This window comes from Python bivittatus, unplaced genomic scaffold (genome assembly GCF_059951505.1).
Source record: "Python bivittatus isolate LINGU-HERP-01145 unplaced genomic scaffold, Pbiv_v1 ctg000480_np1212, whole genome shotgun sequence".
Lineage (NCBI taxonomy): Eukaryota > Metazoa > Chordata > Lepidosauria > Squamata > Pythonidae > Python > Python bivittatus.
Window position 1 is genome coordinate 100,285,151 of NW_028277075.1, and position 144,179 is coordinate 100,429,329.

The 144,179-nt window shown below is 39.6% G+C and overlaps 1 protein-coding gene and 1 long non-coding RNA gene across 4 annotated transcripts; one reads left to right on the forward strand and one right to left on the reverse strand.

Moving 5' to 3' along the window:
• Positions 1 to 8,251: 8,251 nt before the first annotated feature.
• Positions 8,252 to 93,231, reverse strand: ACVR1 (activin A receptor type 1). 3 transcript variants are annotated; one of them, XM_088146581.1, is made up of 11 exons: positions 93,131 to 93,231; positions 65,968 to 66,133; positions 53,344 to 53,417; positions 42,684 to 42,944; positions 41,557 to 41,774; positions 33,111 to 33,210; positions 30,170 to 30,316; positions 27,790 to 28,065; positions 25,790 to 25,987; positions 17,144 to 17,274; positions 8,252 to 13,901 (listed from the first exon to the last, which is right to left on the reverse strand). In XM_088146581.1, exons 2-11 carry the CDS (start codon positions 66,009 to 66,011, stop codon positions 13,767 to 13,769), a joined length of 1,584 nt encoding a protein of 527 aa, XP_088002707.1. In that variant the 5' UTR covers positions 66,012 to 66,133; positions 93,131 to 93,231; the 3' UTR covers positions 8,252 to 13,766. The 3 variants fall into 3 exon arrangements, with proteins under 3 accessions (XP_088002707.1, XP_088002706.1, XP_007424512.1); XM_088146580.1 differs by lacking the exon at positions 93,131 to 93,231 and adding an exon at positions 90,944 to 92,281; XM_007424450.3 differs by lacking the exon at positions 93,131 to 93,231 and adding an exon at positions 90,811 to 92,280.
• Positions 93,232 to 116,981: 23,750 nt separating this feature from the next.
• On the forward strand, positions 116,982 to 122,305 carry LOC112540222 (uncharacterized). The gene is made up of 2 exons (XR_003084282.2): positions 116,982 to 117,294; positions 120,811 to 122,305. It is a non-coding gene; the product is annotated as an uncharacterized LOC112540222 (long non-coding RNA).
• The last annotated feature ends 21,874 nt before the right edge of the window (positions 122,306 to 144,179 follow it).

Sequence of the window (144,179 nt, forward strand, 5' to 3'; positions counted from 1 at the left end):
GACTTTATTGGGGGAGAGGTACGATAGTGTTTATTCTTTAGGATAATGTGCATCTCAAGGTAATTCATTAGATATGAACTTTAAATCTGAACATGTGCCCAATTTTTGTTTAAACCCACTACACAATACCAATACTTATATTGAAGCTGCTTCTGTGTGTAATTATTCTTTTGGGGAACAGATAATAATACACTGTATATCTCAAGGTGGAATAGTGGAAAAATTGAACAGAAATAAATGGTCGTGTACCAAAGTAACAATTATGCCTAAATACCTTCACATGTTAAAAAGAGGGATTAAATCACCTGCTTCTGACTCAGAAGCCACCTTCATGCTATCAAAACAGTAAGCATTCTTTACAAAAAGTATTAATTTAAAATCTCTTTGGTTTAAAAACTTCAAAAAACAAGGTACTAAATATGTGTGTGCATGTGTGTGTGTGTACAACAACACACAAACACACATACACAGAACTTTTTAGTATTGTAGTTGTTATAGTAAGTGTATCAGTTTCCCAGGTAACTAGGTTGGTTGCATGTAAATTACTTTTTAATCTAGAGTTTACCTTTCAGTTGTATTTGACAGAAATAGAAGTGAAGCACAAGTTATCAGGATATTCTGAATTTATTTTTCCCTACTGATTTCAGCTCTCTCCGTGTCATTGGTATAACATCTGATGGTTTAGCTTGGGAGAAGTTACCAACATTTTAATACAACTGTGTTGATGGTAACAGAAGTATGAAAGTGTTAGTGTAATTGAAAATTAATCAGTTCTGCTATAAGAAATTATATAGCTACACAGGCAAAATGTAACCGTTATATCACTGGGATTGCAGCAAGTTTATTGTAATATATAGCATCAAAATTATGCTGTCTTAAATGATGCTTAATTATGAGCCCATCTTGTTTTGTCTATACCAATTGATATTTTAGGCAGAAGTATTACATAACCCTAATTTTGGAGATACTTTCAACTCAGAGATTAGCAACATTTATTTATTTATTTAATTTATTTAACTTGTCCCCGCCCATCTCCCCACAACGGGGGACTCTGGGCAGCTTACAACAAACTAAAATCAGAAATATAATTAAAAGTTATAAAAACCAAACATTACAAAAATAATTTTGGTACCATAGGCTGCACTTTCCTTTCCTTTTGGTAGACAAGGGCTACAATGGGCAGCACAATAACATCATTGAATTAGGCAGAGATGGGATTTTTGATAAGTACAGATAGTCCTTGTTTAGCAACCATGATTGGGACCAGCAACTCAGTTGTTCAGCAAAGTGGTCGCTAAGGGAAACCATGACTGTGCTTACAATCTTACTTCAGCTTTCCTTTGCTCTACAGACTTGCAAAGATCGTAAATACGAGGATTGGTCACAAAGTTACTTTTTCATCACTGTCATAACTGTGAATGATTGCTAAATGAGGCAGTCGCTAAACGAGGACTACCTGAACATTTTTAGGCTAAGTCTATTTATATTAAGTAATTTCCCATGAAGTTGACAATATCATTTTTAGGAGCCCTGGAGCCACGGAAAGCAAGTCTAAGGCCATATGAGACCCATAAATTGCTACTTATTATGGTTGGTTGCACAGTCAGCCAGATGCTTAGGCCGGATTTGGCATTTATATCTATCTATCAAGTCCTTCCCAAGGACCTGGGATAGGTAGATGTTATTGTTTGATGGTATTAAAGGTATTGTTGCAGGACATAAGCTGTTCCAAGTAAAGCTGCCTTTTGCAATTGACTGATGGTGATTTGTCAACATTATTATTAGCTAGAGATTCTCCAATCAAACTATTTTTATTTTGTCAAGGAAACAGGACACAATAAATTCAGATGTTAAGCTACTGTCACATATGGACAGTGAGGGCAGTAGTTTTTGCTAGAATTACTGGCAATATGTTCTTTCCTTAGCAAGTTAAAAAAATTAAATGTATCAAATCACCAAATAAATACAATTTTGTTTTTTGGTTTATGTTGAAATTTAGATTGACCCTTACCATGAGTTTTAGAACAAGCCCCATGTGTTTATCTGTGCACCATGAAAATATGAAGAATTGCCAGGACAACACAATTAAAATGTGTTGCCATTCAGTTCTCTTACCCATCACCCTCTTTCGTCTTTACATCACACATTGTTGCAAGAATGTTCTCTGTGGTTGCTTATGCACTGAAGCGGACAGTGGAATAGCTATCTGGAGAATTAACTTTGACAGCACAGTTCATCAACTCCATTGTCCATCTCTGGATTATCATTTGCTTCCATCTCAGGAGAGCGATATGCACATGCTTTTTAAAATTCTGATCTTGTGACTGGAAATAGACACCAGAGCTTCCATGAAGTATTAAATCTTTCTGGGTGTTCTTGCGTATATCATTGCTTGGTAACATGTCAATTACTCAAAGCAAGTTAGCAGACAAAATTAGTGCTGTCCTGAAAAAAGAAGTGAATATCTGTATGAACTCTTTGGCTGCACTCAAGATATTAGTAACTTGGATGGTTGAGAACTTGAAAGTTGACCAGAGTATTCACTTTTGAATGTGACTTGCAGCAACTGTTCACATTACTTCTAGAGTAGTTCACCCTTTCAACTACTCCATGCTTCACTTCTCTATAGGCCATTTAGTAATAACTTACATTTTGCTCAGTAGGAGAAAATGCACTGCCCCGAGGAGGCTGATTTGCATAAAATTTGTCTATTGATTTATATGCAAATTGAATCAGTGTAAATTAAAGATAAATAGAGTTCACCTCACCATAGTGGCAAAAACTAACCACCTCCTTTTCAGGTGATGCTGATGGGCAACTTCAGTCCAATAACCATGTCAAATGAAGACAAAGACATGACCAAGTACAGTAAAAGTTATCTGCACTTGAACTGGCTGTCCTGGGAAGCACTACAGAACAAAATCCAGTATCTATATTCCAGACTGGTTGGTATCCTACCACAAAGCATCAGGACTTTTAAAACTGCTCCAAAGTACCTGTAGCCCGGAAAAACAGTGGCTGCCTGTAAATAGCACTGATATGGAAACCTATGCTCAAAGTGATAGGTTGGGTTGTGTGGTTTTATTTTGCATGAAAATATTAGCCCATGAAAATTCAGCACACACCCAAAAAATGCATTAAAATGGGCTAATACCATACAGAGAAATTGTCTAAGTCTGATTCTGTATGCATTTAGTGGATAACAATTCTCACTGAATGAGAGTTAGACATGCATAGAATTATCAATTTGCTTGCTTTTATGGTTGAAGTCACCAATAGTATAAGGCTGGAAAGACACCCCTTCTTTGACAATTACCAATGGTCAAGAGCTTACTTCTTTCTATATTTGAATAAGCATTATATTGCCAAGAATCCCATTCAGAGAATTATTCAGAAATTTGGACTGCATGAACACCTTAATTCATAAACTTAATTTCCATGTTTTTCTTATTGTTAAGTACACTCACTTAAATATTAACATGACTGTTAATAAATCCCACACGGAGAACATCAAAATTGCTTTGAAATCCTGAATCTCACAGATAGGGAACCAGAGGAAATGTGGGATTAACAAACAGAAGAAAGCAGATTGGATTAGAACAAACAGTGGCAATTGCCAAGAAGAAAAGAGAAGCCAAGGATAATGAAAACAAAGATCTCAAGAAGGAACTTAACAAAGAATTTCAGAGAGCTGTTAGGAGAGAAAAGAAGTATTATAAGAACATCTGTAAATACATCAGAGATGGAAATAGGAACAAAGAACCCAAGGAAAGTCTTCCAAAAGATCTTTGAACTCAGAAGGAGGTTCCAACCTTGAATTGGCATGCTAAAGGATGCCAGAAGATGGAAGGAGTATGCTGAATTTCTGTACAGTAGAGATCTCAACATCCAAGATAACTTAAGATATTTTCTACTTACAAGAATCTCTAGTACTGGAAGATGAAATTATATCAGCACTCCAATCATTACCAAGTCAGAAGGCTACAAGAATCAAATGAATATCTACAGAAATATGGTAAGCCACAGAAGAAGAATATCCTGGAGATGCTTGGCTACATGATCAAGAAGAACAGCAGTACATACCTGCCCCCCTCCCCCAGAAAATGAGGTTGGAGGCTAAGCTCAAGGCAAGTCAGAGAGAGGTTAGTCAGCTGGTGGAACTACAGAATGGTGTGGAGATTAAGGATAAGACTCGGCTACTGACAAAATACAAGGGCCTGACTCCATCTGAAGCCCTAGAGATTGCTAAATAAAGAGTCACAGCACTGGCTACCAGGCTAAGGAGATATACTAGAGAAGCAGAGGCCAAGAAGATGAATGCCCTGTTCTCCAAAAAACCATCCAAAGTGTACTCCCAACTGCAGTGGAACAACACAGTAACAGCAGAGCCACCAACAGCAGAAACTGAACAGTACTGGAAGAACATATGGGAGAAAGAGAAGACACATAACACCAGTGCAAAGTGGTTGCAGGACCTCAGAGCAGACCACAGCAATATTCAAGAACAGGAACCAGTCATCATCACAGTAGCAGACATCCAACAGCAGGTCAATAACATGAAGAACTGGACAGCACCTGGCTTAGACATGATCCACACCTACTAGCTAAAGAAACTAACTGCAGTGCATGAATGCCTAGCAGCACAGATGAACCAGCTGCTAGCAGCAGGCTCCCACCCAGATTGGCTAACATAAGGAAGGACAGTGCTGATCATGAAAGACCCCCACAAGGGAACAGCACCACTACTGGCCAATAACCTGCCTCCCCGCAACATGGAAAGTCCTATCAGCATCATAGCCACCAAGCTACAGGACTATATGGGCTTAGAAAGGCATTGGGAACAACCCTAGAGGCTCAAAACACCAGTTGCTCATAGATAGGGCAGCTGTTCAAGACTCAAGGTCTAAACAGACCAATCTGAGCACAGCCTGAATTGACTACAGGAAAGCCTACAACTCAGTGCCACACACATGGATCTGTGAATGCCTGGCACTATACAAAGTCACCAGGACACTAAGGACCTTCCTCAAGAACTCAATGGGACTGTGGAAGACAACACTGGAAGTCAACTCAAGACAGCTTGCACAAATGGCCATCAAGTGCAGCATATACCAAGGTGATGCACTGTTCCTGCTGCTGTTCTGCATAGGCTTGAACCCCCTCAGCAGATAATCACAAGGACTGGATACAGATACAAGTTCAAGAGTGGAACTATCATCAGCCACCTCCTCTACATGAAAGACATCAAGCTGTATGCTAAGATTAAATGAGACCTAGACTTGCTGATCTGTCTGACACAGATATACAATGAGGACATTGGGATGTCATTTGGACTGGAGAAGTGTGGCCAAATGGTAGTAAAGGGGGGAAGGTAGTTAAGACTGATGGGGTGGAACTACCAGCGGGCCACATAGCAGACATACAGACCAGCTACGAGTACCTTGGTATCGCACAGTCACATGGGAACCATGATGAGGAGGCAAGGAAGACAGCAACATCCAAGTACCACCAAAGCATAAGACAGGTCCTGAAGAGCTAGCTCAGTGGGAAGACCCAGAAGCTCTTCACAATGCATGGAGGTTTCCACCCCAAGTCCAACATCCAGAGACCATATACCAGCTGGAAAGAGGGAGAGCAGGGCCTGGTGAGTGTCAAAGCCATTGTCCTGGATGAAACCCAGAGCATCCAAGAGTATATCAGTAAGATGGCACCCAAAGCTGAGCTGCTGAGAGAATGCCTGAGGCAGCAGCAGCAGACATGGAAGGAAGTTCAAGCAGAGGAAGCACCATGGCAAGACAAGATCCTGCATGGAATGTATCATTAACAGATAGCTGAGGTGGCTGACATTGGGAAATCCTACCGGTGGCTGGAAAAGGCTGGACTAAAAGACAGCACTGAGGCACTGATCATAGCAACACAAGAACAGGCACTAAGCACCAGATCCTTAGAAGCAGGGTCTACCATTACTAGACAGGACCCAAGGTGCAGATTGTGCAGAGGGGCCTCAGAGACAGTCCAACACATTGTGGTGGGGCGCAAGATGCAGACAGGAACAGCATACACTGAATGGCACAACCAAATAGCTGGTATTGTATACAGGAACATCTGTACAATGTATGGGCTAAATCCTCCCAAGTCCAAATAGGAGATTCTATGGAAGCTCATGGAGAATATCAGGGCTAAGATCCCATGGGACTTCTAGATCCAGATGGACAGGCAGGTACTGGCCAATCAACCAGACATTGTGGTAGTAAACAAGGACCAGAAGATAGCAGTGGTGACAGATGTAATGGTGCCAAGTGACAGCAACATAAGGAAGAAGGAGTATGAGAAGCTGGAGAAGTACCAGGGCCTGAAGGAGGAACTAGAGAGGATGTGGAAAGTAAAAGCCAAAGTGGTCCCAGTGGTGGAAGGAGCACCTGGGGTTGTGACTCCTAAGCTGGGAGAGTGGCTCCAACAGATCCCAGGAACAACATCAAAGCTCTCTGTCCAGAAGAGTGCAGTGCAAGGAACAGCTGAGATACTGCACAGAACCCTCAAACTCCCAGGCCTCTGGTAAAGGACCTGAGATTGAGGAAGACATGTACCATCCACAGGGGTGAGAGGGGATGGATGGATGGATGGATGGTTCTGTGTTAGTATACTGGATATGCATGAGTTGTGTTTTTCTACTAAAAATAAATATTATCATTTTAAAGTGATTTTGGGATATCAAATGTTTTTCTTGGCATAACTGCACTTTTTTACTTTAGAAATTCAATGCCATAGAAATGGCAATGTTTATCATCTACTTTAATATTTCTGTTTGGAATTCTGGCAAAGGCTAAATCAGGAATCCCTTGCGCAGCTCAAGCCAGCCTTCCTGATCTGCGGGTCTCCAAATATGTTGTGCTACAACCCCATCATTCTTAAATAGTGTGACAAAATGGCTGAGAAATTAGATGAAAGATACTCTGGGACAAGAGAAGAGTGCCAGGCTGGGAAAGCAAGCCATATTGCATGGGAAACGCAACTCTCTGTATTTCCCTGAAAAAAATTATCACCATTATATGTGGGTCTACACCAGTTATTCTTCACCACTCAAGAAGGAACCTTTTTACCTTTTTAATACCATGCTTGTGAAATGGAAACCAGAATTCTTAAGTCAGTATTGCATACTATACATTGTATAAGTCATCGTGTTGCGGCCATCAACCTAAGGCCCAAAAGTCACTCCTGCCCCTCTGTATACCTCAAACAGTCTTCTTAAAATGCTGCATTTGTATTGTTTGCAAAGAGCTTTTCATGAACATCTTCTAAGATTTAGAACCACATTTATCTGCTCCAGGCTGCTTAGGAAATAAACTTTGGACTTTGGTACGTAGAATGACATGTTTGCCTGGCATCTTGAAAATAATGGCATATTGATTTCCCCTATGAGACACATCAGTCTATTTGTTTTGGAAATTTTCAGGTAGCTACTTCATTTTCCGTGAGCGTGTTTTCCTCCTGCACACCAATCTGGGAAAAGTACTTTGCAAGGGTGAAAGAGAGAGAGAGAGAGAGAATGCGAGCTTAACTGCAAACTAGGAGCTCGATACCGTATGTCCAGTGCAATACTCACGGCAGTTGAAAAACCATAGGACCTTTTTGACTAGCAGGCATTATAAAGCTCTGTCTGGGTTATTAAAGTAATGTCACTGTGAGCAGCTTTAAAAGATCTGGACAAATCAAACCTGATTATTATAACTGTCACATCAAGACGTAATTTAGAAAGTAGGTTTGCTTATTAAGATTAAAATACATATATACTGTATATATATATATATATATATATATATACATTTGTTTTTAATACAGATTTCGTAAACACCAGACAACTTAAGAGCCAGAGAATCAAATCAGCTTTGTGGAGGTAGGGGGACACCTTTCTTCTAATAACTCCTTTTCACAAGACTTTATATACATGGTAAAATTGTTTATTAGTTCAGCATCCAAGTAACTGCATTTTTAAAATAATAGAAATATATCTGCACTCTCAAGCCTTCATTGGAGGTTTTTCTCTGAGAGTTCCCACTAAAATGTTATATAGCTAATTGGCTGCATATGAACCAACCTTTTCTGCAATGCCCTATAGGAGGTGCATATGTTAAAGGGTGACTGTAAGTCAGTAAAACTGTAGAGCACATATTTATCAGTTTTTAATGACTATAATTTTATTTAAATTAAAATAACACTTAATATGTTTTATTAGGGTTATAATATACAATATATATAATATAACCCTACTCTAATTGTTGAAAAAATTTTGTACAAGAGGAGTGGAAAAATATAATTAGCTGATCATTACAGATGCCTTTAGATTGTCCAGCATCCATACCACCACCACCCTCAAGTTCAGCAACCTGGCTCCCAAGTTTAGCAATTTACCCCAGTTTCAGCTTTAAATTCAGTAAGTATTAAAGTTTTATTTTCCTACTTCAGCCTGCTCAACTGATCTTATTTGTAAGTCTTTGTTCAAACAAGGAATACTAAGGAAGGTAGCAGTTCAAAATGACGCTGAAAGTTGCCAGCCAGAAATGGTCGATGCTTCAGCAGTTCGAGTCCAGCCTTCGCGTTAGCAGGGTGAGCTCCTGTTTCCTCCCCAGTTCCTGTAAACCCAACAGTTCGAAAACTCACGTGAGTAGATAAATGGGTACTCTCACTTGGGTGGGAGGAAAAATGCTGGCAGCGCCTTGCAAAAAAGGAGTTGAGAGCAGTTGCCGGTAAGCGCGAAAAACCGCGCGTGCACGAAAAGGGCACGAAGCAACGGAAACCCCGCCTCCTGCACTCGCCAGCTGGGCTCTGCTCTAGGAAGGAGGCTCTGGCAAACCACTTCCAAAACACCTTGCCTTGAAAACTGCAAAGGACTCATCCAAGCAGTCACTGCAGAGTCAGTAACGACTGAGCACAGATTAAAAAAAAAAAAAAAAAGAAACTTCACATTACTGTATATCCAAGTGTGAGACGCAAACTATGGAAATACTAAATACAAGAAGTTTAGCCTGCAATTTAAAAAAAGAGACTTCCTAAATTAACATAATAACATTAATTCTTCCTTGGATAGAATTGACATTCTATTTAAAAACCAATTTTGCAATGCTGGAGTTTGCAATACCCTCTGAGAATAAGCATGTGACAAAAGAAAATGGTCCAAGTCTCCAAAGTCATTCCAGCTCCCTCTTCATTATGGAACTTTTGAATGCCAATTCTTAAGATAACTCCTCTGTTGTCCATTTGTGATACAAGCACATTTACAATTTGATTTTTTCCATTTATTGCTGCCATTTTCTAAGCAGGAATGCACGGTAGAGAGCAGGGTAACTGCTAATGAAAATCAAGTGAAGTGTGAGTATAAACATAGTAAATTGTACACAAACATCGACTAAAACATTAGAAATGAATAAAGCTAAAAAATATTGAATGGTACAACATGAGTGCTACAGCAGTGATGTACTCATCAACCCATTGATATTTGTTCTTCTCTTTTAAAAAACAATTTTTAATATCAGCTAAGAGATTAGGTAATATGTTGCCAATGAACCGAGAAACACTTTACACAAAAGTGCTCTAGACATTAAAATAGGAAAAATGGCTTGCTGATCATTATTTACTAATGTTTTGCCCTCTACATGGGGCTGCCCTTGAAGAGTATCCAGAAGCTTTAGCTGGTGCAAAATGCAGTGGCACAAGCAGTTGCGTGTGCCCCTAGGTCAGTACATGTTACACCTCTGCTCCATGAGCTGCACTGGTTGCCAGTTTGCTTCCAGGTCCAATTCAAGGGGATGGTTTTGACCTTTAAAGCCCTTCATGGCATGGGGCCGGGTTACCTGAAGGACTGCCTCTCCCTGATTACATCTGCCCGTCCCATCAGGTCAGCAGAGAAGGCATGCTGCAGATCCCGTCTGCTAGAGAATTACATTTGGCGGTTCCCAGGAGGCGGGCCTTCTCTGCTGTGGCGCCCGTCTTGTGGAATCTTCTCCCTCCGGAAGTGAGATTAGCTCCATCCCTCTTCACGTTCCACAAGTCCCTCAAGACCTGGCTATGTGATCAGGCCTGGGGCTCCCAGGGGACCAGGGAGATTTTGCGATGGCTCCCTTATTAATTTTATCCCCTCCTGTTTTGTGTGCTTTTATAGTTATTTTTACCTGTAATTGTTTTTTATGTATTTATTCTTTTTAATTGTTGTATGCCGCCCAGAGTCACTTTGTGTGAGATGGGTGGCTATATAAATATGATAAATAAATAATGATGCCAAAATCATTTTCATAAACAGGAGTTCCTACTGCCATCACAGCAGCAGTGTGTCTATCTGGGAACAGTCCACCTATGATCAAGTAAAGGTTTACTCTACTTTGTACACTGGATTATAGCATTTTGAAAAACTATATGCCAATTTATTCCTTGCTAAGTGAATAGAAGCACATTATTTAATGTATTGCATCCTAATTTCTATCAAAGTAATGTAAAACCTCTCTTGTAATGCATAAAAAGATTATTATTCTTAAACACTGCAACTTGCTATGTTTTAAGGAGAGGTTTTACCAGCTCCCCAATATGTTTGAGTCATAGGGGCCTAATTCTTCATACGGTAGGCATATTACTGAAGAAACGTAATCCCTGATACCTCAGACCAGCCTTCCCAAATCTTGATGCCCTCCAAGCAGCACAGCCATATCTCAACATTTGGAAGTTCAAATTCACAGATCTGGAGGGACGTTTGTTTTAGGGCGGCTTTGGACCTGAAAATGCAACTTAAAGAACTATGTGAAAAGGAATGCTTGTCCCATGATGTACAGTTATCAAATACTGAAATCATATACTGTATTGCTTTATCTATTATTTTGGCTAAAATGGCAATGGCAGCAATTTAAGAAGAATCTATTCCATTACAGAATTACCAATCAGGTAATTAATACAAGATTTCTGTTTTTCTGCATTTTGCAATTACCATAATTTGTAGACAGCAATTACTAGGAATATGCCAACATTTCAAATTTACAATATTTTTAGCCCAAAATGCCAAGTTTCAAGCTGTAAACAGCTGTTCCACATTCAAAACAGGCTGTTTCAATTTTACAGGAAATGTTTCAGTGCTATGGGCATTTCTAGCTTAACATGTTTCAAATTTGAAATGTATTGCACACCTCCTGCAATTACTATTCCAGGTATGATACGAACTCAAACACATTCTTTCTACGGCAGCAGTGATCCCCTAGATATTTTCTACATTCATGTAAATGTGTCAACTGCATTGTAATCCTCTTTAGCTTTGGACTACTTGAAAACAAAAAGATCTACCAAGATTATTAAAGTGAAGCAGCAAATCAGAAATAGTAGATGCACAGAAACTCCATCAGTCTGTAGAAATTGTTAAATAGCCATACAAACAAGTTAAAGATAGAGTATTTATTAGATGGATAGCCAGTCCTCTTGGAAAAGTTCATAAATATTAAATGGAGTTTGTTAAAAATTGGTAACTTCTCATTTATTTTTCTTTGATTTGGGTTGTCACCAAGCATTTTAACAAGTGAAAGTTAATTGGACAAGTTACAATTCTCTTAGAAAATACCAAGCTGCTTATCAAAACTATAGAAAGCTTAGGAAGAAGTATATCAAACACCATTTTTTATGGGTCCTTCCCAGCATTACTCTTCGCTTATTCACATATAAGTTGCCCCTTTTATGTGAACCTAGGGCCACAAAATTGTCATTTCTTGTGTTAAATATGAGGAAGAAGTGATTTAACTACTTTTCTGCAAGCAGGGAATTTTTGAGGTGGGGAATTAGTTCCTATCTACAATCAATTCAAATGCTACTTTTGAGACCACTTGGCAAAGTTCTGCACTGCAAAGGTAACATTTGAAAATCTACACTATATAGGAGATGCAAATAAATCCTAACAAATCATGGTATATCTATCCAATACTATACGAATGATGTCATATCTCCTTTTAGTGAAAGCAGTAGTATTTCACTGAGCACATAGCTGTCCAAACCAAAGCTCTTGTACACATCTCCCAAATAACTGTTATTGAAGCATATAAGATAGGACAGGGGATAATGAAAGCCTCAATTGTCCTGTCCTATTTAAAATACTCTCATTTGAAACCAAGTCCATTCAGCCTGTTTCTAGACAAGCCTGTGGGATTGTGCTGGTTTAATGTTCAAAGGTTGTTAGGTTCAGCATCCCTAGCTTTTACCTGGAAAGCTTCAAAAAGAGAGTAACTATAGTATAAGGCAAGGCACTGGGATCGAAGTTGTTTACTTGGGAAACTTGATATAAAAAAGCAGCCAGAACACATAATTTGGTTCGTCCATACATCACACAACAATCCATGCCATTATGAGGTCACAGCTCCAGAATGGATACCCAATATTGGCACCCCCTGCGTGAGGGACTGCTCCGGCATTCCAAACCTCAGAGACATCCCTTCCATCACATGGGCCAGAGAACACGACAGCTAACTTTCCAGCACAGCACAGGGTGGGAATCACCCACAGATATATGCTGGTGATGCTTCACCTTAAACATACTGCCTTCACCTTTAGCCCAGGAGGCACTAACAGAATACTCCCCTTCCATTTCACTGGGAAATATTCTCTTTCATTTATATAAGTAACTAATCAATAGGAAAAAAAAGCAAATTAAAACAATGTCTTCCCCGTCAGCATTTAAATGCTCATTACGTATAGCTGGCGGGGGTGGGGGGAGCAGCACTTTCTCATGACCTATTGTTTTGCTCTTTTGCTCAGCTGATCCCTCCTTCTAAATCAATAAGGTACTAGATGTGACATAATTTGGATAATGGCTTTTATATTTAGATATATATTTATATATATAATATTTATATATAAATGTTTTGCATATTTTGAACTGAAAATATGTTACAGATCACACGCATATAAAATGTGAAGCACTTAAAAAATTGTGATTAAAATGTCTAAATGATTCAACAGGGGAAAGAAACAGAACCAATTCAGATTATATGATATTACCAAAAGGAGGCTGTAAGAAATGATAGAAGCTACATAAAAATAAATTTTAACTGTATGCATTTTTCTCAGTTTTTTAAAAACTGTTAAATGCACTAGTAATAAATAAAATCTGCATGTTTCCTCATCAACAATAATTCCTAGTGTCCAGCATTATTGTAAACAGTACACATATGTAAAATGCAGCTTAACAAAATAAAAAAGAGAGAGAAGAGAGAGCGAGAGAGAGAGAAAGAGTCAGTTACAGGTTCGGTTGCCCAAGCTGATTTCCTATATTCAAAAACATAGACCAAGGAGTACAGAGCCAATCCTATTTTTGGCAAGTCAGTTCTTTAAAATTAAACTGTAACAGTGCAAGGAAGGAATGCAAGGAATCCCCTAGTGCAACAAAGAAGAGAAACACGGGCAATGTTGTGGGTTAAAATTGACCGCTTCCATGTGTCAAAGTTGGGAGCATCAAAGAGACAATTAACACTCTGTTTCTTTTTATGAACTGAAAAAAAATTAAAAGCCATGGTTCTAATGCCCCGATTTTGTCTTAGGACTCCTCTGTCTTCTTCCATAGGCCACCACAGATTCAGCTTGAAGTCTTTACTGAGTGGCCATTTGCAAAAATGCCACGACAGGCTCTAATCAAGGTTCGCATGGCTCTGTTTCCTCTCCGATGGCTGGTTGAGTATACAACTGTGCTGATCCCAGAGTTCAGCAAGCTGTTTGTCCTTCTTTGTATCTGCCAGCATCGTGGCTGTTTATCAACAGTCAGATTTGAGCTTGTCCAAGGAATTATCAATTTTGGTCAACGTCTTTTTGATACGCAAAGCTGTTAATCTTGCCGATGGATTGTGATACCAGCATTCTTTCATGAGCTTAGCAAGGGAAGTTAACGTCTGAAAAGGTAAACACACAGAAATATATTCAGAGCAGAATATTTTGAAGGCACTCCTCCAACCACACTTATTATCACCACTTTGTTTGCACCATGGAAAACAGTTGCTGAGCATAGAGAATACAGAAAACACTAGTAAACTATTGTTTGTACTCTAAGTCAGGGGTCCCCAACCCCAAGGCTGAGGACTGGTACCAGTCCGTGGCCTGTTAGGAACCGGGCCGCACAGCAGGTGGTGAGCGGCGGGCAAGTGAGCAAAAACAGCCACTCCCCATCGCTCGCATTACTGCCTGAGCTCCACCTCGTCAGATCAGCGGCGGAATTAGATTCTCATAGGAGCGCGAACCCTACTGTGAACTGCGCATGTGAGGGATCTAGGTTGCACGCTCAGAATCCGACACTTATTTTACTCCGTGCATGGCCCGCCCATTATTTTATTTAACACTTCCGTCTGTGCCTCTTTCCCACACTGCACGCTTGTCTCAGTCACCGTTTTGGTAAGCCCACAAGCTTTTTTTTTTTAAATCCATTCAATCATGTCTGAGTCTTAGGAGACTGCCTGGACAAGTCCTTGCAGTTTTCCTGGCAAGGTTTTTTCAGAAGTGGTTTGCCATTGCCTCCTTCCTAGAGCTGAGCCCAGCTGGTGGTTGCAGGGGAGTCGGATCTTCCATTGCATCGTGTCTTTCCGACATTCCTGTCTAGGCAGGACCAGCAACAGATTCCTATCCCCACGCAAAGCACCGCCAGCATTTCCTCCCACCGAAATAATAATAGAAGAATAATAATAATAGAAATAATAATAATAATAATAATAATAATAGAAATAAAGTGCACAATAAATATAATGCGCTTGAATAATCCCAGAACCATCCCCTCCCCCGATGGTTCAGTTGTGGAACAACTGTCTTCCACAAAACCGGTCTCTGGTGCCAAAAAGGTTGGGGACCACTGCTCTAAGTAATCATTACTATAAACCATGGTCTGACCCAAACTGGGACATGCAATCAGTTTCAACACTGAACCTAATTCACACACACAAAAATGATCAGTGGCAGATGATGGCTGTTTGAAATTGTTATTTGCTGATTCACATGAATTAGCATCTCTGCAAGGTACCTTCCTAGGAACTGTTCGCCATAAGTAGTCTGCACAAGCTGTCTCCATCAGCTGTTTTTTTTTTAAAGAGCCAAAGTAGCACTTGGTATTTTGCTTCCAACTCTAAGCAATATTTCAATTTACATAAAGTTATTCCTGTTGGTACTTATAGCGGAAATATAACTAATTCCATATGGAAAGTTAAAAAGCTTTCTATAGCTTTTTGGAATAGTTATATAATAATCTGTTGCAGCAAAAGCAACATCTCTTTACTAAACAAGTAAAATTTTGGAAAATCACTAATAAAGAAGGTACGTGGTCATAGCACTGATGAAAAAGTCAGGAAAAATTCAAAATGCTGTTATGGTTCTGTCCAATTTTAGTGAAATGTGTATAAAAAAAGAAGATACAAAGATGAGGAGAGCCAGTTTGGTGTAGTGGTGAAGGCACCAGGCTAGAACCCAGGAGACCGAGAGTTCTAGTCCCGCCTCAGGCACCAAGCCAGCTGGGTGACCTTCAGCCAGTCACTCTCTCTCAGCCCTAGGAAGCAGGCAAGGGCAAACCACTTCCAAGAAACCTTGCCAAGAAAATTGCAGGGATTTGTCCAGCCAGGTGCCAGGAGACAAAAGGTGACTCAAAGACATAAAACAAAACAAAAAACAAAGATGAGGGACACTTTCTTTTTTGCTGGTATCACCATCAATGTACTTCATTTAATAAACCCACTCTAAAAGGACAATGAGAATAACCTGGAAAAATACTAAAAAAGCAGATTTTTCCCAAGTTCATATTGAGCTGGAAGGTACACATGAACAGGAAAATCATAAAAAGCCCAAAGCATTTGAAAGAAAGATTCTCCAAAGAGTGCTCACTTGCTCTTTTTAAAAGAAAACAACAGTCCTGACTTGTTTGCCCTAAGAAAAAAATAATTCAAACCTGTTGAGCATTTTACAAATGACCTTTTCTGTTTAGTACCAGCCTAAAGCTTTATTCTTTTCCGGTCTTCCCCTTCTTCTATAGAGATAATTATACAGTACTCATGAATAACCCTTTTTAATTAAAAAATGTTGCTTCAATATTTAAAGCAAATAAGCAATAATGGGGCCTTCAGCTATTCCTGAGCATCAAATGCCTCTCCAAAGAGCTTCCAGAGGCATTTGTCTCAACTGGCCTACGGGAAGGAGAAGAGAGGCCACTGCTTGGAAGAGGAGATGTGAAATAGGAAAACAGCTGCACACAGGTATGCAGAAACTAAAAGCTCATACAACTGAACAGCCCTTAATTGATGTAAAGTATACTGTACTTCCTTTAGTCCTGCAGTCTCAGGTCAGCCAGGTGGAGCAAAATATTCAAGCTTTTTGTAACAGCTTCATCTTTGGCTGATGAATGAGGCCAGAATGGTTTTCGTCTTATCAAGACCTTCTTCCTATCTCCTGCCCAAGGGCTTATGCCTCCATTTGGCTCTGCAGGGCCACTCAGTGAAAAACTCCATCCCTGATCTTAGATAGGTATATTCTGCTTGCATTCTACAATTTGTAAGTATTTAGGTAAAACTATTATGCAGTCCTGGGGATGATAGGCTATATGTCTCTGCTGATTATATCAAGATCTTGTTAATGGTATTGTATACTGGGAGAAGCAACAATGTATATAAACATGTCAGATTTTTTGGAAGCCTGAAAGCTTTTTTCAATTTTTCTTAAAGATGATTCAGCCTGCAAATTTCTCTCTTCCAGCATGTAAACATGAGTCGCAGAGTTGTTTCTACAATGATTTTTCAGATGACACATTTTTCCCAATTTCAATGTAAATAGAATGGAAGGTACCAGAAGTGAGGGCTGAAGCCAAGACTTTCCCACATTATTTCCACCTACATCCAAATCCCTTGTCTTCCAGATAGGCTCTAGACCAAAGGTGAATAGATTTCAGGGGTGAGAGGTTCAGCTCCCTTGCCCGCATGCCTATTTTATTGTAAAAATATGACCACCCCCTGCTGTATTATGAATGGGAAAGATGGATGATTAAACAAATGTAATTACTGCCTCCACATCTAGTTTGGCCTATAGTCTAAACAGCAGATGGTTTTAACAATTCTTAACAGATGATCAAGTAGAAAATATATCAACCCATTACAGTAAGCACACTTACAGGGTCTGAAAACCATCTGTTGGGAATATTTGGCCTCTGCTGATCCACACAAACTACTTTTCTCATATCTTCAAAACTAGGATCATTAGGAACTACATCATAAAATGGGGGTTTGTAGTCTTCAACTATACCTATAACCAAAAACACAAGAGATATGTTATTGCACCAATATATTTTAAGAAGTTCATTAGCAATACAAAGTTCACATACTATTATAAAGGATTAAGCTTTGCCAATTGGAAGCTCTTGCGACATCTCACTGATATTATGAAATGAAATCCTAAGAGCACAATACAACCAAAGCATTAATCAGCCAGGCCTCCCCGTGGACTAGAAAATAGTTCTTGACTCTGCAAACATGTACATGTACAGAAAACAAATCATACATATGACTAAGCAGCAAAGCTATTACAGATTTGGAAAGAACAACTACTTAATATTTCTTTACATGTGCTTTCACACATTCTGCATTATCTATCTAGACCCAAACTAGCCGGCATAGAGTTCAGACGATGCTGAGTGGGGTGGGACAGTAATTACAATTGCCTACCACAAATCAGGTATTTTTCTGGAATAATGGCTGCTGCTGTGAGATACATCATCAAAACACTATAATAATTCTGGTGCTGCCTCTTGATGGAATGGCAGTAACTCAAGAATACAAGCCTCTGACTTGGGGGTCCTCTGGACTTATGGCTACTCTGGATGGGCAGGTGCAGATGGTAACCACGAGGATCTCTGCCCAGCTACTTGGAATGAGAGGACCTCACCTGCATCACTCTTTGTTTAGACGACTTCAATGTGCTCTAAATAGGGTTGCCTCTGAAGATGGCTCTGAAGCTGCAACTGGTCTGGAATGCAGCACCACTGTTCTTAGTTCATGTATGTCAGTATAAGCACATGACACCAGTGCTTCGGCCTGCACTGGCTCTGAGTAGTTTTTTGGATACAATTCAAAATGATGGTTTTAGCTTGTAAAGCCCTTTATGTCATGGCACCAAATACTTGTAGGACCATCTTTTCCAGCCAGATTCAACCTGCTTGATTCACCCAACCTGGGAGAAACTATTGGTTCCCTATTTCTCAAGGGGAAGGGAGGGGTTGAGGCTTATAACCACTGCTTCTCAGTGAGTATACCTACATTATAAAAGAGCCATTCTCTGGAAATCAGACTGGCTCCCACACTGGCTTTCTGTAAGTTTTTAAAAACAACTGTTCTGAAGAGCCTACAGAGGATAAAGTGATGCCATCAGTAATGTGGATGGAATTCTTGTACTGTTGCTCTTTGATTTTTATGATTTAGCTATTTTTAATTTTATTGTATTGTTTCCTTTATAGCTATAGTTAACTGTTGAGAGACTTTTGAGAGAGTTGAGTACTGTTGAGAGTCTTTCAGTTGTGGTGGATACAAAGCCCCCCTCCCCAAATAAATAAAATGATTTTGCACTCTGTATTTTAATTGCAGAAATATTCAGGGTAGTTTGGACGTGTGTTCCAATTCAACATTCCCTTTGAAACGTATCTTAATTTTGATCCCATTATGAGCTGGTCATGTACAACTATTATTAAAATAAGAGACACTTCAACAAGTTTCAGGAGGAAATGTTCAGATCAATATTAAAATTCAGTATTTAATTTTAAAAACAATAATATGGCAATTTACCCTTAGAAAAGTCTAGCAATGAGAAGACACACACACACATACACACTTACTTGCCGTAAAATTTTTAGTCTACTGTTGGTTTGCATCTTTTAAGAAGATCTTCTACTCAGAAATATTACCTGGCATTAGAGTTTTGTCATACATGGTTTTTTAAAAAGCCGATAGAAATAAACAGAAAACTTATTTTATCTGGCAGTTTATAATTATGTCACCGCATTTCAAAACTCACCAATTTGGATTTGCTTAATTCTGAAAGTTCTCTCAAATACAAATCGTGTTGGCCATGAGAAAAACAATCCAAAACCCATAAAGGCAAATTGTTTATTAGCCCAAGTGAAGTTTTACAACACAGCTGCAAAATTTTCAAGTTTCCAAGGACTCTTCGTTTGATTAAAAGGTTAAAACCCAAGAAAAAACAGAAGGGGGAAGAGGAATGTGCCTGATCTTCCTGCCATGCAGATGAACAGCCTTGAGAAATGCAAATGATGCTTCTCAGGTTCCTCAGCCTAGAACTTCCAGGAATACCCAGCCAGCATGGCCCCTGACTGGAGGACACCCTACCCTAGGGCATCTTCCAAAACTCATTAGGGACATGAATCAAGCAAATATTCATAAAGCCTCCCAATTTTGGAAACATACTCTCCAAATTTCAAATCAAAACAATTTCCAGACTTTGTGAGACATAGCAATCTTTTGGCAGAGAGATTCGGTTAGTGCTTCTGTACATGCAGAACAGGTTGTTACAGACACAGTGGAGGAATCAACTGGGAAAGTCTGTTCGGTACAGGACTTCCATTTATAGAACCAAATAGTTTATTTGTATGTTAGAAGCTGAAAATATTACAATAAAAGGAGCAGTTGTCTGGCTTTTAATCCAATGCATTTAAAAAACATTAAAAAGACAATTAATGTAGTCAAAATTTCATGGACCCTAGGGGACTGCAGCTGAGTCCAGAGGCACTGAAGAATGCCAGCAGGGCAATATTAACCTCTGACCTACTCTGTCATAATACCGTCACAATGAACCTTGACCCACTTTCTTTTCATTTCCCCAGAAGAAAAGAAAATGCCTTAAAGAGAATTGTCCTTGAATCTACAAAACAAATAATAAATAAAGATAGCAGGCCTATTTTTCTGATGCTAAGATCAGCCATCCTCAGCTTGGTGCTCTTGGTGGGACTGCAATCCAACAGGGCTACATTTTGCACTGCATGGCATTAAAAAAAAAAAAGCTTATTTTGACTTTACAATTAAATTCAGGTTAGAGTTAATGCAACGAAAGGAGACACTATCTCCATTTTTCTCTAAATAGAAAGGTGAAAAAGCTTTATTAATCTTTTTCCCTTACTTAAGATGTTCCAACCCCATCCCCAACCTTTAATATTCCCCCTTCTCAGCACAGCTGAAGACCTCATAAAAAGGCAAATGGAAAGTTCTGAGCTGTTCTGCTGTACTTGTGCCACCAGAAAAGATAAATTTGTTCTCAACCGTGCCCTGCTGCACACTGCTTAAAATGTTTAATAGGGCTACTGACCATTCATTCATCCAATCAGAAACAGCTTCTGAATTTTGCTAGAAATTTAACAAGCAAATATTCCCACATCAGTACAAACAACATTTATAAGAGCGTTTGTCAAACCAACCTCAGGAACAGTATAAATTCTGCCAAGCAGGCTAAAATTCCACCTATTTACAGAGCAGACAGTTACAGAAGCTAACAGCAGTTGGCCAATTTATCTGTGCTCAAAAGCTAAGCCCAGTCAGACCAGCTTGCTTGTTTGTTTATGCTTGTTTGTCACCTATTTGTAAGGCTCTAAACAGTTTACAGTTACAGGAACATAAAAACACAATCCCAATAGTCAATTCACATCCTATAAAACTCTACTTCTGCTGATGCCTAATTAGGTTCTCCTTCTCCAAAGGCCCTTCAGAAGAGCATCTTTTTTACAGCCTTCCTAAATGTCATCTTGACCTCAGAAGGAAACGTATTCCAAAGAAAGAAGGCCATCCTCCAGCTTGCTCCCCTCAGGGTGTGGGCACCAATAGCATTCTCCCCCAGCTGGTCCTTATTGGGCAGGAAGATTCCACTATCCCAGATGAAGCAAGCAGGCAAGCCGTATAGGGCTATAAAGGTAACCAGCACCTTGCACTGGGCCCAGAAGCCTCCCAGCAACTAATACAGCTCCCACAATGTAAGCATTCCAAGCAAGCAGCTGCCTTCTGCACCAGCTACAGTTTTCCAGGTCATATTCAGGGTCAGGCCCATGCAGAGCGAATTGCAAGAGTCTAGCAAGGAGATGACAAGGATGTGAGTCATTATCTTCAGTGCTCCTGGTCCCAGAAGGTTGCTGGAAGTTCAAGGCTGAAAAATCTAACAGTAACATGCTCTTGATAAGCCCCATTAGTATGGCATCACTCTAGAAGTCTCTTCAGACACTTCATCTGCCTAAGCTCCTCAATAAACTAAGGATTATTATTATTATTATTATTATTATTATTATTAACAACAATAATAAATTTATATGCCGCCCGAGTCCCAATGACTCTGGGCAGCATACAATCATTAAAACATTGAAAAACAAAGAACAATAGAACACACACACATGCACACAACACAGAAGAACAATGATGGCAAATAAAATAAACCCAGAAGGGAAAAGGAAAAAAGAGGCATCAGTCATCCTCTCCAAAGACCTGGGTGAAGAGCCAGTCTTAAGACCCTTCAGAACACCAGCAGGACTTCCAGGGAAGAAATGGCAAACTGAAGACAGCTCTGCAAAAAGCAAAGCTCATGACCATGGCAGAATGAAGATCCAGGGAGCAGACCAGCTCTTCTATAATCCTCTCCGGACAATAAGAGGACTTGAGATCTCCCACAAGTGCTCCAGACAGCTGCTCCTCATGAGGAGACCATAAGATAGCAGTTTCTGGTGAGTTCTGAGCACCGGGAGACAAGGGAATAACCATCTTGCTCAAACTGTGGATGGTACTGTATCTTTGGAAGAACACTGGGTTCACATACTTCCTTTTCTAATTACTTTTGAAAATTGCTTGTTAACTGCTTTTCAGCTATTAGGAACCTTTGGATTGACAGGTTTTACACCACCAGGTGAATTTTCTTCAATCCTTAGCAAAAGAAGTTTTAAATACAAGCCTAAGGACTTAAAAAAAAAATATTTTTTTTGAATAAACAGCAAAAAGGGTTATTAAAACTTTGATTTTAGATAATTATAAACAGACTAAGGTTCTAGATAAATTTGAAATAAGATTTTGGAATTAATTATAAAGAATCCTTCCTGTGGGAAAATGCTTTTGTTTTGAATTCTTCAAAAAAAAAAAAAGATTTTATAAATTGGACACTAGAGGGAACTAAAGATTATAATTAAAGGAGAAGAACACTCAAACTCAACTTACAAATACAGAATGAAGCAAAATATGTTAACATTGGACATATTGAAGGATATTTTTGAACAATGAACCCAGAGGTTAATTTTAAGAGTGTCTTCCTCTATAGATAGACTGTGTCTAAGAGATGTTATGGAAGAGGAACAAGTTCTACCTGACAAGATTGAGACTGAACTGAAAGTGGATTTTAAAATGACAGGCTACAAGAATGACATGGAAAAAGATGTTACACTGGACATGCAAAAGAAACTGGCTGATGTCTTAATAATTAAAAGAGATATACAAATAACAAATGAAGAGAGTGACCTGGAAATTTTTTCTATATTGGATTTACAAAAGAAGCTTCTTAAAGTTTTAAAGAATTTTATGAGAAGGGACAAAGAAAAAATAAAAATAAATCAAGAAATCAAGTTGTACGACATTATTTGAAGGGACTAAAGTTTAAGATTGTTAAAAGTTAAAGCAAGAAATATAAAGTTGGTTTATCTGATCAAGGTTAAAATAGATATGTTGCTATCTCTGGTAACCCTTAATGGACTTTTGCTGATATCAGGACTGAAATGATGAGGCTTTAAGGATTTGTTTATAGATAAGAGATGGGATATGGGAAGAAGAGATCATTTGTTGTATCTTAAGAGAAGATAAGTTACTAAAATTGTTTATACTTGTGATGAGGGGAAGTCATTTCTTTATATATTTCTTTTATTTTTCTTTACTATATTCTTAGTTTTCTTTCTTTTCTATTTTTCTATTTATTTTTTTCTTTTCTGAACCTTCTTTTTTTTCTTTTTTCTTTAGTTTGTATTAGTTTTATTGTTGTAATTGTAATTTTTAATAAAATTACTATAAACAAAACACCAGCAGGGTGGGAGCCATTCAAATCTTGGGGGGGAACTTCATTCCAGAGGGCAGGCGCTGCTACAGAGATGGCTTTAATACTATGGGAGACAGGTGGTCCCTCAAGTAACCATGCCCTATTGTGATGGAATCTATCTACAAAGAGGAGGGTGATGTGAGAGATCAAGGCTATCGGGAAGGAGGGAATGCATTCCAGGAAGAGAAAGGAGACAAAAGACAATACAGTCTTCAGGAGGAGAGTGGGAAGCAAAAGAGATTCAGGATAGCTACTCCCTAGAATCTCCCAGGGTATATCCACTTCTTGCAGTAATATAGATTTAGTCTGACAAATTTTGTCTATAAGGTGTAAAGAAATAAAGGAACTTTACTCAGCTAGACTGTTTCACCATTGTTCTTGGGCTGGGCTTAACACCTATGCTGTGTAGAGCTTTATAGGTAGCGACTAGCACCTTGAATCGCACTCGGAAGCAAACTGGCAACCAGTGCAGCTCACGAAGCAGAGGTGTTACATGGGCATACTGAGGCACGCCCATCGCTGCCAACACTGCTGCATTCTGGAGTAGCTGACGCGTCCAGGTGGTCTTCACTCCTGGACTGACACACTGGGAAAGACTGTTGGGAGAATGTTTTGTTTGCCTCTATGTTCTAGAAGTCAACAAGACATTGAGCAGAGCTGCCCACTAGATCTCTGAGAAATTCCCCAACTGGAAACCAATTGGAACTATTAATTACCTGGAGTGGACCAACTGAATGGGTCCATCTACCCTACAGATGGCAGTGGTGGCTATCAGCCACAAGGTGACCAGTGATCTGACCATGGCTGAACAGATATTAATGACCTCCACCCTGAAATCACACAGTAGTTGCCCTTAGGCAAAGACCAGATATATGCATGTCCCCCAATGTGAGTTGGGACCATTATGACCACCCAGAACTCATATGGGCAAATCTCAGACAGAGGAATTCCTGCATCTTCACCCAGCTTTTGGTAATTCAATCCAAGTCCACACTCTCTTCCATCACAAGGTTGAAGAGTCTTATTATCTTATTATCAAGAGATGTGACAGACAACAGAAAACACAACTTCTAGCAATCCAGGACCTAGAATCCAAAACTGATGCTGAGGGGCTGAAAGTAGGAATTTTAACATTTCCTGTCTCACTACCTCTGTAATAGCCCCTCCCTTGCATCCCATCATAATGTCCCTTCAGAAAAGCTCTAACAATCTGGCTTTTCAAACAGGCCAGGGTGATTTGTGATTCTCACTAGTGGATGATGAGTGGTTGGAACCTATGTGCAACTTTTTGTCCCTAATGCATTGTAACTGTGTATCTGGTATTGTATTTTTATAATGTTATAACTCTCCATACTGCCTTGAGTCTTTAACTCAGTCAATCAATGTATCTCCCTCTGCCCAGGGCTACAACGTTCCTCCTCTTACTCTCCAGTCCCCTTACCCCTTACATGATTTCTCTCAAACTCCATTCCTCGCAACTTTCCCAATGGTGTATCCAGGTAATTCCCCGGGTATCTAACAAGTACAGGTAGTCCCCGGGTTAAGAATGCCCGGTTTAAGGACGACTCGTAGTTAAGAACAGAGCCTACTGTAGCAAAATTTGAGTTAAATACACAATGATTTGAGTTAAATACACAATGGTTTGAGTTCATTACACAATACTACTTATACAGTATTATACAATAATACTGTTCCAGCTTACATACAAATTCCACTTAACGACCGACCTTGGGAGTGGAACATGTTCTTAAACTGGGGTCTACCTGTACTCCAACAGGCTGGGTCGTGGCCATTCCCCAATGAATCTTCCATCTCCTTGAACTCCTCTCATGAGACTCTCCCCCTCAGGTGTCTCACTCCTGGGTATAAGGCAAGTGACCCACCCATTCAACCCCTGGTCCTCCTGCCCCCACATCCTTGTAGGAAATGTTCACCTAAGCCACATATTCCTTCCTTCTTCTCCCCCAACCCCACTCAAGCTGCCTCCAGGCAGACAGGCCCTAAAGTTACCGCCTCTATTGTGGTGTCAGTCCTGTCTCCTTCTTTGTCCCTCTTCCTCTGTCTTGGTCACTGGGTCCACTAGATTGGGGAATCAAAAAATGCCCCACAAACAGGCAACCACAAATACCTCCTGCACTGCTGCCAAGGAAATCACATGGATACATTCATGGAGTTTTTAAAAAATCCAGGACGACTGATCAAGAGAGAACGCTGTAGCGATAGATAATTGGCTGCCTTTAATAAACACTTCTCTCTTTTTTGCCCTAGTCCCTCATGGAATATGATCAAGTTCTCATAGAGTCCTGGGGTTCCACAGAACACAGTTTGAAAAACCCTGCACTAGGAATAAAGACTTCGCGCTAGGAATAAAGACTTCCTGCTCCCACGTGCAGGAGGGACCTCTTGCTGAAACCCTAGAAAAGGGGAAGCTTTATCCATGATCGTTCCCATTCATGGAATATCTTGCTGCTTGGAGCTCTACCTCCAACTCCCTCAGTTTTCAGGTGTAAAGATAAAGATTTGTCTTTCTTTCCCCCTTGGCTTTCCCTCCTTTAGCTGATTTTCTGATTTTCACCCTTCTGGCTGTCCGGTATTCCAGCATATACATTTTCAGCATATTTTATCCTGTTAGCCAGCTAAAGTGCTTTTTAAGTAGAAAAGCAGGATGAACTTAACAGATGAAACTAAATTCACATTTACATACCATTGCTAACCATGCGCCTGGCTACTTCCCAGAGGACTAGTCCAAATGCCCAAATATCAACTCTTTTGTAGGAGTCAAAGCAGTCCACCTGAATGGTTTCATCTAAGACTTCTGGGGCCATGTAGCGCTTGGTACCCACACGGGGGTTGTTCCCAACATCCAACTGATTGGTACTTTGAGAATGCATGACGGAGAGGCCTATAATTACAAAGGGAAGAGTTACTGTGAAACTGTCTCCTTTTTCATTCTTTTTCTTGTTTGTAATTGTTTTAGGAGGGAAAAAACCTTGAAGAAGTTAGCTGAGTTTGCTGCATAATTTCACAGGTAAGACAAGTCACTGATACGGAAAGGAAACAGAGAAACGAGTCTCAGCTCATCTGTTATCAAATCACATATATTTCAGCAATATAGTAAGTGTTTATCATCCAGAAAGCAGGCAGCCTCAGGTGGAAAAACAGAAAGATAACAGCAAATGCAGCAATAACTGAATAGCCCATGGGTACCCAGCCAGAGTTACCACTCTGAAAAGAAGTTTAAGCAAGCCTTGGGCTCACATACTGCTCTCTCCTAGCGTGTGGTTATAAAAAGTTTAAAAACTTTCCTTTTAAAATTAAATAGCATTCACTACATGGCTCAAACTCCAAATAAATAATGTAGTGGAAAGAAGCAGACTTCAAACCACAACTGATTTAAGCTGGCTTGTTTTCATCAACCATGATGAATTTTAACTATAATTTCTAGTCTGGATGTAACATTACTATGGTAAAAAGAAACAAAAGAATACAATCTGCTTACAGAGAACAGGAGGAAGGGAGAGAGTCCATATGCTTGTGTCTTACCACAGCTTATTTTAATCACCCTAAACTGGTTCAACATTGCATATTGTGTTGTTATAGGCTTTAAGGAAGCTGGAGTAGGGCTTTTGAAACAGAAGTTCATTACTGTCATATAAAATGCTCATAGGGAATTCAGGGAGTTGAGGTCCAACACCTGGAAGACACCGGGTTGGGAAAGAAGTCTCTTGCGGCACACATTCTAAACTCGGAAAACAGTACAAGATGCATCCATGAGCAGTAAGACTTTTGGATGTTAAGTGCCCTCTAGTGGATGCTGAAACTTCATATACCGTATTTTTTCGTTAATAAGACGCCCCCATGTACGAGATGACCCCCACTTTTCCAACCCAAAATTAAGAAATCAATATTTTAAAGAGAGTGCAGAACACATTTTTATTTAGTAATTAGGTAACATTTACCTGATACACTCGGTGGGAGGAGGTCCAAACCGTCTCTCTGCAACTCTATTTCCATGCTCTTTTGCATAACTGATTACATTCAATCACAAGTGAAACTGCTGATAGCTTGTCTCTGCAAACAGACTTCCTCCAATTATGTAAACTTCCAATCATGTAAGCTGACGTCAGTTACATAAGGCTCGTGATTGGAAGAAGTCTGTTTGCAGAGACAGTATGGGCAGTTTCACTTGTGATTGGAGGCTCGTGATTGGAGGAAGCCTGTTTGCAGAGTCAAGCTATTTCACTCATGATTGGAGGCTAGCAATAGGAGGAAGCCTGTTTGCAGAGACAAAGTATGGGCAGTTTTGCAACCGCGCGGTTCTCTCCTCGGCTTACTTCCTTGCATAAGACGCCCTTCAATTTTTAGTGTAAGGATTTTAGAAAAAAGTATCGTCTTATAGTCGGAAAAATACGGTAATCCTATCAGGTGACACCAAGGAAAGCATGAATGACATTCCCTTCAATGTATACCCCAATCATTACACTGGCTAATGTAGCATCTTTAATCTTTAATCATCCTTAAAGCCTATAAACCTTTGTGATTTAGATTTACATACAAACCTATCTGTTATTGTTACATTGGCTTTTCTTTTCCTTTTATCCCCCGTGAATTTTCATTGATTAGTTGGTTTGGCAACCTATATACTCTCTCAGTAATAAACTACTCATGCTGGACATGTGGAAAAGGAAACAGGAAGCTACTTACCTAGATCTGCAATGCAACACTGCCCATTTTTCTTAACGAGGATATTTTTACTCTTCAAGTCCCGATGAGCAATGGCAGGTTTTCCTTGGGTCCCAAATATCTCAATGTGCAAATGAGCAAGGCCACTAGCTATGGACAAGACTATTCGTAAGCAGCTCACTGTGTCCAACGTTGTGAGTTGCAGGTAGTCATAGAGCGAGCCCATTTCATGGTAATGCGTGATTAGCCACAACTGAGTGCTGGAATTCCGTGATGTCATGTCTGAGGCAATAAAACCTGAAAGGGACAGAAACATTCCTCAGAAAGGTAACCTATCAGATACTCATATGATACAAACCAGGGGTAAGCAACCTTGAGCCCTCCAGATGAGCTGGACTTCAGTTCCCATCAAATGCAGCCAATATGGTCATTGCTAAGGAACAGAGGAAGCCATGGTCCAAAACATCTCCAAAGCACCAGGTTGATGAACTCTGAGCTGAACTGTCCCAAAACTGCACCATTCCCCACTATCCCTAAAACCAATGAGAACTGAATCCAGGCTGTTCTTAGTACAAAAGGCAAGTTCTATTGCTCACTAAACAATTGGCCTGCAGTGAGATGGGCGGTGACAAATTTTAAATATAAATAAATAAAATCTTCAAAAAAAGATGTTAAATATTCTCCCCTAGTTATGGCTGAAGACATGAAAATGCTCAAAATGTTGCAATTTCTTGCTCTGTTTATGAGTATAATTCCTTTCCTTTTTATGTCAGCAATTCCTTCATTAAATGATCATTGGGCTGGGTAATGGTTTGGAATCACTCTGGAAAAGATTCTTTGGAATCTGCAGGAGTATGAATCTTGTGACTCAGTAAAGCAACTGCTTCTGTTTCCAGGATGGCCTGTGTAGCAATGAGTCACAGCCAGGTGCTCCTGTGAGTTCTGAAGCACTTCTTCAGAACTGAATCTGAAACTGAATCTACAGAATGATTAACCTCCATACAATTCTAGAACTTGGAGTTCGTCTCCTCTGGCAGAAACCCAAGAGCATTTTTTCCAGACATACAACTTGCCACTACCATGGGGAGCTGTCCTCTGCACCCAAACATACACACACTACCCAGCTCAGCCAATTCTTACATTTGCTTAAGTGCTCAATTAGAAACACAGCAGAAACACTTCCCAGAAATGAGAGAAGGCATTGTGTAGACTAGAGGAATAAGATACTGAACTAGTTTTAAAACCTGGAGAAAACAGCTTGATGAAGGTTCTTCCAACATTAACAAAGGAAGCTATACCAGTTCCTCTAGTATATTCCTGCACCAAAAGGCAGACTGGGTTAAAAACAAAGGTGGGAGGATAACAGCCATTTAAATCTACCAGGTGCACTGAAGACAGGAAAGCACCTGAATGCTTCCCCCAGGCGCCACCCTGTGGCCCTCGAAGTAAACGTAAGTTGGCTTTAGCCACCACCTGATTGAAATATGGAAGCAACTGCACAGAAAGCACTTGACTATGTGCTGCGTTCTATGCAAACAGCTCCCGACACATGCACCATTAACCTGGCAACGTAACGTCCATCCCTTTTCTGCTGCCCCCAGCAACATACCGCTGCAAGTTCCCCTCCCTATTGGTCTGAGACTAAGCTGTGTGCCCTTGCACTCATCCTCCTCCCCCCTATGCAGAGGGTTCAGGGAGGAACCACGTGCCCACCAAAGCATGCCAAAAGACAACTGCACACAGGCAGAAAGCCTAGAAGGACCAGGTCTGAACTGAGATGGTATCAAGACCTGCCTCAGTTCTACAGCCCACCTGGCCTATGGTTAAATTCTGATTTTTTTATCCCCCCCCTGCTTTTCCTGTGGTTAGGAGGAGACATTCTACTTTGTCGCCCCATACCTCCGACTTATTAGATAAAGGAGAAGAAAACGTCTGCAAAGGATAAAACATAGACTTTGAATCCGGGCATAAAAGGTCTTCCCAAGCCTTTGAAACACCATGCTTTATTTAAATGCCACTTGGCAAGCATGGTTCAGAAATCTATTTGGTATTTTTATGGCAACCAACCCACTCCAGTTTATTCACAGTACAACTGCTTTATTCCATTGCAGTTCAGGTTTTTTATTTATAGAATTATACAAATGTGTATGAACTGGCGGACTTAACGGCTTCCTAGGGTGAACAGGCTAAAGAATATATTCTTTCTAAACTAAAAATTATTCTCTATTATTTGGTCTTATCTAACCTCTCTCCTACTCTGACAACTAAGTTTACTTCTCTATTTCTTCACAAAGGACAAGAGAAAAAGCTAAATTGGATGGTCTCAGCAGATTTGGGGTCTCGGTTCACAAAACTCTCCCCATCTGTCTAGGCCCACAAGCAATGCCATTCTTCTCCCCACCTAAAATATTTTCATGCCTCAGCAACACAGTATTGTATAATTCTGTTTCTCTGAACCAGGACTTTTCATCTCGGGAAGAAAAGATCTTGACAGCAATGTTCTCTCCTTGCCACTGTCCTCGCCAGACTTCTCCATATCGGCCTTTCCCTAGAAAGCACAAACAAAGGAGATTTTTATCTATAGCTCTTCATTCAAAGGAAAAGTTTTTGGCTTATCACCCAAACCAGAAACTGTATTCAACATCCATATTTATGAGCCTCCAAAGGTTACGCTGCTGGACTGAGGGGGAAGGGGATGTCTGAATCTCTATCATCTTATGGCAGAGGTTCTCAACTTTGCAGTGCCTTAACCCCCTAAAAAGAGGGGTGAACTTGTATGCACACTATCCCATGAATAAAACCAACAATATCATTGGGGTTAGAGCTGGGCCAGAAATAAATTAGTCACTTTTAATAGTTAAATTTTAACCTAGATATCAAATAAATCATGAAGGAACTTTGCAACTTTATGAAAGAAAGCCTTTACACTGGAAATAATGGTTTAATGGGAAAGGCCTGAAATCTGGATTTTATTTTTGAGGCAGCCACTTTCATTTCTCCTTTTTATTTATAGCAGCAATATAGAAAACCCAGACTTGCGGTTGGCTTACCCAGTAAAGAGTGGGAAGGAGTTCTGGTGGTGATCCTGCTCTGTGTGCACAAGCCCATCAATCTGCAACCCTTCTCAAGTTGGCTCACAGTATTCTGGAGGCTTGTTACTCACAGTCTGAATACCCCTGCCTGACAGCAATAAGGCTCAAGCCTGAATCTAACTCCAGAGGTAGCTACATCCCCCTCCACATGAGCCCTGACACAAACACCCAGCAATGACTAATTGCAACTAATCTACCATTTCTCTCCATTTAGCAAGCAGATACTAACAACTGCTGAAACACTGTGATATTGACAGATAGGTTGACTAATTCTGTCTCAACGTCTTGTTCTAAAACCTGAAAACAGAGTTAAATGTAGGTGACTTGTTGAGGTGTTTCAAACTTATGTGTGATTAAACTCCAAACATTAATCATGGGCAATCACCTCCATCTTTCCCCAACTCTTATTCCAAGATACTCTGGATTGGTGCAAAGCATATATTCTCCCCCTGAATTATGATCTGCCCCCTGCCCAAGAGATACCTGGAGACTCAGTGACTGTTTTTAAACAGGACACCAGTGATGCTCTTGGTCCGGCCATAGAAAAAAATGACACTTACTCCCTCCCGCCCCCCTAAGTGGCACTAACATGTCTTGAATAAGAAACTGACATAGAGTATCCCTGGTCAACCTAAAGAAGTTTAATTCAGTACATTGCCACCTGCTCTGTTTGTCAGCAACATACATCTGATTGGAGTCTCTCATTTCTTCATATCTGGCACATGTTCCTCAACAACAGATGTGATTCGGGGAAAAGAGACATGTGACACCTATAAGGAATTCCTATTATACAGACGAGACTTCCTATCCAAAAATGACACTAGTAATGCAATACAGGCTAACCATATAGTGTCTCAAAACAGATGCCATCTATCTTAGGAGAAGACCAAGTTCCAAGCCTATAAACAGCTGCAACAATTATCTGATAATTTTAGATATAGGTGAGTGTATTGAAAAAACTGGCTCAGACCACATAAGGACTGTAGATTCCTAATACGGTACATATTCACCGTGTTAACAACAGACAAGTCATAAAGAATATTAAAAACTCTTCTTTATGACTTGTCCATTGTCAAAGCTGTGACTCTTCCGAGTTAATTGCATGGGTTTAGAACTGTTTGTTACATTCAAGAACCTACCAAAAACTGAAAGAGTGGGAACTCTTACTAATCCAGGAAACAGACCCCTTACTGGCTCCCATGAGAGCTGCCATTTGAAAAGCCCACTGGAATAGCATCCACGCTAGTCCTGTGATGTAAGCACTGAAAACTCCTTTCACTCTTGGCGTGACAGAAATAAACCTTAATTGCACCAGGAAGAGTACAGAAAGGAGGAAGAATGCTGCCAGCAATTCCTCCGCACCAGTCATCAAGGAACTCCTAGAGCTGATCATCATTTCAAATTCATCATTTCTGAATCTAGGTTCCAGCATGAAAAGCTTACCAGAACTGAGATGGATACCTCCCAAGTAACTTTTGCAATAGTCAGTTTCTAAGATTTGGAAAACTAGGATCGTATACAAACTTATCTGGACTGCGCAACAGCAAGCAAACCTAATTTTAATATTATGGCCACACAGTTTCTGCTTCTCTTCTGATGGAAGCCTTTTATGCTTCAAATTATTCCAATCAAAGGCAGATATATATTTCCTTTCTCTTATCCTTCCCAAGCTATTATTTGGCTCCGAGATGTATTTTATTTATTTATTTTATTTAATCAATTTGTAAAGCTGCCCATCTCAACAAGTGACTCTGGGCAGTAAACAACAACAAATAGAATAAAAACAATCCTAAATACAAAAATTAAATACAAAAATTAAAATACAGAGCAACCAAGAAAAACAATACAGTTACACTCAGTAGATTCTTGTGTCATTTTTTAAGGCTTAAGGCTGAGTGTCCTTTCTTAATCTTGCCAGTGTTTTTAGACCTAATTCAAAGCATTCCATGTTTAGGAAAAGCAGAGAAGAAAAAATGTTCTGGTTTTCTTCTGTGTAGCCTCAGGAAGCATTTTAAAATGGTGAAAGCCCACCATTCGGATGCACCCCATTTGAAAAAAGCAATCCACCTATATTCATTTAGCCCAATCTTCCTTAACCTAAGAGAAGGGAGGTAGAATCTAATTCTCTAGAAGACAACAGGTTTGGGATAACTGCTTTAACATTTCTCCAAGTCTCATTGCTCAACTTTTCTTTGTGTACTTGTTCATAGAGCTGTTCTTGATTGACGAGCAAATCAAAGGATGACTAACCTACGCACTCCAACAGGGTAATCTGCCGAGCCACTGTTCTTTGTACCAGGAAAGGCAGCCCTGAGCCACTACCAGAGGTACAGGAATGGTCCAACAGGTCCTGCATAGAAACCACAAGCATTATTAGGTGCTATGCTGAAAATGGAATAGCAGTAAGCAAAGCATTCATTCATTCATTCATTCATTCATTCCTTTCTTTCTCTCCCTCCCTCCCTCCCTCCCTCCCTCCCTCCCTCCCTCCCTCCTCTTCAGGGAACCTTTTATGGGACAGATTTGTATATAATCTTACTGGGTAAGAGCATTTGGCACTAGGATCAACAAACAGACCTTGTTTATAGAGTACATAAACACTGCAATCTTATAGAGGTTTATTGGGAAGTAAATCCTATTGAACTCAAGAAGCCGTAGTTCTCAGGTGACAAATTCATGTAATTTTTTTTTCAGTAGCTGAGTTACTGATCTAATGGACATTCTTACTAGTTTTTTAACTGGCCATAGTTATAACTAAATTTTCAGTTTCACATCACCATTCCCTGGTTTAAGCATGCAACTCTCACTTCCTTCTTACCGATCTTGAACTCATTGCCAATTTCTGCTATCCCTTTTTTTTTTGGTAACTACAAACGATGGTCTTTCTTAAATGAAAGAGAGGTTGATATTTCCAGATTTTCCAAAACGGCAAGCTATGTTACTATGCAATTATAGGAAATTACAGACAGATTGTATTTTATTAGAATTCTGCCAAACAGAAACACAATTCCTTTTTGTGGATGCTAGATGCAGACATTAATGGAATATAACTCTTTCCAACTGCTTACTCAGGTTTCAGATGCAGAGTATTACTCAATTCTGAAAACCATTCCTATTCAATGCAATTTACAGGTCATGAAAACACTGATCGGCCTCATCAGTTTGAAGATGCGTATCGAGGCTCTGTAGCCAAGTTTATAAATGTAAATCTATAGAAGTATGAACCACATACACAAGTTACACTCTGTAAGTTCGTGTCAGAATGTATGCACTGCAATGCTGCTGTGTCACACTCCAATTTAATATGAACATGAATACAATAAATATGCTAAGAATCATTCACAGAACAATAAAATAAAGCAAAACATGGCAGTTTCAGCTTCCTTCAGCCGTTCTGGATGCAAGAGTTAACATTTTATAAACACATGCTCATCCACACGCATACACTTGTGCTGAAAAATAGGCATAAGTACATTCCTATAGATCAGGAGCAGACAATCTTTTTGAGTAGATGGGCACTTCTATTCTGGGCATTTTCCCCAAGTGGCTACCACGGTGGCCATCGACAATGACAAAGCAGCCAGTCAACAGAAGCCACAAAGATTTTTTTCTTTTTTCTTTTTCTTTTCTCCTCTTTTTTTTCCTTTCTCCTTCTTTCTTTTTTCTTTCTTTTTTATATATATCCTTGTCAGATTTATGTTTGTAGATCTTAATTTTCTATATTATTTGTTGTACTTAATGTAGCCTGTACATAGCATTTTATAATAAAGGTATATAATTAAAAAAAACAGAAGCCACAAAGATGTTGCCTGTAGCCATTCCGTCTTGCCCTCCCTGACTGCCCCAGTTTACATTTGTCTTTTTTCCAGGCAGGTAAACATGCTTCAAAAAATTGCTGGGTGAAAACAACAATCCTTTCTATGGTCTAAGAATGCTTATGAAGCCACAGTGGGACTCTGCCACATTTCTAGAAATAAAGATGATGTTAGAGGCTGGAACTTTGCAACAAGCCAGCTTCTTTTATTGTATTTTATTTTTTAAAATAACTAAACTTACAAAATTGAAATGGCTGTAAAAATTAAAGTATGTCGTATTATATATAAAGTAAAACTAAGGGACATCAACGTATTGCCTATTTCTTGTATTGATCTATGGATTAATTTACCAGAAACAGTAAAGTCCACCTTCTATTCATCCAAATCATTAATGGTAAACATAACTTGATCAGTAGAGAAGACATTCTTATTCTTATCATAGTAAGGCATTTAGACATTATTTCTTGCCTATTCTTTGTCACTGTATCATTGATACATCCAGTAAGCAATTTTAGGTACTATGGAGACAGAGCACGTAGTGAATCTTTTCATGATATCAACCGCCTCCTTCCAATATGCTTCCATTTTTTCACACCCACCACAGATGAAAATTGTCTGCCCTGGAACCCACGCATCTTCAACATAAATATGTTACTAAATTCTTCATTTTATTCAGTTTTAAACATCTCAAAAACAAGTTATGCAAGACCTTCAAATGTTTTTCCCTCAAAAGCTGTTGAGATTGCCATTTTATTTAACTGGTAAAACCAACATGCCAAATATTCTCTTTTATCTCAATACCCACCCACTCCCAATTACTGTGCTACTTCATTTTCCACATTTTGTGTTTTTTCCAATGCCATTAGGCTGTCATATGCTTTGGACAATAATTTTTCTTTCTGTATTAAGAGGCTGTATATGTAACTCTTCAAACCAATCTAAATGTGTTTTCCACAATTATCCTTTACTAGGAAATAAATTTAATTTTAAACCCCTCATCTAAAAGTCCAATGAATTCTCTTGCTAAATCCTCAAGCATATTTGTGTATGATAATACATTCCCATTCATTTAAGACATATAAAAGAAGGCTTGCTTTAACAACCCAGTTGTCAGATTTTGATTTAGGAGGTCTGCTAGATAGAAGAGATGCAATGAATTTCAATGAACACTGTCTTGCCCAGTGATTTCTTCCTGAAGAAATATCCATACAGAAGCTCCTGAAAGGAATATTATTCCTGGGTTTCATTCTTTTCATTACGTTTGTTAAAAGCAGTCAAAACTTAACTATTACTGCACTGTCCATAAAAGCCCTTACAAATCTCAGAAGACCAGATGTGGTAGTTCAGAAAACACTTTGATTTTAGCATTTTAATAAAAGTGTTCATTTGAAAAATTGTCAGGTCAGACTGGCAAAAGTATTGAGTCAGCTGTATGTCATAAACCATACAATTCTATTTAAAGTCATACAGACATGGCCACAAGGTGGCAGCAAAACAATTTATTTGAATGCAGAGCGGGAAGGGGGAGAAAGTCTCTATTAAAGAATGCTGGAGATTTTGTTTTATTTTATTTATTTATCAAATTTATATGGCCGCCCATCTCACATCTTGACCCCATCTTGATCCTAGAGATTAAGGAGTATACAAGGGGATTCTCCAAACTGGGGCGAGTGTGTGCTATAACTCCCAACCAGGTGAAGCCCAACATTTTTGGTAGATGTGGACCAAGAGATTGATGGAAGCCAATATTAGCCTTTGTTCTCAACAGGAATATTGAATTCAGATTTATAGCAAGATTCCCCTTCCCCCTAAATCTTGAATTAACTCTAACTGAAACTCTCTCTAAATGGAACTCAACAAACTGAGAATCTAACCAAGTTAATCTACATTATATTAAGATGGTCTAAAGCCAAATTAGTTCTTAGTATACTGGCCTAAAGGGGAGGCCCAGGTGGTCAACTCTCCAGTCTTAAATCTTATTGGGTGATTTGGGTCAGTCCTGGTCTGCCCAATCTCTATTCAGGAGAGTTTTAAGGATGTAATGTATGTAACCTCAAGATCTTGGAGGAATGATAAAATAATAACCATCCTACATGTTTGGCTTTGTTTCTTGGAGAGAGACCACGTGTCTTCTAAACCTTGCCTAAGTAGTTTCATAAAAATCAGTGACTCACAGGATTCACTTTAGCTGCCTTGGGCTTGAACTCAAAACTAAATCAATGCTCTTAATTTACAGAGATCTTTCTTTTATTCAAAAATATTTATTCTTCTTGTTTTGCTGCAGTATGAACTAAAAGCACAGGGTAGCTAACAGCAACCACCACACAATGTTGGGGATTCAATTTCACAACCTGCTGCTGAATGATCCCAGCAAGGAAACCCAGAGAGATTTTTGCCCAGGTTCATTTGGTTCAGTCATGGTCAAAATATGTATTATCAACATTTATATCATTGGCCAGTAAATTCTGTTCAGCGAGGTAAATTTTAAGAAGAGTCCAGCAAGATCAGGCCAAAAACTCATTTAGTCCAGCACACTATGTCACAACTGGATGCATTTAGCCTAGGCTGGGAAATACCCCCCTTGTACTGTTGCTTCCAAGAAATCCAATTTCCTTGTACTATACTACTTGGGCTACCAAAGTTCTCCTGTCTCCAAAATTTCTCTATTCTCTTCAAACAGAATTCTCTTCACAGGTTGTATGTGGAGAGACACTAACTACAGTGGTACCTCGGGATACGAACTTAATCCGTTCCGTGACTCTGGTTGCAACTCGAGTTGGTCTCAAGTCGAGGTAAAGTTTCCCATAAGGTTCAATGTAAATCCGGTTAATCCGTTCCGCCCTCCGAATTTGGTCGCAACCCGAGGCAAATTTCCCCATAGGGTTCAATGTAAATCCGGTTAATCCGTTCCACCCTCCGCCCGAATTTGGTCGCAACCCGAGGCAATTTTCTCTTCAGAGCCTTACTCCTGCCAAGCCTGCTCTGCATTTTCTTTGGAGCCATGCTAACACGCATACCAAAAACCTTCGCAAAACACCACAAAACACACCACAAGCCTCACCGAACGTCTCCTTGCTACCGTGACCTCACCCACAGGAAGCCGCGACCACGTGGCAGCAGGGAAAATGGCCGCGGATCCGGTTTGTAAGTCGAGGCGAGTTTGTAACCCGAGGTAAATTTTTCCTGCCGAAGCTGGTCGTAACCCGAAATGTTCGTTAGTAGAGGCGTTCATAACCCGAGGTACCACTGTATGTTCAAAGCCTCCTGTTCTGGACAGACCAATCTGTTATGGAGTCACATGGCCATTTTCTGGAAGCTTCAGAATCAGAAGCCATTCATGGTGTTCACCTTCCACTGAAGTAGACTCCTGGAACACTGTAAATGCTTCTGATTCAAAGGACTAACTTCCAGAAATTGCTAGACCACCCCCTGGAACGGAGTGTTGGCAGACTGACCAAGGATACATGGAACATTCCAGAATTCTCTGGATTGTTCCATTCTCAGAACAACAGATTTTGCACAGAGATTTTCTTTCAGCCATGCTTCTCCTCCACCTGCTAGGTGCTGCCTGTATCATTTTTCTTTCATTCTTTTCCCATCTTACACACACACGCGCACACACACACTGCTGCCTGCTCAGGAAGGAAGGATATTATTCGGATTAGCTATGATGTGGGAAAGAGAAGCAAGCTGGAACAGGAATCTGCTGGGAATAGGGAGGATTCAAATGTTCAGTTTCCAGAGCAAGCTTCTTTCCCTAGACAGTCATTGTGGCTCCCTGGTCCTCATTAAACAGAATATATCCCACTCTCAGGGATATGATTGTGTACACTGTGCAGCCTATTCTCTTAAGGCCTCTTCTGAGATACCTTATAGTAACTATGGAAACATTACCTGTTTGCTGCTTATAATAGCCAACTATGATCATGTGAAGTTACTACAACAGGCAAGCTGCCTCTATAGAAAAAAAAATCTGTGGTAAGAAAACATTATTCTTTCAAGGCTCTGTATTCCTTTCATGAAGTTAGCAAACCCTTGGTGTTCCAGGCCCACTGCTACACCTCAAGCTTTACTTCTCATTCTTCAGATATTGCAAGGATATTCTCTGATGCTACAATTCCTTTGGGGAATTCATAACAGTCTGGAGGAACTCATTTAAGTTCACTGCAATCATCTGCATACTCACAGCACTATAAACCTATTAGTGAGAGCCAGTGTCTCAGTTACTAAAACAGACTTATATTGCTTTCCTGTTAATCTTTTAACCTCCTACTTGTTTGACTTTGCTGTGACATATTTTATAATGCAAAATCTCAGATTAAGGAGTTACCTCCTTGCATTCTCCAAGGTGCTCAACAGATTGACAACAGGATATAAACATATAATATATGTATACATATTGATCAACTGGGTTCACCTTAAGTCATAAAGAATGGTTTATTAAATAAATCTTCAGTAGGTTCATTAAGCACATTAAGCTATAAACCATGGTTTGCAAACCAGAATAGCTGGATTTGCACAACACACTATACTGAATTCAAATCTTCCCCATTATGGCTTAGTCCAATGTGGGAAGCTGATCATTATCAGAAGCATTTTTCTTTCCCACAAGATATCATTGTAGACCTTTCATTTTTTAAAATAATTTTTATTAATAGAGTTTACATAGATAAGAAATACATTCAAAGAAAGAAAAAAGAAAGAAAATATAGCTAGGTAGCTGTAAAAAAGAAAAGGAAAAAGAAAAAACAGAGAGAAAGGAAGATAGAAAAAAGAAGAAAATAAAAAGAAAGCATTAAAAAAATTATATAAAGAAATGGCTTCTGTTATCCCTCCAGGCCGTTATACATACATTTCTAATCAAACCCCTCTCTCTAATTTCATCATAATCCCCTTCTTTCTATAACCTATTCTTCCTAATCATCAAAACCATAAATCACAAAATCATTTTCTTTCTCATGCAAAAAGTCCATAAGGGTTTTCCAGTCATTGATGAATGTCAGTAATGACCTTTCTCCATTGTAGGCCTTTCATGAGGAATATAGCTTCTTTATCTGGGAGTAAGATACATCAGGCCACATCACAGACAGCCTCATTTTCCTTCATCCACAATTAATTTCGGTAGCCAAAAAACCAACACAGCTCCCAATAATATAAAAGGCTTTAAATAACAGTTGCAATGGATCTATCCTTCATTATCCTACACCAGGATGAGCATCCTGGAGGTCTCCAGCTATTGCCAAATGACAATACCCATCACTCTGATTATAGCTGGGACTGATATAATCTGGAGGTTTCTAACAGACTCCTCACCCTTGCAATATAAGAAACATTAAGACAAAATCCAGAAAAGGCATTTCACTGAGATCAAAAGGTCTCTTTTGCAGTTTATAAACATGCAATATTAGTTTCAGCCACTCTTGTGTCCAAGTGGCACAAGTTTTAAGTGTGCTTTTAAGTAACATGTTGGATGCTTTCCAGGGAATTATGTAAATAGCTCCAGGCATTTTTACTCCTTCCCACCCCCACCCCCAATAAAAAGAGCAAAAATCCTCCTCTATGTCAAGCTGTACCTGGCATGTCACAGGTGTAATTCCCAGAGGCAGTACACAGGTTCACAGTTCAAAAAGAAAGACAGAGGCCATATATCTAATGTGAGCATGCAAAAACCTAGGTACCTTTCCACTGCACTCTAGGTTGTACCCATGCTGTACCAACAAATAACAGCTTTCTTTCCTCGCTTTCCCAGACGACACATTCTGATCCAGATTCTTCATAAGCCCTAATTCCTAAATAATGTTCCAAGGGTAATCATAAAAAGGTCAAAAGAAATGGTTAAACTGTTTTGATAGTCTTCCTATCAGTCCTAATGACATCACCACCATTGTCATTATTTTGTGATAGCGTCCTTGTTAACTAGCTGTCATTCACACAAATAAAGGCTGGGTTTGGCCCACACACACTAGCTAGGCTCAACTGGGGTTTGGTAGTTTATGGCTCAGTGTGTTGGGGAAACCACAGCTTTGCCTCAACATCCTATATAAACCAGGTTATTGTATTAAACCACACTATGATTTATTTATTTGGGCATAGTATTTTGCTTTAAAACAGGATTTGTATACCATTAACCCAGGTTTAGGGTACTGTATAATCCCAGCCAATGAATGCTGTAATTTCTCACATAATGCTGCACACAGAACTTCAGTCAGAACTGTAGCTTTTAAATGTATGTATGCCCACTCCTTGTCTAGGGACCAAGTTCCATTCCAGCAAGCATGTCATTAAGCGAAACTGTCACTAGGTGAACATAAGACAGAGTGAGAGAGAGACACTGCGAAGATCACTAGTTGCTGCCATCTCATTCAGATACAGTTCTCTCATACAGCTACACCAGCTTCTCTCTCTCTCTCTGGTATGTGTTGTTGTCAGGCGCACAAATTTTGGTTGTAAATGTGCACATTGGTCGAAAAATGAATTTTTTATTACCATTTATAACCACTGTATTTACGAATGGTTGCTAACTAAGGTAGTCACTAAACAAGGAGTGGGAGTATGTAGAAAACTGAGTTAATAAATGGGAACCTGTTGTTCTAAGCCATTCTGAGCAGCACAAACTTAGCTCTTGAAACAGCCCTTGAAGTTAGGCTTGAACAAGACTACCTAATGAACCTTCCATCTAAGTGTGTCTCAGCTTTCTCCAAATCATCCTATGTACCACATCTTAACAGGTTTCCTATGGTTTGTTCTGGCACTGTTCTGTACAGGCAGTATGAAAGGGGACCATGCAGTTCTCCATATTTTACACATCACATTTCGGTCAAAGAAAAACAAGGGACATTATGAGATGCTTAGCAACAGATCGTAAGACAAGGATTACTCACTGCCAGCGTGCTATCACCAACATTTGAGGCTATAAGCCCTTCAATTGTGCCATATTCTGCATCCCTTGAATTCAGCCTTTCCATATGGCGCTGCCGAATCTTTCTGATGATCAGCGCCGCTGCTGCAGAAAATACGATCAGCACCATAACGGGAGCCAGTATGAAAATGACAAGCGTTTCCATGGTATAACCCATTGCTTCCCCTTGAGGTGGATGCCCTTCACAAAGAGAAACAACAAAAAATACGATTAGACAAAAGCTTAATGCTGATGATTTTGAGAAAGATGCCTTAAGAGGAAAATTGAGTAAAAACAAGAGCAAAACGCGACTTTATTTATTTATCAATCATATTTATCTAGACTTCCTTAAGAAGGTGAGCACACGCACAGGTGTTTCCCTTTACAATGGAAGAGGATTCAGAAAGGAGGAGGTCAGACCATGTACTTCTTCTCCTGCCACTCTCTGAAAAAGGATATTTGGGGTTTTTGGCGGGGGGGGAGGTAAAGAGGTATACAAAAATTTCCCATGGATATTCAAATTCACATATGGAAAAACTTGGTGCAATAAGGCGTTACTCTACTATCAGTGAGAAAATAAAACAAACAAACAAAAAGTACGGAGTCATTCTCTCCAATCTCATGAGTGCTATTCCATTAAGTTTGTAAAATCATCTATTAGTAAGATAAACTTTTCCTGGCCGGTTATGCTGATCACCAGCCTCCTGCTTGGACACTTGTACCCTTTGCTCTAATCAAGAGGCAGGCAACCTTTCTTCTGTTGATAGAAAGAGTGGGGGCTGCTCTACAAGCTAATGGTAGTTTAAAAGTATGGTAGATGAAGCTACCATTTTTATGTTTCGATTGTTTATTGCTTTCAAACACATGTGACCAACACCCCACACCCCCCGCCATGGATTCCCAAGCAATTTAGAGAAGAATGACAACTTTTTTCAATCTGATCAGGCTTGTGTGGGAAGAGCAGGAACGCTGCCCAAACTCATTCATGCTTTACCTGGGCAAGCATGCAGATCTTGGATCTCCTATGAAGGCTGCCAAACAAAGACAGACTAACAGTAAAAGGTTCTCCCTCTCGGAGGTCTCTTTAAAAGAATAACAAAAAAGTTTCACCTTTTGTTGGTAGCTCTGCTGTTATGTTAATGTTACACAGGTCCCCTTGACAGCATTCAACTGCTTGATCTGAAGATGGAGGTGTTCTGCATGTCATCTTCCCCTGCTCGTAGACTTGGAAGCAACCCTTCTGATATACTCTAGCGCCATTATTGATGCTCAAGGAGGAAAAGCACCTATGTCCTCTGCAGCGGACTCCGTTCACACATGACATGCCTTCACACACGCATTCATAGTCAGTCATTAATTTTAGCTCATCGTCTGTGGAGAGGAGGAGACATGACATTTCATTAAGCCAAGAGCATGCAAACAAATGCATTCTGATGCATTTTAACAAAAAATTGTTCGGTTCTCCAATTCTGTGGACATTTTGCAGAATCCATCCTCCCTCTTGGTCCAACTATAGGGCATTAGCATTCCCTACAAAAGCAAACTGTTCAGCATTTGTGTACTCTGTTGAGTTTTAAGGTTAAATTAAACAGACACCATGCTAAGCCAAAATGTGCTTTGTTTGGTTTTGGCTCATCGTGAGGGTAGGAACTCAGCTACTGGTTTGCAAACCACTGTTTAGAATTTAGTATATGTGCAGACCCGATTTGGTTTACTCAACAAACTGTCTTTAATCAAACCATGGCATAGCATGACACGTAAGCAAGGCTACTCAGGAGAGGGGGGCATGCTTGCCCGATGTCTTCAGTTTTCCATCAAAACGGGTAGAATTCAGTAACTGTGAATATAAATGGGCATAGAAATATCCTACAAATTCTTTCAGAGTTTTCTTGATATAAAAGCAAAATCCCCTAACTTATTTGACCTAATTTCTAAAATTCATTCTACAGGTTTAATCATAAAATTGCCTCTGTTCATACAACATTCTAAGCCTAAGCCAAACCCAAACCCATCACATTACGCAGGAATCAAATATACATAACTGGATGTCTACTGTAAAAACCACCTTCAAAACACAAGCTTGATTCAAGTATCATGCTAAGCCATAATGTGGTTTTCTTGGTTTAGGCACAAAGGCTTGTATAAGTTAAGACTTATTCAGTAAACTGCTGTTGGACAAATAATGGTTCAACATTTGTGAATTCACCCATAGATTCCAATCCTGGCTTGTCATCCATTTGTAAAATGTGTTTTAGATAAAGCTGACATCCCATCCCATCACAATTAAGCTTCCATAAAGATGGTTCAGCACATCAACTAAAGGAGGCCGTTGCCCAAGGACCCTGGAATTTCAAAAACCAGGAGGAGAAATCATCACAAAGATTCTCAGAAACCCTTGACTCTTCTTCCTTTGTCTCCATACCTTTCTGCGCCTTTTCTGGCTGCCCCAAATAATGTAACTATCAAGCTGTATACAAGAGAGATCATGACAATATCTTCTCAAAGGATATACTGAATTACATAAAAAAAGATCAGGATGAAGGAATCACATTTATCTAATTTTAATCAAGCAAACAGCCTTGGGGAAAGACAGAATGCATCCACCTGGCACGCTTGGAATAGGATGTAAGGAACAGAACATGTAAAATATAACAATAAATGACCCTCCTTATCTCCCCACTTAAAGTGCATCATTCTCAGGGAAAGCCAATGGACTGTGGCATATTAAACAGAACATGCAACAAACACCTCCCAACTCTAGGGCTAAAAAATAAAACAATGCAGCCAAGTAATAGTTTGACGAGCTTTTGTGACACCCAAAATACACTGACTCTGATGGCTGATATATTTTGCTTAATAGTAGGGCTGGCCCTGTCAGCAGGATATGATTTTTCAATTATGGGCAAGAGAAAGTTCCCACTGTAGAGTTTAGGCATGTATATGTTTGAAAGGATCAGGGATTGCAACTGAGTGTCCCAACCTTCTGGGGATCTGCTGAAAATCACCTGCTGATCTGAGGATATCACCAAAGGACTGGGCCTCTGGGGTTTCAAGGGTAAGAATGGTAGTTGGAGGTTCCAACCCTTAAATCTGTGAGAAACACACACGTGTGTGCACTCACACACACACACACAGAGACAGAAATTGCCCCATGAAATAGTGGTTTCAGATCTTTTGGGGGAGGGGGTGGAGGATGGGAACAGGAATGTGAGGATGGATCCTGTGCCTTGGAAGTGTTCTGCAGACGACTTTGAGATCCTATAGATCTGGTATCCTAGAGATATGCAGGAATTGTGTATGTTCATAGTTCAAACACATATACTGAAACCAACTGGTAATCAGCCAAATTATATTTTTATAAAATGAGTGCTAAGCTATGTTTGGAAACAGTGAAAAGAAAATTGTTCGGCAAGGTGCCTTGTTGGCAAAGCAATAGAAACACACACACACACACACACACACACACACACATATCTCCATCCACACATGTGTGTGTATGTATATATAATCAAAGCTATACTGTTTTAAACTTGAGAAAAAAGAACATATGGTTCTGAAGCAAAAACAGGGCTAATTACATAAAGCAGTATCTAAAAATAATTCACGGCATGGACCCTGATTTTCAGTTCTGGCACATTTTATTTCCTGATTGCGACTCCATGGCTTTGTATTTTAAAACTCCAGCTCCAAAACAAATCTGATTTGTCAATTAACAATCAAAGTGGGATCCTTGGGGCTCTCTGAGCTTGGCTGTTTGCTTGCAGACTTTTCATTAACCAAAGCAAGCACTGATGATGTTACCTAGTTGGGTAATGAAATGTCTCCAAGCAAACAATCAAGCTCAGAGAGTACCAAAGACTCCACAGTTCAACCCCGAATTACATATATTCTCTTCTATTGGAACAATCAAAGCCTCTGCCTCGTAACTGATTATGTGCCATCAAGTCATTGTCAACTCTTAGCCACCACATAGATAGATTTTCTCCATGACAGTCTATCCCTAACCTGGTCTTTCAGATCTTCCAATGGTGCACTCATTGCCACTGTAACTGAGTCCATCCACCTTGCTGCTGGTCATCCTCTTCTCTTTCCTTCCACCTTTCCCAGCATTAGAACCTTTTCCAGAGAGCTGGGTCTTTGTGTAATTTGAGCCTGGTCATTCATACCTTGAGTGAGAACACTGTGTTGATTTGTTCAATGATCCATTGGTTTGTTTTCTTGGCTATCCACAGTCTGCCTCCTAAACTAGGTCCAGGTTAGAGTAAGTTAAGATTATCTTCATTTTCATGGCCCAAGAACGGAAACAATGTAGTCCAATCCTTGTATTCTCACCACTGACCTCATCTCTATTCGATCAAACAGAGCTCCTGATGTTTGGACAGCCTGGAGGCAACCTATCCAAATTAGGAAGCCAAGGAATCCCTGAACACTCTATTTAATTACATTTCCATGTACCAATAATTGCTGGTAGTATATCAATATGATGTATTTTGGAAAACAAACAACGCTATTTTTTCCTTGATCATTTTTCCAGACAGAAGTATACTTTGGTTTCCCTTTAGTTGATCTATTCAGAAAAAGTATATGTATTTTTGTAAAACATTGTCTTTTTGTAATGGAAAGACACACCCTATATCAAGTCTACTTTACGGTAATCTATGCATGCTGTGTGCATTTTTCTTGTTTTGTTTGTGCCACTCTGTCAGTCTAAGGGACAAACTGAATGGACCTTTAAAAAAAAATCCAAATGAAGTTTCTCATTTGTAAACAATTCACCTGGCAGATGCTGTTTTTAATAACTTCCACCTGTTATGGACTCCTGGAGGCCAGAGGGCCCCACTCAGCAGATCTGCGACACCCACTAAGGAGGAGAATGCCCACTTAATAAATGGAAGGAAGGGCACCTGCTCAGTGTTCCTTCTAGTGCAGACAGGGTTTCCTTTGTTAAAACAGTCACTGCCTGCTCTGCAGTTGAGTGCGCCCCAGGCAGTGTCCACTGGTGCTGGATTTTACCACTTGCTATCAATACTTGGTGATTATATTATTTGTTCTTGCTACACAGTGCCATTGAAAATCTATGGGCTTGAGTGATTCAGTTAATATCCTGATCACAGAGACAGTAAGACTTCAAGCAACTGCATAAAGAAAACTCTTGTTTGCTGCACATGTTGAATCTAGTGAAAAGGGAGGCAGCGGAAGCAAGCTACGCATCCTGCAGGTGGGAAGGAAGCTGTACATGGTGCTAAAATGGGCAAAAATGTGGAAAGGGTCTGGTTGACTCCCTCTGATTTTTTACCATAGACTAACCAACTCTTTTCCTACAATGTCTAGAAAGGGCAAGCAGCTTTTAACAACTCATCTCCTACATTTGAAAAATTTGAGCCGTTGCAAATTTGACCATCCTCCCCAAAAGATCTTTCACTTTAACCCAGATTTGCTACCTGTACAACAGAATCATAACAATTATAATATTTATTCTCAGAACACACACAGATAAAGCCAGATTCACACACAATACTAAGCCATAATGTACTTCAGTTTTTCACATACCCAGTCCACACATTATGGCTGGATCAAACTATTATAACTGGTTCCACAAACCATACTTTAAACAATACTGACTTACCATTAAATGTGAACCAGGCAAACTGTCTTCAGATAAGCCAAGCCAAATGCTTGATGAAAATACAAGGGCTTCTGAAGGTGGCCAATCATCATCAGAGAGACCACTGAACAGCTCTCCAGGACAAGAGAGACCACATTCTAGGAGCTATTATGGTTCTCATAAATTTCACAGGCTTCACTCTGATAATCTAAGCAGACCAAGTATTGCTTGCCACATGAAACCATCTTTCAAAAACCTGGAGTCAAACTGTTTGGAAAATCATCATTTTAAACTGAACTCACAAGTACAGCCAAAACCATTAAACCAAATACAACAATGAAGCTGCTATGAGATCAAGCTAAAGAATGCAATGTTTTTATCTATTACCCTGCAAAGATCAACCATTAGACGACTTGGATTATTTCTCAATGAAAGGCCAGTCTGAAAAGGATTCAGAAAACCGGTTTCACCCAGAAATCTTCAGGGTTGTATTACCATCACACTTTTGAATATCATACCCAAGAATAGAATTAATATTTGGGACCACCCTCCCATTATCTAAAACAAAACAGGCTTTCTTCCCCCAGAAACACCTGAAAATTGTTTGCAGACTTGGATTCATACCTCCAAGAGTTCACTCTGCACTAGGCTACAGAGTTTCCAAAAGGTGACAAATAACTGTTACAGGTTTATTTAAAACTATTGTTGTCAGTGAAGAATTTAGGGTGAAATAGGTGAATTACGGATGCTGTCTTGTAAATCAGTCACATCAGACCCCCAAGAAACACCTCTCCTCTACTCCCCAAAGCCATCTGGAAGGAGAAGATCCAAAGAGCTGTCTTCATTCTGAAAAGATTTATAAGCTGAGACATATGAGTGAAATACCGTCAACAACATCAAAAAAACCTGATTGGATTTGCCAAATGCTTTCCTACGTTATCACTCCAGTTGTCATCCCTCGTCTCCACTGCTCCCTACACCTGAGGAAACCAGGAACTTCCTAATTCAAAGGAACACTGCAGAAAAATTGTATAAATAGCTTCAGCTGTTTTCTCATTGAAGAAGGTGGGGAAAACCTTGCCAAAACTGTAAGCCAAGCAATAAGAACCCATCTAAAGAACTGTTCAAAGTTCAGGGGTGCAGAAAGGACCTAGTCTTTGTTTTTCCGAGATTGGGAGCTTAAGGGGCAAAATCCCCCTACCTCTTCCATTAAGGTCCAGCTTGTATCCACTTTTGAAGTGTGGCAAAGTCAGCAAGCCACACAAAGTCGGGTGTGACCTCTGAGCCAACAGAAGTTGCCCTCTGCTAGTCTAAACCTATTCATCTCCTATAAAGGCCTATCCTGTACCAAGAAGCCCCCCCTTTTTTTTCTTTCACAGCTTTGAGGTCCTAATAAGCCTAAAGGTGGCATTATTTCTGCCCCACCAAGTTTACCTACGTCGCATCAAGAACACAAACACAAGTTCAACATATAACTTTCAAAATAAATGCAACCAGATAACACTGCTGATAGAGCCATAGTTGCTGTGAGGGCCATAAAATCCTGACTGTAGCATCTGATGAGGGGGCTTTGAAATGAATATTGAAATCCTTCCCTCCCTTACTAAGAAGACACAGTTTACAGGATGCCAACACCTCCCCTTCAAGCAGAGATGTAAAATTTCAAGAAATGTTGAAGCAATGGGGGGAAAAAGTCTCCCTAAGGTTTTGTGGGGGAAAAAAATGAAAAAAAAAATGGAAATAAACCTGTGATATTTTTAGTATATTTCGCAGATATAAAACCACACTATTTTATATAATCTTTTATTACAACTTGGTTTGCTGATAAAAAATATGTTTGGTATATAATATTTAAAAGTACAATTTGTACTCAGGCAGTAATTATGCAATTATTGATTAGAATGTACTTTTTAAAAGTTTTGTTTTTTTTAATGAAGCAATATGCTGCTGAATCTGACAGAATGTAGCACATCTTTATTTCTGCTTGTTAGGGGATATAGACACATAAACGTTAATACTGTAAATGGAAGTAATCATTAACATTGTTGTAATAAAGCAAAACAAAAAAGTATTCTGGATTTGTCCTCCAGGTTATCAAACAGATGCTGAAAGCCCTACGTTTCAGGAAAAATTAAGCACGGGGGGATTAATCAAGGCTCAGAATACACATTTCCCCCCCTGAAACTTAATTGTTTCGTTGTTCCCCCCCCCCCCACTTAAATCTGAAGTAATTCTGCAGTACCTACTGCTTCTGATCCCTTATCACTTTCATGCTGGTATTAAGCCAAGCTTTTTCTAGTTTTTCATATTAGTTGACTTCTTGATCTGGAAAAGTATCCACATAAAAGAGCTTAGCTAGTTTGTGAATGTCTAAATAAAACCAACATTAGTAAATATTTTATGGCCTTTCTCCTTCCATTTTTTTTCAGAAAACATGAACAAGCAATTCCTCAGAGGGAAACAGACACTTCCCTCTTCCTTATTCCACATCTCTGAGCCTGCCACCATCAGCAAGTAGGCTTTTTAAGTTTATAGGACAGAGGCAGCTAGTCACAATTCTTTGATCTTTAATATCTTTCTAATTACCCAAGTAATTAAAAAAATAACATTTCCAGAGTTTATTCATACCTATGAAATTCCTTTATATGTGTAAATCATGCAAGCCCACTCATTTTCTGGACTCCTGCAATTTTCTTAGCACAAGAATGAGGACACTGCTGCACTTCAGCTGTTGCTCCTGATCCTGCTAGCTGTGGCTGCTGGACGATGTTGTTCAACAACATCAGGAGGACGCAGGCCCTCCAGACCTGGTTTAGCAGTTCATGGGACAAGTATTTTTAATATTTTCCATAGATGTTATCTGTACTTTTCAACTGTAAGGTGCTATTAGAATGGAATTGGTGGGGATTACAAAAGATGTTGCTCTATTAATAAAATGTATTTTAGATTATGCTGACATCACATCATTTATTGATGAATTCCCTCCTCTCCTCTTCGTTCTACTACTTGAGGGTAAAAATGGTTATTCTGAACTTTTAAGACTTCTGTGATGTAAATCAGGGCTATAACACCATTGTTGCATCTTCACTATTTCTGTATAGAAAAATCAATGTGAACTTTGGAAAGACATAAAAACAACTAACAAGCAAAATTGCCTTGTCAGCTTTCTGCATCATTTCTGGATGTTTATAGGCATATTTGACTTAACCCGCAACTTTTTTTCTCTGACCAAACTAATAATTAAATTGGCCTCATAAAGTATAACTTTATGACACTATCATTGAATTTTCCATATTCCTTGCAGTTCGGCAGTAGTACACAATTCTGAGAAGATTTAACTTGTTCAAAGGACCTCAAATAGAAGTTTTATTTGTTCTTTCCACTGGGGATACTCATGTCCTTTTATTTGTCATAACAGAATAATTTATCATCAAACAACTTGTATATTATTTCACATTCCTTACATTTTAATAATGTCTCCTTTAAAAAAAAAAAAAGAGTCCCTTTGTATGCTTCAACCTGTTTTGCAGCTGAAAAATCTATAATTTTTCTTGCCTTTTTTTCCCTTTGTAAAAGAACACCTGGGCATATCTTTAACCACTTGTCTTAGAGGAAGGGAACTGTAAAACCTCTGGCTTTAATAGGCATTCCACTTTTTTTCATGCTTCTATATGGAATTAGACTTCAATAGCAACATGACTTGTTCTAACATACCATCTGAACTAACAAATGCTGTACAAAATAACACAGCAGGCATTACAAAATGTATTACTCTATCAGTCATGCTGTGACACAGTTTGCAGTATTTGTATGTATTTGAATACAGTATTTAGCTTTTTTGCTTACGTTTTCTATCCTGGCAAATCCTTGTTTTCATGTGTATTTCTTGAAAGTGATATGTTGAAGGGAAAGAGCAAAATGCAGTTGAAAGTTCTGTCTAAAAGCAGTACGATAGGCCTGTCTATATTAATCTGTAGAAAAGGCTTTAAAATATAATTGTTGAAAATTGTGTGTTTCACCCTAACAAACTGGGAATATCCTCGTAATAGATGTTATATAAACATGCTACACAATTCTTCTGTTTCTGGGGCCAAGACACCACTTCTCTAACTCTCACACAAATCCACAGAAAGTTGGGATGCACAAAATGTGTTAATCTGGGAAGGGAACATTCCAGAGAATTCTAGAGGTTCCATTTCCTTCTGATCATACTGTAAATCCTATGTTCCAGGGTGGTCTGACCTGAAAACAGATTTGTTTCATCCAGAACACTATATCTATTCCTAGATCAACAAATTTTGCACATTGCAGGTTGGAAAGAAAGGCAATGTGAAAGGCTGTTCATGGCTCCTGAGTTGCAAGTTTACCTCCCCATATTTAGAGGCCAAAAAAGAAAAAGAATAATATGTTCTAAATCATAAGTGGAAAATGTCCCCCCTCCCAAAAAAAAACAAAGATATTTCCTCATAATGCATGGCGCGCACACATCAAGCTTTGCCCGCAAGTGGTGAAAAAAGTTCAAGAAAAAGGCTGGGTTAGAAGGTTTCTTCCCAATTTTCCAAGAGACAGATAATTAGAAACTAGGTACAGTCTTCTGTGACACCATCCTATGAAAGGACTGTGCTACAGTGTTTTAATTGTCCTAAAGAAAAGCAGAGCTGTTCAAGTTGTCCGAACAGGATACTGGCTAGGAGAGAACCGCCTTATGGTTCCTGGACCAAGGGAAGACATGTAGGATCTAAAACAAATCAGTGTTATGAGTGTGCATGCACATACCCACAAATATAACTATCATTTACGACCATCCAACTTCTAATGCAATCCATGATCAATACAAGCCTCATTCTTGGAGGCACTGATTTCTACTTTATAAGTTGCTTCTAATGGCTAGCTTCAGTGTAGATAATAAAATCCTTCATCGTCCAATCATCCCAGACACTGCTTCTTGCAATCTTAAGCTACTACAACTTTAAAGGCTGAGAACTGAGAAAAAGGTCCCTCTTACTGAGGTTAAGTAATACCTGACCTTAGAAACATCGGGAATGTAGCAAGATAAAAGGAAGTTTGTACAATGGGTACCACTAGACATTCCTCTCCTATCAAAGTCTCTCACTTATGTTCATCTCAGAACAAAGCAAGTCTGCACTCAAGGAATAAATCTTATCACCAATTTAAAGAGGGTGGATGGGAATATGAAACACAAGACACTTATTTCATACCACAGAAATGGACATACTCAAAACACAATTCCCCCAAAATACAAAGGAACTCTTGAGAGAGAAAGAACTAAGTTTTACACCTACTTTCTCCATTAACTTTAGCTAAGCTGCTGACTGCTCTGTTTTTGGTGACATGTTTTACTGATGGCACAATAGTGTTTGTGCCAATAACCTATTTATATAACCTGACAAGTTCCTCTGGACTGAATGACCTCATTTTTTTTCACCAAACCATTTTCTTTTAGGAAAAGAACCACAGCAAGACATAAAGAGATTCCAGCTACAATTTATTTATTTATTTATTTATTTATTGGGTTTATATGTCTCTTCAATCCCTAGATTCCAAGCAGATTACAACAATGTACAATAAATAGGTTTAAAACATTCAAAAAGACCTACATTCATATTACAGACAAACTCAACACTGTATTCACCATTCCATATCCTGGGTTCAGCTTCCATCATCTCCTCACTCTTCATTTCAGAAGGCCCTGCTAAGAGCGAGGTCTTAACTGCCTTCCAAAAGGACATCAGGAACAGGGCCATTCTTACTGACAGGGATAAATCTGATGGTAGTTGGGAGAGGTACATGCACAAAATCTTAGGCATGGATCCTAGCACATTTTTTTTTTTTTTTTGCTGATCGAGAAAGAGAGATGGAATTCCCTGTTTTTCCAGGATGCAGAATTGGAAGCAGTCGTTTAGGCCATTCAGTCAACTCCTCTGCTTAGCAGAGGAATTCAGATTAAAATGAATCATGGAAGAACAGAGTCAGAAGGGGCTTGACATAGTATGTGACCTCCATCTCTGCACTGCTACTTGGAGCAAAAATATACAACATGAATGTGCCATTGCGTAGTTAGCTCTTTTCATCGAATCAGTATATACAAACCATCAGATGTGTTACAATACATTGAGTGATATGAACTGAAACCCAAATACTCACCGGCCTTGCTTGGTGAAGGAAAAACTATCATCACTAGGACAGGAACAATCATAAGTCCATTTATCATTGTAGATCTATAAAAAAGAGGAAAAAGATTCTTCCTTTAAAAACAAAATCACAACTACTCAGCATATCCTTTGCCTGAATGCCAATTGCATTTGATAGTTCTACATTGTTCAGTCAACAAGTTTGAGCACTTTCCCAACTTCATTTAACAATTGCTTGACAGACATCAAGAGTTTGTAAGAGGCTAGATTCTGGAACGGCAAAAATACAGTCTTCTTGAACAGTCAGATGCCTACAAAATAATGCATTTACAAGTATGAAACTCATTATACAGTCACAAATTTAAGCCTGTGGGCCTTCCAAGCCATTCATAACAGCAGTTAAAACAAACAGAGGTATGGACAGGCTTTGTATGTTTGTATGTGTGTCCATGCGTATGCGCCTTTGAGTCGGTGTTCTCCTGGAAGCTGCCTGGACAAGTCCCTGCAGTTTCCTTGGCAAGATTTCAGAAGTGGTTTGCCAGTGTCTTCTTCCTAGGGCTGAGAGAGAGAGTGACTGGCCCAAAGTCACCCAGCTGACTTTGTGCCTAAGGAGGAGCTAGAACTCACGGTCTCCCAGTTTCTAGCCTGGTACCTTAGCCATTATACCAAACCAGCTCCTATGGACAGGCTTAATGTGTAGTATCTGGAGTCCAAAGTAAAAGGCTGATACTTTGACCAACAGGAACCACAAAAAGACTCCAAAGCCAGACCTAAAGCATTGCATCCAATATAAAAGGAGGAGGGATCTTAACCAGTAGGGATGTTATTGTTCAAAAGCTGTTCCCAACACTAATCTTACAAATGTGAGTTCTGCACATTTCTTACAGATCAACTTCACCTTCAGAAAATCATACAGCAGCAAAACTGTGAGAACTGGCAAAATTACTCACTTTTTAAAAAGACAAAATGGTCAGTTCTGGTTTGGCCTGTTTTTTGCCCCTTTTCAACACTAGAATCTAATCTACTCACCACTGGAGTCAGCAATAACATTCCTACCAAACCATAATGTAACAGACTGCAGTTTCATGCTGACTGGGGTTTGGCCCATTGAGACATCTCTTGACACATGATCTGAGCTTGTTGTGTAATCACCACATTTGGGGCTAAAATTTATAAGATTGGTCCATAATTACATTAACCATTACAGGGAATCAAGAAGGCATGTTGATTATATCCCAAGCCTTTGGAATCCATCAAAACATCACGAATATTTTTGACAAAGGTCAAAGAAGAGGACTTTGAGCAACAGACACACTTTTTGGAGCTGCTTTATGATGTTATTTTCCAGGCTTTTTTTTTCTTTTAAATTTAATATTAGATCACATTCTTAACATATATGAAATTATTTCATATTAATGTCATACAATAAAAGTTTTTTAGGAAAAAGAATGCTAGAACCTCTTTAGATTGAGGTACCCAGTATCTTCTTAAATATGCTCTAAAAGGGAAAACAGGGAGATGGGGAGGGGGCAAGAGGAAGGGAAAACCATGTTACCAAATTCCAATTGAGCAACAGGAGACTCCATTCATGGATGCTTTGGGCTACGTGTTTTCAAGCTAATTATATGCAGTTTGAATATTTTGCTGAATGTGATTATCACTGTGAACACAATGTACACTAACTAATAGTAGCCTTTATTGCACACAGCAAAACACGAACCAAGTCCTCAGTACTGAATTACTGCACAGACCTTGCAGGAACAAAAGCAAAAGGGAGGAAGAATTTGCAGCATTAGCCTGCCAAAAATACAGATTCTGTATTCATTTTATCAGGAAACTATTCTATTGATCAAGACAAGCTGTTTAAATGATACCCTTAGGGAGGAGAAAGTCAAGCACTTCTTGATTTATAATGCTTAAGAAGAAGTAGAGCCCAGCTCTCTACTACACTAAATTCTCTAACACAAGCCAACAAACTGTTTAGGCAGCTGAAGCCCTGCCAAGAAACTTTTGGAAGGGATGTCAAGATTTCTTGCTGGCTGCCATTTTGCTCAGAGAATGTAGGATATGCTGCTACCCTGTAAATTCATGCAAGTCAGAAATAGACCTAGAAAGAAAGCCTGTTAATTTTGAAAGCACACATCAACTCCACAAACAGATGCCAAGAATTTTACACAAGAAGTCAAGTTTCACTGCTGCCTTTCACCTAGATAAACATGAAACACCCAGAAGGATGATTATTAAGCAAAAAAGATAATCAAAGCCTAGAAAACAAAACCTCTGGGTCACTGAAAACTGAGCCCTCTTCTGAGGGGGCGGAAGAAGAGTTGGGGGCAGTGGAATGAAGGAATGGCTTGGATCCAAGACATGACGTTTTAGAACTTGGGTTGGCAAGTTCCATTTGCTTGAGGGATGTACTGAGACACATTCTGGAAGGATGATACATTGGGGTTTCAGTATCTTAAGAACCTAGTGTTTTTTCCTTAAATCCCACAAAAATCTCCCCAAAAGTTCTACAACATTTTTAGCACACGGGGGGGGGGGGAGTAGGGGCTCTATGGCCACAGAAGGAATGCTGGCAGGCTGCCTGCAGCTCCCACTCTATACTTTACAGAGCAGTTCAGTGCTATTTTGTATTCAACTTCATATTATATTTTCCTCTAAAATGTATGTCAACAGCATTATCTAAACCACTGTCAACATAATTACCTTCCAAACATCACCTCTAAAATTGAAAGAACACTATTACCTGATTAAAATAACCCAGACTAGACACTAAGTTGCCCCACGTATGACACTAATTTGCACCATGTATGACATCTTAATTAATCCTCTCACAATCTTGGTTTTACTTATGTTGATTATTTAATTGGTTTTTATATTCAATTTTAATGGATTGGTTTTGTTGTACACCACCCAGAGTCATCTTGTGTGAGATAGGCAGCCTTTGATAAAATAAATAAATAAGCTGACAACCATTTATTGAACTTTTATATACATAATGTGTCCTTTTGGAAGAAAGAACAGTAGTATATACATAGAATTACTATCTTTACCACCATCATCACCCCTCAGCAAAACTTAGAGATGATCCTGAGCATCATCTGGAATGTTTATGTTCAGTTTTGTCTTTGTATATTACCTCTAGTTTTGAAGATTCTAGGACAATTTTTTAAAACAACTGAATAATAACAAAAACAATGATAATAACTCTCAGGAAGAGATGGTGGCTTGGGGACTAGTATTTTGGTCATGAATAGAAGGCACTCTAACACACAGATGTTGTGTTATCAGAAAGCAGTGTTCTCCAATAAACCCACACTCAGGTACATATCAGTACTAGACACAATTTTGATTAAATTTATGCAGAATTACTAATCCACTATACCTTCTATACAAGTGTGTATTTTTGTATGCAGTCTTTTTTTGCAAAGATTATTTCCAAGATTAAATATAAACCTTTATTGCCGTTAATTGCTGTATTATCTATAATTGCTGTATTATCTATCTATATCAGACAGGCCACCAAGCAAGCCATACTACCTTTTGCCTAACAGAACACTGTTATAAAAAAGGCATTCTGTTCACTCATTTTATTGGATCATACAACGGCACCAAGTAAATGCTAAGGCTCTGACTTATGCAAACATTCTTTTTACACTTTAGAGCAGTGTTTCTCAACCTTAACAACTTTAAGATGAATGGACTTCAACTCCCAGAAGTCCTCAGCCAGCCATGTTGGCTGAGGAATTCTGGGGGTTGAAGTCCACTCATCTTAAATTTGCCAAGATTGAGAAACACTGCCTTAGAGACTACCAAAATGAATTTTAATATTAACTGTCGTGGTCTAAAGTCCTTGACATGAACTCTCTCAAAGCTTCCTGTAAAGCTTTCCATTTATTTTGCATTGCTAATGACATCTGTATTAGATACAGCTGGATCATTAGATGATGGGAACTCTAGCCTACAAAAGGTTATGCTATCAGCCTTTAAGGTGCCACTAGGCCCTCTGCTCTCTTTTACAGCAAAAGCTAATTGGACCTTTTGCAATAGTGAGCAAGAACACTACAAAGCTGCTGCTCTCTAAAGATGCTTTGCAAAATGCTACAGAATAGCTTCCATAGACAGACTTATAAGAGGGAAAATGTCCCAATAAAATTCACCTGCTTAATCTTTTATCAATGAGAATAATTTAAAGTATTCACATGGAGTTTATTATGTTACAATAAAAAAAATCTATTCCATATATTTAAGATGAAGCAATTAACATTTACTGGACACTGTTTTTAAAGTGTTAAGAGTTAATGATGCTTGATCTAAAGAAACTATCTTTGACATTCTTCATTCCATGCATGACATTAATCATAGAACTATATTTTTACTGTACAAAGGACTCTTCTTGCATGATTCCAATAGTCTCTTTATTTTAGGTATGAGTGAAGATTTTTTTAAAAAAAATACTGATTACTAAAATCTGAACCAGGATCTTTGCTATATTATTATATTGTCCTTTCGCAAACTACAAAGATGAGGAATCTACTGACAGAACCCTTTATTCTAAAGATATTGCCCTCACAAGACAATTAATGAATTACCCACCCTTAATAACTATGCTTAATAATATCATTATTTAAAAAATAATGCTTAATAAGCATAAGAGCATTAGTTGATGCCCATATCTTTGATTCTAGGGACTGTCCATTCTAGAAGAGAACCTCTCACCAGAAAAATCTTACAGGCTTCTGAAGTGTTCTCATGTTACAAATCACTTGTCCATCATGGTTCAGGACCCCTGCATGCTTGTGAGCTTATGGATAGCTATAGATAGTAGAAAAAGCTAACTGACACTCCACATTTACCCCAAGAATGTACACAGGCATAGGTAACTTGTGATACTTAAAATACAGTGAACATTGTACGCACATTACCCTAGTATAGCATTCCCCAACTTGGTGCCTTTCAGATGTATTGTGTTACTACCTGGGGATGGTGACAGCTGTGATCCAACATGTCAAGACAGCACCAGGTCAGGGAAAGCTATTTTAGCACAACAAAGGAAATGCCACAACAATACATTCCTGTCTTAGGAGAGAAAGGAGATGCCTCCTTGAACAAAGATGCAGAAGAATTTGATAGTTTCTAATCAATTTCATTTTCACATAGGCTTCAATTCTCACAAGGTTGCTTCACAGATGTAACAGGAAAGTACTATACAACTGGATACTCAGGAAAATCAACTGAAGAGGAGGAAACAAAATCTAGATTTTTTCCCCTTTTTCACTGAATTATTTATTGGATGGGGGGGACCTTTAAGTCCAGATACTTCCCTTCTCATATACTAAGACTTATGTCTAGTTCTTCAATATCCCTTTCTTCATGCCTCAGATTTAATAAGGTAAAGCCAGACAGAAATATTTAAGTTTCAGACCAAACTGTTTAAAGACATCTTTGACTCTATAGAAGTTTGTACCATTATGTTAATTATAACTCTCTAATGTTTTTACAAGAGCTCTCGCTTCGTGCACAAATCATGCTTCTTGAATCTATGTGGCCAGAATTCTTAACTCCCTCCAATGCAAGGAGATAACACATCGCAATAGAAGGGACCAGCCTGGGAAAGAGAAAACAAGTTCTTCTGCAATAAATATTAGCATTATCAGTACTGTATTATGTGAAGAATTTAACGTGCTGCTTTTATTGCAGGATGAGCTAATGTTCCTTGTTCTTCCTCCCTCTGTGTGAACAATCTAGACACATCCATAATTTCTTAAGCCAAACACTTGCACACTGTGGAATGCAGACATTCATGCCTTGGGTGCTGCTGGGTGGGGAAAATTTAAGCCAAGGAATAGTCTGTTGAACAGATGCCCCAGATGTTTTCTTCTTGGCCAAGAGAGCGCTTCAGGGATCAGCCCTTATTTGCCTCCCCCTCAGATTTCCAGTGCTCCAAGCTGCAGCCCAACACCCAGAGACTTACAGCACTCAGACTCTGGCCCAGTTCCAACGTACGCAGGCGGTATATCTACTGACATGAGCCAGTCTTTATCAGGTGCCTCAACATCCTTTAACCTGAGACACTCTGAGCCTGAGTGTAATAGCTGCTCCATAAATGAAGGACATGCTATTTTAGCCAGCAAGATACTTAAAATGTGTTAACAATGTGTTGCATTCACACTTACAGAAGGACTGCTGCCATAAATAGAAACCTGAGCAATTCTAGCCAGTAGAATTTCTACACACATACAAACATCCATTCCAAGAAGTTACCAGTTACGCTCTCTGCAATCTGAGTGTTTAGGGGAGACTATCATGTCATACATACGCCCTTCTCACTGTCAAAGAGAAAAGGTAACATAGGGTGCAACATAGCACAGGTGGCAGCACCTAGGGACCCTAGCTGATCTTGGAAAAAGATAACCAGGTCAAACTGGGTTAGCATTAGATGGGACCCCACTAAGAAATCCCAAGGTATAACTTAGACTGGGAAGTTGAAGGAGTGGCAAGCCTATGCTGTACTGTGGCCAAAAACTTACCTGGAAATTCTATGTAGTCACTAGGAGTTGAGCTGAACTGGAGGAAGACTCGAGCTGATGCACACAATTGCCAACTTCCCCTTTTCTCTCCAGCTTCCCCAATGCTATCCGCTGGGGAAGCTGATAGAATTTACTTACACTTCAGCTGGGAAGTTTTACCTTATTGCTGAAGGCGGGGAGGGGAGAGGGAATGGATAATTTGCAGCGTGACTCAGATGCACAGCTGTTCATTAAATATGTTCACCACAAAATACAAATCTGTGCAGGGAAAGACAGTATAATGTCTTGGGAGACAACAAGCAAGCTAATTGTATAAGAATAGTAAGGGGAGGAGGGAAGCCAGTTTAAAAAGGTTGCAGCATATCCCCAGAGAGTAGGCCATCTGCAAATATGATAGACTAAGCCAAGAACACATTTAGAAAATCTAAACACTGCAATGCAGCCTGTGTGTGCTAGTTCGCTCTTTCCCAGCACCTGAAAATAGAGTGCTCTTTTTTCAGTTTATTTGCTAAGAAAACTCATTCTTGGGGCATAGAAGGGAAACATTCAATCTAAAAAGCACATTCTCACACTAAGGGGCATTTCAGCATCTACTCCTGAAAGTCTTTCACATGAATAGCTTGTCTACTACAAGCGGTTACCCTTAAATCCATGACACTTTATATGTAACCTCTAGGGAACCCTAATGTTATACTTCTGCCATATGAGAGGATTAAAAAGCAAGTTTAATCATTCTTCTCCTGTAACTTTCCTGTCACAAAAAGCTTTTGAGGCACAGTAGAGAAGAGTGGCCATGAATATTACTGGCGAGGGACTCAGAGTCAATGTGCAACATTTCTAGAGGACAGGAAAGGCTGCTCTGGGACTATAACACAAATGGGCTTGCTTGACCTACTAAGTATAAGATAAGAGAATACATTTATTCTGGGGAGTGACTAGATGAAACAGAACACATATAAACTAATTACAGCAGAAAGAGGAGAGAAAGCAAACAAACAAAGCATTCACATAACCATAAAGTAAATGAATGAGTTATGAGGATGTCAGTCGTCTGCAGCAGTCAACTGTTTCACAGCAGCTATGCAGAACTTTGCTACATTAAGGGTAATAGCACTTTTCTTGTCTGGTAAGAGTAAGTTGACAAGAAGTTCCTCAGGACAATTCAGTACATGTAATGAGAGAGGGAAGATGAGTCTTCTTCAAATATCACTGTAAAGGGAGCAGTGCAGCAGCATGTGGAGAACAGATTCAACTGAACCATCTGAACAAGGACAGATTCATGGGGGGGGGTCTACTGAATCTACAGTATAAAAGCACTGAGGGTAGACTATTATATCTGGCTCTGAAGAAGAACCTTTGTTGGGCTGAAGAGATGAGTGAGTTGATGTGGCTGGTTTCTAGGTTAAGTTGAGTTTGGACAGAATCTGGAATGAGTCCTCTCCTCTTTCATTCTGGGCTTCAGTGTCTAAAATCCTTTCTTTAATAACTCTCCTAGCCTGAGTGAAACCAAGAGAATATAAGGAGTCAAGAGAGGGGACATGTGATAGAAGTCTTTAATGTATTGCTTGAATCCAAGAGGACTCAACGTCATCTGAAAGACGGGATGGAATCAGCCCAGCTGGAAAATAATGGCATTTAACCAGTAATTAAAGATTAATAACCATGCTTTAATCTCAATCCTCATCTGATCAGCTTCTAGTCTCAGAATTGTGTTAGATATACAGTTTGGGGGCATGCTAAGGGTAGGCTTAACACTGACCATGGACAAGAGATTTACTCAGTGAATGCTACCCAACAAACCCAGCACAGCACAGCACAGCCACCCACATTTTGATAGCTGTCTCCTTTCTCACAGTAGCCTAGCAACCTTTGTGACACTGGTCAACCAGCACTTCTTTTTTGATGTTTGTTGACTACAAAGGGAGAAAAATTCTTTAGTAAACTTGTGAGGTATCAGGCAGTCCATGGGACAGGGGAAAGCTAAACCTTCCCCTACACCCTTTGTTTTGAAAACGAACCTGGGAATGAAAAACCAAGGAGGAGAAGCAGAGACACTGTAGGAAGAGAAATTCCTTTAACTCTTTCACCATCTCATTTTCCCAAAAGAAAAGTGGCTGCTTAATTGTAAGCTTGCGATTTGTCCAGATGTAGGCAATGAGCTGGACTGCAGCTACATAAACCATGGATACAAGGCTGTGGTTAAAGCAGTCTTCCTTATGTATGATTAACATTTTTGGTTTGAGTCCTGACAAATGAAAATGTGGCTGAGAATGCGTATGAAGGACCATCATCTAAGAAACGCATTGAAGCAAGTGTGCCAAGCAAAAGTGAAAAGTCCTGATGCCAAATAACTAAGCAGGTTAGGTACTACAAGGGATCAAAATGGTAGTCATAAGTGAAGTGGAATCAAAGGCCCCTAAAAGTCCAAGTATTACTATACAGAAGTATTATTCAATGGTATATAAATTTGCAAAAATATTAATTTCTCATTCCTGATCTGTATGAAATAAAGCAAATTTTTGCACAGGTTGAATGCAAGCAAAGAAGCAAATGTAACAATGCCAACATTTCATCAACGTTTCTAACTTTCTTCCTATAAAGGATGGGGAAGACTTTTCAAAGTGAGGTTACTCTAGCATAAAAGTAACACTCAACCCATCTTATATGTCTCCTTTCAAATTTCTTCTAGATTTTAAACAAGTCCATGTATTAGGATTATCTTTAATAAAAAGACAAAAAATTAGAGTCAGTCTAAAGTGGTAAAATTTGAAGTATTGACCTTTCCTGTAATATCAGGAATCCTGTGACAATCCATCAAAAGCTTTTAAACCATGCAGCTATTTTACTTCCAACAAAATCTATTACCCTTGACTGAGTGAACGTGAAAACAAGCAAACAAGAAGGGGAGAAAGTGCCTAACACATTTTAGTGTAAGAATGCTCTCTACTATATTTGTTACACATGTGTTTAAAATACAAAAATATTGGGGCCTTTGATTGGTCACATAAATGGTCAAGTACGTTTATGTCTTGAAGGCAAAAGGAGAAGAGGACGGCAGAGGATGAGATGGTTAGATAGCATCACTGAAGCAATGAGCATGAAACTGAGCAAACTCAGGGAGGCAGTGAAGGACAGGAAGGCCTGGCGCAATATGGTTCATGGGGTCACGAAGAGTCGGACACGACTTAACGACTAAACAACAACAACAACGTTTATGTCTATAATTTCTGCATATTTTCCTCAAATTTCTGGAAATTTTGAAGTCAAGGCAATTTTTTTTCCTTGGAAAAATAGAGAGGTTGGAGAAATATGTCGGCTTGTGGTAAAGCTGCTCTTTAAAATCATTTTGTTCCTGTCCTGTTAATTTGCCAGCAGGCTTACAGGCAAATATATACAGAAGGTAAAAAAAAAAAAAAATTAGTAATACTTGTGACTCACATGATCTGTTATTCCTATGTAAAGTTATCCTAACTAGGCTTCAGTACTTTTGCAAGATCCTTTGATAGAATGCAATGTACCAAGCACTCCTAGAAAGAGCGCATTCATGCAATAAATAAGGAAGTTTCTGTTAATTTCTGCTGTTCACTTCTCAAAGATGAAGGAACCCTGCGGGTATCAGAATTGCATTCACTACTGCATGAATCTGTCCCGTCCTGATGAGAGTCGCTGCATCAGAAATGCTGTTCAACAAAAGAGCTTTTCTTAGGATAATGGGGATGTAATAAACTCCAGCCTCCCTCAGATACAGCTTATACCATTCTTGTACTTCAGTTACCCACACAAGTCAATGGGAAAGCAAATCTTAACAGGGTATCTACATGCCTTTATTTTGCCATGAAATATAAGCCAGCGGCAAAGCAACCTCCATTGCCTCCATTGCCTACTGAACAAAGAATAAAAAGATTCTCTAGTGACCTTTAGGGGAAAATATCGGCTTTCGCAGACCACACTACCTTTACTTTTAAATAAAACATACAGAACATAGCTTGGCACTCAGTTCATGCAAACAGAAAAGCTACTGAATGTGCCCTGATCTCTAACAGGTAACTGACTTCTCATGTACTAGAGAAACAGCAGATGCCAGAATTACTAGAATTTCTACCCTCTTTATAAATCAGCTATGGAGAATTATCAGCCTGTTGATCGAATCTGAACACAGAAAGTCACTATGTGCTTCAATGATTATAGAAAGGCCTTTGTGTCAGTCATGTCAAACTATGGAATGTGCTCAGAAAAATAGGAATCCCAGGACATCTCATTGTCCCCAAGGTGCTTGGATCATCATGAAGTAGTGCTTCTCGAAGACTTCATTCACATCTTTTTCAACTGGAAAATTCAAGCAAAGCCATTTCAAGAATCTAGAACGCTTTGAGACAGCAGCCCCTGCAATTTCTCTTTCCTCTCACTGTTAAGAGAGAGGAGAGCCAGAGGTAGCTGTCATACAGGAATATTAGTATATGCAAACAGGCAAGGGGTTTCTGTGCAAATGTGCTGGGAGGCTACATACCAACAGCAGGCTGTGGCTTTTCTTACTGCCAATGCAGAAACTTCAACATGCTTGGTCAGGTTCCTATTTATCCATTAAGCCATAAAATGTACCCCACCCCTGTAATAGATGAGAAACTATAGACACTTGCAGGCTTAACTCCGACTAAAGACCCTTTACAAAGCACTTTTGGAGCTTTGCCCCTGAAATTGTCACAGTGGTCTAATCAGCTTCATGATGTTGATAGGGGTGACCTAAAGGTCAACATTAATTGCATATTCAGGAAAAAAGAAGAGGCCCAGCAAGAAGGAACATTCCACTGCTGAGGTTGAAATAAATATCACATTTGCCCAATTTGTCTGCTGTGCATTAGTTACATTTCTGGAAATGAGGCGAAATAACACACTTTAAATCCTAAACTGTGGTCAATTATTATTTACAGCAGTAGTATGAAAATAAAAATATAAGTGAATAACATTCAGGAGTTACACCAGGTATAGCCCAAACACCAAATAATTGAGCAGCAACACAGGGATATAAAAAGCAAAGATCAGTTCTAAAAGTTGTGGGTACAGTTACACTACAAAGCCTCATTATTACTTTGCTACAAGCTAATACCATAATACACTTTAAAGGGTAAGTTAAAATTTATTTACAATTTAGATTTAGAAGGCCATTCAACTCAACGCTGACTTGGAACAAATGTAATGGTATTCTGAATTTCCCATAATGTTCAAATGATAATTGATATTATCTTACTAGTTAACTGACTATCACAGGAAATCAAGCATATTCCACCTTGAAGCAACCATTTCTGATGTGGTGTCTTCCAGATATATCGTACTAAAATATTTTTTTCTCTCTCTCAGCCAGCATGAAAACTGGAGTATAACATATCTGGAGGGCTAACACAGGAATTTTAATGTATTTTTACTGCTACCCTAAGAAAAAATGACAGCCAGTTTGGTGTAGTGATTAAGGCATCAGGCTAGAAACCAGGAGACCGAGAGTTCTAGTCCTTCCTTAGGCATGAAGCCAGCTGGGTGACCCTGGGCCAGCTGCTCTCTCTCAGCCCTAGGAAGGAGGCAAGGGCAAACCACTTCCGAAAAACCTTGCCAAGAAAACTGCAGGGACTTGTCCAGGCAGTCGCCAGGATTAAAAACAAACAAACCAACCTGACTCAAAGGGCCAAAAAAAAAGAACAGAAAAGAAACAATATGCATGTCAAAAACAGTGTATTCTGTGCATCATCGTATTACACTGATTCTTTATCTACCAGAAGGTTGTATCTGATAAAACTTTTATAATTCTCAAAGAACACTGAAATACCCTTGAAATGCAAAACTGAAAGCAATGGGCTACATCCAACATTTTATTATCCAACTTGCACAGCTGGAATTTCCCTTGATCTTTCACCCTTCCCTGCCATGTCCTCCAAATCTGTTCTAGGTCCATTACCTTAATGGATATCTTTCCAAGAGATTACAGATGCAATGAAATACACACCTGATGTAATGCTTCCATGTCAATATCTCATAGCAAGCAGATTTTTTAAAAAGTATGGGACTGAAGCAATGTACTGTTTACTTAATTAATTTGCCATTCTATACATACTTACCTAAGAATAAATCCCAGGACTGAACTGTGAGCTGTATAACCCATCTCAGCAAAAACTGACTGAAGGTCCGCTGATCACAATTTATGAAGATTCCTTCTGCCCAATTTTGGGGGCAGTTTCTGTTGCAACATATCACTTCTTGCCATGAAGTGAAACTTCTGTTTTCCTGGAGCAAAGGCAAAAACAGTATTTAACTTGATCGATATTGTCACCAAGAACAAACTCTCTTTCTTTTTACAAATAAAACAAAGAGTGATTAATCAGAGAACAAGAGCTGTGTTTCAAAGAAATGGTACTATAAGCTACATATGATGTCTTCTGAGCTACTATGTTTGACTTATGCTAATTTCAGAAGTTGTGAAAAGCCACAGTGGTCACCAGGTTTCTTTCCTCTATTCCTCTTACACAAAGGGATACCTGCGTACAAGCCTGTTTACTGCTTTTGACCATCATCACAGGCCCTCCCACTGGTACCCTTTGCAGCAGAGATTAAGCAGAGAACCAGAAGAGAGAGAATTTGTTCTGCAATTAAGCTCAGACTGTGGAACTTTCCCTTCTCCAAAAGGAGATCAGCCCAAAACCTTTATCAGCCACCTTGAGACCTGCCACACCACATCTGGGTGCTCGTCATTCACTGAACTTCAAAAATGGGTGGGACCAGGATGCAAAGTGGACCAGCAAAGTTTAAGACCCCCATTTTGTTCCACAAAATACAAAGGAAAAAAAAACTAGCACAAATTTCTGGCTTCATTCATTTTGAAAGTCGCAGATGCAGATAGTAGGTGGCATGTGGTTCCCAAGCTGCTCTTTTTGCACTCACATTTTAAAGTAAGGATTGGCAATCCATAGGCCCCATATGGCCCAATCCCATTTTGCAACCAAGGAAGCCCCCAAGATTGTATTGCCAAAATTTAGAGGAGAACTCCCATTTTTCAACAGACCAATTATTGCCCTGTTTTTTTCATTGCTGTTGAAAGATTAATCACGGAAGTGTTGTAAGCCTCTGCTGGGCTTAACATTCCTATCTGGAGCTTTAAAAAAAAACACAGAAACAAACAAACAAACCCTCACAAACTATTTCAATCTACCCCACTCCACTGATTTCACTGCATCACTGATAAATCTCTTGCTGCTATTGAGGTTCAAAGCATTTTAGAAATGCAGCTCAAGATAGGGAGGAAAATTCCTCACCAGATCTTTTTCAACCTTGGTTGGTCTCAAAAAGCTTAGCATGGTTAGAACTTCAATTGGAGACCAAATTCTATTACCCAAATTGCAGGCAAGGCTAGTTGAAACAATACCCCAGAAAAAGACAACAGCAAGCCGTTTCAACATTGCCTCCAAGAGGATTCCAATCTGAATCAGCTCATCCTAGTAGCTTGCTCAAGGAGAAATTCCTTCTAGTTCCACATCTTCATGAGGGGAGGGGAGCCAAAGTTTAGAGGAACTGCTTCTCATGGTTGCCTGACTGCTTTGGAATAGTTTTCCGGCGGAGAATAGCCTGGTCCCGTCTTTGACAGCTTTCAGGAAACTGTTAAAAACTGAGCTATTTTGGAGAGGCTTCCAATGATGCTATGTATTGCCCATGTTTTATATCTATATTGATATTTTTATTTAAATTGTGTTGATATTAATCTCATAGTGTCTATGGATTTTCTGATTAAAGTGTAATTTTAAATGTACCACTGATCATGTGATTATGTGCTATCAAGTCAGTGTCAACTCTTAGCGACCCCATACATACTACGGATGCTTTAATTTTTCCTTATATTGTATGAGCCACTATGAGTTGTCAGATTGCAGGGGGATATAAATCAATAAATACTTCTACATGGATGTATTCATGAAGTCACCAGCCCTATTTCAGGTAGACTTTTAAAAACTTTTGAACCACAGGCAAAGTCCTATTTACTCAAATGTTAAGTAAACAAATTGTTTAATTTTAGTTGTCAAGAAATTTTAGTCTTGATTAGGTCTAGGATCATGTAACAAAAAGCAGCTGCTCTTCTGTATGTTTTTATTATGATTATTTTAATGAGATTTTATTGAACTCCTTAGTTGTTGAATAGGGAACAAAGACAGTATACAATTGTAAAAATAAAATAAATGAATTCCATTTCTAAATAGAAAACTTTAATGCCACGTAAGCAGAGTACTTCAACAGATACTATAACTTAAAATTAGCAGCAGCAGAAATCCTTCTTTAAAAAAGCATGAAAAAGCTATCACTTGAGTAAAATATGATGTCATCCCAGAAATCAATGTGTGCTTCTCATTTCCCTTTATCTCAGAACTGTAGAAGCAGCTTTTGGGAAACCAATAAAAATATGTTTTTTCTCTCCATTATGAAGGAAATGTCTCTTAATTTTGCAAGGAAAGCAACCTTGATCTGTATTCCAAATACAGAAAGTCCATGGCCAGCTCTGATAATTTCTTCCCACATCTCAAAATGACTTGGGAATTTTTATTTCCCTGACAAAAGGAAGAAAACAGAGACAACATGCAGTTTTTCTAGTTCAAAAAAACGCCTGGTTTGCTACTTTTCTAAACAACCAGGCAACTCTGAGTGCCCCCCAAAAGACAGGGTATTCAAGTTTTAAAAAAAAAACTTGCCTACAGAATGCCTGTTCCCACATTCTGCCTATAGTAACAAGAAAGCCTGCCTGCATCTCAATGTCTCGCTGAGAGTCTTCCACTGAATGTTAATAAACAAGTCCCAAAACAAGAAAATACAGTTCTTTACATTTTATTACATATACAGGTAGTCCTTGCCTTACATCCATTTGTTCAGTGACCATTAAAAGTTCCAGTGGTGCTGAAAAAATGGACATTCAACTGGTCCTTGAAGTTCCGGCCGTTGCAGCACCTCCCCCCCGCAGTCACGTGATTGTGATCTGGGCACTCGGCTTGTGATTATGACATCGCAGGGAGCCACAATCACATGATCGCCATCTGCAACATTCCCTGCCAGCTTCCCACAAGCAAAGTCAATGGGGAAGCCAGCAGGGAAGGTCGCAAGTCGCTCCAGTAAGTTGCTCTTGCTTTTTCTGCTGCCTGCACACAGCGTCCCTCACCCCCCACGACATTCCACACCACCCCCACGGCACCCATGTGCACCTTACCTGGGAATCCCGCCTCTTCCTGCTTAATGACCAACATGTCTTGAGGTTATGACAGCAATCAGGACTGCCGCTGGTAAGCGATGCAGTCACATGACATCATGCTTTATGACTGCATCACTTAGTGACAGCAGTCCCAATCCCAGTTGCCATCATAACACAAGGACTACCTGTATATCAAACATTTGCAAAAGGGAGTTCAAGCTAATATATATGGTCTTTCTCCCCAAAGTTCTTCTCACAATTACTTTACAAAGCCAGTGACAGATAATTGGTAAATGTGGATGAACACTAAGCTAGCTTACTTTGGGTGCACACCAAACAATACAGAAAAGCAATAGTCAGTGTTGCTTTCTGTACTCCTCCCCCACCCCCCAAATTGAGGAGGCCTAATTGGAGTTGATGCTACTGAGCATGTGGTGGAGGAAAGCTACGAGTAGCAGCAATACTGAAGCAGAAACACCCCCATTTTACACCATTACTGCCTCCCATCTCTAGGTCTGGAGAGAAAGGAAACTAAACAATAGGTTAACTCCCCTTCCCATGTTTGGGCCACCTGCCAAGTGATGGTTCAGTTAAATGCACCACGAGCATAGGTATAAACTGTGATTAATATTGGCAGAGCCCCTTAATGGAACCTCTGGTCTAGGTTTAGATGATACTCCAAGGCTAACCCACTGTGGCTTAGTAACTCTTCCAAGATCATTTAGTGGAAGCTCATAAATCTAAATGAAGATCAGTACTGACATACCTATGCAGATTACTTTCATAGCTGACCCTCCAAAAGCTAAGCAAAGTTGGATATAGTTAGTACTGGGATGAAAAACATCCATGAAGTATCAATGCTGCAAGAGTGGAAAGTCCAAAAATATTCCAGAAAAAGGCAATGGCAAACCATTTTATACTGATGTCAAGAAAACTACGCAGATATATCCATGAAATCATCAGATCAAGTCAAATTCAGCTTGAAAGAGACTTTATTTTTTAGGTCATTTTTACAAATAGAATTATATTCAAAAACTAATCAGAAGCCCTATGACTGATCACTGCCATAGAGCGTGCTTTCCTTTTTTTTTTACAGCTTTTTTTGTATATTATTATTATTATTATTATTATTACTACTACTACTACTATCATCATCATCATCATCATCATTTTAATCAATCCATTGCAGGATGAGCCTCTTCATCATCATCATCATCATCATCATCATCATCATCATCATCATCATCATTTTAATCAATCCATTGCAGGATGAGCCTCTTCACTGAAGGTTATGGACTGTAATCTAACATGCTGGTCCAATACCAGTTGGTAAAAAGATGTTTTCAACTTTTGGCTCTAGTCCTGTGAGATCCTGACTGACCCAAAGTCACCAAGCTGGCTTTTGTGCCTAAGCAAAATCTACAACCTGGGTCTTCATGCTCCTCATCCAATACCTTAACCACTACACCACACTGGCTCTGATGTGCACATATATAGTGATATACGTAACTAGTTAACCATGGGAAAGAAAAATATTGTGAAGGAGAAGATCTAACATTAGTCATTAACAGCCTTCTCTTCACACCCTTCACTCCTCTCTCACACACAACATCCGTCTGTCCAGCTGCCTCCTTATGCTCTTGGCACTGATCACTGCCAATCTCTGGACTTATTTCCAGTGAAGAAGGCATTGTTTTATTAGCTACTTAGGCAAAGCACACACCATTAATGGAGTTTTTATCTCTCTATTTCCCTGACAAAACAGAACCAGCCAGTCTGACTCTGTTATTATCATTAAGATTTTTTTTTTCCTATTCACTATCTTGAATCCAAACAACATCTGGAATTATAGCTATCCTCGAGAGGGAAAGGGAAGAAAAAAATGTTGCATTTGCTTTGAGGGAACAAAACTTTTATTCTTTTCTACATAAACAAATGATTAGATAAACATGCTTCCTGCTAGCCAGCTAGATTTTAATGAAACTCTTATTTCCCTTTTAACTCTTGATAAGATTCTCAAAATATGTATTATGCTGTCTTTTTGTCCTCCTTTCAAAACAAAGGAGAGAGATAAATATAATACTTCCGCCTTCATTACACCAACAGTACAGACAGAAGTGTTTGAGAGGGAGGAGCTAAAAGCCTTTGAACGCTGACTGGCATGTCAGGGAGTTTAATAAAAGGAAATTAAAGAGCCCTTTACTGAAATATTATTATTAATGTGTACCCTGGCGCCAGACGTCTTTCTCATCAATGTAGCTAGCATGCATGACCCTCCTTAACAGACAGCTGTCTCCGGTGTCATTTTTGCCGAAATCAAACCTCAGGGCCTCTCCAGAATCAATACAGAATAGAGAAGCTACAGATGCAGCTAGCCACACGAAACCAGAAATCTTGACGGTATGGAATGCCAATCCAGTTTCCCAAGAAAGGGCAGCCCAAGTAGGCAGACACGTGTCAAGAAAAGGGCAGTCAGAACCAGGGTGGCAAGACAGACCCACCGGTCCTAGGCATGCTGCATCCCGCTCAGCAGGACTTACAAGGGGGTCCGGGCTCCATCTTTACTAGGAAATCCTAAACTTGGAGGAGCTCCCTCCTTCAAAGGAAAGCTGTTTCAAAATTGGAGTATGAAGCACCTCAACAAGGTGCACCTCAACAAGGTGCTTCAGACATTTCCCTTCCTTTTGAGAAAGAAGAGTTAAAACCCTTCCTTAAGGTCTGCCTGAGGATCCCTCCTCCTCCATGGAGTCATTCAGCTACCCCAGGACAAATCAACACACATTTCAAGGTGCTTTTAAGCTGAAGCAAGTTTAGAAAGCCACTCCAGAGCAGGACGTATTTTGTGGTCCACTGTTCACTGGGAATACCTGCAGCCTGAGCTGCAGGTACCTCCTTTCAGACATAAGGTGCAGTGTTTAGAGCATCATGCCATATCCTTAATGACAGGCTGTGTAACCTGAATCTCTCTGTGGGTGTTTGGAGGCTCACTTCTGTTGTCCCACCTTAGGTGACAGCTGTTTTGGAGAGCCAAAGGGCTGCATGTGAAGCAATAAATGTGGTCAGACAAGGAATCTTCATTTTGTGTACAGTCTGCAGCCCTAGGCTGCAGGAACCTGCCTTAGCATTGAAGTGTTACCTGCTTTTCCCCATTCTTGTCACCATCTTTCATCCAATGGGAAGAACATATGCTAAGCCATGATGTGGTTTCTTTGGTTTTGGAGTATTGTTTCAGCCCAATCACTGTCATGTCTAAACTATGGTTGATGGTTTATATGTTCTGTGACCTCAGACACTGTTACTTATTCAACATTAGGGTTAAGGAAAACCACAGCTTTAGTATAGTGAAGCCCAGCCTGTAAGCCCAGTCACTAAGTAAATTAGCCTAAAGGACTGAGAACAGTGAGTCGTCCTGTGAATTTTCTGGCTGAGTAGGAATCTGATCTCCGGTCACTCAAAGCCAGCACTTATCCTTGCCAATGTAATGATCTTATAAACTTTCGGCATAATCCTAAACATATCTACTCGGAAATAGACCCACTGAGTTCAATGGAATATATTCCCAGGCAAGTGGTACAAAATACAGCAAGAAACTGTAACATATGAACTGATGATCTGGCAATCAGTCATACTGTGACATACAGTACTGTGCAAAAGTTTTAGGCAGGTGTGAAAAAATGCTGTAAAGAAAGAATGCTTTCAAAAATTATTATTATTATACATTATTATTATACATTCTATTTATTCTCTGCCCATCTCCCCCAATGGGGAACTCTGGGTGGCTCACATAGTATACAATTCTAATACAATTCCTAACAGTGACTAACAATTCTTAACAGTAACTACAGTGATATATTACACTATGTGACCAGCAGTGGTCGCTAGGGAGTCACAGCACATCCAGGCTTTTTCCTACTCCATAGATCTTTCCTTGCCGCTCGCGTCAATCATCACTCACGACGGTTGCGTTCAGAGTCCAGTCCAGCCCCGGTACGTACAATACAAAATATATATTGTAATTGTTTATGTTTATCAATTTACAAAATGCAAAAGTGAGCAAACAGAAGAAAAATCTAAATCAAATCAATATTTGATGTGACCACCCTTTGGCTTCAAAACAGCATCAATTCTTACACTTGCACACTTTGTACACTTGCACAAAGTCAGGGATCTTGTAGGATTAGAGTCAGGTGTATGATTAACCAATTATACCATGCAAGTGCTAATGATCATCAATTTCATATGTAGGTTGAAACACAGTCATTAACTGAAACAGAAACAGCTGTGTAGGAGGCTTAAAACTGGGTGAGGAACAGCCAAACTCTGCTACTAAGGTGAGGTTGTGGAAGACAGTTTCATGTCACAGGCCATACACCATGGCAAGACTGAGCACAGCAATGAGACACAAGGTAGTTAGACTGCATCAGCAAGGTCTCTCCCAGGCAAAAACTTCAAAGCAGCCTAGGGTTTCAAGATGTGCTGTTCAAGCTCTTTTGAAGAAGCACAAAGAAATGGGCAACGCTGAGGACTGTAGATGCAGTGGTTGGCCAAGGAAACTTAATGCAGCAGATGGAAGACACATCATGCTTACTTCCCTTCGACACCAGAAGATGTCCAGCAGCGCCATCAGCACAGAACTGGTGGAAACCAGTGGGACTGATGAGTCAAAATTGGAAATATTTGGCTGTAGCAGGAGGCAGTTTTTTTGCCAAAGGGCTGGAGAGCAGTACAATAATGAGTGTCTGCAGGCAACAGTGAAGCATGGTGGAGGTTCCTTGCAAGTTTAGGGCTGCAGTTCTACAAACAGAGTTGGAGATTTGGTCAGGATCAGTGGTGTCTTCAATGTGAGAAATACAGGCAGATACTTATACATCATGCCATACCATCAGGGAGGCGTGTGATTGGCCCCAAATTTATTCTGCAGCAGGACAACAACCCCAAACATACAGCCAATGTCATTAAGAACTATCTTCAGCGTAAAGAAGAACAAGGAGTCTTGGAAGTGACGACTTGGCCCCCACAGAGCCCTGATCTCAACATCATCAAGTCTGTCTGGGATTACATGAAGAGACAGAAGGATTTGAGGCAGCCTACATCCACAGGAGATCTGTGTTTAGTTCTCCAAGATGTTTGGAACAACCTACCTGCCAAGTTCCTTCAAAAACTGTGCAAGTGTACCTAGAAGAATTGATGCTGTTTTGAAGGTAAAGGGTGGTCACATCAAATACTGATTTGATTTGGGTTTTTCTTCTGTTCACTCACTTTGCATTTTGTAAACTGATAAACATAAATAATCACAATATATATTTTTGAAAGCATTCTTAGTTTACAGCATTTTTTCACACCTGCCTAAAACATTTGCACAGTACTGTATACGTATTTCTTAAAAATCCAAGGGAACAGAAAGTACATGTTGACAAGCAGGATTCAGGTAACTCACCTGATTAAAAAAACCTAACTCACAAAGTCCTGTCTTTACTGGACACTCTGCAAAATGTTACTTGGGATGGGGATTAACATTTGACACAATAGTCCTCTGTTAAAATCCTATTTAACAATCCCATAATGTACAGAAATGTAGTTCACCTGGTTCAAATCAAAAACATCGTTTAGAGCGATTCTCTCTAATAGTCAACAGTTAACTGTTTTCCATAAACATAATTCAAGATGCTCGGCTAACAGATTTCTTTCAAAATGTCCCTCCTCTAAAATCCTAGCCATGCAGTTGTACAAATGCTGTTCAGAGAACTAGTGCACAATTTAAATACTCTTTAACTGTGACTTAGTATGGAACTCTGTAGAAGTTGATGTTTTAAAAGTATCATCTTGTTTAGGATGATGCATAAAAAAGAGAAACCTAAGCAACCAAACTCTGAAATCAAGCCTATGCATGTAGAAGAGTATTTATTTTACTTATTCTGTTTTAAACCCTGCCTTTACATTAGGTACTCAAGATGGCTAACCACAATATAAAAGCAAAACTAAAAAAAATCAAAACAAAATTAATGGATTTTCCATGCCATCCTTATAGCTAAAAGACTTACTCCTCAGCAGTGGAAAGATAGGGCCCCAATTAACTGATCTTATTAGCAACTTATGAATGAATCATTTATCAATATGGATTAGCAATGGATGATTACAATGAAATATCAATATTAACTGAAATGTTTATGTAAAACACACACACACACACACATATACACACGCATATGTATTCATGATATACGCCATTTTTCTTTTTCTTCTTTATAGCTTTATTTTTTTTTCTTTCAGGTTTCCATATTCCATTAACAAAAACAAAAACAAAAACAAAATAAAATATTTAAAAGGCAGCTAACAGCAGCTAACAGCAGCTACCAGCAGGACAGAAAACAGTATATAGAAAATTAAAAACAACAATTAAAATGAACACTAAAATGAATTAACAGTTAAGAGTCTGGTGGAACAGATGCATCTTTACAGATTTTCTGAACAGTGTATCTATACAGAAGACTGTCTCTCAGCAACTACAAACATGGGCCGTGAGCAATTATGGCATCTTCAAAAGGGCCACTTCTGCAGATTTTAATAGACAGCAGGTGAACTCCCTTAGACAGGTAGATCCTGAGTCATTCAGAGCTTCAATGCCAATACCTTAAGTTTGTGTCTGGTAATCAACTGGCAAGAGATCTGTCAGTATGGGTGTAATGTGATTTCTGCACCTTTCCTTGACAAGCAAGGCCCCTTTCCCACATTTTAGAGCAATCAGTTTCCAGGCACATATAGGGTATATCACAGGATGTAACTAAGCACTGACTAATTGTCACCAAAATCCAACTGCTTTCATGAATGCCCTCAACTGGCACACCAGTCTTAATTGTGCAAACATGCTACTCGCAAATGTCATCTGCAAATCCAGAAGATCAAGCAGCATTCCTCCACTGTGGACCTGCACTTTCGCAAGAATGCAACCAGCAGCTGAACCTCAATTTCCCAGGCTTAATATCCTATTTACCCACAGCACCTCCATCTTGTTTGGATTTAATTAAGACATGTTCTCCCTTATCCAACTCATTACTGAATTTAAGCAACATTCAAGGATCCTTATTGTTTCCTTGGAATTTGATGTCAAAGAGTTGCAGAACTGGGTATAATTGGCATAATGATGCCATTTTACTCTAAAGTTCCAAATGACCTCCCCACAGTTTCACGGAGATGTTGAACAACACAGATGTATCCTACTAGACTTTGCAGGCCAATGACCTAAGTGCTCAAAAACAGTCCCCCAGTGCTGACATGGCCAGAAAGGAAAAAGGAGTACCCCTATTATTCTGAAGGATGACACGGTTGATAGTACTGAAAATTCCTCTTCCCCTCCCCTTAATTGCTGCCAACATCACAGCATGGTATATCCAGCTGCCCTCCCCCATGTGTTCTACACCTTCCCCTCCCCCCTGCCCCTCAATCCACTTATATTCTTGGATTTTCCCCCCTGTTCTCTCTCCATTACAGTGGGGCAAAAAAGTATTTAGTCAGCCAGCAATTGTGCAAGTTCTCCCACTTAAAAAGATGAGAGAGGCCTGTAATTTTCATTATAGGTATACCTCAACTATGAGAGACAAAATGGGGAAAAAAATCCAGAAAATCACATTGTCTGATTTTTAAAGAATGTATTTGCAAATCATGGTGGAAAAGAAGTATTTGGTCAATATCAAAAGTTCATCTCAATACTTTGTTATATATCCTTTGTTGGCAATGACAGAGGTCAAACGTTTTCTGTAAGTCTTCACAAGGTTTTCACACACTGTTGCTGGTATTTTGGCCCATTCCTCCATGCAGATCTCCTCTAGAGCAGTGATGTTTTGGGGCTGTTGATGGGCAACACGGACTTTCAACTCCAAAGGTTTTCCATGGGGTCGAGATCTGGAGACTGGCTAGGGCACTCCAGGACCTTGAAATGCTTCTTACGAAACCACTCCTTCGTTGCCCGGGCGGTGTGTTTGGGATCATTGTCATGCTGAAAGACCCAGCCACGTTTCATCTTCAATGCCCTTGCTGATGGAAGGAGGTGTTCACTCAAAATCTCACGATACATGGCCCCATTCATTCGTTCCTTTACACGGATCAGTCGTCCTGGTCCCTTTGCAGAAAAACAGCCCCAAAGTATGATGTTTCCACCCCCATGCTTCACAGTAGGTATGGTGTTCTTTGGATGCAACTCAGCATTCTCTCTCCTCCAAACACGACGAGTTGAGTTTACACCAAAACGTTCTACTTTGGTTTCATCTGACCATATGACATTCTCCCAATCCTCTTCTGGATCATCCAAATGCTCTCTAGCAAACTTCAGACGGGCCCGGACATGTACTGGGTTAAGCAGGGGGACACGCCTGGCACTGCGGGATTTGAGCCCCTGGCAGCGTAATGTGTTACTGATGGTAGCCTTTGTTACTTTGATCCCAGCTCTCTGCAGGTCATTCACTAGGTCCCCCCATGTGGTTCTGGGATTTTTGCTCACCGTTCTTGTGATCATTTTGACCCCACGGGGTGAGATCTTGCGTGGAGCCCCAGATCGAGGGAGATTATCAGTGGTCTTGTATGTCTTCCATTGTCTAATTATTGCTCCCACAGTTGATGTCTTCACACCAAGCTGCTTGCCTATTGCAGATTCAGTCTTCCCAGCCTGGTGCAGGTCTACAATTTTGTTTCTGGTGTCCTTCGACAGCTCTTTGGTCTTGGCCATAGTGGAGTTTGGAGTGTGACTGTTTGAGGTTGTGGACAGGGGTCTTTTATACTGATAACAAGGTCAAACAGGTGCCATTACTACAGGTAACGAGTGGAGGACAGAGGAGCCTCTTAAAGAAGTAGTTACAGGTCTGTGAGAGCCAGACATCTTGCTTGTTTGTAGGTGACCAAATACTTATTTTCCACCATGATTTGCAAATAAATTCTTTAAAAATCAGACAATGTGATTTTCTGGATTTTTCCCCCCATTTTGTCTCTCATAGTTGAGGTATACCTATGATGAAAATTACAGGCCTCTCTCATCTTTTTAAGTGGGAGAACTTGCACAATTGCTGGCTGACTAAATACTTTTTTGCCCCACTGTATGCCCAGAACAAAACAACCCCATATTGAACCATTTTAACCAACCCTTCACTTCTGCAGAGTTGCCCAATCTAAAATTGACCAGGGAGTGATCTGTCCATGACAACTGTCATACAAAATACTTTCCCTTTACATCACCACCCACACACAACAGAACAGCAAAATCAAAGGGGCCAAACAGCAAATGGGGCAAAGCAACAGTTCCAAATACCAAATGGGCCACAGAGGGCATGAAACAGCGAGCTCCTCCTGGCTAGGCAACTACAGCATGGCTATCAAAAGTATGAGCAACCTAAGATAATCCAGTGTCATGCTTGAGATCACCTTGGCTAGCACCAGAAGGAGGACTACTAGGCATTGAAGTGGACTCTATACAGTACCTCTGCATCCCCCAAATACAACAGAGCACACTCAAAATTGACAGGCTGTTAAGATACAGTATCTGATCAGCAAGATCAAACTTCTATAGACCATCAACACTTCCCCTCACTTTTCATCCTAGTCTGCTGAATCAAGTAGCCTGATGGACAGAATTGAGAGAGATGGCCTCCTCCCTCTTCTCTTAGCCAAGTTAGTGTTTTCATCCAATATTAAATCCTGGATAACAGCAAATGACCCGGCATTGCAATTACTTTCAATGACAACATGACTTCCTGTAAGTCATGCTAACTGAAAAGACAGGAGGCCAGCCAATGGCTCTTCCATTCAATCTCTAGGTTGCAGCTGACCACATCTCTCTTACTGTTTATTACATCTATAGATGCCCCCAGACCATTTTCCTGGAATATCTCTTAGCACCAGTCCCCAAAACTCCTCACCTAATTGAAAACCTTGCCTTCTCCAGGTACCTATATGAACATAAAAAAATAAAATCACCTAGTAATAAAATAACTGGACAATATTCCCTTTCAGATGATTTCTGCCCAGAAGCATGCAAAGGTCTGATCCAGTGTGAAAGCTTTTTTCCATAGCTAACAAGGCACATAGTCAAACAGCCAAAACGTTGCCCCCTTTTAAGGCACATGTTCGCTGAACTTATAGCTGAGTTCAGTACTTGTAAATATGACAGCAAGGATGGCACACAGGAAAAAGGACCTGTGTTCAGAAGTATCAACCCAACCTAGCTGCTTGACTGATAATAGAGAAGTGTCAGCTTTAATCCAAATGGGAACCTCAGATGAGGGATGTTATACTTCGATTTTGTTTTCTTGCACTAAGATCTGCCCTACAAAAAAGCCCTCAAGGTCTGACACTTGTAGAACAGCTACTAAACAGCACTAAGGTCCAAACAAGGATTATGAGTTTTTCATGGCAACTTTCCCAACATTTCCAACATCACTTTCACAGTTTTCTGCAAAGAGCACAAACAGTTCATGCCTACATTTGTTTTTTATTTTAAAAGTCAAGTAAATCAGACTTTGGGTCAAATTTTCAAATTAATACCAGAACGTTTTCTATATTGCAAATTTTGGGTTGCAAAAATAATTTCAAAAATAAGTCAAGAGGAGCCATGATCTCTTCTGTACAAGGCAATTCTTTGAAGGAAAATAAAAAGTGCCACATGTGTAATAAGGCAAGCCTTTCCCCCACCTCATTTCAGCCTTTTCAATCAATAAATAACATACGCTCAGATTCTAAATCTGTTCAGAGGATTAAACTGAATAAACATACTATAAAGAGAGCCAAGGGTTCCAGACATAATACAACTGACTGCTACAACAGACTGAAGTGGGAAGAAAGTGCACACACAGCACAAAAAGAGTTTAGCAAACCTCTTTAGAGGCTCTACCACTCTACACATTTTAGCTGTGTAGCAGCCTGCTCAGAGGGACAGAAAGCTGTGTTGAAACTTGATCTCATGACTCACTTATAGCCATAACTCAGACAAGGCCTACGGGCCTGTTCTCACCACCGACTCAGCTCTATGGAAGCAAAATTAAGGAACACCAATTCAATAACATGTTTGTATTTGCTAAAAGGATGCCTCAGCACACTTTTAGTCTGCCTTGTAGTTTCTACCCTGCTCTGCACAGTTCTGCCATACACTACAGCAGTTATTTGACCCAAAGCTATGATTAAGAGAAAAGGACCTTCTCCGTGTCAAAGTGGGATCCAATAATTAGTGTTGGTTCAAAACACAAAATACAGTTTTAGTGGCAGCCTCATTAGCTGGTTATTTTCTTAGACATATTCCTGCAGTACTTAGCTACCTTTAAAACACAAGAACTTGAATCTGCAAATGTGTGAAGAGAATTCTTTTCAGTTCTACATTTTGAAGGAATATATCTACTTCATAAAATAGAAACATTAAAGGCAGATCCAATAATTCAGAATCTGGAAACCTGACATGCAGAGGACATATTTAACTACTGTGCTGTATCTCAATACATGGTTTCTGATTATGATTCCTTTACATTTTAACACTGTAAAACACCTTATAGGTCCTTTCTGAATAACTCAAATATATTTTTTAAAAAAATATGTATCTAGTCCGAGGGGAAGGAAAAAGAAAACAAACAGGAGAGAAATTAAAATAAAAAATCTACACAACCTTAAGGATTCCAAAATTGACTCCATTTTACACAGAAATTAGGAAGTTTTCTGACTTGCTGCCTTCCAGGAAACAACAAATATTTAAAACAAACCTCTGGCTACTTTTAAAAATTCTCACTCTTCTCTAAGTAGGAGAATTATAGATAACTAAAATTAAATGTGACAGAATCTTGATTACACATTACAGAAAAAGACTGTCCAGGTGACCTATTTTTAACATCCTATGTGACAGATGGTTTGCATTTAAGTTGAAATTTCAGGCTATTGCAAGGCTGCATACGATATGGCCTATAAAATACTTTGCATGATGAATGTTTGAAAACAGTACAATGTTAATGCTACATGATAGAAGTCAGTATCCATGTGGCCACAAAAACACACACCAACAACAAGTAAATAAGCAACCTCACCTCATTTTAAATCACCAGGTTGCCATATCTAAACACTTTTTTTCATCAGGTTAACACAAAAGCCACAAAAGCATTTGCAAGAGTGCCATTACTTTATTAAGTTTTCTCTAAATTAATCCCTGCTAGCATGGTTGCACACAACTCTTTAAATTAAGAGAAAAGGGAGTTGATAATTGCATGCAGTTGATTAAAACTCAGCCTGGTTTGGGGGGAGGGGATAGAAAAATCCTCTTTTTACCATTCTTAGATAAGAAGTGTTTTCCTTTCTAGCTATGTTGATAGGAAAAAAACTTTTTTTCCTCATTTGAATGGAAAATCCCAGAGGGATCAAGAGAGTTTTCATTTTTCTTCTGAATTTTTAAAAACAGCAAAACTGGTCAAAAAGACTTGAACACCATCACTTTTCCCCTGAATAACCCTAGCTATTTCCTGAGACAAGCCAGATTCCTGTCCTGCCCTGTATGAAAGGGTTCTTCAGGACCAAGTCTTGCTGATTAGCTGCATTCAGACAGACTTGTCTTCCAATCCAGTAGCCCAGAGCCAGAGAAGCAAATAAGACAAGTGGGACTAATAAATAGATGCATTAGTCACCAATTAGAGACAGTGGTTTAAAATAGAGAATAATGCACATCTAGAAACAGGTAAGGGGAACAATAAGGCATTATCACTGATGCTTACATTCTCTTCACTTTAAGTACAGTAGTTTTTCTATTTTTGTTTTCATGTGCCAATCAAATATACCCAAACACCACTCATCTTCTTATCCAACTACAGTTTCCCACAAATTGGCACCTTTCAAATGTACTGGACTATAAGCTTCATCATCCCAAAACAGCATAGCTAAACACTGCCTGAGTTACATAATACGATGAATTTGGGCTTAACATTTTATGTAAAGTCAACCATTATAATTGGTAAACCATGGCTTACAGCTTAGTGTGTGGGGTGAACCCAGACATTTGCAGTTTATTCACTTATCACAGTTAGACTTAGTATACTGTGTCAACCAAGTCAAACTTTTCCAACCTTCATTCTCAACCCAGACAAATTCATCTAGCAGAGCTGAAACAGTATCTAGGCTAGGCTACACATACCCTATGAGAACTACTACTACTACTTATTGTTGTTGTTGTTGTTGTTACTAAAAAAGAGACTATTCTTGAATATGAAAAGAGTATTGATGATGTTTGTGCAAGAAATACCTACTGGGATCTTAGATACAAGAAAAGCAAATCCAGTGACTTGCCTAGCTCCATGTTCCTCCTCATCACTAGCAAAACCAGAATTAATGTAATGATACAGAATGGTCAAAAAACAGGAAAATGAGCAAACTGTTTGACTTTGAATACTTGACTGACCACACCAGTGAGTTGTCAGAGAAGAATTTCATTCATTTGGTAAGGATGTTTAAAGTGTGAAGTGCACACAGGCTCAGCTGTATGTGTTAATTTGTATATCAGCAACTGCAATGATGTGGTGAATGAAAAACGGATAACTAAGCTATGGGAGCCAACCATAACTCATACTTGGATAAAATTAAACTTCAAAATATCTCAGGCACAGGATGTGGAACCATCAGACCACCTACGTAGTTCATGAAGTTGCAAGGGCACAGCATTTTTTTTTTTTAAACCTACTCTCTAAAGTCCATCACAGCTTTAGGATGCAGGGCAAGGAGACTTCTTAAGTACAGCAACAGGAGGCTCATCTAACTAATATGAGAAAAGGATAGCTTGAGTTGGCACCATCTGAATTAGAAATCAGTATGCCACAGTCAGATGAACATTAAAAATATAATTTTGAAAATGTCACATGGCCGAAAGAGCTGCTTAATGATCACAGAATTCAAAAAATGTAAAAATAGCCATGAATTGCAATCAGCCTTTGAAGAGTATCTTTGGATACTACAGTGATAAATGTACTTTGCCAGCTGGGCAAATTTGGAGGCTTATGATACTGAAAATAACCCTTGGGGTAATGGCATCTCAGAGAAATTAGGTCCCACATCACTAGTTTTAAAATAATGATAAAACTGTATCTTCTACAAAACTTTGAGAAATGAAAAAACAGTCCTTGGCTTTGGATGTTTCCTCATTTTGCTATAAGCTTTAATGATTTCCCTTACTCTGCTTAGGTATTTTATCTGATACTGCATACTTTTTTTTTTTTAAATATTATCTGTTATTTCAGGCAAATACTGAAAATGCTCTACAGACCCAGTAATTTCATATCAAAAGAGAAGGGAGAATCAACCACTGGAAGTCCCTTTTTAGATTCGACAGATTTCCTGCCTCTGAGACAGGAGCTGGAGCCCAAAGAAAGCCACAAATTCCAGAAATGTGGCAAGGTTTCCTTTCTGAGGCAGGACATGCAATATTGAAGCAGCCAACATATGGTATTCCTACTGGAATCACTCAACACAAGAGCCGAAGAGCAAATAAAAGTGAGGCCTTGGTGTTTGTGCTCAGGTTTGAGTCAGGCATTTATAAGCTTCTCAGTATGAAATAGCCTTGAAAACTGAGGCCTGGCATTACCTTCTCAGAGATGTTCTTGCTTAAAGCAGTTCATGAAATGCCTGAAGCAGCTCTTGGTGGAAATTGAGAAAATGACTGAGAGATGATGCCACACAGCCAGTTAACTTTGTCATTTTCCTGGCAAAGATTGAGTCAGCCATGGAGATGACTGGTATCACCTTCACCAAATATCCATCACAACCATCATCTGTCTGATTGGAGGAATATGACACTATGAAATAGATTTCTGCACAAATTAACACAGATACAAAGCTCAATATGTGCATGGGGGAAGGTAGTAAGTAAGCCATGGTTTGTTTTAGGGTACGAAGCCAGTTTGAAATCATGTAATTTTAGTGGTGCACTGATTGCAAATGTGACTTCACATAACATATGAATAAAACCTCATGGTTTGTTTGCAGTTTCCTGACTTACTTGGGCTTTGGTTTTGTGCTCAAACCAATCCAGAGATCTAAGGTAAGAGCAACTGTAAAGAAGAAGAAACTAAGAACTGGCTAAATACGGCATGAATGTCTTATTTGTTTGAAAAACAAATCAGAAATGAACCAGAGCTGGTTTAACGAATTCATGAATTAGCATGATGTAGGACTGTGGCAAATCTACATGTTTTCAAACCAAATACCACATAGCAGTATTTAACTAAATAAAACTAAGCTTATTTTAATTTCGGTTTTCCTATAAGATTTCCATTGTACCAAACAGTCCCAGCGAATATGGACAAGTAGTGTTTGTTTTATTTCAAACTTTACTCCATCCTGTATAAAAAAATGTTATTTAATGTGCCTAGTCCGTGAAAGAATCAGTGTACTCTTTCACACCAGTTTCTAAGATCATTCAAAGCTATGGTTCATATCCCAATGAACAGGCCATGATTGGTTGAATTCAGACAACATACTGAAGTGAAAATCAAACAAACCACCTTATGCTTTAACATAACATATGAACAAAATCAAGGTGTGTGTCCTTGAAGATACTTAAGCAATTATCAGGGATGACATATAGCTTTCATATAGCCAGCCATACACCAGGAGAATGTCTTGTTATTTCAAATTCTACAGAACTACATTCACATTTCCCCATCTGTGGAAGAATGGGAAAGATGGAAACTCCAGTATCAAGGCTGGCATTAATAACAACAGAAGCAGCAAGAGATCAAGGCAACTCAGTATATAGCAGTCAGAGGCAAAGATGATAGGAAGGGTAATTTGGAGGCAGAACAGGACCCGTGAGACATTCAGGTGGCCATGTACCTTTAGCGAGCTCATTTTTCAAATATTGGGCATATCTTGTCCCACTAATTTTAACAACAGTTTAGCTTAAATATAATTGTGCTTTATTAATGAAGTGCTTAAATCTGTAACAGTTGTAAGCTTTTGTCTGCATGTTAAGGACTTTAGAATGAGCTTCAGAGGTAGCCCCCTCTCCCTTCCATGCATGAAACAGAGCTTGTCACAATGAACTCTCATGCCATAATCAAGGATCTATTCACAAGATTACCTAAGTGAGTAGTAATCATCTTAAAAGCCTAAATGAGCTACTTTCTGACAACAACTCAATTCCATGCATTTCAAGTCCATCCACATATAAACTCACTATATGTTTTCAGTGTATGCACAATAGCTGTCCAAAAGTACCTTCAGAAGTAAATGAGTCAAGATCTTTAGATTTTTTTTAAAAAATTGACATTTTACAAATTCCAATTAGGCCTTATGTCTTCCAGGTCTTAACAAAGAGCATCCATACAAAGAAAGATTTAAATGTTCTACCTCAAAAAATAACTCCTAGACAGTTGTATATGATTTGACCAACTAGAACTGTAAAAACTGACATATGCCAATTTTTAGATGGCAAGTCAAACAGTCATCCCACACATACAATACTTAGATGATCCTGCCACACAATAGTGTGAGAATGGGAATCACATGTTCACAGGCTGATTTATAGTCATCATTTGTGGTCACCACTAACCCCCCTTTTTCTTCAAACTTTCGGCTCTGTCAGACAATGTTACTACTGTATATATTTTTTTTTTTAAAAAGGAAGGATAAGATCTAATAATAATAAGCATTCTCATCTCACAGTACTTTTGAGCCGACCAACTCAAATCAAAAACTGTGTGCAATAGGTAAAAGCAATCTCTGAAAATAGAATATGTTCTGAAAAAGTTTGAATTTCAAATTAGAAAGCAACCTGAAGCCAATCTACTTTGGCACACACAAACTGAATTAGAGATAAACATCAGAAACATCCCTTTTGATCAGCCCCTAAATCTTTTTAAAGGGTTGAACATAAACCTTCTAAATAAACACACCCATATACACACAAAGCCCCCTCCACAACTGCTACATAACTCATAACTACAATGAAGAATTTTAAGAAATACAAGTTCTCACGGTACAAGCTAGAATACACAAGTCAGCTTAAGTATTAAATAAGAGCAAACCTCTGAACTTTCAGATATACTGGAAGCACTGTAAATAGTACTAAACCTTACTACTGAGTGCTCCAGAATACATTCTTAGAATGCACATTCAGCAAGAACATTACTACATGACAAGTACAAAGAAACCCTTCCAATTAGCTATTGCTGGTGATGGAAATGAACAGGCCAAAGGAACCTCAGATATTCCCACTACAGTTATATAAAACAGAAAGAAGTGTTGGTGCAAATGTGTGACAAAGGAGTCCCACTTCAAACATTCCAGTGAAACATTCTGAAAGGTTTTGTGATCCCACAGAATAAAACCTGAAACATTTTAAGTGCTCTACCAGAGGGAACAACGGGAGCTTAAAACAAGCCTCTTATTTTTCATCATAGGGTCATAAAAGTAGGTGAGACCGCAGTCCATGCTGACTACTGTCTACAGCTCAAACTATAACTACATTGACTAAAGGATTTTTTTTTAAAGGACTGTAAATATTTAAACATTCCTAGAGTAAACAAGCTAGGCATGCTTTTTTGCAGCCTGTCTGCCCAAACAATCACGGAAATAAGTCCAACAAAAAGACTGCACAATAGAGTCATTTCAGCACAGCCCCTACACAACTGAACAATGATAAAACACTCTTCCATGGCTGCAACCTTCTTCCTAATGCATATGGTCACTGTACAATTTCTGCATTCGGCAACCTGTCTTCAAACCTCAGACAAAGCAACATACCTCAAATGTCTGAAAGCTCACCAGCCCAGAAACCCTTTCTGTAAAGCACAGTGCATACTTTTGCATTTAACAACCTACCTGAAAAAGACATAACATACATAGAACACACAAGGACTAGAACATTACATACAAGCCATGACCTCTAACTTCCCTGTTCCAAAGACCTCAAAAACTTACCTACCGCACGCAGTTAATTCACTCCCCCTCATACTGCCAACCTTTCTCCCCCCAGCCACATTTAAATGGTAGCAGCAGCAGCAGCAGCAGCAGGGAGAGAACTTATGTCTGCTATTTTATTGGCTAATATGCTCTTAAAAGTCTCCATGGCTTAGAGGGATTTATAAAAGAGAAGCGAACTGCAAGCTATAGGAACAGTCCAAGCAATATAGAACAATATACCCCATTTTTTATCTGAACTCAGGACAAAATTCCAAAACATGGTTGTTTTGTCTTGGAACTCTCAAAACAGCTGTTAAGAGCTCAGAATCCTTAATTCACACAATGCATCTTATCGGCACTAGAGGTACTACATTTTCCTCAGACCTTTTATGTAAGTGTAATCCAAATGAAAACTTGCAGCATACAAACAATATACATCTGTATGTATATTTCCTTTATCATGCTGATCTTCAACCATCAGCCAAAAAGCCCAGAGGTTTTCTGAGCCAGTCAATCCTAACACATAAATACAAAAAAAAAAAAAAACCCCACAAAAATAATGAAAGTCAAAGCCTTAAATTCCATCCACTAGCAACTGATTGCTACATTATTAAAGGGATGCAACAAAATTACTTGTTCATAGCAAAGGCAGCAGCTTAAGACAAAAGGATTTGAGAACCACTAAGGATAGGAGATAGACATTTCCTCAGTACCCCATCAAATCTTTGTCCAGAAGCTCACTAATGATTTTCCCAACTTAGGACCACCATAGACAAACAATGCTAAGAGCAAGGAGTGCTTTATATATCCCTCCCACCTACACACACACACATACACACAGCATTTATAGTGCTTGTTTAAGTCACAAAATGTTTCCCTCATTTTTAAACTTGAACAAATGACATAAAACTGGAAATGGAAAAAGAAACTCTTTAGAATGGTCAGAACACATTTACGTGTGTGTGTGTGGGGGGGGTTGGCCTTAGATCATTCTACATCTATACATTTGAATACTATCTTTCTAAGGATGTCAACCTCAAATGTCAGCTTTGCCTGAAACGATGCCTTCCCAATGTGCTGGATTACATCAATATAGACTGACTATTCTTCTTTTCAAAGTGTTAAACTTGTTCACTTTTCAAGTGCAAGCAAAAGCAACTTCCCAAGAACCCAAACATGGGGCCAGACTTAACTCATAGCAAGCCGATTTCTTGTCTAAATTCCTACATCCCACTGTACAGTTCAAAGGGGAGAATCTTTTGGTCAGCTGGAACTTGCACAAACAGGAGCGATGGCTGTACAATCGAGCATTGCAACATTTTCACCACTTCCAGACAGTATATCAGTGTGAGACCAGTAATATAACGCTTGACAAAATACCTGAAATAGACAGCTATAGTTGTATGAAAACAGAACAGATTCATTTACAAGCATAATTCCACAGAGGCAATAATGTTTACTAGGGCATTCTCAGTTCTACAACTGCACTTCTTAAATTTGCAGAACAAACATTGGTTTCAAATTCAGAGCATCATAATCTGAGTGATGTGGAGGGAAGAGGGACTACCAACAATCTTGACTAGCTTCTCCCAGTTATGCTAACATCAATGCTCATTTCCATGTTTATTTGCTGGGGTTACTTTGTTACTCAAGACTAAGTACTTGAGAAGCGTACAAATGAACTATGTCAAGTTCTCCTTCATTAAGCTCACAGATTATCACTGCTCTTTAAAACATACAGACTTGCAAAAAGAAGCAGATTAGTGAACACTTTTAAAAATCAAAGAGCAAAGATAGAGCAGAAATGCCATAATGAAGTACATATCCTGGCAGTTTTGAATACAATAGTCTGTATAAGTCAGTATGACGTGTACTTGACAAAAGTGAGGCAAAAGGTCTTCCAAGAACACATATCACAACATACCAGTCACTGCTTACTATGCTAATACATGGAATACTAGGAGTGGGGGATCTTTTAGTTCCAGGTGTCTGGAATAAGATTTGGAATAACAGTTAAATATTAACACACTCCCACAAATACACACACACACGTATATAATGTTATGTTCTTCTGCAAAGGAAGATCAACTACTACTTGCCAATGTATAGTAGTTTATTGTTGTGTGAGGTTTTTGTTTTTGTTTTTTTGGGGGGTGCCTTCGGGTCAGTGTTGACTCCTGGTGACTGCCTGGACAAGTCCCTGCAATTTCCTCGGCAAAATTTCAGGAGTGGTTTGCCAATGCTTCCTTCCTAGGATGAGAGAGAGTGACTGGCCCAAAGTCATCCAAGTGGCTTTGTGCCTAAAGCAGGACTAAACTCACGGGTCTCCCAGTTTCTAGTCTGGTTCCTTAACCATTACACCGAACTGTTAGCCAATATGAAAAATGGTGCATTGACCTCAGAGTTAATACAGGGTTTTCTTAACCATGGTTTACTGAATAATGCCTATGTTCACACCACACATTGTAAGCAATGGTTATAACCGCAATGGCTGGATATATACCACCCACTAAACCAAACCCAAGGATTCTATATTATTGCACTGTGTGATGTGTGAATTCCACCAATACAAAGTCTTCGAAAACCCATGACAGTTACGGATCAGGAGTACAGACTTGTACAATTATTTCTCTTGAACAGATCAAAAGCACTTCAGATCTCAGTTTAGATGGAGGAATGCTAGAAAAGGAATCTGCCAAACATCATGCTGGCATAAGTATTCTTTAACAAGTTGCAAAACATATGTTTGTAGCCTGAAGACGCCAATAAAAAGGGCTATTTCAACAAAGATATACTTCAGAGAACTGGATTACTGTAAATGGCACTGCCATTTGAAAAGTTGGTCAGCATCATAGGGGGAAGCCAAGTGTGCTAGTCACATTCCAAATTTCTTTTTTATAACAATGGTATATCTACACATACACAGAGAAATGAGGCTACAAACTGGAAAAAAGGGGGGGGAGGGCCCAAGCTTTCCATTTCCCTGATACTTTATAGGCACAGGAACATTGCAAACCAAGCCAGGCAGGTGTTGTGTAACAAGGCTTGCTTCCTTCTAATCCAATGATCCATCATCTTTCCATTCTGTACTGCAGACTTTCCAAAACAAACCCCTCTTCCTACAAGAGTTACAGCATAGAGGGGCGGGCTTACACTTGGCAGGGTAATGAGTAACATCTGTAACCACAGTTGCCCTGTGGGCATTCCTGCCTTTGATGCTCCTGAAGACTGTAGCCAGCGAGAGGAGGGAGCCAAGGAAAGTTTACAGATTCTCTTTCCCCTCCTCGCAGCCTCCCCAGCCCCGCTCCAGGAGAGGCGGCCTCCCTGAAGCGATTAAAAGATGCACCTCTTCCCCCACCCCGCCGCTTCCATCTCTTCATCTCCCAAGTTTTCCAAGCCGCCGCTGGAAGCAGGACACACAGATGCAGCCTTCGCTTACGAGCTTTTCTTTCTTTCTTTCTTTCTTTTTTTTTTGCTCGGAGAACTGTAAAGGCACGTCCTAAACGCCCATGTCTAAGAGCAGATTTCCGAACAACGCACACGCATTCCCTGGTTTCGAATCGCTGCATGCTTTAAGACAAAATGCAGATTTAAAAAGGGTTGCCTGTCAGGAAAAGAAAGGTGGGCGGAGGAGGCAAATTTGAGACCAAGGTTAAACAGCAAAAATAGCAACCGTCTCCCACCCGCTTGGAAAAGCAGGTTTCGACCCGAGGAGGAAGGGGGAAGAAGCACGCCTTTTAGACCCCGAGGGGAGAGAAAGCTGTCGAACATTTGGGGGCGGGGGGGGGGAGATGGCGGCCAAGGGGGCGACTTCTCTCCGAGGCAGGGATCCACTCACCTCCTGGCACTACAGACAAAGGCAAAAGCAGCCGAGGGGGCGGCGCGGGAGCTTCAGGCGCAGCTTAAGGAGCAGCAGCAGCAGCAGCAGCAGCAGCAGCAGAGCAGCAGCAGCAGCAGGAATTTCCCCTCACCGATTTGCCGCAGCGGCGGCGGCGGCGGCGGCGACCACCGCTCCACTACGAGCCGTAAGTCGCTGCAGCGCTGGCGGCGGCGGCGGCGGCCAAGCCCGGCGTCCCGCGCTCTAATCGCTCCCCGACCGCATCTCCCCAGCGGCCGCCCTCCCTCCTCCGGCGGGATCCCGCAGCGGCGGCGCCCTCGGGAGCCGGGAGAAGAACTTCCCGTCGAGCGGCGACGGGGAAAAGTTGGCAGAAGGGCGAGCCGAGCGCAAAGTTCCCGGGAGCAGCCGGGCGAGCCGAGACAAGGCAGGCTCCGGCGGGAGGAGGAGGGGCCGCTCAGCCGGGAATCCAGCTGCAGTGAGAGAGGAGGAAGTGGCTGCTCCCTGCTCTGCCAATGGGCTTCGGGAGCTGGAACCAACCGGGCGGCAGGCGCATCATTTCCTCCCGGCGCAAATCCAGGCGCCGCCAGAGCCGCCCCGCCTCGCCCCCTGCAGGGCCAAGGGGGCACCGCACCCTCTCCGCGCCGACGCGACGCGACCCGCCCCGCCCCGCCCCGCCCCGCCCACACGCGTGGGCTCGCTGGCTGGGGCGGGAGGCGCCCCGCTTTGCGGCAGGGCCGCCGGCGCGCGTGGGGGGCTCGCGGTCTGGGCTTCTCCGCGAAGCCTACGGCTGCTCTGGCTGTCGTGCCCACGCTTTGCAAAACCCGTCGTTCTTCAAACGGGTCTGCTCGTGCTTTCTCTTCTCTCTTTCTATTCGCGACCTGCTCCTATTCGGGAGCGAGGCGATCTCCGCTCCAGGAAAGGATGCATTAGGATTCGGGCCTAGCCTGCGAAGTGTGAACTGCAACCCACTGCCTAATTCCCGTTTATTGAACAGGAGAAAGAGTACAAGCCTCAAACCCAAACAGAAAATGGCGGGGGGAGAGGGAGAAGAAAAAGACTCTAATGCTGGTAGGAAATAATCTTGTGCAGAACCCCAGCACATTTTTGGAAAAGCAAGCAGTATGAACAATTGATGTAATTTCATCCATATAAAAACATCTTTTATACAATATATTGTTAGAATCTATCACAAAGGAGACACGTTTCAGAATTAGTATTTTTTTTTATTCTATTTATCTGTAGAATAACTTGGAGCTGATTCACAGTACTATTTCTTACAAAGGAAAAAATGTCCACAATTAGGGATGAAAAAAGCTAATTAAATTGATGTCTCAAAAACACTTGCTTCATTTTTTATCATGGATTATGTTTTTCGTTCTCATATAAAACAACACGAAGTCACAATTTCTGCAACAGTTCATCAATAGTTTTGCTCTTTTTTCTAATTAAGAATAAAGCTAGAGAAAAAAAGGTTTATTTTAGGCAGTACCTTTATCTTACTTAGCAAACTTGCCTTGAAAAAGAACAGTTGTTTTAATGTTAATGGTTTTTTGGGGTCAATGAAAAAGTGTTCTATTCTTCAAGAGAAATGAATTTAATATATCTGGCTGAACAAAATAATAAGCTTTGGAAAAATTATACAAAACCATTTTCTTGTGGTAAATACTTAGGAGAAGGGGGGAAGGAAAAACTCATCCCAAGAATCAAATCGGTGCATATTGAATGTCTTCATTTAGTCCCTAGAGGATTAAGCTATTTAATGACTATCAATTTTATTCGCTTTCTTAATACTGTACTGTAAATGTCTTTCATTATAACAGTGTGTCATAACTCTGAAATTGGATGTTTCTTTTTCCCCCATAAAATAGTTTACTAAAGGATCTCCTTATTGTCTGATTTTCTTACATGCCCTGATTTTTAGCACTGCCATGGTCTCACCCGCATAAATTCTGGGTTATTGTCATTGGTTCAGCAACAGTATACCCAGGCAGGACATACACAAAGCAATACTTTTTGAGAAAAATAAAAGTGAAAAATACAACATCAAAGTTTTCCTTCTCTACCTGTTATATCCATGGACTATTCTATTCTTCTATATATCTTATTCTATTTTTCTCATCAATTCTTATTGTGTATCACTCTGCCTATCAGTTCTCTTTATTTACTCTGCCTATAATTTTATACAGTAGTTTCACTCTCTTCCTGTTTATTTCCTCAGGCCTATATTTTTTTTTCTTTTGATAGCTCTATTTTATTTCCTACGTTCTTACTGTATGTCATTTTTTAGAGTTTTCTTGCATAATCTAAGATTTCTACTTACCTACTCTAAACTTTCTATGGGCCTTTCTTCCTCCACTCTAGAATCTCTATAGTTCCCGTCATTGGTACATTTCACCTCCATCTCAGTGCTTTGTTCTCTGTTCCTTCCGATTTTTATCCTGTGTTCTTTTCTCCTGGCCCCAGTCCCAGGCATCTCCAACTACCTCCCCCACCAGCAGTCGCTGCTGCTGGAGTTGAAGCTGCCCTCTGCTGCCAGCTGGCTCTGCTGCAATTGGCCAGTTCGTGCCAGAGCTGCTCTGGTGTTGCTTGACACTTTTCCTTGTACCCAGAACTTCCAGGCCTTCCAAAGTCACCTTCACTTCAGCCTACTTAAGCCACTGGCTGTGATCGTTGAGATTTGGGTAACTTACTGCCCAGGCTACTGCTATTTGCCTCAGCGCCTCCCACCTGGAGCTCTTTAATGCCTTTGGCCACCCTGGTGCACTACTCTGCCAAGTTGCTCTTCAAGGGCCTTCATGCATGCCAACTCCTGATGGTCCTGAAGCTCTTCCTCATGGGTCGCCTTTACTTGACACTCACATACCAATTTTCTGGGTCAGCTGGTCTTCCTTCCTTCTGGCTCCATTGCTGTGGCTCCTAATTCTACGGCAAACTCTTTTTTGTTTTTAAGAACTTTATTAAGTGGTGGAAAATAGAGAAGAAAAAGAGGAAAAAAGAAATATAAAAAGAATAACCTCCAACTTCTTATACAGCAGAATCATATAATAACCTCTTACTCTAAACTACATCTTAATGTACATATTTTGCATAATTATTAATTTAACTAATCAAATATATCATAATTTCATTTTTTTCTATTTCCTGCAAAAAGTCCAAAAGGGGCTTCCAATTGGCATTACAGCAGTCTCTCATAGCCCACTGGCTTCTTCTGCTGGTCTGGTCTGGTCTGGTCTGGTCATCTGCTTTCTGAGCCTCTCTGGACAGCATCCACCACCGAACCCTAACTTTCTCTCCCAGGCCACATTTCCACTTGCTCACTCTCTGCACCTAGATTCCTAGGCTACTCCAGCTCACCTGCGTTTTGGGCTCCTGAGGGACTGGCTGCCAGACCTGACTGCTGCTGAATGCCATCAACATAGTCTCTGCAGCACATATCTCCTTTTCTAAATCTAGGACCAATTCTTCCCAAAAGTTAATGTTGGGGGTCTCCAAAGGATTTGGAGGGAAGAAGGGCTCAGATGCCTCTGCAAGCCATTTTGTCTATTTGTCCTCTTAAAAAACCCCACCCGCAGTCACATTATATATAAAACATTTACATTCTTGCATGTGATGAACCCTTCAAGCCCATGCTTCCCAATCTCTGCAACTTTAAGATGCGTTTGCTTCCACTCCTAGAATTCTTAGCAATGACCATGTGGGCTGGGGAATTCTGGGAGTTAAAGTTGCCAGTGCTGGGAAACACTACTTTGAATAATACCGCTGTCAATCCTCTAGCTTAAGGGGGGAAAGCTTCTTGTATACTTAAAATAAGTGCAATGACTACATGGGTGGGAAGATCCTATAATAGTTCAGTTTGTTATGGAACATTACTTGCAGCTAAATCACTTCTAACAAGTACATCCTTCAGATTCTTGGTTCTTCTATGTGCAAAACAGGACACTCTACCACATTCTGGTATATTTTTGAACAGTTCCCAATGCATAAATTGCAATGCATTCACTGCATAATTGTGTCAGTATACCTGTCATACAGCCACTCCGTTTTTGTATCCAAGTTGCAAGTTCTTCACGTGATCATCTGTTTGCTTTTTCAACACTGGCATTCCCCAATGAGACTGGATAGCCTCCACTTAATAAATTCTTGCTTTAGCACTCCCAACTGCAATAAGAATTCTGCCTCTAAAGAGCAGTTGGGTTTGTCTCTTAGAAACTGTCCTAATGGTAAATTATTTCTGAACTACTTCAGGGGCCATGGTGCAGCTGATTTGCCAATAATAGTTATTTTCAAAATGAAAATAATTCTTGAAGCATACTATTTCTGCTAAAGATGCAAAACATGAATTGGAGACGTTATCCTCTCAGTTATTCATGGTATGAATGATCACTTCCTTGGACTAGTATATAAGGAGCATATATCATATGCTTCTAGTTTGTCTGTATTCCTAATATGGAAAGACTGGATTTTATGAATGAAATGTACAGAGTTCCTGATCTGTGAAAGAAGGGAATGGATAAAAGTTTTTAATAAAAATCCAGATGTTAAGAACTCCAGAAAAGAATTGTTCCCTGAGACACTAGGATACCAAGATGGTGGTGGAAGATGGGGGTGGGGGTAAACATTTTTATGATTCCTCAGTAAAAGCAAACAAGCAAAGAGACAAGCAAAATCTCACACTGGATTTTGAAAGGAAATTGTGCTGCGCTAATGTAATATCCTATAAGGTATTCTTCTCCAAAATCTCGGTTTTGATTTTATTTTGTTCAATTTGCTGGACTTATCCTATAAGATGTATTATCTTTTAATTGAGTAATGAGCTTGAGAGCCAGTTTTTTGTGAGGTGGTTAAGGCATTAAGCTAGAAACCAGGAAACCATGCGGTCTAGTCCCACCTAAGGCACAAAGCCAGCTGGGCGACTCTGGGCCAGTCACTCTCTCTCAGCCCTCAGAAGAAGGAAACGGGAAACCACTTCTGAAATCTTGCCAAGAAAACTGCAGGGACTTGTCCAGGCAGTCACCAGGAGTCACTGCTGACTCAAAGGCACAAATATGTATATAATGACCATGCTTCTATAATCTTCATGGTGGAGAATATCTGCAACACCCGTCTCACCTGCTTTTATTATTTTAATGGGATCTGATGCCAAAGTCCCACAGACAGGTTGGTCCTCTCGCATTAAATTGTGTCATGTATTGATCATCATAGTTTGCCATTGAATCTGATCATTAACAATACAGCTCCTGTGAAAAGACATGGCTGGGCCTAGAGGTCCTGGCAGCATAAACAAGGTAGGAAACACATGCAGAGTATGGCTTCTGGAATTTTTTCCAGCAGCAGCCATAGGTGGTATCTGGGGTTTTTTTTTCCTTCTGTATAACGATGTACATAATTGCAACTGTGTGTGTGTTTCTTCTCTCCCTTTGTGTCGTGTGTTCCTGTGTATATGTGCACTGGGAGTCACACATGCTGCTCTGGGTCATGTGACCAGAAGGGAGGGGAGCTTTAGGAGGGAATAGTCAGCAACATTCCAGGTCATTCCCCAGCATCTTTTCCCAGAGGGATGCATTGAGGGAATTTTTCTGGAATGCTTTTCTCCAAAGCACCAAGACAATCCCCATCCATTTTTGAACTTGATCATTTTTTTGCTGGCTTCTCCTCCCACACAAAATATGGTCTAGTTCTTTTCAGTTTTGAAGAGTTATCCTGTGGAAGACAAATGGATTCATGAGAAATTTCTGTCGTTGAAATTTAATATTTAAAATAATGTAGTTTAGTTTTTCTAAAGAATCTAAAACATTTATGCAAGTTGGTACTAAAGCATTATGGTGCAGGGACAAAGGAGAAGTCTTTATTAAGAAGGTTGAATTCCTGCATAGATACAATTCTTTTGGATGAGTTGACCACTAAAGTCTCTGTTTTATTTTTTAAAAAGGAATTGGGCTGGATTCATTCAGGTCCATATGATTATTATCATCACTACCTCCTACTATAGACTTCCATTCTGTGACAGCTGAATTAGTGGAAACATAATATGAAACACACACACACACACACACATGTGTCTGTGTGTCTGTGTGTATAGTCTTCTTGTTTAATCATGACTATACTTTCTGCTGGTTGTCATCTTGTAAATGGCCAAAATGTGCAAGGAACCTGGTGGAGTTTCCAAACATACTTGCTGCCTCCTGACAGGGTTTACTCCCCATCCCCCAGGTATTTACGCCATCTCCTCCCCATCCTCTGTATGGGCTGCTATCAGTTGCTGATGGTTGAAGCATTTGCTGCTTGGCACATTCCCTTTCCTCCAGGTCCGCTGAGAATTGAAGCCAACATTTTCTAAGCTCATCTGTGATTGCCATGGCTTGCCACCAGCTTCCTCGGATTGTCTGCCTGTCACTCTGTATCCTGTGTGTCGTGCTTCTGGGAGTATGTCTGCATTTTTAGGAGCTCATTGGCTCTCTATATCCACTGGAAATTTGGGGCACAATTTGTGGTTGATTGTGATGCTTCAGACTTCAGAAATGCTATAGTGATACTTGCTATTTTTCTGCCAATTGAGAGGATATTATTTCCCTATTTCATTCCTCTCTCCTCTTGAGTTAGGCATATATAGTACATAGAATAAGGCACCCAGGATGAGTCCATTGTTACATATTAAAGTGATCAGCCTGTATCTTCAGAATTATAGGCTTCTGTCTGTCTGTCTATCATCTATCTAATCTATTTTGTAGCATCCAAAACAGCCTGGGACCAAGGCTGATAGTGTGATTTGCTGCCATGATGAGGCATTGCATTTCAGCATGTTGTACAAGAACAATCAGAAATCCATCAGAACATTTTGTGATGCATTAAAGGAAGGATGGGTGGATAGACGAATGAATGAATGAATGAATGAATGAATGAATGAATGAATGAATGAATGGTGGTGGTGGTTTTGGAACAAAGGGATGGCAGAACGTTAAAAGCAGTGATGTGTAACAGGTAGGCTGTCATTTCTATCCTATTTCTTCCCATGTCAGCCTTGGAGATTTCTGAGGAAAGGGGATAGGGAAAAGCAAACAAGCAAATTCAAGGAAGCTTAGGAGAAGAAAGGACTTCTCTGAGCTGCAGAGATTTTCTTTATGAATGGTTATTCCTGCCTCCCTTGTAACCTAGCCCAAACTGCATATTCACTTTTTGTGTGTTTTGTTCTGGTTTTCTGGAGCAGGGTGCTGTTTTTAAAGTGACAGGATCCTTTCTTTGACAAAGAAACTTTATTATTTAAATGGGAGGGTTGGTGGTTTGGGGTTTTTTTTAGTGAGGGGGAGGGAAGGGTTGGTAATTATCAAGAAAGGATTACATAATTGATGAAAGGCTTTTTCGAACAGCTCTTTATGTTACTTTGCAGAGAGAGATTTAAGCATGGATTGAAGAAACCGTCTGCCACAGAGCACTTTTGTGATATGCATATCCCTGGAATGTAACTCATTTAGATTTTGATGTGAATTGTAAGAGGGCATCTGTTTCTTGGCAGCAATCCTTTGTAGCATTTGGAAAATCAATGACAAAAGTGATGCAAAATTACAACTCTGGGATCCCACAGCCTTGCCAATATCCTTTGAAGATAATCCACTTTACAAATGCTTAATCAACTCCTTTCTTCTACCAAGAAGGTGTTACTGTTGTTGTCTGCATTATAAAAGATTAGATAATGGGTATGCAGATATGGAAGGAATACTATGCTCATCTACCTTTGCAATCCTTACTTAAAACCTCAGGACAAAATGTGGCTATTTGGCACTGGGCCCATTTGTACCGGGTGGATCTTTTGTTAATTCAAATGTAGCGAAACAATGTGAATTATTTACAGATCTTCTTTACTTTGTCTTCAGGACTACCTTATGAGTTATGACACATTTCTGTTTTGCAAATGGGATGTTGAAGTTAAGAGGAAGTGCTTACTCCACTTACTGAATGCATGGTGAAAATAAGCCTGGGAGATGGTCATCTGACTGACAAGATTCCCGAATGCGTGCAACAGTGGGTAAGCACACATTTGGAAGTTATGAAAGTCAAACAACCCAGTGTGACCAAAGCAACTAGAACAAAACAACATTTGGACTAGAAATGTGGAGTGTGGATTTTTAATTACTGTCTGCGCAAGTCCGTTTTGTGGAAGAAGGTCAAACAGTTGCTAAAACATGATAACCAAAACTAGGATATGTCTGAAGCTGAAGAGTGTATTCCAAAAGTTCAATAACACACTGGCTAAATTGTGTCATTCTTTTTTCTACTAGTGTACCACAGAATACCTGCCTCTCTCTCTACCCCCAGCAATCATTTCAGCGAATGTTATCTCCTCAGTGTTGAAATGAATATAAAGATATTTGCTGGCCTACTCCATACCTTCTTCTAGACAGTAGAGAGAACTAAGTAAAGAGAACTAAGGAGAAGTGGGACAAAAGCTTGTTTCAGATGCATCTGAGCTTATTTCCTCCAACCTCAGTGGCAGACTGTAACTGGATTCAGTGGCAAGCTATGGTTTGCTTAAACCACAGTTGGCTGCATTTGAACAACATGCTAAGTGAAAGCCAAATCAACTTCCTTATGGGTTAGTGCAATATGTGAGCATGGTTATAATATTGAGGCTTGCATCTGGAAATTCTGCTACTACACAGGAGTCCAGAAGTCATCTGCTTGGCTGTCCTGTCAGTAGGGTGGCTAATGTTTCAGGGAAGAGCTGTAGCAATGCCTTTCTTTCTTTTATTTATTGATTAAATTTATATGCCGCCTGTTTCATTGTATAAGTGACTCTAAGTAGTTTAGAAGTAAAAAAGAAAGCTATAAAAATCTTTGCAAAAATATACAAAGTTAAAAAAAAAATAACAACAGCAATGCATCTTTTTTTAGCCTAAGAGGGTGAAATCAGCAGGCAGGCCCTGTGGTTTGTTCAAAAAGCCACAATGGCTGATTTCACACAGGAAGTATGGTTGAAACAGAAAGTGTGGTATGCAAACACCAGTGATTGGGTTCACACAATGTGCTGAGCTAAGGCCAAGCCAGCAATAATGTTGCTTAGAGAGATTTGTGAATCCAGTTGTTGTATAGTGAAGCTTTCCCATCTTGGGTCCTCCAGATGTGTTGGCGTAAATGTCCAACACCCCAGCAGTATGACCATAAGACTAATGGGAGTTTTCATCCAACATACTTGGAAAGTAATCTCTCAAAGATACACGTTAGTTACACTGTACATGCTAACTTATTGTGTTCTTGGTGATTGTTTTTAATTGAAAATATGTTCAAACCATATTAATATTCATGAGTAGTTCAATTGCATATTATGTTAAATTTGGGGACCAACAGTTTTGTGCATACTACTTTTTGCATAGAACCATCTGAGTCACGATTTGTGCAGCTGAAGAAGATGCTCAGGATGAAAACCCTCCACCAGAATGCTTGCTATTACCAATGGAGGCAGACAGCTGTAACATAAAAGAGGCATTTTTCAGGACCATTTTGAAAGATAGCATGGCAGAGTTTGACTTCTGGGCAGGGAGGAAGTTTCATGCTTACACTTCACCTTTCCAGGAGCAGATTGTACAGGAACACACTGGTAACATTAATATCCCACATCAATTATATACTATCAAACATATTTCCAAAAAGAGTCAGGGCAAAACAAAAAAAACAAAACAAAAAACAAAGAATGAGACCATACAAGGATGCAGCTGTCCTCATCTCATTTGTTCCTGTATATGTTCTGCATTTCCCCCACCTATCCAGCTAAACATGGGTTGTTTGTTCATCACTGATTCTTTTGGCTCACTTCCACCCATACCTCCTCCAATTTGGCTAGGGAAAATACTTTCCTTGGCTACTGCTTCTGGCATCTGGCATCTGAACGTGCACTTGATCTTCTCCCTGGTAACTCCTAAAACAGCAAAGTCATTTAGGTTCCAAAGTTCATTTTAAAACACATTATTAATGCCCTGCTGGCAAGCAGCACAGCTGAACACAAATTAATTGCCATATTTGCTTCTGATCCATGCCAGCAAAGAACATCAAATTTAGTCATATCGTGAAAAGTGAATTAATTTACTCCTGTCCTAATATTGCTCAAGATTCACTGAGTGTGACTGTCAGGCAGCATCTGTTCCTTTCATTGGAGGCTCTGTTGGGCTTCTGGATAGTTAATGACGAATGCAAATTTAAGAACAACTATGTTCAATGCGCTTGTCTTTTTTTTTTTTTTTAATGCAGCACTATTGTTTCTAGGAATCTAAACCTCAACAGCTAATAGAAAAGAAGTAAATCCTTAACATAAGAACAAAATTGAATTGAAAAATGGAGTCACAGGAATATACAAAATGGGTTGGAACTTCATCAATAGTTGGTGATTTATGAACCCCCCTAAATGCCTGGACAAAAGGACTTGCATTTTAGCAACAATCAATGTTAGGGGTGCTCACAAAACAGGAAATATATTTTGCTACGAGTTCAGAACAAAACAGGCATTGGAACATTTCAAACTAACTCTCTTCCAAGGAATGAAACTTGAAATGGCTCAGGTGTTTCAGCCATAGTCAACCCCAGGACCACACAGTTAGGTGAGGTCATCCATGCTGACTGCTTCATGCTGCCCAAATTACTGCAAAAAATGGCCAAGGGAATTGTTATTTTGAAAAAAAAAATGAAAACATTTTTTTAAGTTTCCACAGAAAACAGTGTGAGTGATTCTGAATGTAATTGACTGAACTCTGGAAATATCCAGTATTCATGCAAATATTCTAAGAAGATCTCTTTTTAAAAACTTTCCTGAAGTAAAATGCTTCTACAAGGTCATAGGCCAGGCTTGCTCTTTTCTCCCTTTAATCCTGGCCTTTTCCTTGCAGAAACACTCCTTACCTCATGAAAAGAAAATTCAAAGATGGCCTCCTCCATTTCAGTTTAGTTTATTATCAGCATTTAGGATTTTACCATAACGGTTGCATATGATCGAATAAGGAGCTAGAAGATTCAGATAAGAAGCATCTCTTGGGAAGAACTGTTCTAATCCAGCTCTCCCCTTCCTGTGCTAATTTTTGACTTACAGGGATTTTTTTTAAGGCAGAGGACTTTTAAAAATGGAACCTTTTTACCGGCATTCTCTTTTACCACTTCAGAATTCTTCAGTTGCTTCTACCAATTGCACTAATAAGGGGGGTATCAGTCGAACAACTAATGCTCCTAAGACTACATGTGGCAGTTTAGTTCAGGCTGGGGTTGGAGACATTAAACTAAACATGATTAAACTACGACTCCTGACCATCTGGAGGACCACCAGTTCCGAACTGTACTTGTGGTTTAAGCCTGCTCTCTCCCATATAAGGGATTATTTTTACAGCAAAAGGGACGTTCTTCACCTCTGACTGTCAGCCAAGATTCCTTCTTGCATCAGTGGTTACAGATGACAAGTGACATCAGGACAGAAGCATCTTCAGGTATGAGAAGGTATTCAGGGCCCCACTTGTATGTCCTGTTTAAACTAAGTTAATTAAAATAGTCCTTACATAGCGCAGGACAGTATTCAGGACTTCCACAACCTTTTGTAACTATATTTTAGTGTAAGCATTTTAGAGTTCAGGAAAAAAAAAAGTACCGTAGCCTTTTTTTCATAAGTAACATTGTGCAAGGCCATCCTTCATGAATGGTACATGGCGAATGAAACCATCGAAAAGCAACATTGTTAAATTGCAGGGAAGCTGAGCTCATATACAGCACTAAGAGATGAAATACGTAATGCCAAAAATCAGCACAGCAGAATAATCTTAGTACCGGAAGCCAAGAACTCTACTGAAAGAGCCAGCCTCTGAGTCTCTGTGTGGCTAACTGGATGAATTGTTATTTTAATTACAATAAATATGTCCCAGATATGTAGCCTGGCTGCATCAGCATATTTAACAAAGGCAAAAGGACACCTACTGGTGACACCATACTTAGACAAATGCAATATAGTATCTAATATTAATTCAGTAACCTGAGAGTCCCAATGTGCTGTGTAAGGGTTCCAACACCTGATGAGTATTGCCTTTGGTACTTCACCAGGTTCCCTGCCCTTTGTCACTTTTTGCATTTTAAAAAATGAGAACCTGGCAAACCAAGCCAAGAACCAGCCTCCAGGATTGTCCTGATTTCCCAGAATATCTTTGGACTCTGAAAGGGCCCTGTAAGCTTTCTTGAGAAACTTAAAGTAAAGGGTGGCTGTTGTGCTCCCTTGCCTAGACAAGGGAGAAGAGTAGATAATAGAGAGAGGGAGTGGCAGATAGTCATTTGATACTTTGCAAATAGTGATGATCCTATTGATTAACTGATGATCATCTGATGGGACCCAGGAAATGGGTCTTCTCTGTTGAGTGCATATTCTCTGGGACAATGTCATCCCAGAAATGTACTTGGCCCCCACCCTGACTTTATTCAGAAGAGTTGGTAAAACCTGACTCTTCCCACAGGCCTTGGGCTAGAGCGGATGCAGGTTCCTTGTGTGGGTCTCTTCAGATCTTGTGGGTTTTTTTCTGGATGCATGTTGTTCTTTTGTTCGTGTTTTTAAATTGTTTTAATACTGTATGCCACCCACAGTCACAGAAATGTTAGGCAGCCTTATAAATGTCAAACATAATATCATGATTTTGCTTACTACGTTACCTGGAACAAGCCCATAGGTGAAATTATTGTTAGGGTGTTCCAACTTCTTCCTTCAGGACGGCGCTACAGAGAACCATATGTTAAAACATCTAGACATCAGAATAGTTTTTTCCCTTGTGCCATTGCTCTGTTAAATACTACATGACTTGATATGTGCTGGACAGTGGCTTCTCCTTTTGAAAAAGTTATTTTACTGTGTAGTGTTATTGTTACTGTTTATTATTTTTCTGTTGCTATCCAAACGCACCTTTGATCTTGCTGTTCGTCACCGAAGACAAATTCCTTGCATATATTTTATATTTGGTCATTAAAGTATTTTGTATTTGTGTGACTTGACCACGGTTTGTAGGTATGGTTTGTTTTACACTAACACTCCCTAACTATAGTCTACCATTTTATCTTGGCTAGTTTAGAGTTAAGCTGACCAGGTACTACAAAGGCTCTTCTGATAGTGCGTGAAAGGGAAGGGGATTTTGGCTAGAGTTTGTTTATTTAATTATTTATTCCATTTGTTTACCACTGAATCTGCCAAGGATTTCCAGCAGATTTATAATCATAAATCAACAATTAAAACAACCATTGTAAAAGCAAATAATCAACAATAAAACAAAAGAGCCACGGCAATTATATATTTTATTTTTTTGTTTGTTTGTTGCTCCTTTATTTATTAAATTTACAGTCAAAGACCAAAAGAACTTACGTAGACCAGATAAAACAAAAAACAATGTTATGTTCTCCAGGTCATATTCCCTGGTTAGTTATCATGAACTCTTAGTATTATGTGACTATATTAAATACATTCTTTATTTTGCAGCTTGTCAGGTGGCAAGCATAGATATTGGACTTGAGCCTTCAAATAAGTAAATAAAATCCTACCTCAATCACAAGTTCATAAAAGCAGATATTGTGAGTACTTTAAAATATTCCAATTCTTCTAATTAAACTTCTATAGGATTAAGGCTGAGTGGTTTCAATTTAGTAAAACACCTGATTTGATTAAGTGGCATCAGGTCTGAGCAGCCAAATGGATAGAGTCTCTCCAGAGTGATCTGTCTTCAATTTGACCTTTTAGATGTCTCAGTGGAGCATTCATTACTGTCATAACAGAAGTAAGATGCCTAATAAGTGTATAACCAAGAGTTATACACTAGCATTGAGTAAGAGGGGATCAATTAATGTTGGGACACTAACTCTGTCAACACGGTATGGTAAGGCTGCCTGCTGGCTCCCATTTGGCCTCTCCCCAAGGGAATCAGCAACTAGCCAAGATTTTATCAAAATCAAGAAATCATGATGCAAAGTCTGCCCCTTATGTACTTGTGTGTGATGTTACAACGCAAATAATAAAAGGGCAGAGTTTGCATTGCAACAAATATTGTCACTTTGTCCTCTCTGGACATCCAGTTTCCTCCCACTGTCAGGAACAGCAAAACCAACAAAATCAGGATGCTTTTTTCCTTACTTTATAGTTTTTTAAATTAGTAAATTAATATAACTAACTGAAACTACAGCATCCTGATAGAAGGCTGAGGTAACAAAGTATTTTGCCAATTTTTAAAAAAAATTCCCACATAAGGGTCAACATTTCAGTAGATACCATGAATGGGCATTTCACTAGGGTTTTAGAGAGGCCTTACATAAATGGCATGCAGTGAGCTGCTGGAATATGGCTAAAAAGAAATTAAAAATAAAATAGTGCCACAAGTCTCATAAAACAAAGCAAATTGAAATCTAGAAACTGGTTTATATCACAAGACAAATGGGCTGAAAGCTGGATACTATTGTCTCTGTTTGAATTGCATGCTACTTGGGAAAAAACATGCATTTTGGCCCTAAGTATACACAGGCTAATAAATTAATAATAAATAATATTGCTTCAATACAGCTACACAAATCATCATTCTGAAAAAAAATGGATAGCAACCATGTTTGCAAAATGGGATAAATAGAAATTAATTTCATATTGCTTTTTGGGCTGTGCAGGGCTTTGAATTTGAAGGCAAAAACATTCCTTGGGACACTCTTCTGCACACACGTAACACTGCTCCACAAATCCCCAAACCAATTGCGTCCCCTCTTGGGATTGTGCTGCAGATGTGCAATCCCGGGAAACGACACATTTGGTTCAAGAAGTTGCACCCAGGTGTGACATGAGCACTCCTGCCTGCTCCAAAGCCCCTCCTTGTTTGTAAATCCAATGCATTGCATAGCCCTAACAATGATCACAATAGTCTAGCAACCAGCTCCTGCAACCTTTTCATGTAGGATGGAACATCCTGTCCATGCTAGCCCGCCCCCCAAAATGCAGATGCTTACTTTGCTGTCTAAACCCAAGATCCTGGCTCTTGACTTTCTTTTCAAACTAGGATTGGAAAACAGGAGATTTTCTTGACCTACAAAACCTGACTCATATGGAAGTTAATAGTCAGTTGGGACCACTATCCAGAATATGGTGGTTAGTCCATATTTTTATTTCAAAGTAAACCATAGAGGTCCCAATAACTAAATCATAAAATGTACTTCAGCTTTTATTTAGTATATTATAAGAACCAGTCCTAAACCTTGGATTATCTCTTATATGTGCAGCCAGTTGTGGCTTAGTGCTAAATTCAAACCACATATAATAATATAAGGGTGGGATTTAAATCTAATAAATAAATAAATAAATGAGCCATTCCCAAACTGCTTAAAAGATCACAAAGAGCCCAGTTAATGTCTTTTAACTGGAGGTGTTAGGGCTGTCCTTCTAGAAGTATCCTTTCCTTAAACCAATTCCCCATTACACAACAGCGATGGCTACTTTAATAATTATTTTAATGACATATCATTTCAGAATGTGGAAGAAACATTTCTAAAGTGTTTATAGTAACCCTGTATGGTGCATTACGACTTGAGCATATTTCAGCTTGAATTAAAGGGTCTGCAAGTTTTAAGTAGGCAGAAAGCTAATTAACATACTGGCATTTTGCTAAGATACCTCTCACTACTCAGAAGCAACATGGAATATTAAATAGCCGCAGATGGTCAGGAACTGAATTCTATTTTTCATCAAAAAATGACGCTTCCAAACTCCAATGCGGTGCTGAGTCAGAAGACAAAGTACCACTTCACAGATCATTATTTCTTACCTGGGTCTCCTTCAGAGAATTCCCGCATCGGCTGGCTTTCAGTGTCTGATAAAAATACATTTAAAGCTCATCCTAGGATACATTCCTAAAGCGATGCTCTGACTGAAGCATCCCCGTAATGTTGCAATGCCTGATCCGATGAATGGACAGCTATTTGCAGCTAAGTCATCAAGAAACATCTCTGGTTCAGGTTTATTGTGGAGGGAGAGTTTTTACAGAGTTACAAAAGGTGACCAAAGACCCATTAAATTCTTCCATGGGACAGGACCATCTCCTGTTTCTGAGCTCCATGTCCTACAGAGTGAGCTACAAAAGATTACTGCTGTCAGTGGCCCAGTGCGTATATTATGTTTAACCATGGCTTTAATTGTGGTTTGTTAACTAGGTTGCAGTGGCTCAGTTATACTAAGATGTAAGTCCTAGTTTACAAATCACACTAGGTGGGAACACAAAGCATGCTAAGCCAGGCCCATCATTAACTGCAATGTGTAAACTGGACAAGTCTCTGAATGGGATCCCTTTCTTGAATTTTTGTCCCAGGAAGGCTATTTGTGTTCTCTGCCAGCATCCCACTGAAGTTACACAGAGATGCCACGCCCTCCAGGTGCTCCTTCCTCCACTTTGTGAATCGGTACTTCAAAGCAGGGGCTGTGAGGAGCAGAAGAAGATTCTAACCTCTGCCTACAGCAATGCTGCTGGCCTGACATCAGGGCTCTGCTCCTGGAACTGATGGACAGTGGGGCACTATTTATTTATTTATCTATCGTGTGTGTGTGTGTGTGTGTGTATGTATGTATGTATGTGTGTGTGTGTGTATGTGTGTGTGTATATATATATATATATATATATATATATATATATATGATGCTATACTATAGGGTAGCCTTGCATGGTTGGATCTGCAGTGATACTTGGGGGCTTATTCTCTGTTTTTGAGAGTTCCTTGGCTTCCATTCTGTGTGAATGACAAAGTCCCCCTAAGTTGTTCCCTGATGGAGTTTCCAGGAACGTCTCTTTAAAAAAAAATGGGTTTTATTTTTCTGTACTAGCATCTTCTCTTCCTGACTGAGACAGCATGAGAAACAGTTCTGTCAATGTAGCAACTCTGGTCCCAGCATAAAGTAAAGGAAGTCCCGCCAGGTTCTGAAGAGATGTTTGAACTTTTCTTTAATTCTTTAAATAATTTGAAACGATATTTAAGTCAGGATGAGAATTGGTTTGGTGTAGTGGTGAAGGCACCAGGCTGGAAACCGGGAGACAGTGAGTTCTAGTGCCACTTTAGGCACAAAGCCAGCTGGGTCACTTTGGGCCAGTCATTCTCTCCCAACCCTAGGAAGGAGGCAAGGGCAAACCACTTCCAAAAAACTTTGCCAAGAAAACTGCAGGGACTTGTCCAGGCAGGCGCCAGAAATCAACACTGACCCGAAGGCGCACCCCCCCCCAAAAAAGTCAGGATTTTTTTAAGCACAGGAGGACTTGTCCAGTATGTTTATGAGTGACTGGATTTGCACAGAATGAGCAGGGAGGCAAAGAGGAAAGAAATGGCTGTGTGTAACAGGAAAGAATTCATCTGACATAAATCAGAATCATGGTTTATATCAAATAAGCTGCATGTTGATGCATTAAGCCTTATTTGCTTCCATTTTGGCCCTCCTCCTAGTACAGCTACTAAATAAATCAGGAACAATTCATTTAATGTGCTGTCCTAACCAGCACTACTGGCTTGGAATCATAAAATAAAAAATAAACTTAGCTTGTAATCTCGGCCTTCTACCATTTGTGGTTTATTTACTAACAGAGAGGAGGTAAGTAAAATGAGCCAGAATGCTTGTGAATCCATCTGTACAAATATCTTTCAAAACCAATAAACATTCAACAATACAGGAATATTTCATTTAGTTTCTTCTTGTAGAGTTAATAACGTGTATCAAGAAAGCAAGCCCACCCAGGAGCAAGAGCTGGGGTGGGGGTCAGGAATGCTGTTTGACCTGGATCTCAAATCTGAACGCTATATATGTGTGTGTGTGTAAGAGAGAGAGAGAAACAGGAAGAGTAGAAAACACTTTTAAAACATTCAAATTATGCTTCACTTTTTTATCTCCATGTTGCCATTTTTATTATGCTCCAGACCTCAAAAACTGGGGAGGCCTGATCCCTCTGCTTCTCTGAGCAGGTCTGCGACTAACTTCCGGTTGCCATTTTTTTCTGCCTTTAGCAAGGCCAGGCACACACATCCCAAGTGAGAAATGGGCACTGCCTTAAAACCATTTGACAGCGATGACATCAGAGAACAAAACTGGTCTGGAACCTAAACTAATAGTTGCTATGGTTGCCAGCAGCAGCTCAATTAAGTTAGACTGTTTGTAGGTGGCTGGCTGGCTGTAGCAGTTGAATAATACGTACCTATGGAGGCGTTTGAGCCATGCAGAATTCTTTTCTGATCCTTTTCTTTTTTCTTCATTAGACTCATCAGTGGGTGGGAGTGTTTCCTAAGACTTCAGTTTTAAATAAATGTATTCCCTCCTGCCTAGGGTATTGGCTCCAAAGCATTCATTTCCCCCCCACCTCCTGCTACGTACCAATATAACCCATATAAGGTGACCAGTATCTGGGGCTGACTAAAGTGGCTTCTGATATTCTTGAGAACAAGAAGACTGTTGTGAACTTTGAGAACTCATCCAGACCGCCTCACAAGGACTGATAATGTAACAGGGTTATGTTCAGGCACCTAAGCACTAGGTGAGAAGATTTTTCCAAATCTGAGTGAAAAAAGGCGAGAATATGGAAACTGGGTTTAAAGACAGGCATGCACTTCTGAGTTCATACACAGTGGGCTAAGACATATTGTGGTTTTCTGGCTTTTGGCTTAGCATATTGCATAACCCAACCACTGTGGTTTGTAAACTTGGTTTATGGCTTTGTAGGTTGTGCAAACTCAGCCATTTGTGGCTTCATTAACAAACTGTGGGATGACATGTGTTAGTACCCACGATATAACCCAGTATATTACAGACCATAAACTATACCAAAGCATATGTAACAAATACTATATAAAAAGAAGTAACATCATTAATAAAAATGTTGTATTTATAACATATATAAGTAAAGGACCATTTTTGGATGTGAACAGAAATTTCTTAAGTTCAATGATTTTAAAACATTTTTTATAATAAAATCCATATATGCTGTTAAAAAACGGTCAGTTAACAAGGGGAATCAGCAGAATGATAAGGAAAAAGTCTAAAACTCAAACAGGTCTAAAAGGCCTGAACAAATGAAAAAAAACATTCTCTGCCACCATAGAGACCTAAGTGATGGAAAATCTCTTGGGCAATTTCCAGTTTAGTTTGCATTCAGCATGTTCCCAGTCAATCCCTATATCCAGATCAGAGCAAACATACATGCTATTCCATTCAGCTAGCAAAATATATAGTTTGATGTTTATTTATTAATCATAAACATCAAAATTAATCATCTGGTTAAAACAGGACAAAAGCAAGGAAAGAGAGATGAACAACAAGCAAGAGATTAAAAAGGTGAGGAGTTAATCTCAACAATCTACATTATCTAATCTATATCTATCAAAAGGCACAGAACTTTCCAGAGCCACTAGAAATAATACTGTGTATAATTAGCATGGACAATCCCAAAGAGGCAGGCCTTTGGTTATTCCAGCTTTAACCCTTTTAAATATATAGCAGCAGAAGAATAAAGACGGAAAGTAGGACACCGGGTGATTCTTCTTCTGTACTACACCATGAAGGAAACAATTTGGTAGATGGGGATGATGTATCCAGCACTAAAGACATCAGTTCCACTTTTGTAAAACACCATTGAGAAATTGAGACACTGAAATAGAAAATGACACCAACTTGCCAATACTGGGAAGCATGAAAACATGAGCCGTATCCTTGCTAGTGACTCACACAACGCTGAGACAATGTAAACCTTTTTTACTGTTAACTGGCACAGTGATGGTTGAACAGCTCTGGGAGACTCTCTTTGTCATTAGTGGAAGCCCTGCCATAGAGAACTGATTTTGGAGAAGATCCAGATGTATGCAAGGGGGATATTCAAGCTGTTTAGGTGTCAGCATCACAGTTGTAAATTGCGCTTGGTAACAGGCTGATTGAAAAAGAGCAGGGGCAGGAAGCATAATCATCAAGTAGAGGAGGCAAATGTTTATTATTAAAACAAAATCCAACATTTTTGAATGGATCCAAGTAATCAGCATCATTCAAAAAAGTCAGGAACTGAAGGACAACCCTCTCCTCCAAAACCTTTTCCAGAAAGTGTACCAGCTCTTTGTTGAAACACAGCTTGTGATCCAAGACCATTGTCTTTAGGAATGGTCTCATAACTATCTCCTTTAAGAAAGTTCAGATCACAACAGTTGTTCACTTTCTCCTAGTTAGTCTCTTTCAGGACAGGGCCTTGATTTGGTTTGAGACAAGGCAGGAACCCAACTTCCCCAAGCTCATAATTTGTGCTTGTGCTTGCTTTGGGCACTATTCTGAAAATGCCAGAGATACCAGCTTTATAATACAGAGGCAGTGGAAACTTACCTTCTATAATTCTTTCTCATTTTCTCCCATGGGAACCACAATGACACTTGCTTAATTAATACAGTGTGAACTGACAGGATGATCTACTCTTAGCTGGTGCATATTGGTTTTTAAATTAATTCTTTTTCTTTTCATATCTGCATGGAATATTTAGTAACTGCTTTCAAGAGACAGATCTGCAAGCTGAATTTAAAGCAGGCCTCTTTCACTTGTGAACGGGAGCTCACCTGTTGGGGGTGGCTGCCCATTCTGTCCCTTTGATCTGTCCCTGCTCCAAGGGAGAGTATTCTTAAGTCCCTAAGGCCATTGATCTCATCCCATTGACTCATAGGCATTGAGCTCTGTCCCACTGACTCATAGGTAGCATTTGGCTTTTTGGAAGGGAGAGGCCATCAAAAGTTAAGTAGGTTTTTTGTTTAAAAAAAATGCTGCTTTTAAAAAGTTGTAGTAGCCAAGCAGTGTGATGTTCAGGTAAAGAGTTAGCAATTATCAGTAATTTACTAGTCCCTATTTACAGAGGCACAGCCAGATCTGATAAATGCAAAACTTGTTCAACAAGAAGTTTTCCCTTCTAGCCAGCACCACCCAATCTGTCAAAATTCTTTCTAATTACTCCTCACTACACCTAACCTCTTCTCAGTAAGTATTACTACTCTAACAAACAGACAAGTTTGTTAACTTGCAGAAGTTAAGGTACTTGCAGAAGAACTCACTTAATACAGACTCTGATGGCAAACATCAATATCAAAGGATACTGAAAATGATTTCCTATATTTTTCTAGGTCACTTTTTAGCCAGGCTCCTCAGCCAAAAACTCTGACTGCGGTCGCACAATGTATTGGACCACAAGCTGCCCTCCACATTTTTGGTTTAATAGCTTATGTCAGTGTTGTCCAAACTTGGCCACTTTAAGATGAGTGGACTTCAACTCCCAGAATTCCCCAGCCAGTTGAAGTCCACTCATCTTAAAGTGGCCAAGTTTGGACAACACTGGCTTATGTGGTTAATTTATGGTTCAGTGCGACATAGAAGCCCAGAGAATTAGCTTCACTGGGTAACCATTGTTAAGTTAACCCTGCGTAAGCATGGGTGCAAACAACCACTGAAAGGAGAGAGCTGCAGCCTAACTATGTGCGTTTAATGAGGTGAATTTATCAGGAGCTTGAAGGAAAAGAGAAATTGCCTAACAGACGAGAAGAATAAAATAGCTCTAAACAGTTTTCATGCCTATTTTTGTAAGTGTTCTTTGCTGTTCTTTTAATAACAGTTTTAATAACACTTTTTAATAAAAGTGTTCTTTTCTTAGATGCTTTGAAGCCTCGTATGGGTTAAAAAGGAAGGGAAGGAATTCCTAAATAATAGGCACACTGATTTTTTAAAAAAGAAAGTTAAAGGAAGACCACAGAGAAGGGAAACATTACAGAAGAAATTTGATGAATTGAAGAGATGAAAGGCAAAGCTTGGTACTGATGGAATAGGATTTAAATTATATACTGAAAGACTCCAGTACTGGGTGGTATGGATAGATAAGAGAAAAATCAATGTTTGCAGCTGTGTTTTGAATAGACTTTGAAAATAGTTAAACTGCAAGGAAAAAAATAAAGCTCTCATTAACAGAGGTAAGAAATAATTGTGACAGCAATTTGCCTTTTCAGATCTGTCTTGGAATTCACCACAAAAGCGTTAGGCTGCAAGCTGATACACACTTAACGGCAAGTTTCTTTGAATTAAATGGGGCCTGTGGCTGAGCACACACATACAGGCATGTATTGTTCTAGTACTGGCATGAATTCCCCTCCATATTGACTCAAAAAGTTCTTTTATGACCATTGGGTCATTTAGTAATATATGCCAAGTTCTGCTAACAGATCATGACATACAGAATCTGAAGGTCATCCAATCCACATTTTATTTGGGGGGGGGGGGGGTTTCATTCTTTCTCCCCCAAATGAGGCTTTGAAAAATTCAGGTTGATCTTTTCATATTAAAATGCACTTGATTTAAAGAAGCCACTAGTGCAACATCTTTTTGCACTTCCTTACTCAAAAGGAATTACAAGGATGTAGGTCGAAACTAGAACTCTTTAGTGTTACTTACCATAACATACAATTCATCTGTCTGCAGGTAGATTTACTGACATTCTTTCAGCTGGATTTCTCACAATGCAAGAAAGGACTCCACTCTGCAGAAAGAAAATATTTTAACACTTTTATTTGACCACAAGGTGGGGCCCTTTAGCATGACTTTAGAAAAGCAGTTTTGCTCATCAGAATAGAATTGTGTTAAATTAAAATTGTACTTTGCTGTGAAAATTGCTTTAAGCCTAAACATTTCAGTAGACATAGAATGCAAACTGAAAGATAGAAAAAGAGGTTAGGATTTCCATTCAATTTTTATTCAGCTCTACAGGATCAAAGATACAAATGTGAGTAACTGTACAGTGTTAAATGTATCCCTTGGGTTTTTGTTTTTTTTCCAGTTTTACAAGTTTTGTCTCAGTGAGAAAGTGCTGCTGAAGATCACACTTTATCCCGAGGGATTAATTTATGGTTCAACACTGTTGTTTGATTTGTTTGTTCATTTGTTTTTAAAAATCAGGACTCAGTATGTGGAAGGAAAATGTAATAAAGGGAACTAGGATAAACAAAAGAAGGGGAATTTAAATTAAATTAGGACTGAAATCTCATATAGTGCAGAATCTCAGCAGCAACCACCCTAAAACAGCACTGCTGCTGAGATTCTGATTTTAACTTGACACAGCAACAATTGCAATACTTTTCCTGAAAGAAATGAAAATACCACCTAACCCCACAGTCCAGCTGAACAGAGCTAAAGTCAGTTGTGAATTCATTATGTGGCTTCTCAAGTTGATAGCCAGGAGAGAGGGATGAGGAATGATTGTCCTGCCTCTTGATCCCAGGTGAGATGCCAAACCGGACTTGAAGTCCAATCAGGAATGCGAGAAAAGCAGAGTTGGTCGCTTGGTACCATATCACTTCATATTTATTGCACGGTCATCATCATTATCATCAAATTTCAGAAAAAACAAAAACATTTGGTTCATCAGCAGTTCTTAAGTTTTAATTTTAAAACATCTGGATTACCATCTTATGGTGAAGCACCACACTTTGATCACCGGATTCTGGAATTGTCTCTAACATTTATCACAATATGCCTTTAAAACTAAAACAGAGCTCTGGACCAAATCAGAGGGCATGCAGGAATGTCATTTTAGTTGTTCGTTTCAGATGCGATGCCATGTTGTAATATTCCACTTAGGAATATGAACATCCCAAACTTTTCTGTATACGCTGTCAAAAAACGTTAGCGATGCTGCAAGATCCCTCTCTGAATATGCAGTCCGTATGGAAATGAAAGGGAAGGAAAAAATGGGGATCAGGTCTGGAGATAGAATACTGGCTTTAAATATTTATGGACCAGTTTCCAGAGACATATATGTGGGTACACATACATATGTATAAAAAAGGTACATACAAAAATGTATTCATATCAGGAATGTGCAAACCAGATGTTGAACTTGTGGAAGCCAGAACTAGGACTGAAGTAAAAACGTGGTCCCCATTCTATATATTAATGGTTCCACTGTATGAACATGTACATTAGGTTTTCTTTGTACCCTCAACCTGATACAGTTCTCTCCTCTCCCTTCCTGAAACAGTATTAGCTATAGAAAGTAGTGATCTTGTGCAAGCTTTAACTACTTTCACTCTGAAATGAAAAATGCTGTATTTAAGAGAAGTTTCATTGTTTAAAATGCATTAAATTCTTGCATCCCAAAGCATGTATATTGACCTATTGCAAAATATTCATATAATATATAATGTGTTGACAGACTTCTTATGAACATTTTTTGTCTTATCCCAATACATTTTCTTAAATGATATACAGTTTGAAATGCACATTTATATTGGATTCAGTATTAATTTGATTGAATTCATATAAGATATGCATTTTCCTTAGAGAAATATTGTCATATGCTTTTATGATTCTCTGCATTTTGATTTAAGACACAGCACATCAGACACCCCTTGTGAATGCTTTTCTCTCTTTTAATTCAACAGCAGTCCCCTTTGTTTGGTTTCTCTGCTCTACTTCTGAGAGTCTTGCTCCAGTCTTTCTTGGAGCCAGCACCAAACCTTGAAGAGTCAAAGCTGTCTAGATCTATCTTGGCCTGCTAGCTGTTAACCTTCCACCTCTCTTCCTTTCTACTTCCTGGAGCTCCACCGGTCTCTTCCTTCATACCTGCTCTGCAATAGACCCCCTTTCCTATAGGAAAGTACGTGATATAATCTATTCTCAGGATTCTGATTTCAGCTACAAAGAACAACATACTATGAACAGGAGCACTCGTGCTGAATTTCTGTGTTCATTTTTTACCAGAACAAACACTATATGAGCACCTCCTGCAGAACCACAATGAAACTTTCTCATATTGCTCTTCAGGGTATGGTTCAAGTTAAATAAAAATACAGAAGATTGTAAAGTGTTAACGAGTGATAGAGCAAAAGTAGAACTACTAAGCTTTTATTTTGCTATAATCATGTCCTTGTTAGCCTTATCAGGTAGACCAGACAGGAAACACAACCAGATGAGCTAATTCTACTTTATTGTAAGGCTACATTAATAGAATTTTACAGGTCTAAAAGAACAATTCTCTCCCTGTCTCCTTTACACCCCAAGAAACTAGGGAGGGTCTCTTCTGAGCCTTTGCCCCACCCACTATCCAGCTGTGGGCTATGCTGTCTTTTATCTTACCGTTCCCTAGGCAGCATCTCTGGGCCCCACCTCCCAAAGTCATTCCCACATACAGTACCATTACATCCCCACAAGAGAAGGTGTGTTCAGTCTGGAAACATTTCTCAACCATAAAAGGCTCTGCAGAAAAGCTCATTCTTTACTGTCCTCCAAAAAACCCTAGGAAGGGTGCCATTCGGATCTCTGTAAGTAAGCAGTTCCACCATATAGGAGCATGGGCACTTGTACTCCAATCAACTCCCCTTGTGCTCTCCTAGGGGAATGGTCATGTGCCAGCCCTGTAGCAGACCACAACCAGGCTTGGTTTTTTTCAAACATTGAAAGCTTGGCCATGGCCTCCATGCCCGTGTGCCCCAAAGTGGCTGCCACTTCGGCCTCCACTGTATTTACACCACTGGGAATGTGAAAGTCATAGGAGTGCAGTGGTCAGCCTTTTAGTGGCCAAGAGCCATATTGAGCTTTGGTGAGGACTAAAACACATGGTACTAGGACCATATTACACATGCGAGTGGGTTTGCATCGGGGGGCACTAAGGGAGTTTTTTTGTTTTTTAACTGAGACTTGCATATTTGAGTCCTTGTACTACTTCTTTTGTTTTGATTTCCCAACTCAAAATGGTTGGGATGGTAGACTCACCCTTGGCATCATATATCTCAATTTCAGCAAAGCATCTGGCAAGATCTTTTCCTATTATATCCTTATTGAACAGATGGTTGCTATTTATTTATTTGTTTCTTAAATTTATATCCCACCTTTCCATCAGGAGGTCAAGGCAGTGTACATAATATTCTATCTTCTAGTTTTTATCACAACAATCCTGGGAAGTTGGTTGGGCAGAGAGACAGACTGGCCAAGTCATCCAGTGAGTTTCCAAAATATCTTAGTAAATCACAAACATGTCTACTGATAGTGATTTTTACTGATTTAACTCATCTTCTCAAATCATGCCAAGATGCTCAGCCAAAATGAGCTGGGCTAGCTTGTGGTTGATTATGTCACGTAGATACAGCCATGAAGTTCATTTTGGAAGGTCACTTGTAAGAGGACAGTGACAAATTGGAGGACATAGGATGCAGAGCACAGGATGGGGGGGTTCTGGAATGTCCAGAAGAGCTGGCTATCTTATTGTGGCGAAATTAAATAGGGACAAAGCTAACTGACAACATTTGTTGCCTAAAGGAAAAAATGCCACTTCGATAGACCTTGTACTGAAGTCAGCTGGACTGGCAATAGGATAAGGGTCTTCATACATCTGAAGGCAGCAAGTGTGAGTGGAGGCATCAAGGAAGGGCTGTGTGGCATTCACCTCTCTAGGAGAATCTCTCAAAGGTTCCAGATTTGCCAGATTATTATTTCTGGTAATGTTTAACAGTTTTTATTTTTTTGTAATGTTTAATTGTTAATTGGGATTAATAATGGGTTGCCATCTTGGGTGATGATTAATGGTTATTTTTTTAAATTCATTTGTAATGTTTAATTGTCAATTGGGATGAGAAGTTGATTATGAAGAGAGGGATTAAGGGGATTATGTTTAAATGGAAAGGAGGACTAAATGTTTATGTTGCTAGTTATGTCTGTTAATCTTTACACCTTTTGTTGATTAATAAGGAGAGCTGAGGATTTAGAGATGGGTTTATAGAAAATGGGGTGAAGTATGGATTAAAGATGTATTTGGTAGTATTTTAAGAGACAGTGATAAGCTATTAATGTTGTATATACTTGCTGAGAAGGAAGGGGGAAGTTTCTTCTTATTACTTTTTTTTTGCGGAGGGTTTTTTTCTTTTTCTTTGCACTTTCTTATATTATTTTTAATGTGTTTTTGTATTTGGCTTTTGTATTAGTTTTATTTGTTTTATATAATCTTCAATAAAATTATTTACAAAAAAAAAAGAAAAGGTTCCAGATTCGCCCTCCAATGTCCACTGTCTGAGGCTGTTAATTTACCTAACAGTACAGCTGGCCTTAAAAGACTATTGTGCAGAAGAGAGAGCAGAGGTGATCTCTCTAATTCCAGAGGCAGGCCTAGATTCAATGACTGGAAATTGGATGGAAAGAGATTTTCATCCGTGTTAGAAGAAAATTGCTAATAGTGAGTGCTGCTCCACAGTGGAACATGCTTAGTCACTTGATAACAACTTGCTGCATTCTTTAAGCAGACACATTCTGTTTTTTTCTATCATCCTTGATGTCCGTATGTTTAATCAGTAACAGGATGACACAGATCAACAGAATCACTATTGGCCTAATCTGGCCTTGAGAACATCAAATATTTTTTTGCTATGGAATCTGGCAGCTGCAAGTTTCTTTTGCTTCCTGCTGTGGCTGGGAAGCTTTGCAGTAAAGGCAGCGCCCTCAGGGTGTCCTCCTGACATAACACATCTTTCCTTCTTTCAATGTGCAGCGTAATGAGAATGTAACCTCAGAAACCCCTGATAAAAGCACCTGAAGTAAACAAGATTATTAACGGCATTGGTGTAGGCATATGTCTGAATACATTGGCTTGATTTATGGAGTTAAGCAGTTATTAATACTCATAACTGGCACATTCACAGGATAAGCCACTTGCAAACATTCCTGAGCTTGCACCAGAGCAATCACAGGCTTGCTTGTTCAAGAGGCACCTTTTTGTAAATTAAGCTGTTTATTCTCTCCTCCAGTCACCCGGTGGGTGGCCTTCATAAGAACTGAGAAAGTCAGCAGTTATTATAATGGAACTAAAGGCTGAAAGGCTACGTTTATCTCTCTTTCCTCTTTTCCTTTGAAACATTCCAGGGTGTGTGCACTTCAATACAGAACATTTGGCATATACCAAAGGCTCTTTAAACCCTCGCTGACCTGAGGAGGAGTTATTTTATAGCATTTGGATTAGTTTGAGAATATAAATGCATCTCCTGTAATATTTATGTTACCCTTGAAGCACATACACTCTGCTTCTGAGCAAGGGGGAGTTTTTTTCCAAAAGCATTTTGGACTGTTCAGAGGGTACTAGAGTTAATGGAAAAATTTTAATACTAGTTCAGATAATTAGGCTAAATGTTCTGGGGGGACCAAATGAACAGCACTGCCTACATTTGTTTTGAGCCCAATGTTTTCTTCATAGGCAGCAACAATAAGCTACTGATTCATTGAGCGTAATACTGTTATCTGAGGTCTAGCATATTTTCAGCTAGTATAGGAGTACCTAATCCACAGACTGTGTGTGTCTGTACACAGGGCCTATAGCCCGTTCGTCAATCTGTTGACAAAATTGGAAATGAGCTTGGCTGCCAACGTTTGGCACCATGACTGAAAAAAAAGGTTAGCCACCCATAAGCTAGTAAGATAGTATATTCATTATATCTATATGATACTCATCTCTTTCAAGAGAGATGACATTCTAGAGATCTATAGAAATTTAGTCCCAATTTATGGATTTATCCAAACATAACTGTGTTCCCATGAACTCCACTCTAACTTCCATCCTTGCTACAAGAACTTCCAAACCCCATTCTGGGATGTATCTTAAGCAACTTGCTCAAAATACAGACTCTCACAACAGCTAGAAAATTGAAAGTAAAATAAAGTTGACATAACAGAACAGCAGCAATAGACAAGATTAAAAATAGACTCCACCAAAATGAAAAGCTTTCTCAACAAACTATCCATTTTTCCCAAACTGACAAGATAGCATGTTAGAGAGAGAAAGTTCAGTCATGGTGAAGACCCGCCTTATTTCACCCACAGCTCAATACATCAGGGAACTGTAAGCAGGTTGACCTTTGATGACATCTGAGCTCATGGGGAAAATATAGGAAAAGTCATTTCTTGGTATGACCCAGCCACAGATTATCCTGGCCTTCATGGATAAAGTTTAAGGGTTAAAAACAAAACCAACATTTTGAATTGAATCCAGAAAACAACTAGTAAGCAGGGCAAATATCTAAGTTAGGTGCATTATGTTCCATGTAGAACTAGAACTTTGTATCCCCCAGTTCCTAAATGTTCTTTCAGATCTGCACAATAGAAAGCTTTTTCCACAAGTTCCATTGCCTTGGCACGTGACACAAGAACAAGGTTAAGATAACGGATGGTCAAAAGCAAGTAAGAATTAAGATAAATGTACATTTTTAAAAATTGATAGGCAATCCTAATCTAAACCTTTTGCGGGAGAGGGAGGGTTAATTGAAAACAGAGCCAATGTCTGGAAGGAGGGAGAAAGAATCTCTTTAGTGTGAATCTGTCATGATTAATTATGGTGTAAATATGCTGGATTCTAGAAGACAAAAACAGGCTATAGCTTAAAGAATAGCTTGTAATCTAAAAACATTCTTAAAATGGGTTTAGATATAGAAGCAAGCCACAGTTGGACAGGTTACTACATGGCTTGTTATGTGCCAGAGCAGCACATGTTTTCATTCAAATACAGGGTATTTTAGAACTAAATCTTATTTCCACATCATTCCAAGTATTGTTTACTGGGCCAGAGTGTCCTGATAGTTGGCCCAATCTTTTGTCTTTTTTTTTGGTTTTCTTCTGAAAGATTACAAAAGGATTTTGGAGTCCTAGTTCTAAAAGCATCGGTACTTTGCACTTTTGATCCTTTTGACTACTAAGAGTAGGCAAGCAAGGGACTCCCTCGTTGTGTCTCTGTGTGTGTGTGATATTATTAAGTGGTCCCTTTCATCCTACTTCCTTGGACAAGAACAGAATGAATGAACTGTAGGATTCCAACCAGGGTTACCTCAATATTTTCCCTATAAAATTGTTAAGGGCCCAGTGAAGGGGAGATCTGACCACATTATTTTAAAAGGTGTGAGAATAGGGTTATCATCTTTGGAGTACAAAAATCTGACATCAAAGAGTAAGATTCACCTGTATCTCTTTCTGACTTCTAGTGGTCATCAGGATTTTTGGAGCCCAATTTCTAGAGAAAGCCAACAGTATTCCGTATGGATGTGTCAAGACTGCCTCCAAGGAATCCTTAGATGAGAAACAGTTGCTGCCTCTGCAGGACCAAGAATCACTGGGAACAGGGGAATCACACCACCTGCTAAGGAAGAGCTGGAGGCAAACTTCTCCAGGAGTGGAAATATCTGGAGATGAGAAGATATTTGCCCCTGCCTTTTCAGTCCTAGAGAGGAAAGATCTCTGGCTGCAAATAAGTAGCTGAAGTTGAGCTGGCAGGAGCAGGACTGCCAGATGAGTTAAGCAACATCTACGTGGAGACACCTGCTAGGCAGATTTAATCAAGCTTGCTGTACATTCTAGTTCTTGCTTGCTACTAAAAACCTTGTCCAGTGCATCTTGAATGTCCACTGTATGAGTCCAAAACTGTGCCTCAAACCTTTGGACTACCTTATCACATGCACATACCTTTTTCCCTTGTACTAAGAATCTTGACATGGGTCAGTTTCAGACCTCCAGTATACTTTAGGTAAGCTACTTTCCTTCTCTGGGCAGATCCAGACTTCCAGTTTACACCAGGGCAAACACAGGCCACCATGATTTCTGGTGGGCAGGAATGCATGGTATCATCCTCAACCCACCTCCAACCAGCAGCTAATGCAACTTCTGTCAATGTTTCCTGGTTCGGTGTCAAATGTAGTGTTATCCATCTTGCTCTGGCTCAAGCTGTAATGTCCAGTTTGTGTGGTGCACTTCAATTTCTTATAAAAAACCTGTCCAGTCCAATTGGCTACTGCAGCCTCTGGCAGGAATGCCCCCTCTCCTTTCTAGTTTCTGCCCAGCATGGTTAATGTGCTCTAGGATGCCAGACTCTGTGGTCCTATTGCACAGACCAGACCTGTGAACTATGCCAATCGTTTATTTTGTTTCCCCTTCTTTAAAAAAAACAAATACCCAGCAAACAATGGCATGTTGACCCTGGGCTTCTTTGTTTCAGTAAGTTTACCAGTCAGCTGCTGAAAGATGCATTCCACTTTTTGGTTCTCTGATGTCTCAGCCTCTGGAAGAGACACTTTTTCAGAATCCCTGACTAGTGAAATCCTGTACCCACTGGTTTTCACAAAGATTTCAATAAGTCATAGTTACCTGTGATAACCTCACCACTCACCCCCTTCCATTCTACAATGCTAGGTCAAAATAGTGAAGTTCTATTCTATTCCAGGAGCCCTATAGTATTATTATAGTACTGTCATATTGTACCATAGGAAGATACTTCAACATTTCATCATATAGTACTATTGGATTAAAGAACTAAATATTTCAGTGTTTCACTGTAGAAACTTTGGACCTCTCAAGGATTCTATTCCTTGGGTTATTTACTGGGTCAATGTCCAAACTACGCACTGTGTAAGAAAAAAAGAATATCGGGTGATACCATTGATGAAACAATGAAATGATAAATATACATGATGTGTGATGGCCAAATGATTTGTTCATCATTTCTTCATTTCCTCAGTGGAGTACATGGAAATTAGAGAGCCAAAAATCAACTCAGCCATCATATGTCCACCCATAGGTAGGGCAATATGATGTTTCAGTGAGAGGGAGGGTACAGCAGCAAGGGGATTGTCTAGGGGGACTCATAGTAGTCCACAGTCTAGACTAAACACCTGATCAGTCTGATCAGTGCTGCCCAAGAATTGCAAACCAGATGGGATTTTCTTCATCTTATGCATGGGAGCAGCTTAACGCTGCAATAGAGGAAGGATTACCCTTTGTTTCTTTTCCTGTCCCTTCCTTGGTTCCTCTTGCCTCCAGACCAGCTGCTTCACTTCCAAAGGGATTTATAACTATTGTGACTATAAAAGAAAACAGGAAAGAGATTTCAGGTGGGTGAAAACTGAAAGATCTGAATCGGAGCTGTGGTCCTTTAAAATAGAGATTCTTTTCAGAAACAAAGGAATTAGCACTTAGCAGTGCTTCCAAAGCCAGAGATCAGTATAATTCAGGGATGGGCAAAAGACTTGGGTCAAGTCTATCATTTCTAAAGTGCGCCTTGTTAAAAGGCTCTGGAATAAGAGCCTAAAAGAAGGATCTATGTATAGATCTGTGCAAAGAAGAATCTATGCGTGACATGCTTATCTATACTTGTTAACAAGATGTTGAAGGTATCACGCCAGGTAAAAGTTCAAGAGGTGACTCTGCCTGAAGCAGTCTTAATTGGATTGATGTTAAACAGTCCCCCAGAACATTTTGAAAATATTAGAAGTGAACACACACACACACACACACACACACACACAAGAAGAACAGTGTTGCTTACTTTTAGAAGGAGAAGTAAAGCAACAGGACCAAGCATCTAGGTAAAGGGGGAATCAAAGCAGCAGCAAAGAATTAATGGTAAGCTCTGGACTAGCCAATGAATCTGAATAAGAAAGAAATGTAGAAACTGAACTTGAAATGAGATGCTGAACAAGACACAAGTAGCTCATCCTACCTGAAAGAATTTCCTCCATTACCAAAGTAGAGGAAACACAAGATGCCTCCATGTGGCAAGAGAAGGGAGGAATGCCAGGTGGTGAAGCTCATAAATAAGGAGTTGCTCCAAACAATGTTATTAAGCCTGTACATAAGAATTGTATATGAGTATTTACAGAACTACCCGCAAGAAGACAGAATGTACAGGCAAATGGCTTTTTAAAATCAAGTTTGATGTGAAGTTGACATCCAGCAATTGGAGGTCAGATTACTAGCCAAGAGATATTCCCCAAATAAGACAAAGATTATGATGAGAGATTTGCTCAAAAATTCCATAAAGCTGCTTCTCCATAGAACAGCAGCAAGGTAGATGCACATAGCTCTCTTAGATGTGAAAACTGTCTTCTTGCATGGAGAAATCATGAAAGAGATTTAAATGGAGTAACCACTAAGGTTTTAAGAGCTTAGAAAATAAGGTCATTTATGCAAGCTTCCATTTATTGCCTGAAATAAGTAGCAAGAGCTTTGAATGAGAAGTTGAACCAAATGCTGCTTAAGAAGTAGTTCATGTAAGGAAAATCTGTCCCCTATCTATACTCAAAACTCAATTGACAGATGGTCCTTTATTCTCAGGTATGTAGATGATGTGATTATATGCCATCGGGGGAAAGAAAATAACCATGAGATTGTGAAGCATCTAAACAATGAGAGGTGAGAGATCTATAACCTTGGTACTCAGATAGAAAAAAGGATGGAAGTGATCTTCAAAAGCAAAAGATAAAAAGCCTTCTGAAGTAACAAAAGCCAAAAACTTTGGTGCATCAATGAAGATGAACTTCCTAAAGCAGGATAAAAATGATAAGCTTCTATCAGATAACAAACAGCACAGAAAGGCAATTGGACAGCTCCTATATATACAAGATCAAATATTGCCATAGCAGAAAAGTGAAGGCACCAACTAAAAATGATTGCACTGGAGTCAAAAGCCTGAAAAAGCTATCAGCAAACCGTAATCCCAGACTGATATGACATATATTTGCAGATCATAAGTCTACAAGTAGATAGCTGCTGGTTCTTCTATAGAGATGGAGCAATCAGTTGGTCCAGCTGGAAGCAGTTTGTCCAGCTGTTGTTCTTCCATCCACAGAACCAGAATATGTCTAAGAGATGCAGGCATGCCAGGAATGCGCACGATTACACAAATTGTTACTGGACTTTGGAACTGATGAACCAAAGTCTACTGAGAAATTTGTAGGCAGCCAAGGATTTATTCAGTTCTCACTCATCGAGAAGACTAAAGCTCAGATGAAGTTCATTTATGCACAAAATATGCAAGAGAAAAGGCTTGTCAAGATAAAGTCCTGTTCCTTAGAAGATAATGGCAGATGATCCTTCTGCTATTGAGGGACTGTTACCAGAATCTTCAAGATAAAATGAGCTGTCAGTTGGTGCCAGAGATATTAACCTGAAGATATTTTAGAAGTATCCACTCTTTGTACTGTTTGCCCACTTTGCTGCTAGAAGCATTATAAGCAGAGTTAACAATCAAGAGATTCCACCTTGGGATTTTGTTGTTGTTGTTGCTGTTGTCTTTGTTCTACTTTCCCCAATTGGAAGAGTATTAAACTGTCTCTTTCAACTATTTCCTAGAGGAAGAATAGAAAGCTTCATCCTTCTTTATCTTTCCCTCCTCTTGAGGACAGAAATTTTAAAGTTGCAGACCTTCTAGCCGTGGTTACTTCAACATTCTCTCTACTAAGGTATCCTAGATTCCTATAGTTACATAGTGAAAAGCTTATACATCTTATCCCCAGGCCAAACAGATAATGCAATGGAAGTGCTGACCCTGAAATCTGTCAGGGTATGGATGGGGAGGAACATACTCTGACTGAATGCCTCCAAATGGAGTGGCTTTGAGTTTGTGGTGTGAAGGATTCCAGGGAAGTTCCATCTCTGACTCTGAACAGGGTTGCACTCCCCTGCTTGGAAGGGGTCTGCCATTTCAGAGTTCCTTTAGACCAGAGTTTCTTAACCTTAGCAACTTGAAGATATGTGGATTTTAACTCCCAGAATTCCCCAGCCAGCTGGTTGGGGAATTCTGGGAGTTGAAGTCCACACATCTTCAAGCTGCTAAGGTTGAGACTCACAGCTTCTGCTTAAAGAGCAGGTGTGTGAACAAATGTAGATCTGGACTTAGGAATGGGGAAGAAATGAGTACCTTGAAGGAAGGAGTTTCAGAAAAGATTGCTCACTCCTGAAAAAGAGGAACGCATATGAAGGAAACCCCAAATAACCATGCCATTATTTTGTTTGGTATAAGATGATATAGAAAGAAACTTTGACGAGCTTTTGAGATTCTATTATTTTATCCTACAACAATAACAAACATGCCTGAGATTCCTGCTGTGTCTCTTTCTTGACCTTGCTATCCTGAAGGGATGACATCAATCTTGAAAGTCTCACTACTGTCTCATCAAAGAGGCAGTGGACCTTGCCTTCTAGAGCGAGAATGTGGTGACAGGTCCTTGAAGCATACCCCTGTCTGCAGACCAAGCAGCAGAGGCATTACTAAAGCATGTACAGCAGGTAGATACAAAAGTAACACACCTGCTATTATACAGTCAGCACAGCATGTGGGACAAGGCTTACCTCAGCCAGGAATGGCCTCCACAAGTTGCTGCACAACCAGTATTGCTCCATTCTCCTGGTAACCCACTGGAGAAGTTTAGAGGGGCTCAAGATCAATTCCTGACTTTCATTTTGCAGTGTGAGTTGCTTATGGTGGACCAACAAGTGGAATTTCTATAGGCTGAACTAAGGTCACCTTTGTTCTTAGTCTGCTGAAAGAAGAGGCAGCCAGATGGTGCTGCTCCGTAATGATGCATTGTTAGATAATTACCAGAACTTCATGCAAAGATTTAAAGCTGCTTTTGATGGTATACCCAGAAGAGCAACCACAAACGAGGAGATCTCACAAGTTGAAGCAAGGAAATCATTGAGGTTGTGAGTACATATCAGATTTCCAGTTGTATGCCAGATGTATGCATTGGAATGATCTTGCCCTGACTGGCCAGTTTTCAGAAAGATGTTCTGATGAACAGAGGGATGAATTAGTAGGACAGGCCATACTAGAGAATTTGGAAGAACTGTTTCAACATTGTGTTAATTGATGGGCAAGTGGAAGAGCTAAGTTATGGAGGGAATAATAGGGGGAGGAAGTTTTACAACCTTTCATCATCCTACCCCCCACCTGATTGCCTCCTTGCATCCATCCTTGTTTGCAGTGGAGAAATAAAGAAGGGAGATTTTGGTTTATGCTTTTACTATGGAATTCTAGGGAACCTTCTCCTGGCTTGTCCCACTGAAGTTCTTTCTTTTGAATCAGCTGGAAAGTGCTGCATCTGAAGAATTGCAAGTCATCTCATGAGTAAATGCCCAAAAGTATTTGGGAAACTTCATAGGCTCCCCTCCCAAGAGCTCAGCAGGTGGGCTTTCAGACAATTAAGAAGAGCTTAGACGGCCAACAGCAGGCAAGAACATTTTATTATCCCTTTACTCTTTGCACCCCACCAGCATAGAAATATAATCCTGTGTTCTTACAGACTTTGGCACACCAGCTAATTTCATAGATGAGACTAGGGCGGTCAGTTTGGGTGGCCCACATATTTATTAGAGAAATATGCTAGTTGCGACAACTGACAGATAATCTCTTTAAGCTGGTTCTATATGGCAATGTACAACTTTTCTGAAGTTGAAAATAAATGATCATACAGAATGCTTGTCCCTGTCTATCACAGCTTCCTTGCATGTCCCTACTGTCTTGGAGATAGACTAGGTACAAACACATAATCTGGATATCCATTAGGAATAAGGAATTATTTCTTTTTCCTCTCAAAAATGTCAACTACACCATTTGCAGGTATCAGACTCTTTCTTCTCTTCCTCCCATACCACTGCCTGGTTCTCCTTCCTTGTCAGAAAAATATGCAAATTTTGCTGATGTTTTGGGGAAAGAAGAAGTAGCTATCATATCTCATCATCAGGCATCTGAGTAAACCATCAACTTGAAACCTGGAGCTCAGATTCCAGATAAAAGGTAATATCCCAGGTCTATTGTAGAGTTAGCTTCTTTGAAAGAGTTTCTGGATGACAGTCTGAAGAAAGGATTCTTTTGCCCTTTACTGTCCCCACAACTGCTCTCCCCCCTTTTTATATATATAAAAAAGTAAAATAATTATGCTTTGAGCCTGTTTATAATTATGGGCTTCTGAAATCTGTGACCATTAGGAGCCACTATCCACTGCCTCTTGTTTCAGATTTCCTAGATTGCCTTCAGAAGGCACACATTTCACTAAATTGACTTAAGAGGAGCCTACAGTTTGACCCAAATGAAAGAGGGCCATGATTATTTAATAGTTTTTGGCACACAATATGGCATATTTGAATGAAAGTACTGTAATGCTCTATGGATTGGTTAATTGCCCTGTGGATTTCTCCAGTTTCATGAATGAAATATTTCCCATATCTTAGACAAACATGTAATGGTATATCTGGATGATGTCCTGATTTTTTCAGAAAACCCATCTTTCCATGGGATTCATGTCAGAAATGTCCTAGAAGTCCTTTGCAAGCAAAAGCCGTTTGCTAAGTTAGAAAAATGTGCATTTGATCTTCCCCAATTGGACTATTTGGGGGTATCTGGTCTTATGGAAAGAATACAAATAGATTCTGCAAAGGTGCAAGCCATCCTCCTATGACAAGCACCTCAAAATATGAAAGATTCCCAGTATTTTCTGGGCTTGGTCAATTTTTATGGATGAGTCATCCCTAATTTTGCAGAAACTCCCTTAACTTATGAAAAAAGGGCACAAATGTAAAGGATCTACTGAAGAGTAAGCTTGAAGAGTCTTTTTCCTTCTGAGTTGCTACTCAGGCACCTGGATCCCAATGGCCCCTGTATTGTGCAAACGGATGCCTCAGACTTCGGGGTCTGTTCTCCTTCAGGCTTTGGCAAAGGAGGGGAAAGATGTCTTGCCTTGGGTGTTTTACTCCAAACTTCTTCTCCCAGCTAAAAGGAACTATGATATCTTCAGTAAAAAGTTGCTTGCCATAAAAGCAGACACTTGAAGACATTTCTTGGCAGAAGCATCCCACTCCATACAGGTGCACAAACAACAAAAGAATTTGGAGCATCTACAAAAGGCACAGACTGACTCAACGTCACATTTTTTCCCCACTTCAATTCTTATATCACTTATGTTCTTAGCTCACAGAACAGGCTGTCAATGCACTCTCATACAAGGCTGAATATGATATTCCCTGGCCATCCCCCCCCCCCCCCCAAATAATCTAAAAGCCAAACAATTTTACCTCCCAGCCGAAGGGACTTTCCAGAAACACTAGGGGTAGGAAGACAGGCAGTAGCTCTGTTGGATTGTATTTGCTTATAATGGGTTGACAACCTTCTCTTGCATAGGGGCCAGAAGCCATGTCTGTGAATAGATGCCTGGCCACTTTCTCCCTCTCTCTCAAGTGAATACACAGGCACTTGGGAGGACTTTTCAGGGCAAACCATAGATACGAGTTTCTTTCTTCAGGGAAAGAAAGGCTGGCGTGGCCAATGGGGAAAGCAAGGGCATGCTCTGCAGAGTCTCAGGGCACCTCTTGTGGTTGGGGAAAGAAATGCTTATGGAGGGAGGAGGAAGAGATCTCAAAGGTACTATAAACACATGTGTATATTTATATATGGGCTCGCAACTGTCCAATTTATTAAAATAGTACAGTTTTACATCAGGCCTGAGATAGAATTACAAACTTGAATTCATTTTTAGGGCCACTGTGGGCCCAGTGGATATATTTCTTTTTGGGACTAAGAGCTGAAAGATTCTGGGTGTTGGACCAAATCTAGCCCACAAGTTGCTGACCCCTGACTTACAACACAAGGACCTACATATCAAGGTTGAGATGAATGACTTCCAGGGAGATCCACTGATAAATTCTGGATGATTATTTGACAGTAATCATTTATTTATTCCTCTTCCTCTTAGGGAAGAAGTTTTGCAACTTTGCTATGACAATAAGACTGCTGGTCTTTGGGGACTGGTCAAAACATTGCATCTTTTGCTCAGAGAGTTCTGGTGTACAAGTATGAGAGCAGACGTCAAGGAGTATATGTCATCCTGTCATGTCTGTGGCTGGGCTAAGACTATCACTGCTAAATAAGCAAGTTTCCTCCAGCTACTCCCCTCCTCTTCTAGAATATGAGACACAGTTTACCTGGATTTTATTACCAATCTTCCTGATGTACAAGGTTATACAACCATTTGGGTGGAAGTGGACTTGTTTACCAAGATGGCTCATTTTATTCCATGGAAGAGTCTACCACCTGTTCAAAATATTTTCTAGACCACATTGTTCATATAGGAGCTTAGTTGATCACATGATTTTGGATTGTGGCTCTCAGTTTGCATCACATTTTGGAAGACCCTTTTCTGCTCACTAGATATTCATATCCATTTGTTATTCTCTCATCATCCAGAATCAAATGGAAAGACAGAGACAAATAACGCATTACTCAAACAGTAGTTGCACTTCTGTGTCTCTCATTAAAAGGACAATCAGACTGATGTGGTGCCCTTGCAAAATTTGCCTATAACAACGTACTGTATTCCTCCATCAGCATGTTCTCCCTTTTAAGTTATTTACAGCTACCATCCATGACATCTGCCCTCCAGAGCTTTTAATTACACTGTTCCTTGCCTGTCTCCGAGAGACCTGATCACACAATTCATCTTAAAGAAAGTTAAATTTGGCCAAGGCTATGCAGCAGATAAGCTTAAGCAAGATGGCATTAAGATTGCAGTGGAGGATTTGCTGTGGCTTTCCACTATGTTTTTGCCTCCCATTCATTCAAGAATCTTGGCTCTTGTAACCTTGGCTATCTGCAAATATTTCTTGAGTGTGCACATTAATTGGTCAACTATCTATTAGTTTGAGGCCTATACAAAGTGACTTTCTAGTCCTTAAAACCCAGGTACTTGGCAAATTGGGCACTGTGGAACATCTGACTTGACATTATCTTCCATAAGATGAAAAAAATTCTGTAAAAACGTTGGTGGGATAGCATTTGTAGACATGGCAGTAATAACAAGTTCCATTTCTAGAAAACTAAAATAATCATTGTTGACCCAAGGGAATGCTGTCCATTGGGAAGGTCACAGAAAACTATATTCATGTATGATGACAATTGCTATGGCAAAGGACTATTCTGCTATGAAGCAGTAGATTGCTGAAAGCAGCAGAATTTGCTGAATTTGACACAAATGACAGGATTTGGCATGAAACTGGTAATCCATGCTTGGGAAGTAATATTTCTCTCTGAGTAGCTATTAGTCTTCACAAGACCTTGTGGGCTTCTATTAGCCAAGGCAGTCATGGTCCAGAGAGAGTGAAGCATTACAAGCTGTGACCCTTGCAATACCAGGCTATCTTCAATAGCAATAGTAATAGCAGTAGCGCCTTTGTCTTCTTGAAAAAGAATGGACAGGGTCAGCAGAATTGCTGCTAGCTAGGAAACTACTCTGTAGTTGTATGCCTGCAGCTTCAAAAAACAAACATTCAGTTTATGCTGGTGGGCCAAAAGGACAAATTATTGAATATGAGGTCTGAAGGTTTGCAAATACACCCACTCCTCATTTAGTGACCGAGTTCCGTTCTTCATACATACATACATACATACATATGATTAAAACTTTTAAAACTGAAGATAAAAACTAATACAAACTAATATAAAGTAAGGAAGAAAAAGCAAAAAGAAAGAAAGCAAAAAGAAAGCAAAAAGTGCAAGTAAAGAAGAAATTAAAGAAAAATAGAAAAAAAAGAAAAAAGATACAAAGAAGTGGCTTCCAATATTCTTCATAGCAGTTATAAGTACAATTATATTTTAACCTCTCTCTCTAAAGTTACAGCAACCAAGTTCCATTCCAACGACCAGGTGGTTAAGTGAAATGGTCACTAAGTGAACACATGACTGAGAGAGAGAGATGCTGCGAAGATCACTGGTTGCTGCTATCACATTCAGATAAGGTTCTTGTATAACTACACCAGCATTACTCTCACTCTGGCATGCGTTGTTGTCAGGCATACAAAATTTAGTCATAAATGTGTATATTGCTTGGAAAAATAATTTTTTATTACCATTGTATTTGTGAATGGTTGCTGATCAAGGTAGTCACTAAATGAGGAGTGGTTGTAATGACCACTGTGAAATGAAATCAATAAATGTAGAGAAGAAAATGTGAATAGCTCCACATAATTTTTCTGCCTGAGAATATCTCTATATCAGTTGAGGATAAGGCCTTACTTGAATATGCAGTGATATAGATATAAGTAAACTGGTCTAGCTGTGTAAGGAGAGCTTCCAACCCAGCAGGAGTGACATCTACAAGAATCAATGTAGTCTTACTAAAATCAAAATAAACCATTATTGCATTGATGGTTAGGGATCATTTAAATACAGTGAAAGCAACCTGTTGTTTCTCTGACCATTCCCAGTTGTGGTTGTTTCTACTGAGCTCCTGACAGGGTTGGGTAAGTGTGGCAAGTTTTGATATATGGTTGGCATAGCAATCTCGTGAACGGCAGCAGTCTTCCATGTATCAGCCAGCATCACATCTTTGGAGAGGACCCAGCAGACTAATTCTAGTGTAGACTAATCAGATTCACATTTTTGACTACGTATGTGAGATTATGTTTTTGGAATCATTGGCAGACAACCTCCAAGTGACAGTCATATTCCTTCGTTGTGCTGCCAAACATAAGATTGTGATTTTTCAAAATACCACTCATAAAGTGATTGCAGGTACTTGCTAGTATCATCACTTTATGAGAGATTGAAAAATCTCTGCCAATAATGAGATGTCCAAACTCTGATGTTTATGGTACCTTAACCCAACATAAGTACTGAATATAATAATGTACCAGAAATCAGGGTGTAGTTCAAGTTGCTGAGAACTAGCTCTCAAATCTGAGAAATCACCCGTGCTCCATTTAAATCTAAAATGATACTATCCATAGTGGATGTGACATGTGGCTCTGCTCAGTGGGACTGTTTGGCTGCTATATGTTGACACACAGTCAAATTTTATTAGTTATTTAGATTTAGGGACTACAACAATTGGAGAAACCTATATGGTTGGCTCAGTAACACACTCAATGATGTCAGATTCTTCTAACTGTGCCAATTCTTCTTCCACCAACTTTCTCACATGGAACAGAATCTTCTAATGAAACAGAACAGTAGGTAGAACAATCTCATTTATTGTCAGCCTTTTGAGATAGGCCAGGTCAGGAAACAGAGTCTACAAATCTGACTGGAACTATTGATATAGGTTATAGTAACAAGTAAGTAAAGAAAGACCAAGTAAAGAAGACCAGACTAATGACAACAGGTACAACAACCAGCCTTAGAATTGATAATGAAGATATTGAAGTGGTAGATAGCTTTTGTCTTTTAGGCTCAACCTAAAGTAACGGAACAAGCAGTCAAGAAATACGCCGCAGACTAGCACTTGGTAAAGCAGCCATGAAGTCCTTGGAAAAGATATTCAGATGCCATGATGTGCCAATATCTACAAAGATCAGAATTGTGCATGCCACAGTATTCCCTGTAACTCTTAATGGAAGCAAAAGTTGGATTTTGAAGAAGCAAGATAGGAAGAGTATTCACACTTTTGAACTTTGGTGTTAAAGAAGGCTGCTGAGAATACGATGGACAGCCAAGAAAACAAACCAATGGATCATTGAACAAATCAACCAGAATTCTCATTAAAGGGACAAATGACCAGGCTCAAATTATCCTACTTCAGACACATTATGCAAAGACCTAGCTCTCTAGAGAAGGCTCTAATATCGGGAAAGGTGGAAAGAAAGTGAAGAAGAGGATGACCAGCAGCAAGGTGGATGGACTCAGTTACAGTGGTGATGGGTGCACCATTGGAAGACCTGAAAGACCAGGTTAGGAACAGATCATTATGGAGGAAATCTTTCTATGCAGTGGCTAAGAGTCAACACCAACTTTATGGCACATAATCAATCAATGGTAACAAACTCATGAAAGTCCAACTGAGTTTTCCTCTCTATCCCTCTTATATTCTTGTGAATTTAGGAGATTCTTTCTTTCTCACACTTCTGCGGTTTCCCAAGCTTAAAGTATGCTTTTGTTTATGTAACCATTGTTACCCTTCCCTGGTTTCCCCAAGGTCATCTCCGTGGCTCTCTACATTTACTGTATATATAATCCTATCTCTTTGTCTTTAAGTTTTCCTTTGGAAGACACTGTTGTAGCATGTGGTCCTATCAGCCAGCTTGATGGACTCAATAACCATTTGGTAACTAAGTATATGTACAGCTGCTGTGACACTAACAGAGGCCAAAGTGGACCAGTTCTTGGTGTGGAATGAAGCTTAGTATATGCCCCACATAGGGAGTGGTTCCTGATATCATAAGCATAGATATGCACTTATGTTGCATTTGTACTGGCTCATGAGACATACTGTCGTATATTTATTGAGTTAAGACATTTATAGGTGCTCCCATGTTAATTGGTCCCATTTAAAGGTGGTCCATGTATTGTCACATGGATAATGCATGGCCTGTCAATATTACTACAATATTTTATAGAAGATACTGTGAAAGCGTAGGTCTTAACATCTTCATTCACAACAGCCTAATTCTTAATTTGGTCCCTGTCTCATTCAGTTTGGAGTGATTTGGTTGTTGTTGTTCAGTCGTTAAGTCATGTCCGACTCTTCGTGACCCCATGAACCATATTGCGCCAGGCCTTCCTGTCCTTCACTGCCTCCGAGTTTGCTCAGTTTCATGCTCATTGCTTCAGTGATACTATCTAACCATCTCATCCTCTGCCGTCCTCTTCTCCTTTTGCCTTCAATCTTTCCCAGCATCAGGGTCTTTTCCAAAGACTCCTCTCTTCGCGTTAGGTGACCAAAGTATCTGAGCTTGAGCTTCATTATCAGTCCTTCCAATGATTTGGTAGGACCTTATTATCTAAACCTGGAGAAATATCAAACACTCTGAAAATGATTACCACATGCAGGACAGGAAGCAACCCTGGCAGTTCAGGTATTAATATGAGGAGAAGCTACATCACAATGATAATGATTTGACATGGATTTGTTCGTCTTACAGGCACCTGCAGTAGGTCCAGAATTTGAGAGCCATTATGGAGTGTAAATTACTGTGGCCACTTGCTGTTTGTTTGCACAAGTCCCTTTGTTCTGTCATTTGAGCTTGCATTTCTACAACTTCAAATGTCTTTGCCATGTCTAGGATTATGGTAAGGATTCCTTAAAATGTGTCTCCTCAATTTCGTAGATAAGCAACCTTGGATGATCTGTCTACTTATTTCTTAATCCATATTTGTTGTGAGCTGCCCAGAGCTGCTTAAGATGGGCGGCCATATAAATCTTTTAAATAAATATTGGAAAACTTGCAGGAGGATGCCAAATGGCACATACAGGAATGAAATGCACTCATGTCCTCTTTGTCCTGCTGGTGAACTTGGGAGAACACGCACTGTTCAAAATCCATGTTCTGAAGAGGCTTAAGAAACTCTGTCAGGGCTGCCTCCAGCTGACTGTCAACAGAATGGTCTTCTGTCAGGCAAAATCTTCAGACTGTTATATGTCCTTCTTTGCACAATGAAAGAGCGTGTCTGGCTTTTTTGTGTACTTGTCTTCTTTCAGCACAACAAAGAGATTTTCCGTTCTTTCCACCCAGTGTTCCCAATGTACTTCAGTAGCAGAAAATGAGTAATGAACAGGAAATTCAGAAGAAGCAGGCCCTTGACATACAATGAAAACTATATAGCAGCTAGACCATGACCTTCAAACGTTTTGTGGGAGATTGCAGGCCTATCTTCTTCTCAGAAGTGAGACAGAAAACAGAAATAAAAGAGAGGCCTTGACTAGAAATGCAGGAGTTCAGCTGCTGTAGGACGCTGGGTTCATCAGGACTCCTATTCACCAGTGTAGTGACTTGGCACTGGCAACAATCTGCACTTCAAATAATTTGAGGTCAACAGGTATATAGCCACCATATTTTGATTCATAAATTTTAAGATGGCAACTACACTTCTCTGAATCCATTGAGCAGTATGGAAAATATAAACCTTACCGCTATTGGAGATGTGAAAGACTCCCTCACACCACCACAAAGATTTGAAGCATGAGATCTCCTCAGTGGAGCGCCCATCTATATACCAGGCACACATTTTTGGTCTTCTGGCAGAACACCTGATTTTGGACTTTTATAAATTTATTTCTGGTTTATCCTCCTTGCAATAATTGCGTAAGGAGCCTTAGACCTCCTCAGAGTCCAGCTGGAATCCTAGATAAAGTTACTCTTCCTAGGAACAAAGTATCGGATATACATTCCTTATCCTAACTTAGAATATATGTAGCCTGCCTCAAGCTCAGATGAAAACCAAGAGGAAAAAAAAGTGCCATTCAATTTACTCCAAATTGGGTCAAATTGAACTAGCTAGCATATGCTAGTTAAACCTGACAATTGCTCTGCCATTTTGCTTACTTAATTAAAGCTATGTGGCAATATTTTTTTGGGTAAAGTTTTGTTATTTCTTGGGTAAAGAAGAAATGTAGTAAGTGGCAGCAAAAATGAAGACAACCATGAAAAAAATGGAATTTGAACTATTCCAGCCCAAAGAAAAGGTCAAGGTCTGGCAAGATGTTAGCAAAGATGTTTACAAAAATTCAGCTTTTATTGGGACTAGAGGCTCCAACTTCAAAATAAAAGGGGGGGAGGTTCCAGCTACATGGATATCACCAGTGAAGTCCCTCAAGGGACCTTTAAAGTGGGGGAATATGGCTTCTTGCCCCTGGGTATACAAAGATGCACCTATTTTCTTGTTTCTTCCTATGTATTCAATATGCTATCTGATAAATGCTAGAAAGTAACATTCTCAATAATTTTATATGCAGAAAGAGACCCTGTCCAGCAAGATAAGCCTTATTCATTATACAGAAGAGAATCTGCTATTTCTTAGCATATCTGCATATTATATTAATTCATTGGATAAACCAATTTATGAAAAGCATTAGTCCATTTCACTCATATAAAGATTACAGAGGAACCTTATATCTTCCTTAAGAATTTCTCCTGCCAGATAGAGATTAACTTACTCTGTTTTGCCAAGTTTTCTGCTTGATGTGGGCCAATTAGAGTTCAAAAGGCAAACCACACGCTCATTCTTTTAGCAACAAATGTTTAATGAGCAGTTTTGCTAAATCCCTATCATACATATCTGAAAGCTTCTTTATTGGATCCTAACGTTTGTGATATCCAAAATTACATCTGCCTATCTTACCTAGATTAAAGATTGGCTGCCCATTTGTTTATCATCATCGTCACTGTTATCAAAGCACTGACAGATTTCTAGGCATGGCCAGAGCTTAAAACAACAATGTCTCTGTTCCCAGGTCTCCAGTCTAATGACAAGATGCAAAAGCAGGAGGTGAAAACAATATTTTTTCATATTTACCTACATTTTCTTATTTGGTAGTACAGCTGTCCCTCACCCAGATGTCTGGATTTCAACATCTGGCTAGAGGATTGTGAGATCTGAAGTGAGCAACCTTTGGAAGCCACCAAGTTGGGGAAGCTGCAAGACTGAGTACAGTCGTGGCTTTGAAGAGGGGGGCTAAGGACAGAAGTGGCATTTCCATGGCTCAATGCTCCTGCAGCAGCCATTCCAATAGATGGCTGGGGGAGAGGGGAGCGGTAACAGGCCACTACTGAAGTTTGGTGTCATCCCTGAAAGCATCTGGCAAGGTAGCACTATGCAGAGAAACCTGAATCAACTTTTGTTTCCCAAATATAGGTGGATATTATAATCCTTTAGTCCATCTGAAAGGACAGGTGGAAAAAATGTGGTTTCCCCTTTATAACAAATTAATAGCTCATAGAAGATCTGGACAAGAACGTCCTGCTCAGCTTCAGCCGCTACCTGGCACTGAGTCCTGTATTCATACCAAATTAAATTATCTATCGTGTTGTATAAATTACATGATGGCAGCCAACCTAGAACTCCAGTTCAGGTATAATTAACAACTTGGCCATTTTTCAGCATACAAGCCAGAACTTCAAACCTCTGTGCTTGGTTGCTGGCAGAGGAATAATGCAGTTGATGGATCAAAGCAAGCAGCATCTCATAAAATGGTTATGCCCCAAACTCTCTGCTTTTTAATCCAATACTAGCAGGATCCTATGTTGGCTGCTGGGTGCTATGCATCTGATTATTTATAAATGAGCAGCATAGAGTTAGACCAAAAGCTCTTATCCCATAAATTAAGCAGAGAAGCACAATTCTACACTCTAGTAATAAATCAAGGAAGGTGCTGTGAAATGAGAAGAATCAACCAGATTTTCCCCACTTTTTCACCTAGCAAGCACTAAAAAGCAGTTTCAGCAGAGATAAGTGTAAAGTGAAGATAGAGGTTTCAATTTTCAACCACTGTATCACAGGCTTTCCTTCTCAGCTGCTTTTTACATCATACCTTTCCATCTTCCAGCTCCTTGCTTTGTAATTTATACGTTGGCATGATGGGTAGTTTATTCAATCATTTATGTAACCTCTGATTTAAGTCAGAAAACTGTATTCCCTTTATTCTTTCTTTTCAAAGTTAGGCCATAATTGTGGCTCCTGATGTAAAGGGGAGCAGAGAAAACTGGCTTCCATCATTTTTTCTGAGTTATTTGATTTTGGAGATCAAATTTGCCCTTCTCTACTATTCTCCATGCACCCACCCATCAAACAGTGTGGTTCCTGCTGTCATTAAACACAAATTGCTTTTCCTTGAAAAACAGCCATCTCCCCTTTCCTTTACAGCATAACTTCTCTGCTTCCTGACACTCAGAAGTTAAGTCCCACTGAGTTCAATTAGACTTACTCCCCGGTAAGCATGCTGTATTGGATTACAGCCAAAATGTAGGGAAGTCATCTTTCAACAGAGCATTATTGCAGTATTCTAACAGTTATGGATTACAAGATTGCTTTATACTCCTGCTGTGTGGTCTTTCCAGCTTTCAGCCACTGAGGATGGTATGGCCAAAGAGATATGGAAACTCATTCTGATTTCTAACCCAGAAGTCTTCACAACAGTTAAAAGCAATAGCAGCCATATTGGTCAAGTGGAAAACAAAAATCATAGAGGCGCTACCTTTATAAAGCTGTAAACTTTACAATAATTTAAGATGTTTTAGTCCCAAGTTTCAGAACAGTGAATTTCAGGATTTATGGCACAAAATTATGAAATGATGTTTCCCTGTCATTTACCTCGGTGATATTTTTTCCTTTTTGCACACTTCCCCGCTAGCTCAGCACATTTTAGTTTCCACATTTAAGCAGTTCTATTTATTAATATATATTAATTTATTGTTTTTATTATTTTGTATTGTCTGATTTTAAGGTTCTGCTTCTTTTAGTTTTAACTTTTGTAGATATTATTTTAAAATATTGTTACACAAACTGCCTTGAAAAACTTTTGTCTTGGAAATTGACTTATAATTTTTAAAATTATTCTTTGAGGGATATTGAACATCCTTCAAAGACAAAGTTCACATTTAACAGAAAGTCTTAATAATGGAAATTTTTGATCTACTTTTAAAGGAGTTGAATGTACAATTGATACACAACTTATTGCCCTCATCCAAATAGGGGGTTAGCAAGGCATCAATCATGGAAGCTAAACTATTCCTGATCATGTAAGAAGACAGTTGAGAAAAGGGTTCTAGTCCACAAGGATGAATCAGTCTACAAATCTAGATCCTGAACACAAATATTGTCCTGTTCAGCAAAGACTGAACCGCCATTCACCTAGCCTGGAGAGTCACCAACTGGTTCAGTACCTGCATTATGTCTGGTCTGAGCTTCAGTTCATCAGTCATCACCTAAGACTGTGGCTAGGCACCATTTCTGAGTTTGATTAAAAGGAGTATACATTTCCATACTTCATCAGCTGTTTCATGTACTGTATATGTTATATATTAAACAGTATGCAGTAACAATCAAGCATGCAGAACCTAAAGCACAAATTCTAGGAGTCAAGCTGAAGTCCTCAATGCCATCTTGTGAAAAAGGCTATCCAAGTAGGAATAGAATCCACAGTCAACTGGGATTCTCCACAAGGGCATCATGGCTAGTGTACTAAAACCGTGGAAAAATCCAGGACAATTAATAGAATTGTCTTTCTTTTGGCAAAGACACCCCGTAGGGCAACTAAGGTAGTTTCAGTAGCATAACTGGTAAGTGGAAAAAGTAAAGCAGAAACTATAATCCTAGCAAGGGAAAAGCCATTCATCCTTTTAACTTGAATAATCAAAGTGTATAGGGTTGGACTACTCCCTCCTACATGATTTACTGCTTAACACTGATGATATATTGTGTCAGTGAGGAATGAATGAGAAATTACTATATTAGTAGCAGGGTATCTTTCCTGATTTATCCCATTTATCTCACTGGATGTCACCATTACACTGGCAATGTCAAATCTGCCTAGATAATGGGAATGCAGAGGCAAGGAGTGCTTGTAGGACTAGATTGATGGGTGAACGGCAAATACATGCTGTAAGCAATCTCAAACCCATCCAGTTCCAAATTCAGCTGAAAACACCATCTTCATACTGTCCAATGATGAACAATCAGGACAGAGAGTTAAATATTGCCTCTTCCCTTCAAGAGTTTTAAAGCCCTCTCCGCATTACAGAAGGAAATCCAGAGTATATATGCATTTATGCCATAAATAAGCAGAGTCATTTGGGCTTGGTTTTAGTTTTGTTCTTTTCTCATTCCAAACCAAGAGATCTCAATGACTGTAATGCACAACATTGTTTCTTCTAAAGCCAAGCCAAAATAATACTAGTAATAATCCTCTCCATATATAACGCACTGCTTCTGTGGTTCGCAATTTTCATGTGAAATTGAAGCGGCCGGTTTACCAGGCGTGGTAGCAAAGGGTATATTTGTATTAAAAAATGGCATCACATTTCTCAAGGGGCCTCTCAGACCTATAATAGAAAGTGAACCCGCACAATGGATGGGCTTCTTCCTTGCCCTTTGCTAGCAGGGCTTTCAAAATTTCCTCTTGTCCTTCTTTTTGGTATCACCTCTACCTGAAAGAAAATATTATTTTTGATTGGTCCAAATAAGAACACTATGCTGTAACTGTACTGTTTTCTCTTAATCAGTGTATATTTTTGGCTTATGATTTCACTGTTACTCTTAGAAGTAATTTGCATTAATTCTGCTCAGCATTAACTAAAGAAAGACTCTGTGCATAGGTACAATACGTAGACAGAGATCTTTTGCTAGAAAAAAAAAACATAATGCCTATTTTATACATACATTTTAGATGGTTTAGGTAGCCAAGTCACAGAGGTATGTGTGTGTTTGTGTCTTTGAGTCAGTGTTGACTCCTGGTGACTGCCTCGACTAGTCCCTGCAGTTTTCTTGGCAAGGTTTTTCAGAAGTGGTTTGCCCTTGCCTACTTTCTAAGGCTGAGAGGGAGGGGCTGGCCCAAGGTCCCCCAGCTGGCTTTGTGCCTAAGGCAGGACTAGAACTCACGGTCTCCTGGTTTCTAGCCTGGTGCCTTCACCACTACACCAAACTGGCTCTCACTCACAGAAGCAGAGCCACCAAAATGATTATATTTCTGGACTTGTTCAGAGACAGCAAAATATACACAACTTATTGTACTAATAAGGCTGGCGGGTGCTAACTACAAGGGTTGAATGAAAAGTAATGCCTCCAATGTTATAGATTGCCAACAGATGGCAGTACTGATGCACCAGGAGCTCTGGCACATTCTTTAGCATCTGTTATTCCACTTCAGTTGGCAGGAGGTTGCTGTGAGAAAAAGGTGGTATTGCTATGGTTTGTGAAATGGAAGCCTATAGTAAGTACTCATCAGTGTGCTCTAACCACGCATCATAATTTAATTTTTGACTGTCTCTCCAGTTGAAATTCACCACTGAATGCAGGTTGTTTGTGATGATGACTGTGTTGAGTTGAGTAGCGTGTATCGCTGGGACAAAAAGAATGTAAAGAGGGTGAACCAGGAGGGCTTGATTGGTCTAATCAAGAACCTGTGACAGCAACTAATGAGTGTCATATGAGAAAGGTTGATCAACTGCTTAAGGACAATTGGTGGTGCATTCAAAGGAAAATTGCTGTCAGGCTTGGAATTTCACAGAAATGTGTGGATCACATTGTTGATGTTCTTCACTATTGGAAGGTTTGTGTAAGATGGGTTACAATGCATGCTCATGGCAGGGGTGAAAGGTTCAAGAGTTGAAATTTGCCAACAATTGTCACTGTACAAGAATGAAGGTAAGGAATTTCTTCACAGCATTGTGACCACCAATGAAACATGGCTCATTATTATGATCCAGAAAAGAAGCATCCGTTTATGGAATATCATCACAAACTTCACCTGTATAAATAAATAAATAAATAAATAAATAAATAAATAAATAAATAAATAAATAAGAAAATTCATGGATACAGTGTTGGGGATAGAGATGGTATTATTCACACTGATTTCCTTGAACCTGGCACCACTCTCAACAGAGCACTATACTGCAACACTCAAGACTTTGAAGTAGCAATGAAGCAGAGTTTGGAGGCAGAAAAAGGAAATGTTTACACTAGGTTTCACACTTCACAAGCCACCTAAAAGACAATTGCAAAACTGGATTTCACTGTCTTACACCATCTGCCATACAGTCTAGACTTGGCACCGTAAGACTTCCAACTTTCTCCAGAATTGAAGGAATACTTTTGTGGGCATCTGTTTGACTCAGATGAAGAAGTGGAAAGAACTCTCAGGACCTGGTTGAAGTGACAAAGTGTAGAGTTCATTCATGACTACTTTAAGAAGTTTGCCCATCATTGGCAGAAATGTGTGATGATGTGCAGAAGTAAACACAGGTTACAAGAGATCATTTCAAGGATTATTTTCCTGTTTCATTCATTAAAGTGTCCCTATTTAAACTAAAGTTATGGAGCTGAAGGCATTACTTTTAATTCAACGCTTGCAGAATGTTTAATAACCAATAAGAGACAAGATACCGCAGTCCAATGGTGCTAACAGTACTACTAGTAGTAATTAGTTAAAAATAAGTAACTAGCTATCTTTTATGTATGAATAACCAATACCAAATACAAGATCATCATCTCCAAAAGACAGATCATACAGAGGAATGAGTGAACTACTGATCCCAAAAGATTGAGAAATAAAGCAGTGTTTAAAATATTTGCCATTGTTCCTTTACAAAGATACTAGTCTGCTCAAAAGGACATGCTAATTTGGCACTACTATAGCTCTTTGGTAAGATTTAGGTCAGTTGCTTCTTCTCTGGTTGCTAGATTTTGCTTGCTTCACTGACAGTTGTTTCAGTTCTCAAGGCCCCGCTCATCTGAATTCACTTGTCAGCTAGAAAACAGACTTCGTCATTAGAGCCCAAGGAAGATATCATTTTCTATCTGGATCCTCCCATACTGATTTGGGAATTCAGTTTTCTTATTAATACAATTGAAATCATTGCCTACCAGAAGACTTGTGAATTATCTACAGTATGTGACATGACCTTTGAAATGTATTGATTTAAAAATCCATCTAGAGACCAGGTGAGCAGGAAGGCCTATTGTCCCATCAGAACAAAAATTCATGTGGAATCTCAAAATTGATCCATTTTATTATTGTAGTTAAGATGCCATACATCTCTTGGCTGTTTCTGGCACCACACACAAAAACTGTTACGTTTCTAGAAATTATTCTGCATGGGGGTGAAAACCCTCTTAAAAGAAAGTGCATTTCTCGGAGAAGCAAGATAGACTCTCTCTTTCAGGGAGTATTTTTCTTCTACTTTCACTCCTTGCAGAGAATTGAAAAAGATCCATATTTGAGAGTCTAGCTATAAGTTAACCCTCCTGATCAGTCACAAGAATCACCCCTCCCAAAATAAGTCGGAGTAAGAAATTCACTTCCAGGAGGGTGGAGTTTTCAGCGATTTGATAGGAAGAACACCCTCTGCTATTCAAAGTTCAGCATATTCAGAGATAGGAAGTTAGAAGAAGGAAGCAAATGAGAAAGTACAATCTATGCAACATACAGGAAATTGTTATTCGATCTTTGTTTTGGAAATCCTGTTCCTCAGTACTTAAGTCCTGCTACCTATCTCAGGCTTAGTGCCCATCAAATGTACTGAATTCAGTTTGTTTCCTTATTTACTATTCTTATAGACTTCCACACTGCAGCAAGACTCGCTGTGGTTTACAATATTCCAATTAAAATACAAAAACAAATATATAACAAATACAACTAATAAAACCACAACTCCTGGGTGCCCATCATCTGGCACAAGTCTAAAATGTATCTGCCAAGGATTTTAGCTGTCTTCCTGAATATTATAAGGGAGGTCTCCAACCAATGTTGACCAGTCCAGTAGGTTCACCCAGGGAGACACTCTTAGTGATCCTGCACACATTAGCATGAATTCAAGAGGGCTGAAGCCAAACTGTGGGATTTCTTCTTAATTGCTCCAACACTATGGAGCAACCTTCCTTGTGATATTAGATTGGCCCCCACTTTGCATGACTTCTAGAAGACTGTTAGGTCCCAGATATTCTGGAAGGTCTTTGATGGTTAATTGGTTATTCTTACTTATGATTACTCTTATTTGAGGTGATTTAGGTAACTACTATTAGTTACCTTGATGCAGTGTAGCAGGACTTGTGTTATTTATTATATCACGGATGTTATATAATCTTATTGTGAATTTTAATTGG

What these genes read in the sequence shown, in the direction of transcription:
- ACVR1 (XM_088146581.1), bottom strand. Translation starts at nt 66,011, where the DNA reads ATGGGTTATACAGCTCACAGTTCAGTCCTGGGATTTATTCTTAG. An exon ending in TTGGTGATAGCACGCTGGCA is followed by an intron (nt 33,211 to 41,556) that starts GTGAGTAATCCT and finishes GTTTCTATGCAG; the next exon opens with GACCTGTTGGACCATTCCTG. An exon ending in TACCCTGTTGGAGTGCGTAG is followed by an intron (nt 30,317 to 33,110) that starts GTTAGTCATCCT and finishes TGTGCTTTCTAG; the next exon opens with GGAAAGGCCGATATGGAGAA.